The sequence below is a fragment of the Chiloscyllium punctatum genome, chromosome 26 (assembly GCF_047496795.1).
Source record: "Chiloscyllium punctatum isolate Juve2018m chromosome 26, sChiPun1.3, whole genome shotgun sequence".
Lineage (NCBI taxonomy): Eukaryota > Metazoa > Chordata > Chondrichthyes > Orectolobiformes > Hemiscylliidae > Chiloscyllium > Chiloscyllium punctatum.
Window position 1 is genome coordinate 47,852,208 of NC_092764.1, and position 144,179 is coordinate 47,996,386.

The 144,179-nt window shown below is 40.1% G+C and overlaps 1 protein-coding gene across 3 annotated transcripts; it reads right to left on the minus strand.

Moving 5' to 3' along the window:
• Positions 1-5,636: 5,636 nt before the first annotated feature.
• On the minus strand, positions 5,637-119,556 carry tox3 (TOX high mobility group box family member 3). Of its 3 annotated transcripts, XM_072547346.1 has the most exons (9): positions 119,280-119,556; positions 60,162-60,227; positions 36,263-36,514; positions 22,588-22,857; positions 21,545-21,772; positions 18,120-18,200; positions 12,932-13,693; positions 8,246-8,421; positions 5,637-6,776 (listed from the first exon to the last, which is right to left on the minus strand). In XM_072547346.1, the coding sequence occupies exons 1-9, from the start codon at positions 119,379-119,381 to the stop codon at positions 6,716-6,718; spliced, it is 1,998 nt and encodes a 665-aa protein (XP_072403447.1). In that variant the 5' UTR covers positions 119,382-119,556; the 3' UTR covers positions 5,637-6,715. The 3 variants fall into 3 exon arrangements, with proteins under 3 accessions (XP_072403447.1, XP_072403449.1, XP_072403448.1); XM_072547348.1 differs by lacking the exon at positions 8,246-8,421; XM_072547347.1 differs by lacking the exons at positions 60,162-60,227; positions 119,280-119,556 and adding an exon at positions 47,885-48,054.
• Between the last annotated feature and the right edge of the window lie 24,623 nt (positions 119,557-144,179).

A 144,179-nucleotide genomic window follows, 5' to 3' on the forward strand; every position in this document is an offset into this window, starting at 1 on the left:
TGTCAGCCCAATTCACCTCGTTAGTATTCAGCTTTCTATCTCACCAAACAAGAAACACATGGAGAAAATACAATACAGAAACCAGAGTGGGTACCTGGCAGATTCAGTTCATCGCTTGCTTCAAGCGACCTCCATGTTGCATGTGATTGAACTACATCTGAGGCCACAATCCATTGCCACCAGCATAATAGTCTCGAGGGGCTGAATGGCCTTTTCCTGCCCCTAATTCACTTGGTTAAATATTTGTATACCCGTCTCAGCTACAGGCAGCCTTGCCTTATGGCTGATGGGTTAACCACATGGTGTGAGTCTAACATCCCACTGGCAGAAAACCAGAATAAGGCATTGAAATTGCCCCTTTACAGCCTCAATTGGCCTCCAGGTAGGAAGATCCTCTTTGTCACTTCCTGCCCTGGACTTAATTAAGCCAACCATGAAGATGATGGGGTCTCTAGCCAGCACCTTCTGATGTCATCATCATGTATATGCTCCACCTCCCCCCAAACCCAAGTTTCCCTCATGCCAAGGGGAGGATCAAATTCCACTTTCGATTTCTGCCACAAATTCTTACCTGCCCCATGTCTGAATTCTTCACCTGCTGCTTGGCAGAACCTTTGACGATAGATACAGTCACTCAGCCCCTTTCACCTTCATGAACCATGTAAACAGCGCACTGACAAAATAACATTCAAAGCCACATTTCCCACCCTCCACATCTGGTGAGGCAAAATCTTCATTCCAGCACCATACCCAAACCGAAGGTAAAATAACCCCCGCTCAATCCCTATCCACTACCCAAACTATAACAAACTGAATCCATTTCACAGAATGAAAAATTCCTGCTTTGAACCACTTCCTTGACTGCTCCTACCCCAACTAAATGGAACCTGCTGTTAGCTCTATTCATTTCAGTCCCTTGCCCATATGAAAAAAAGGAGGGTGAATGACTTTAAGACGATGAACGATTTATATCTTTGCATTTGGTCGTATGTCCTGACCTACCTCACATCAGATGAAGATTGATCTTGATTTTTCATGTGCAGTGCTTCCCTTAGCTGTGTTAACAAAGAGTGAAAATGTAAGATGCGTTTACGTTAGGGCAGAAACGGTTCAAGGAGTTAAGCAAAAATGCAAAATATTTCAGATTGTGGAGATCAGAAGCTCAAACAGAAAGTGTTGGAAATATGGCAGAGGACATCAGGATTTATGGGCAAGTTTACATTTCACGTGTGGACCCTACTTCAGAACCTTCTTAAGAAAGGAGAATTTTGTTTATCAAACATGTGACTGGACTGGGAGTTGGGAATGGCTCCAAGCAGCTTGTAAACTTGTTAATTTGGCAAAAATACAATCACTGCACGTTTTTGCAAAGGTTTTCATGAATACATTGAGCCAAACACTTTTTAAAAAGATTATGTCCAAATGCATAGCTTAATAAGATATGATCAACAATGTATTTCCACTCTGTGCCTATTTTTTAGGATTGCTGGATAATCATGTGGATAATTAGCAAAACGCTAACCTTAACATGTAAAACCAACTGTAAAGTTGCATAATAGTCCATCAGTTCATCCTATTTAGTGATGTGCAAATCTACTCATGAAGGATCTATTTTGAAAGTCAGCAAGATAGCATCCATTGGTTTTATTTTGAATTGGCAGCTGTGTGGTTGGCGCTACCCAGCTGCCACTAGAGAAACATCCAAGCACATAAGATCTTAATACTACAGATGCAATGGCATGATCTGAGTGCTGGAAGATGGCAACAACAATTAGACAAAAGACTGACTGACAATTGCCATGGCGTCTATGTCTTTCATGGAAATTATATGGACTGTCAGTCAGCTTTTGCCAGAAATGAAAAACACAACCCACCCAACCACAGTCCTCATGACAAGATGATTGTCAACATTTGAAGACTTCGCATAAAGATTGATCATCAGCTGTTCAAAACATTGTGTGCTGTGATGAGGCTGCTACATTCAGGCCTATCTCTTGACTGCCTAGTGGAATAAGACCGAGAACGCTCACTAATCCTGCATTGAACTACTGAAACCATACAGGAGTTTAAGCTGTTAAGTTATGTGGGAGCCAGAAGCGTGAGAAATCTAAATCTTGATTGTGTTTCACCTCCCAAATAATACTTTTAACCGTAACCAGATATGCTTAAAACTTGCAGTGAGCTCATCTTGAAAGCTGTCACACTGAAAGAAGCTTGCCATGCATTTGAGGAGAAATCTTGCTGTGAATTATTACATAATATCATCCTTCTGGGCTATGAGGCAATTTTTACCAAGACCATTAACACATAGGAAAGAGGAGTAAGGTGATAACTTAAATCTATGCAACAGAGGGACCAAAGAGTTCCTGGTTTAGAGACATAGGCAGCAGAAAAATAGCAAGAGGTTGGGTAGCTTTCCCAGTGGCAATCAGGAAGCTGGATTGGCTGTCAACTGGATGGAATTAGGCACAAGTCCTCCTACTGGTCGGAATTTGATATTCAGTTTGTCTCCAGCCCCACTTCCCCATTAGGGGCAATTTAGATTGTCCAGTCGCACTTTGTCAGTTCCAGAGCACATTCCCCCCTACCCAACACAAAATCCAGAGGGTGTTAGCCTCTGTATGGCAGTATGGGGAGGACTGGGGGAGTGTTTGGAGCCTGATGCCCCATGTTAGAGGATGTGGGCTTTGAAGAAGCCCCCCTGGGATTCCCCTCCAATCAAAGGGGTTTGCTTTATCGGTGCCTTGGATTTTCTTTTTAAGTAAACCCCTCTGAAGGGTGTCACTGTGCTGATGGGGCCATTTCAAGAGGAGCACTGAACTCAGAGGTGACTAATTAGGAGACTCTCCCCAGGAGTATCCCTATGCTGGTATCCCCATTGGACAGCAAGTGTGGGACCACCATTTGGATTTGACATCTGGATCTGGAAGTCTCTGGGAACATTCAGCTCATTTCTTTCTTCTTAATGCATACAAAGTGATAATTAATAGAGATACAAATTGTACTTTCATACATCACCTTTTACCAATACCACCTTCGTTTTTGTATTCTGTTCAATGCAAGTAATTAATAGTTCCTTCACCTTCTTTGGATACAAGGGATGGTATCTAATGGGACCTTGAAAGGTGTGCGCCATGCAGGAAATCTGGGGAAAATCGTGTGAGAAGTTGAGTGAGGCCTGTCTCAAAAGGTGGGAGTGACTTGTGGCATTTGCCAACAGAGACCTGGATGTCAAGATGAGATCCTCACTAGGGAGTTGCAAGGTGCTTATCAGCAGGGATTATTACTCGGTATCACTCTCATCAACACCAAATCCCAAGTCATTAACGGGCAGCTTTCCATCATACAAGATGGATGGAAACTAGATACTGAGGAATTTTGACATGAAAATCAGCAGGAGTACACATCTGTTCCAGTCTGCCACTTGATCCTCTGGAATGCCACCTTGGTCACCCAGTACCAGTGTCTTAAGGCAAGTTCCGGGGCACTGGCAACTTGCATCCCACATTCACCAGGATCTCAAGGTCTTTGTCCACAAAGTGAGGTGCTAATTACCCCTTGACTGCCATCATACCAGCCAAACTATGTGCAGGACAGCTCTAGAATGCAAGTGCTTGTCCAGCTGCACAGTGTGCTTTCAAATATGATGTCAGTGCCAGCAATGATATCCTGGAAGAGGTCAGAACTTGTGGCTGTGCCAAGTGTTTGAACTGGGCTAGCACCGGAGAAGAGGAATGCCTTCGGGTTTTGGTAGGTAACTAATGAGGCAGATTTGGGACAATAGCATAAGAAAACTCACTAAATCTCAGAGAGAAACCCTACGTGAAACTCATTGAACGTGACAATTAACCAAACAATCCAGTCCATTATTGTTCATTAGGGACACCAATTTGCTGCTATATCCAGCAGAAAGAGTAATAAACTCAGCACTGACAAAGTTATATCTGAAAGAACTGGGGAAATATTTGTGTTTGTAAGTGGATGCAAAAGGTTTGGATAAGTTATTCATCGAATTCCTATGCTTTTATAATGATGGATATAATCTATAAATATAACAGGTGAATAGGCTGCTGCATTCCATTTCTTAGCTCTCACATGAAGAAATAGTTGCTTGGATGAGACACCAGAGAAGATTCACCAAATTAAGTATAGGCAGAGACTCTTCCCTCTTCTTTCAGTCAGGGTGGACACAGCATTTGTTTCCCACCTCTAATTACCCTTGGACTTGTTAGGTCATTTCAGAGGGCAGTTAAAAATCAACTGGATTGCTAGGAGTCTGGACTATTGCATTGGACAAATTGAAGGCAACTTTTTTTTCCCCCCCTTAGGTGACATTAACGAACCAGATTTCTTTTCATTCATGGATGTCAGTTTCACTGGCTGGACCATGATTTATTGCCCATCCCTAATGTGACAGTTACGAGTCTATGGGTCCGGAGCCCCACGTAGGCCAGACCATGTAAGGATGGCAGATTTCCTTCCCTGAAGGACACTAATGAGTAGTTAGATTTATCCTCCTTGACAATCAGTAACAATTTCATAGTTATCGTTAGACTCTTCATTCCAGATTTTTATTGAATTCAAATTCCACCATCTGCTGTGAGGGGGTTTGAACCCCATCCCCAGAATTTACCAGAGTCTCTGGAGTAATAGTCCAACACTAATAGCCCTAGGCCATTTCCTAAACAGCTGGGTTTTAACAACAGTCAATGACAGTTGCCAGGCTCACTATTACTGACAGTGCCACCCACTTATGGATGGAAGTCCAAAACATTTTCAGTCTCCAGTTGTATTTGAGTTTAACACGAGATGCAGGCATTGTCGGACAACTTCACTGCGACTCACTGCTTGTGGAATGTTGGGAAGTCAGGCAGCTCAGGTGAATGGAATTCTAGGAAGGAGATGGCACTGGCTGACAGTCCGTTATGGTATTTTTGTACTGCCTGGTACAAATTGGGACATCCCATGCAACAATCTTCCTTCTGTAACTCCTCACTTAACAAGGCTAAGCTAATATTGCTGTGCTGCTTTGCAAAGTAATGCTGGCAGAATCTGGAGAACGCTTGTGGAATTTCTGTCAAAATGTGTTTTGAAGGTTTTCATCAGAAATTATTTTTACTTCAATTGAACTTTGGGGCTGGCTCAGATAAAAGCAAAATACTGCAGTTGCTGGAAATCTGAAACATACATGCAAACAATGCTGGAAGAACTAAGCAGGCCTGGCAGCATCTGGCGGTGGAGAGAGAAAAACAGTTAAAGTCTCAATTTTGGCAATTACTTCTTCAAATAGAAAATCTGGTATGGGAAAGGTTCTGAAGTTGTCATACAGAACTCAAAATGTTAGCTGTTTCTCTCTCCTCAGGTGTTACAAACCTGTTGAGTTTCTCCAGTGTTCTGTGCTTGCTACTGACTCAGAGTGCTTGGTTGGATTTTCAATGTGACAGTTGTTTTCTTGATATTGAAAACAGACTGTGCACCCAACATTTGATGTATTCTGCTGAATTCAGTTGCCCTCCACGGTTGTGGCACATTACTCAATGTAATAGCCCAAAGAGACATCTGCTTAAAATGGCAACCCAGGATAAGGAATTTATCTTGCATAAGGTTCATGAAACGATCTCTGAAGTATTTTCATGTCACTTTTATTACAGTCAAAATAAAAGAAATTAAAAGATCAGTTACAAGAGAGAAAGAAAACATTTGTTTCTGGGTGAAGAAACAAGTACACTTCACTGAAAGGTCGATCAATAATACTCCAACTATCGCTTTTCAATAATTAAATCTTAAATAAGATCACAAATTTTAATACAAAAAAATTAAATACAAACCGAAGTAAAAATATTAAACATGATTGATTTTGGTTTACAGGCTATTTCGCTAGCCATCTCTAACTTGACTACTGCATTAAAGAGGAGCTTTTTTAAAGCATTTGGCCTTATACACAGAAGCCTCCTTTAAAGGAGGCACAGTTAAATTGAGCACACTATGCTAAGAAATTGCCGTACAAAAAGCAATTCCTACAATACAGTACATAGTAAAATAACTCTTTTTGGTTGCAGAACAAATAAATGATACTACCAGTGGAAAAGGTGTTATTATACAAGTGTCACATGACAGCTTATTACATAATGAACCTGGTTTCTTAAGAACTTAGAAAATAATTACATCTGAGAAACCAACATTCTTAAACTTGATCGTTGTGTACAATTTGTAGAATGGAAACAATTATTGAGCAAAACAACTTAACTCTCCTTTAACCCATCAAAAAGCAATTGCGTTATTGTGAAGAAAATTGTAGTTAGCATTCCATTTAAGTAATACACTTCACTCAGTATCTTAAGTCTCAACTGGACACAATGACATCACTGTCAGAGAAGAAAAGTCGTTTTTCCATCTGAGTCTTCTCAAAGTCTTCAGCAATCATGCAGAGGCATGTCATTTACTAAAAGCCATGCCCTTTAAGTTCATGTCAAACAAAATAATCATCTGAAGCTACATTACACAATGTAAAATGGCTAGCTCTCCAGGCACTGGCAGAAATGGCAGGTGGGCCTAAAGAAAGTCTGTACAGCCTGTCACTGGAAAGCCTTCTGAAGTCTGTGCCCATGTAGTTACAAGGAAACAAAGCATGTCACAGCCTGCCTTTCAGAACATCTTCTTGGCAGTCTGTCTGACAAATGCAGAGTTTTGGCTGCAAAACGTCGATGGCAAATCTTCACTTCACAGAAGCAGTATAGCTCTGATTACGAGAGGCAACCCACGCCATGAAGATATCCCTACAGAAGACACAAGATTTTAACCTCACTGCTATTATACTTAATCAGACGCAACATAATACAAAAACTCTCAGCACTATAATATGTACTCCACGGCCAGCTGGATGATTAAACTCCAGTTTTCCTGCTGCCAATCAATCTGAACAGGAGAATGAAAATGACATTTGAGCAATGGGTTGAAATTAAATGTTAGTGACAACATACATCTTAACCTTTATCAGATCAGAACTTGCAAGAAATATTCCAGACAAAATGTATTGGATAAGGTGTACATTGACAGATTTACCTTGTGGTCTTACCACAATCACATTACCTGGCTCATTATTTCAAATCTGCAAATAGGAAGGTTGTAACTGGGGGAATCAACGTAAACACACTCAGCACTCTTCTCAGTGGAATTTTCTATAACTTTTCAATTCCCCATTACATGTTCATGTTCAATAAAACATCACAAAATGCAACTGTTTTAAAAAAAAAGCAAACAATGACACCCAGACCAAACTGTGTTTCTGTTTGTATTTTCCACATTTTGCACTCCATCGCCAACAAGAACAAAGATTATAAACCCCTGCATGCGTATCACTATTTTCATTGCTTAGAAATAGAGAACTGCAGAAAACATCAGCTTTAAAAGTATTTCTAAATAGGTAAGCAATTGTAAGGACCATGTACACCACTCAAGAGGTCAGATATTGATGTATTTTTGTTCTGAGTTTCAATTAGGAGAAGGAATTAAACAGTCCAAAGAACTAATAGCAAAAATTCATGTTCAACCAAAATAGAAGGAAACTTTTAGATACATAAACAGGTCTTGTGGCCCTATTTACTACAGCGCAGCACAAGTTCATCACATTTACTGTTGTATAACTGTATTGGGTGAAGCAAATGTGTTTAACACCTTCAAAATTCACCAGAGTGGTGAGTAGGTGCTAACATGTCCTGTGTAAAGCATCTGAAATATCTATAGTATCCATCATCCATTCTAAACTCTCCAGATCAAAGACCTCCAGTTTTAAAAAGGACCGTTTAGTCAGTAAATGATGCATGGTTCTTCAATGAAAAACAACTACTTGTACATCCAGAAGGTTCATCTGCTGATACATTACTACACTTGATGGGACAATCAGTATTTGGTCTGTCCTAAGCTGATGTGATTGATGGCTCAGATCAAGTGTTAATATAATGAAAATGAATATACTAAGGCTTGTATACAGTCACATTCAAAACAGCATAAAAAATATTGGTTATTTCTTGTTTCCAGCCACAAATGAACTTCCACCAAAAATGTCAGTTAAATATCATCTACCACTGCAGATACTAATATTTTGTAAAAGGAGAGTTATTTTTTAAATGTATAGTTATGATTACTGCTTGCACAGGAATTGTTTTTGCTTTGTGTGTTTTGAAAATACTTTTTTTATTTAGCTAAAGTAACTAATCTGATAAAACAGGTGTATGTGAAATATTACCTGCAGTGGTTAACTACACACTCGCTGCTACAGTATTCATTATCCCACTCCACGCTCTGGGTTGGTGGATTTGTGCAGCCAGTCCTCATGCATCGTATTGGAGTGGTAGCACCCACAGGAGCTGGTGGGGGAGAGCTGATGATAGGCTGGACTTCAGGCGGAGGTGGTGAAAAGGTCTGGAAGTAGTTAAAAACTATTTAAAATAGGTGAATCTTTTCTAATTAATGCAATGTTTAAATGGTACTGCGTTGGACAGCAAGAAGCCAGAGAATTTATCTATCTCTGTAATGCTCAAATCAAGATGTAAATGTCATAGAATATGCATCAATAGTTGGTAAGGAATAATGATACTAACTGTTCCTGCAATGAATAACCAGGGGTCCCTATGAGGTGTTTTCACTCCTAATAAGTTGCCTTCCTATGCAGCAAGTAAGGCTGCACCCTGAGCTAGCCTCATGGTAAACACAGCGTCTACACAATGGAAGGGAATAATGAAAATAGCCAGTCTGAGTTCTGAATGCAGAGGTCAAGCACTGAACCTTATACATAGTAACAGAACTCACAATCATTCTTTTCAAGGGAGTGATTGACCTACAGATACAGGAATGAAGAAAATTATACTTACTTTGGCTTCCAACAGACAAAAGGAGGCAAGCATTGCATACAAATTAGAGATGCAAAATACTCTGCAGCAAAAGAGGGTTCATTTTAAGCAATGCCATCTCAAAAGAGCATTATATTCAGAGAGCTTGTCCTTGTGAATTCCACACAATAATTGGTAATTAGAATTCAAATTAAAAATGAGTAAAAATACCATTTTGCACACTTTAACCTTAGAACTTGGATCAACAGCATGCTGCTCAAATATGCTATCCTTTCTCTGCATTTTCACAAAGCAGTGTCAGCACGAGAAACCTGGGTGGAGACACTTTTTTGTTGAATCACCATCTATGTCGCTTTGTTACATGCAACATAATTACAAAAAGACTAACAAAAGCAGAACTATATTCCTGCCTCCTTCCTTTATCTGATACTACATTATGACAATGCCATGTTTCCATGGCAACAAACAGATAACCTGTATTGAAAGAAAACAATGATAGATTACATGTACATGTGGTGTCATATCCAATTAAGTCAAATTGACTGTCTACTGCACTATGCTCCTGCCCACACGGCTGATCAATAAATATGGGCTAAATCCAACAAAGTTTTCTATTTTTTCCCATCCCAATCTACTAAGTCCAAGACAGATCATGCTACTATGATCCAAACACTGCTGCTAAGGGGGCAGGTGGTGCATAGACACCATTCAGTCGTGGCCTATTCAGTCCAAACTACTCTAACACTCCATTCATGCATAGCAAAACACCATCTGGTCCTATTTTCCCTCCAGCAATCACAGCTGACCAAAAACGATGATAACAGCTGTTACAAAACAAAAGCCAAACAAAGGGGCAAGAAAGGTTATACTCAAGTCCAGTACTGCAAACTACTCCGTGAAGTGGGTAATAGAAAGAAGCCTTTCAAATGCTTAAAGACTATTCAATAGCGTAAGGCAGAAGACACTGGTTAAACCTGAGATATTTAATCCATCTGTCTAGAAATACTGCAAACATCAATGGATCAGGTGATAATGGCTGACTGAAATTATTCTGCGTACAGTCACCAGGGTTGTTATACTCTAACTTAGTGATTAATGACCTTGCGCCAAATTTAATTAAAACTTTTTGTGTTCATTCAACTAATGTCAAAACTGTTTAATGGGAATGAAGATACAGCTTTCCACCATGAGAAAGTATCTTCTCTTGCCGCATTCCATAAAAAGAAATAAAATTATTTAAACCGTGTTGAGTTAAATAAAATTGAAACTCATTGTATTCTTTTATGTCACTGTACATTTTTAAAACCCAAAATATGTGTGTCATGAATAGGCAATAGTGGGTTAGAAAACTTGTGTTACACAAGTGAGATATCACATTATAATTTTATATGGACGGCATCTAATTTCCCTAGGGTAGAATGAGTCATGCAAGCTTTAATTTCTGAACGAGCCAAAAATAAGCATAAATTAAAGTACGAATCATATTACTCTTTTGTCAAAAGACAAAAATGTAATTATACCTGGCAATAAAATACAAAAGCTGATTTGGGTTGGATTATCTTTATACAGCAACATTGTCTAATTTATATTAATTTTCTGATAGCAGATGAAATGTAAATTGGAGGAGATAAGTTCTGCACACAAATCTTTCTCTCCCTCTCATCTAATTTATTCCAAGCAATGAATTTAAGAATTTAATCAGATCACCACAACACTATTAAATATTTGTACACAAGGATCAAAATGCTGCACAGTTGCAGAACACAGGCGAAATCCATGTTTCCTTATCAATGAAACAATGTGGTCCAGGCTCAACACAATACCTGCTATTTTGTAAGTGCTCATTATTTTAATTTCTGTTTATAACTAATAGCTGGTAGCTATGGACACATACTATAGCATGTCCCTAGTGTGTATTGGGATTCCAGTCATGCATGACACTTGCTGTTTTTAATTTTCATTTTATCATCAGCAGTTTAAGGTTGTTGCCAGCGCTCATTTGCAATTTTAACCAGACTTCTTCACTATAGCTTCTGACAGGACAGATGCTGTAATTAATCACTGGAGACAGCTGGGGACGGCAGCCATGCTGTTCCAGAAAACATTACGATGGCAGCCTCATTTCTGAAGCACTTGGATGAGAAATGAAATAATGTGAACTGCTAATCCCATCTGTGTGCAGGCAGTAGGCACAAAGGTGCTCAGTACTTTTTCACAATACTATTAATACAAATTACAGAATCGTTTACTGGTGAGAGAGGAGACAACTGACAAGATATTCTACTTCTGAGATCTATTTACAAGAACACACAATTTGTTATAACAGATGCCAGTTCTTTAATACAGTTACTTAAATTATTTTAAATATTGCTAAATGAAAATTCATGTGCAATGAAAATCCTTTCACTCCACTTTTGGGCACAGGGTGATTGGTTGCAGAGCACTGTGTTTCAGTTGGAGGTTTTCTGAATGGTTAAATGGGAAGGATTATCACAAATTTGTAAGTAATATGATGCAAGCAAGTTCCACCGAAAAATATTGTTCGTAAAATGTAAAGCACACGTAACCCCAATTTGGGGGAGTTTCTTATACAGTTCCTGTTTCAGAACAAAAACTCATTTCTAGATTCTTTATTTTAATGTTGAATGGTTATTGGAGGTAGGAAAGCTGATACATTTGTAAAACAACATATAGGTACATAGAGAGCATGTAGTGCCTTTCCTGACTGCCATCCAATTGTGAAGTAAAATGAGAGTATTACGTATTGAATTCAGTCCAGGAGTATAAAAGGATGACTAAAACCAATGAATTATGGAAGTCTTTCAGAACTAAAATCTATTCATTTATGGATTTTTAAAGTATACAGAACCAATTTTTTTCCCTTCCAGTAATACATTTGCTGATTTATCCAGAAGGAAAGATCACTACCCACTATTCCCTGGATAGCACGTTTTTGTGGATTTTGGTCCCTTTCTGAATATTTACTTGCAAATATATCACTATTCCTACACTGTCTCTGGGTCAAAATCCTGGAATTCCCTCCTTAAGGGCATTGTGGGTCAATCTATAACGCATGGACTGCAGAGGTTCAAGAAGGCAGCTTAGCACCTTCTGAAGGACAACTAGGGATGGCCCAGCCATCAATGCCCACCTTCCACCAGCGAATCAAAAATATTAACTGGCACCATCTAAATGGTAATACCCACTATTGAGAGCATTCAATGTGAATCAGTGCAAGTTTACTTTTAATTGGTGTGGTAGAATTTTGAAAACCATGTTAATCCCAATAAAATAATAAACAAATATAGAATCTGGCAATTAATTCAACTGAATTCACAATCTGTAATGAGACAGACTCATTTATTAGACATGATTTGGAGATGCCGGTGTTGGACTGGGGTGGACAAAGTTAAAAATCACACACCTGGTTATAGTCCAACAGGTTTAATTGGAAGCACACTAGCTTTCGGAGTGACGCTCCTTCAATCACCTGATTGCTCCTTCAGGTGATTGAAGGAGCGTCGCTCCGAAAGCTAGTGTGCTTCCAATTAAACCTGTTGGACTATAACCTCATTTATTAGAAGTCACCAATTTCGCAAAGGGTTTCTTGGTCAATGTAAATCTTTCCTTATTGATCTAATTTTCCAGTCATTCTTTGACAAAATATATATACCCCATCTTAAATATTTAAACAGGACTACACCAATTACCACACATCTTTGATGTTATGACTTTTATTGAAACAACTTGTTGGATTACTGTTTTAAAGAAATAAGGGCAAAATATCACTGTAGAAAATTTAAATTATACATTGTACATCACAACTAAAATCCTCAGCTCACATTTTAATCAACATAAATTGCAAAACTGATATTTTTAAAAAATCTATGTTGGGATAATTTTACCATAAAAAAGCTTTGTGAAGTAAATTTTTATTTAATTTTTATTTACATTATAAAAAACATAGTCTGTCAGTAGTACACCAGATTCATCAATCTATTAAATATCTATTAGTCACGTCAGTTTAAAATCTCACGCCACCTTGTTTTCCTGGAAGGGTTTCATGTTAAGAAGTTACTGACCTGTGGCAATACTTGGGTCTGGGCCTGGGTTTGTAGTGGAGATTGTTGTTGCTGAGCTGGCTGTGGACTTGATCGTGTGGGCACTGGCGAAGTGATCTGTGAGGCCACCACTGACTGTGAGGCAACAGGGGAATGCTGAGGTGGCGAGTGCTGAGGTGGATGCTGCTGTTGCAGCTGCTGGATTTGCTGTTTCTGCATGTGCTGTAACTGCATCTGCTGTAACTGCTGCTGAATCTGCTGTTGTTGCAACTGCTGCTGTAGCTGCTGCTGCATGTGCTGCTGAAGCTGCTGTTGGTGCATTTGATGGTGCATCTGATGTTGCTGCATTTGATGCTGCTGTATTTGGTGCTGATGCTGAATTTGCTGGTGCTGCATTTGCTGTTGTAGTTGTTGCTGCATTTGATGCTGCTGAAAGTGTTGCAATTGATGCTGCTGCATTTGTTGTATCTGGTGCTGCTGAGGCTGCAATGGAGGGCTCAGCTGGGGTGAAGGTGGAGTGGGGACCATAGTGGTGCCCATAGGTGCAGCAATATTTGTTGACATGTTTGGCGCAATGGTAACGGATGCCACCAGCTGACTGCCTTGCAAGGGCAACCGCATCGGTTTGGGGGCTATTGCTCTTGGCAGTGTCTGGGTTGATGCTGAGACAGATGCATGTTGGGAAAGTGATGGATTCATAAGAAGGGAAGTTGAAAGACTAGTCGATGCTAAAGTCTGCTGAACAGAACGCATGGTCTGTGCTTCAGCTGATTCTGCAGCAGCCTATGGAGAGAACAAAACATTGGAACCATAAACAAAGTAGCACATTCGAACTTCCATGAAACACACCACATTCACATACAACAACAACAATAATAATAATTTTTTAGGAAAGGTAGCTGAAATTTTGTACCATTCAGGGAATTAAATAGCCACAATCTCTCCATCGCTCTTAAAAGTATTCCACATAAAATTGTCAGTATTGCGGCCAGATGGTCATGGGCTGCCTTTTTTCTTTTCTCCATTTCTGATTATACTTTGTGTACCAACAGGTATTGTGGCACAGTGGCAGTATCCCTGACTTTGAGCCAGAATCTCCAGGTTTAAGTCTCAATGTTGGATTAGAAAGCCAAGGGAGTTCATAATGCAACAAAACATTGCAGGCATTAAGAGTGAGAGAGTGTGCTGGTTAGCCATAGGATAAAAATAAATTGAAGCTTTGGCCATCTCAGTCCAGAGTTTACACTCCAACTGACATGGAAATGTGTACGTTGTTCTGTAACTTTGATTGCTTGGAAGGTCAGTTGGCTGGAGGATTGGCAGGAATTTGATTGGTGTGAACAATATGCAATGTGATCCTTGTTCCTGCTAGTCATAGAGCTGTACAGCAGGGAAACAGACCCTTTGGTCCAACACATCCATGCTGACTAGATATCCTAAACTAATCTAGACCCTTTTGGCAGTACTTTGCCCATATTCATCTAAACCCTTCCTATACACATACCCATCCAAATTCCTTTTAAAATGCTGTAATTGTACCAGCTTCCATCACTTCCTCTGGCAGCTCATTCCATATACACCCCACCATTTGCGTGAAAAAGTTGTTGCTCAGGTCCCTTTTGAATCTTTCCCCTCTAAATCTATGCCCTCTACTTCTGGACTCCCCCACTCTGTATTTGAGCTATGTGGAGAGGCTGAATAGGCTGGGGCTGTTTTCCCTGGTGCATGGGAGGCTGAGGGGTGACCTTGTAGAGGTTTATAAAAGCATGAGGGAAAAGATCTTGTTTATTTATCTTATCCATTTCCCTCATGCTTTTATAAACCTCTACAAGGTCACCCCTCAGCCTCCCATGCACCAGGGAAAACAGCCCCAGCCTATTCAGCCTCTCCACATAGCTCAAATCCTCCAACCCTGGTAATATCCTTGTAAATTGTTTCTGAACTCTTTCAAGTTTCATAACATTCTTCCTATAGGAGGGGGACCAGAACTGCATACAATATTCCAAAAGTGGTCAAACCAATGTGCTGTACAGCTCAGATGGATTTAGTATCTATATCCTTGCCCTATCTATGGTGGAGGTGATGGTAGTGTGGATTAGACTTGTCTTCAGCCAGACAACTGAAAATAAACAGAGGCATAAATAAAAGGAACTTGTTACTCTAAGTGACCAGCTCCTCCATCAAAGATAATCAAGGGGATGCCTCAAGGGGAATTCCTTCTTTATTATATTTGCTCTAGTATGCACCAAACAAAATAGAGACAGATATATAGGGAGTAGCAGGTTGACAAGATCAACTTGGAATAGAGATGGATAAATGCTTTTGTATGCATTTACCTACTTTTCCTCTGATTTCAGGAAGATTACTTACAAATATGCGATCATAATTGTTCAGTGGAATGGACTGTAACAGTTTCAAACAGTTCTTGGGCAGCTTTTGGATATGGTCAGTCAACTGGTAAGTTGATATTGTGGATCATTATCAGGTCACTGTGAAGGAACATTTATTCAACCATCCATGTAATAAAAAGCAGTAACAAAAATCGGATAATATCAATAACATGCTGTGATAAATATCAATTAGAGTAAATTTAAACTAGGAAGTGGAGTAATATGGAAATCATAAACATAAAGGATGCAGCTATCAATTGCTTCTTCATGTTTTTAACAACAGGTGCTCATGAAACAATATTGAGAAAATGCCACATTATTGAGATAATTCTTTAGGAATGACCTTTCTTTAAATGTGCTCATTCATGAGAAAAATAAGTAATACGTTTTATGTAATTCAGCTGAATAACATTAAGCAAAGTAATCTCAGTTTATTTTTGTTTTTCAAGGCAAATGATTTGAAAGAACTCAGATTGCTTACTGTTCCAGTGCATTCAATTCACACCATTGTACTCATGACATTTAACATGTTTCCAACTCCAAATAATGGATGCGATGCTATCTAGCTGTAAAACTTTGTCAAATAATTTGTCAAACCCTACACATTAAAAATAAGTAGTTGAACCTTAAGAGCAAGGTTAGATCTCATGGAATACAGGAAGATCTAGCCATTTGGATACAGAACTGGCTCAAAGGTAGAAGACAGAGGGTGGTGGTGGAGGGTTGAATTTCAGACTGGAGGTCTGTGACCAGTGGAGTGCCACAAGGATCGGTGCTGGGTCCACTACTTTTCGTCATTTATAAAAATGATTTGGATGTGAACATAGGAGGTATAGTTAGTAAGTTTGCAGATTACACCAAAATTGGAGGTGGAGTGGACAGCGAAGAAGGTTACCTCCGATTACAATGGGATCTTGATCAGATGGGCCAATGGCTGGGAAGTGGCAGGTGGAGTTTAATTTAGATAAATTTGAGATGCTGCATTTTGGGAAAGCAAATCTTAGCAGGACTTATACACTTAGTGGTAAGGTCATTGGGAATGTTGCTGAACAAAGAGACCTTGGAGTGCAGGTTCATGGCTCCTTGAAAGTGGAGTCGCAGGTAGATAGGATAGTGAAGAAGGCGTTTGGTATGCTTTCCTTTATTGGTCAGAGTATTGAGTACAGGTATTGGAAGGTCATGTGTCTGAACAGGACACTGGTTAGGCTACTGTTGGAATATTGCGTGCAATTCTGATGTCCTTCCTATGGGAAAGATGTTGTGAAACTTGAAAGGGTCCAGAAAAGATTTACAAGATGTTGCCAGGTTTGGAGGATTTGAGCTATTGGGAGAAGTTGAATAGGCTAGGGCTGTTTTCCCTGGAGCGTCGGAGGCTGAGGGGTGACCTTATCAAAGTTTATAAAATCATGAGGGGCATGGATAGGATAAATAGACAAAGTCTTTTCCCTGGAGTGGGGGAGTCCAGAACTAGAGGGCATAGGTTTAGGGTGAGAGAGGAAAGATATAAAAGAGACCTAAGAGACAATATTTTCATTCAGAGGGTGTTACGTGTATGGAATGAGCTGCCAGAGGAAGTGGTGGAGGCTGGTACAATTGCAACATTTAAAAGGCATCTGGTTGGGTATATGAATAGGAAGGGTTTGGAGGGATATGGGCCGGGCGCTGGCAGGTGGGACTAGATTGGATTGGATTGGATATCTAGTTGGAATGGAGGAGTTGGACCGAAGAGTCTGTTTCCATGCTGTACATCTCTGTGACTCTATCAGTCTCCAGATTCCTTTCCCAATTTGTCTTGATCAGAAGGCAGTAATCAGGCCCATATCAAAATGAATTACGCAAGTGTCCCATAACTTTCAATAACATAGCACTGACTGATTTCCATTCGTATCTCATTAATAAGAGGAAAGACAGAACTTGAATTCATTTGCCTCAGAACATTTTAAATACTGAACAGCTGAAATGCTGAACTGTGAAGAAGTGCCATTGCTGTAAAGCAAGCAATGTGGTAGTGAAGTACAAGAAAATCTTACAAATTGCAAAGAGACAACGTGTTTCTGGGAAATTGACTGAGGGATTAATATTGGGCAGGGCAAGGAGCGGTCCGTTGATCTTTGAACACTGTGTCAAAAATTATGGTGCTGGAAAAGCATGGCAGGTCAGGCAGCATCCAAGGAGCACTCCTGTTCCTCAGATGTTGCCTGACTGGCTGTGCTTTTCTAGCACCACACTTTTTGACTCTGACTCCAGCATCTGCAGTCCTCACTTTCTCCTCTCCTTTGAATACTGTTGTGCGATATTTTAAATCCACTGGAGGAATCAGATGAGACCATGGTTTAGCATTTTATCTGACAGACAACAATCTCGCAGTATGTACTGAGGTCCAGCCTAGATTATGTACTCAAATTACTGCGGCAGACTCGAACATACATTTGATTCAGATGCAAAATGCTCTTACTGAATCACAACTGGCACATGTCATGTGGTTGTTCAAATTTGTTCGAAAAATATTATATTTTATCTTTTAAGATTTTAGAAACAGTAAGAGACACATGTAATTGCAGTGACTTTTTCTGACAGTTGACAAATAATAAAATGTAAGCTAATTTTCCCATAAATTCAATACGTGTTGCACACAATATTTTTGTTACTCGCTTTATGCTTTAATTTGTGACATAAAACCAAGTTCTGGGATTAATTGTAGACTTTTAATTACATTTGATCCAGAAGTAACCCACTAACGAACATGAATGACAGACCTTTCATTAAACAAACATCCCACATTCAGCATGTTCATTCAATATGCACTTTTTGAAGATTACCTTTGAAACAAGGCTGGCCCGGTATGCAGCAAGCGCTTTCAGATATTCCTTTTTAGCGGCTTCTGTCTTTCTTTTGTATACCTACATTCAAGAACAGATATTCTGAAATTTAAATTCTTGTACTTATTAACCTTGGACATTTATGACTCATAAGAAAACCATGCAGCAGGACATTGTAATATGTAATATACAGCAATTTTATAGCATTTGATTGTGGAAAGAGATTTATTTCTGCAGCTTCCAGATTTTTAGAAAAGCCACTATGTTATACAAAAATAACTTTCATTTCCATATAACCTTGAATGTAAAAAGGTACCAATGAATGGAAATAGATTAGATTAGACTTCCTACAGTGTGGAAATAGGCCCTTCGACCCAACAAGTCCACACTGACCCTCTGTAGAGTGACCACCCCCTCTGACTAATGCGCCTAACTTTATGGCAATTTAGCATGGCCAATTCACCTGATCTGCGCATCTTTTGGATTGTGGGAGGAAACCGGAGCACCCGGAGGAAACCCACACAGACACGGGGAGAATGTGCAAATTCCACACAGATAGACACCGAAGGCGAGAATCGAACCTGGGTGCCTGGCACTGTGAGTTAACAGTGCTAACCACTGACCCACCGTGCCATCCCTGGAAATGGGGTGGAAAATTGTCAGTAAAATAGGTAAGGGCAGGGCAGATTGGGGGGGGGGGGGGGGGAATAGCTAAATGTTAAGTGATAAATGGGGTGTTGAGAGGGCATTTAAAAGGAAGAGAAAAGTGGAGGTTTATGGTGTTAGAGACTGAATCATGGTATAGAATGAGATAAAGGAGAGGGGGAGAGTTAGATGCTATATTGAGCTGACAACTTACATTTGTTATAGGCCATTCAGCCCTTTGAGCCTATACAATCATTTATAGAGTCAGAGAGTCATATAGCACATAAATAGACCCTTCTATCCAACTCATCTGCACCAACCAAGTTTCCCAAACCAAACTGATACCATTTGCCTGCATTTGGCCCATATCCTGCTAAATCTTTTCTAGTCACGTACCTGTCCAAATGTCTTTTAAATGTTGTAACTGCACCTGCATTTACCACTTCCTCTGGTAGTTCCCTTCACATATGAACCACGATGTGTGTGAAAAATTTGCCCCTCAGGTTCTTTTAAATCTTTCTCCTCTCATCTTAAAAATATGCCCCTAGTTTTAAAATCCCCACCTTAGAGAAAAGGTCTTTGGTAGTCACCTGATCTATGCCCCTCATTATTTTATAAATTTCTGTACACCTCAATCCTCACACTCCAGTGAGAACAGTCCCAGCCTATCCAGCCTCTCCTTATAACTCAAACCCTCCATTTCCAGCAACATCCTGTAAATCCTCTCCAATTTAATAATTCCTTCCCATAACAGGGTGGCTAGAACTGTACATAGTACTGCAAAAGAGGTTACACCAATGTCCTGTACAACCTCAACCCCTATACTCAATAGTCTGAGCAATGAAAGGAAGCATGCTAAACGCCTTCTTAACCACCATCTCTGCCTGTGACACAACTTTTAATGAACTATGAACCTGAACCCCCAGGTCTCTTTATTCTACAACACTACCCAGGGCCCTATCATTAATTGTATTAATCCTGTCCTTGTTCGCTTTACCAAAATGCTATACCTCACACTTATCCAAATTAAACTCCATCTGCCATTCCAATGGCCCAATTGATCAAAATCCATTTATAATCTTAGAATTTCTAGGCCTTTTAGAATTTGTAATCTTGAATCCCAGTGTAATCTTTCCAACCTTTTTCACTGTCCATTATACCACCAATTTTGGTGTCATCCACAAACATACCAACCATTCCTCCTAACTTCTCATCCAAATCATTTATATAAATGATAAACAACAGTGGACCCAGCACTGATCCTCATGGTACACTGCTGGTCACAGGACACCAGTAATAAAAACAACCCTCCCACCGCCCCTCGCTGTCTCCTGCTGAGACCATTGCTGATTGTTGAACATAGAGAAATTTTAAGATAGAGAGGGGATAAGGAGCAGTACACATAGGGTACATGAGGACAGAAGGCTGATGACTAAACAGAATTTAGTGTGAATGAGATCATGGCTTGTTATGAAGAAGGTAGAAACAAACCTAGATTAAGGTGTTAGAAATGGGGAGTAGGGGAGTAACAATTTGTTCATTTGTCAAATTGCTGGACTGAATCAAATGTAAGATGCAACACTGTGAGCTGGACACCAGAAAAAAAAGGATTCTCATAGACCTCCTTCTTAAGGGAAATAACTCAGATTCGAAGAGAAAATAAATAAGAAATGAAAGCAGATGTTACACATCAAATTTAACAAGGATCACGTAATCTTCTGATTTTTAAAAAACTCACATTGTTCCCTATTTGAGAAAAAAAAACTACAGAACAGCATGGAAAGTACTGGGGTTAATTCCAAGTTTGGGTATTGATTGCGTGGGGTGGGCAATATCAGACTGGCCACCCCTACATTTTAGATTTTACATTCCATTGAATCAGCTGAAGATTTGTATAACAATCAACTAAATCAATATCATTTATTCTTTGCTAAATGCCAAAGTTAAGATTACTCACTAGCTGATAAATTGGTGTGGATTTTTTTGGTCAAGTGGTGAAGCAAGGCAATTGCTCCTGACCAAACAAAAATGCAGCAATAGCTATGCACATAATTCCCCTTTCTCTCAGTGAATTTGTACCTGATCCCAAGTCCATTGAATTACCAGGGCCCAGAAACAGATATGACATTAAGCAGACTAAGAAATAAATTCCACTGAACTATTCTCACAGACAGAAAGGCCTGAAATTAAAAACACTTAATATCTTTTACATTTAAAAAATGTTTAGATAATAAAACAAAATATAATTAAGATTTATAGAAAACATGAATTTGTGGAAATTTTATTCTCCTAATGGAGAAATTGGACGTTCTACAAATATTAAATTAGTTTCTTCAGGGCTTAGGAATGTTTTTATTAATTATGAAGTTAATACACAATTAAAAACCCAATTATACCTCATTCAACAGGACGCGCATTTTTCAAGAAGTGTTTACAGTATTACTATCAGCATAAAAGTGGAAGTTTTCATTAATGAATTCATCCATTGCCCAGAGTTTTGCACTCTGGAGATTACTCAACAATGCATCCTCAGGAGAAGCGTTAAATAGTTATCACTAGCTTCTGGATTTCCATGCTATTTTGATTACATGTGGATTACCACAATCGACATCAGTCTGTGTGGAGTGATGATAGAAAATGCCGATAGTTTCAATATCGTTATTACAGCAAAACATAAAATTTAATGCAACCCTGCCTCATTACCAACATCTATTTCAGTAACAAAAGATCTGATTGATTGTCACTCTACTGTTGGTCTCTACAGAATAACTAAAAGTCACCTGTTTTTGTTCCTCTCCTAGACTGTCCCACATAGATGCTACAATTTTGGAAACTTCGCCAAATGTGGCATTGGGGTTTTGTCCTTTAATGGCAGCTTGCGTGTCCCTGAAGAAAAGAGCATAGGCTGATACAGGTTTTTGGGGCTCATTAGGATCTTTCTTCTTCTTCTTCTTTGGTGTCTTGGGTTTTTTTCCTGAATCGACTGCAGCTCGTTTCTCAACACTCACCTGAAGCAAGACAGAAAAACAGTTTGTTACTGCAAATGCTCTCTTCAAGGCAATTAAAATGCTAAGACTGAAACATTTTGTCTGATTAAATTATGTTGAAAATTATTATTCATTTAGATTCTAATATTCCCTTAACAAGGGTAAAATTGAAAGAACAAATATTTGTACATTTAGTCCTAGGTAAATCAAAAGTTGACATTGTACCAAATGTCTTTAGGCATTGAATGTACAATGTACTTTTGAATCATGCAGGATTTAGCAACTAGAGATCAAAGCTCTAGGTAATCAAATATGTAACAATGCTTTCTTGATCTGGATTAGCTAATGAGTCTAAAACAATCTCTAAAGTGCTTGACAGAACGAAAGTAAATCAAGGCAGATTAGTTAATCAAATATCACACTCAAAGCAAATTTAAAATCTGCAATTATTTTATGAAAATTAACAATGACATTTGATGGAACTATTCATTTGCTGTTTTAACAAAATTGCCTAGACAAGACTTAGCTATTTACTGGCCTTGAAATTTAGTTTGTCTACATTCAGTATTAATTATTCACTTCAATAAATCAAAAAGAACATAAAAATCACTTATTATTTTTAAATAGTCAAAGTAACATACATTCTTCAGTACAACAGCAAGAATTATCCCTTCAAAATAGAAGCCTAAATACTATTGTCTTCTAAGATTAATACAACTCTACCTTTACAATAGACATGATTAAAAATTGAGAACATAAGCATAAAATTCCAGAAGAACAATTTGAATGAATTACATGTTCTATGTATTTTGACTATAAATAAGCAAACAACATACCCTGTTGAATTCCTCAGCATCATCGTCATTTACTGAACTGGAAGGGGATGGAGTTGCTGACTTGCTGGCAGGGGGTGAGGGTGAATTATGGGGCACATTACCACCTCCCAAATTCAATCCCAATTGTGCGCTCAGCTGTGATTGGTTGATGGTGGTCAACTGATTATGTTGAATCATTCCTGCTTGGTTAACATCAGCCATGTGAACAACAGACCGCATACCCATGCTCGGATTATGGTGGTACTGGGGAACTTGAGCTTGTCCCAGGTCCTGCATTGGTAGGAGGAGAAAACAGGTTCAGATTTAATGCTGATTGGACACAGAACTTCAAGACAAAACACTTTTCGTAATTTCCTGAGTAACCCAATGGGATTGGAGGGATTCTTCACCAGTTGAGATAATAGACTATTCTATTGACACAATATTAATATCAATAAAATGATAGTCAGACTAGTTCCACTTTTCCAGAGGATAAACGTCTATCAATACCTCTGCAGCTGAAGTTAGGAGCAGGATGTGAAAGATTACAGGTTGAAGATTGAATAGCAGATGCACAAATGATGTAGAGTTTGACAAACAGGAACATTCCACAAGATACAAGGAAGATAGGGACTCGATGGCCTGAAAAGCTTTCACTTGTTTGATGAATCCATGCTATACACAGAAGCTAGATCATGATCAGTAATGCTTTGTGATCAATTTCTCCACAAGTAAGCCTGAGTTATGATCAATTTCACTGGTGAAGATACCTCGTGTCATTTGTGACCCATAAATGAGATTGACTCTATAACTCCTGAGCAAGATTGTCACTTTTTACCTCAAGTTGTCTAATAAATACAAATAATGATCTCTTGTCAGTGCTGCTAATGGAATGATCTGTTTATGACTTTTATGGCATAAGCAGCTTTCGATTGTAAAATAACTATAATTTAAGTAAGTAATCTAACAAAATCATTCGGAAGTTACTTTGTGATTCTCTGTGAAAAGTCCCCATTGACAAATTAGCTTCCTGGCAAAACGGGGTGATGGGGTAAGGCTTTGCTTACACGTTTCAATCCTGTTCAGAGTACATGAGTGAAACTTCTCTGTGCTGCTGAGTCAATGTTCACAAAAACTGTCTGTGATGTCATAATGATAATGTGCTAAATTGTCCATCTCACTCAGAGAGCCCAAAGGATAGCTGAAAATGTGCACCACTACAATAAAGAATACATATCCAAAGGTGTGTCAATATGTTTTATTCAGGAAGAGGTTTACTGGTCTGTGGGACTACCAAGTGACTGATTCTGATTATCATAAAAAAAAGGGGAAATTATTTTTCTCTCTCTGGCTAAGATAAGCATAAAATGCAATGAAAAATGTATATTCAATCCAAATATCTAAGTAATTTCTCATTCAATCCTAGTGAGATACACCATCTCAAAGCTAGTTCTGGCTTTGGCCTTAATTGATATACATTGCTTCAGTTGAGCAGATGATTTGGTTTAATCTGGTGAAATATTTAGTAGTCTGATCGCCTTGGTAATCTTTGGCACAAATTAAAATAGGAAAATTAAAAATGCAGCATTTGGATTCAAGTATGATTGCCACTGTCATTTTTGAAAGGTTCATGGCTCTCTTCTGCATGTGTAGAAATAGGATTTCTTTTGCTGTTACACTTGTGCTTCTTAATATAACTGCTTCTGCAGGAGGGGGTGGATTTTCTTTCAAGGCAGGTAGCATGAGTTGGGGAATTTCCCAGCTCAGCATATCCACCGCAGCAGAAAGTGCTTCAAAAAACATGATTTTCATTTCAGGACAATGGGTGTGAAGAGGGATCAGGTCCAATGCATTTAAAAACAGTGTGGAGGCAGCCAGACGGGCTGGCCAAGGCATGTGTGGGCTTTGGCTCAGCATAATAAAGCATAAACCTCAAAACTCATCTTCACGTCTCTTGCCCTTTCGTCCTCCACACACTCGTGTCCCCTCCCTGCCAAGAGATACACCTTCACTCATGTCACCCATGGTCCCTTATGCCCTCCTAGCCAAGTTTCCCCATTTGTCCTCTCAGAGATGCCCAGGTAAACCTATGCCACTCCATCCAACAAATGGTCCCACATATCCTGCGTGCTAATATATGCTTTTCCCCGACCCTTCCATACTGTCCAGCCAAACTTCATTCTGCATTCTGGTGAGAGTTCGGATGTCCACTAAAACAACTGCATCCAAAGGAAATATGCTTCACTGACATTTGTTTCCTCTTTAACATTGTATCCAACTGCAAAATATTTGTTTACACAAGATAAGGCATTGTTAAGTGTTTATAATCTCTGTTACTAACATTTTAATGATCTGGTTCATTGACATTTTCATAAGGTTAGAGTAAAGTCATCACTTTTTTTAAAAAAACTGCAAACGAATGGCTGTAGTTAAAGCTTTTCCAGACAAGTCTTATTACTACAGGGTACATTGGTTCTGTAGAGCAAATACCAGGTGGACATGGAAATTGTATTTGTTTGCCTGAAGGGTAGAGATGCTATGGCAGGGTGTGGGAAAGGGTATTGAATTAGAATTAGCTTTATTACCATATGTACTCAAATGAGTACAGTGAAAAGCTTACAAGTCACTACTTATGGCAATAATCTGAGGTACAAATGTACCTAGGGACAGATTCGTACGGACAAATTCTTTGGGGAAGAAGGAAATATAAAGAAATAAAAAAATCCAGCACTACACATTATAAGAATAAATCAGAAAAATAAAGAAATAAAATTTCAGAAAACAGTCCTCCCAACCTAGTTCACATCGACACCTTGCCTCTGGGCCATACCAGGCTTCACCTCAAGGTTTTTGAGGCCGGAAGACTGCTCTAGAGTCATCCCGAGGCTGGAAATCCATGCTGAGAGACGACCACATCAAGCCATCAAGAGATTGCCACGCTAAGTCTGCGCTGAGGCAACCAGATCAAGACCGGGATGAGGCCAGGAGTTCAGGATATCACAGAGAAGAAAGACAGAAAAAACCCCACAAAAAGCAAAGAAGAAAAAGGAAGGGCAGCATGGTGGCTCAATGGTTAGCACTATTGCCTCTCAACGCCAGGGCCCTGGGTTCAATTCTAGCCTCAGGCAACTGTCTGTGTGGAGTTTGCACAGTTTCCTCCCACAGTCCAAAGATGTGCAGGTCAGCTGAATTGGCTTTGCTAAATTGTCCATAGTGTTAGGTGCATCACTCAGAGGAAAATGGGTCTGGGTGGGTTACTCTTTGGAAGTTTAGTGTGGACTTGTTGGGCTGAAGGGCATGTTTCCATACTGTAGGGAATCTAAGCTAATCATACAGTTCAGGACTTAAACCTGAACATTTTAGGGTGGCATGGTGGCTCAGTGGTTAGCACTGCTGCCTCACAGCACCAGGGCCCCAGGTTCGATTCCAGCTTCGGGCGACTATCTGTGTGGAGTTTGCACATTCTGCCTGCGTCTGTGTGGGTTTCCTCCGGGTGCTCCGGTTTCCTCCCACAGATGTGCAGGTCAGGTGGATTTGCCATGTTAAATTGCCCACAGTGTTAGGTGCATTATTCAGAGGGAAACAGATCTGGGTGGGTTACTCTTCGGCGGGTCGGTGTGGACTGGTTGGGCCGAAGGGCCTGTTTCCACGCTGTAGGGAATCTAATCTAATCTAATCTAAAAAAAAAGACATGGACAGAGTGGATGAGCTCCGGCTGAAGAGTCCTACTCAGCTGTCACCTTGGAATATGTTTGCAATGGAAGTTATGAACCATTGGGGAATTGGTGAGGCGTGTAAGTTGTCAAGGGTTTGGGGTGGCTAAAACATTTTGAATTTTCCTCTCAAAAGCTCACACATAACAGACTGTGATAAATGGTCTATTGTATCGTTATAAATTTTTAAAATATTGTCATCAAGTTTTTTAAAAAAAATCATCTTTACAACTGCTAATATAACATACCATCTATGTGTCTGTGGTAATTTGCAGGAGGTCTTCTTGCTCAAATTTGATGTGCTGCATGAGATTTCATGGGGTCAGACTCAAAGCTGACGATGCCCAAGACAACTCCTTCTTGACTATATATCATGGTGTTAAAATCTTTGCTGAGTCTATTGACTATGGGACAGAACATACACGAATGGTGTTGGTAGTTGTCTGGAAGGTATATTTCTGAGAGTATGACTATGTCAAGCTATTACTTGACTGGTCTATGAGACAGCTTTCCTAACTTGAGCACAAGGCTCCAGATATTAATAATGCAGTCTTTGCAGGGTTGCTGGGACTGTGTTTGCCATTGTCATTTTTGCTGTTAGTGCTAAGTAGTACGTCCAATTCCATTCCTTTCTTTATACTTCGCAGCATCTTGGGTTACTTGCTTGGTCATTTCAGAGGGCAAGTAAGAATCAACCACGTTGCCATGGTTCTGGAGTCACGTATAGGCCAAACTCGGAAAAGATTTCCTTCTCTAAAGGACACGATTGTACTGAGTATTGGGGAAGTGTGGACTCTCAATTGAAATTATGAATACAACTTTTTTGTATAACAACAGTTAGAATTAAGCTATTCTATGATACCTGAAATAACCAAAACAATTTGGAAACTCTTTTGCCATTTAAGTTAAGCGTTTGCAACATTTAAAGCAGTCATTTCCAGTCACTATTATTGTATTTTTACTACTTAATGATCTTGCTCTGCACAAATGAATCATTCATTTCCATCATAGATGTTTACTTCTTTAAATGCCAAATTGTGGGAAATACTGTACTGGATTCAGAGAATGCAAACCATTTTACTTCATGTCACAATCATTGTACAGCAATGGAAAATTCCATAGGTAATGTGCATTTGATAGTCAAGAGAAGATAAACAACTGTGCAATGAACACTTTATTCAAAAGGAACAAAATGTTCCAGACATTAAACATTTTAATGATGCATAAAATAACTACTTCACTTTCAGCTCTGTAAACAAGATTGTTAATTCACTCAATTGATTAAAAAAAACCTGGATTGATTTTGAGATTACATACAACATTTACATAAAAAGAAAGGATATCTGGTGTGTTCTTGGAAGTTAAATAGCTACAAATCACAACAAAAAATACCATCATGGACATGTTTACTATGGAGTAAAATATACAAATAAATGTTTGATTTACATTGATCGTGTGAAAACACATTCCTTTCAGGCTTAATTGAATATTCACTAACAGGGTCTGGTAGACATGTATAATTATGCACCAATATGTCTGATATATAAAGCAATTTTCTTTGTAGTGAGCTATTAGCAATTTCAATTCACATTTTCAATCAAAACACAGATTGCAATCTTGTCTATCTTGCCACAGGAAAGTGAAGAATTTTGGCTGACAGAGGGGGATATGAACTCTTAAACTGTGATATACCAGTCCACGCAAGTGTGAAGGAGCATTCTAAATACCATGTATACTTTAGTAAGTTGCACACTTAATAGTATAGAATGCATACTAAATCAAAATCTACTGCTTTAACTGAATAATAAATGAGGGGTATAGGATGAGTCATTTTTGCTTTGACATTCACTGTTCCTTCAGAGTTAATATCAGAATTCATTAAAACTAACTTTACATAACATACAGCAGAGTTCCATAGCATTTCTAAGTCAAAACTGGAAAGACTGTTAACAAGTTCAATTTTCATTCAATCAGCAGTAGTGCTCTCTGAAATGTTTCATTGCAGAACAGGAATAAAATAATCTATATGGTAATTATGAGGATGAATCCCCCAGCAACTTTCACTAACATGAAAGGTCAACTCTATTCAGATATTTTATCAGCCCTCTGCACATACTCCTGTTCTGGCAATTTATATGTGAACTGTGTTTTATTTTTTTTTCCATTCACAACTACCTGCAGAATTAAGCTCTTAAACCAAATGAGAAAAATGAAATTCTGAATGCTAGCAAAGCCTATAATAGTGCAGAGATAAATCGCTCAGCTGTTGCCCCTCAAGCCTCTTGGGCTGAAGATTTTTCGTAGTGCACTGTGGGTATTCAGAACTTGTTCAACATGATTTCATTTCATTTCTGGCACAGCCTGAGAAAACTAAATTACAGAATCAATCATACAGAAGGTCAGAGTGAGACTTCATTACAAGTATTGCATGCTTGCATGAATATCTTTCATTTCTGACTGACCCAATATGTCACAATAGCTGTCTAGTAAAAATTCCACTTTCTGAAACTGATGTACTACAGAAATCGTTGCTATTCAGTGGACTGGACAGATTGTGGAAAGGTGTTAAAAGAATGTGAATGTGCTGAACCACCACCTATAGATTGAAAGAAGTGGCTCAGAATATCTATAGAATTATTAATAACAATAAAATAATGTGAAAAGGGAATTATCAATAGAATCTGTTTAATTAAATGTATATTTCATATTAAAAACATTGTTTTGATGCACAAAATGTGTGATTTATGGGATTTTACTAAAAAAACGCTTTTAATCCATTGTAGGGAATGATGCCAGTTTGTCACAAATGCAAGGAATTACAAATTATGATCTCCAATGTTATGCCTGTACAGGTTAATGGATGTGCATAATTGCATTACAAAATAATAATCCAATCAAGAGCTTCACATCACACTAAAATCACAAGTCCAAAATACTTATATTCAACATCAGAACTTTTCAGATTAGATGACAGTCTTTTTTTAAAAAATATGCAGCTTTTATTGCTTTGATCATAAATCGGGTAATAAAACTTTTCAAAGATATCTTCTTAAAATTACAATTAAGTTGACATATGAAAGTCTTCCGATGTACTTGAATTTAAAATTGCCTCCATATGAACCTGGGCAAATACAGATGATTTTATGATGGAGGGTTCAGTACACATTGAATTATATGCCAATGGTTCAAATATCATTTTTCCCATTAAAAAAAGCCATATGAAGGTCATTACTGTGTAATTCATGCTGCAACGTGAAAGAGACATGCCATTTATTTTACTTGAATTAATATTAACTTTACAATGTTTTTGTCTTACGAATTTAAACTGGAAATAGGAAAACATGTGTGATGTAAAACACCATTTGTAACCATTCATCTTTTATTTTCCCTCAACATGGCCTCGTTATGTCGTATCTATCACGAGGTCAGAAAGGGCAATTAAGGTTACATTCTGCTTCACTATCAGTGAATGCTGACTAGTGAACAGCTGATGAGATGTTTCAGGGCAAGTTGACCATTCAGTTCTTCCCTTGAGGTAGAATATTCTTCTTTAGACAGATGGTCCATGCAACTAAACAGCCAAGAAATAATTGGGTTCGTCATAACTGCAACTAACAATGTTGTGATTCTGCAGTCAAATCTGGAGGAAGAGACCAGAGTTTGTGCTACTTTGTCTACAGTACACTTTTTTTCCTCACATTCCACACTAGCTTTTTCTCATGAATTCTCTGAATGAGACTGTAATTTGGTGTCAATGCGAGAACAATTTTCTGCTGTGGAACACTGACAACCTGCGACTTGACCAAGAGTACCCAGCTCCATGCACAACTGGCATGAAGACGACAATTTCATTCAACCTTCCTGAACAAGACTGGAGGCCTGATCAGAGAAGCACAAGGACAGTATAATAGCTATCTACCCCGACTCTCCCATTATTTCATGCGGACTAGCTATCATGATTTTGAAAATTTGCTTGAAATAATATTTATGGTAGAGAAATTATGAAACCAGTAAAACAAATATATTGCTACCAATCTGTAAAATGTGACAGTGTTCCTGGAAAATGACATGACACCTATTCATTTCTCCAATCAGATTCTAGAATTGATTCACAATGTACAGAAATTAGTCTCCCTATTTTAGTGTATAATAAATTCGCTCAGCAGTGATTATTTCTACAGGATTGAAATTCTTCCATTGTCTGTCATGAAAGCAAAATACTTTCCAGGAGCAGAAAGTGTCGATCATGCTGCAAGCAAATACTGCAAATCTTATATAAAAGGAGGAAAAGTGTTTAATCTCTGAAAGCTAAATTATATGCTTGTGGCACAAATCACCTCTCTTCCAAAATCTATAAATAACTATGACTGTGTTGTTAGTAGATGAATAAATGAATAGTCTTGTCTGTTGCCTCAAAAGGAGCATAGTTTTGTTTTTAATTCAGAACCCAGAAAGCATTCTGTTTCATCCACTTTTCGAATAAACATGTGTGCTGATAATGTTTGTACTATTTTGCAACTCATCAAACAACATGACACATTCTTTTGAACAAAAAATCTAAAGAATGTTCTGCTTCATGGAATGGTTTACTGTACATCTCTGGTATATTACCCAAGGGAAATATAAAGGTGATGGATCAGTGCTGAAAGCCACTAAATTTCTTCTTTGAAAAGAAACAAAAATAGAAACGTAACCTATTTTAACATAAACCACCATCAATTTACATCTTTAATTGAAATGTAGTAAGGATGCATGCGCAAGTGTAACATTTCCTATTTTCACCCCCACTGCCCATCTTACCCCTGACATCCTCAAAACTCATGCTGTTCATGTTGCTCACAACAATCATAATTGCTGCCAATGCTAACCTATGAAGAAGTACAATTGAGCAATGTCCATACGAACATCTTTCTGAGCATCTATACACCGCACTCCATACATCGAGTCATAGAGATGTACAGCATGGAAACAGACCCTTTGGTCCAACTCATCCATGCTGACCAGATATCCCAACCCAAATCTCGTCCCACCTGTCAGCACCCAGCCCACATTCCTCCAACCCCTTCCTATTCATATACCATCCATATACCTTTTAAATGTTGCAAGTGTACAAGCCTCCACCACTTCCTCTGGCAGCTCATTCCATACACGTACCACCCTCTGTGTGAAAACGTTGTCCCTCCGGTCTCTTTTATATCTTTCCCCTCTCACCCCTAAACCTATAGTTCTGGACTCCCCCACCCCAGGAAGAGACTTTGTCTATTTATCCTATCCAGGCTCATGATTTTATAAATCTCTATAAGGTCACCTGTCAGCCTCCGACATCAAATGGAAAATTAGGTCCCAACTAGAATAAAGCGGATGATAAGTTTTAATGGCACTAAGGGATGCGAAGTTAGACTACTAGTTGAAAATGTAAGATAATTTCTGTTGTTGAAATTGCAATGGCAATTAGGTAACCCAGTGGCTTGTTGATCTGGGATGTTTCACTCTCAGCATGCACAGATGAGTGAGTGTTAGCAGGTTGAAAAGCAGTGGGATGACACTTGGAAAGGTTCCACAATTGGTGTGTAATCTGCTACATCGGATTATTGCCTAAACAGTGAAGGTGAAAAATACCCCAGCCCATCCCTCCCTCCCTCCTCTCCCAAAGACTTGTTGCATTTCTGGCATGACAGTTAACTCACATAGCTGGCAAATTAGGCCAGAGAAATAGCTTGCAGTTTCACTGCAAGTTTTCCTTGATTTAAGATAGACTGCCAAAGGAAGACATTTTTAAACAATATGTTCAGATATGTCATAACACCCACTGGAACAGGCAGAACTTAAACTCAGGCTTTCTGGCCCTGAGGTAGGGACATCACCACTGCACCAAGACACCTTTCATAAATTCACAATTCCGAGCACACTTTTCCACTTACCAGAAACATAATTGGGTGGATCTGAATCTACACAAGATTTCTAATCCTTTACTTTAACCACTAATGCTTGTTGGAATCTGGAATAGGCTTCTATTTGAGAGCATCTTTATCATTTAATGCATACTGTATGGTCTTTGGGAATCTTAGGTCTGCAGTTGATTTATTCCCAACATTAGTAACATATTAGCATTATAACAACTGGACTGCATGGAATTTTATGCGATTCAGAGTAAGAAACTGGAAACAAAGAGTAGGAACACAAAGAGCGATCACAAATCCTGAATGCAGTGGCACCAATATTCAAAATGACTTGAAGCTTGCAGTATTAGCTTTTCAGAATATTAAAGATTATAATGTTTCTTAGAATGCTACATTCCAGGAGCAGCTGGGTTGCATTTTATCTGAATGACTAAACCTGTGTGTGAAGCACCTGCTTTAGTGCAAGCGCTTAGCTCTACACCTAAACTGTCACTTACCAGCACTGACTACAGTCCGCAAACATTGACCTGACAGCTGAAAACACACTTAGAGTACAGTTTGTAAAAGGAACCATGGGCTGCAGGTGATTGTTTGAAAGAGAAAAAGAAACATGTCTAGGCATTGCTTGTAAAGTAAACAGCCTCTATTTATAGGCCCCAATTAGGGACAGGCACTGGGCTGGACTACTACTGAATTTCATGTGGTTGGCCAGTGTGCCAATTCTCCAGCACCATCCACGCTCAGGCCATTTACCCAGAGGAGAGGCAGGATGGCACCAGGGCTACCCACTATCCAGTTCAACTAATCACAGTCCTTTTTTCTATTGTTCTATTTTCATTGTAATCATTAAAAACAAATTGGAGAGAGGGCATCTTACAATAATGATGCCATCTTTATTAGGATTTAACTATTTTGTTACAGTTTCACTGCTAAACCAATATGGACAGTTTGAAGGAAATTTGTATGTGTTGGGAGTGGGGTTTTAGGCCAATCACACATGGGAAAACCAGAGGTTTGAGATTCCCTGAACGGGAGGGAGTTTTAAATTTCACAAAATGCAACCTTTGGCTCCAGCAGGTGGCCCACCTTGAGGCCAGCCAGCTTAGCATTTCCTCTCAGATGGGGATTGATTTGGAAGCAAGAATGGGACTGGCTGGATTGATGCTTCACCTTGGTGGGACTTGGATGGGTGGAAATGGTCCAAACCCAGGGTCGAGAAGCTGGAGCACTGGGGAGTTTAATTTCAGGGTGAGGTGTGTTATATACCATGAGGTGGTCTGACCATGATGGGTGCACAGAGAATCACGTTTGAGCATTCTTGTTCCTCCTGGCCATGAGGAGTGTTGCAAAGACATTTGACACAGATTCAAATCCCACAGATTGCAGAATTTAATTCATTTATTAATTTAATTCAATTACCATCACATCCTTAAATTTTATTAGTAGATGGCAGACAGACTTTGGGGAGTGAGCTACTCACTGCAGTACTGTTAGCCTTTGACCTGCAGCCAGTGTGTTTATGTGGCAAGTCCAGCTGAGTTCCTGATGGTAACCCCCAGCATGTTGATAGTGGGTATTCAAGTGATAGTAACTCCATTAAATGTCAAGGGGCATTAATTAGATTGTCTCTTCTTAGTGATGGTCATTGCCTGGCATTTGTGTGGCGTGAATGTTTCTTGTCACTTGTCAATCCAAGCCTGAATATTGTCCAGATTTTGTTGCATTTGGACATGGACTGCTTCGGTGTCTGAGATATCACAAATGGAGCTGAACATAGCGTAATCACTGGTGAACATCCCCACTTCTGATCTTATGATACAGGGAAGGTCATTGATGATGCAGCTGACGACAATTGGGCCTACCCTGAGGAACTCCTGCAGAGATGTCCCAGAGATGACTGACCTCCAACAACACAACCATCGTCATTCATACCCAGCATCACTTCAACTAGTGGAGAGTTTGCCCCTTGATACCCATTGATTCCAGTTTCACTAGGGCTCCTTGATGCCACACTCAATCATGTGTGGCCTTGATGTTAAGGGCTGTCTCTCCTCACCTTGGAATTCAGCTCTTTAATCCATGTTTGAACAAAGTCTGCAATGGGGACAGGTGCTGAATGGTCTTGAATGAATCTGGCAATGAGAAACTTCAGCTATGAGGATAGATTAAAGTTGTTGGATCTATTCTCCTTGAGAAAATGTGAAGAGAAGATTTGGTAGAGCTTTTAAATTATGAGTGGGCTGGATAGAATAAATAGGAGTTCTTCCTGCTCATAAAGAAAATAAAATGAACGAAAGGGCAGAGGTTTACAATGATGTTACAAAATAAAGTTATCTGAGAAAAAGAAATTTTCACACAGCAGGTACTTAAGGTGTGGAAAGCATGTTCAATTGAGGCATTCAACTGGATGTTTATTTGGGTAGAAACAGTTTGCAGGGAAAAAGAGGAAAAAGGCAGGAGATTGGCACTAGGTAATATAACCAGTGCAGTTACGATGGACTTAATGGTCTCCTTGAGCAACCACAACAGGTCTGCGATTTTGTAATTCTGTAACTTTTGCTGTAATGCCATTTTGTTTTCAAGGAGTTCGAAACAGTTGTTTGGGCTAAATGTATCCAAGGGTATGGAGAGAAGGGAACAAGGTAATAAACTGGATTATTAGCCATGATTCAATTGAATGGCAGAGCAGGTTCAAAAGACCTACCCCCCCTGCTCCTATTTTCTATGATTCTAATAAATCTGGAATATCAACTTAGTCTCAGTAATGGTGACTGTAACCACTGTTCTCGGTTACTGTAAAGCCCATCTGATTTACTCATATCATTTGGGAAGGAAAAGCGATCATCAATCCCTACTCTGGCCTGCATGTAATTTCAGGTCCACAGTAACCAGGTTAATTTTAAACCCACTGAAATGGGGTCAGCAAACCACTCAGTTCAAAGGCAATTCGGAATGGGCAACACAACTGTTCTTGCTCACCAATGCCCAGCCTGTGAAATAATACATTTTTTAAAAAATCTTAAGCTTCCAGCCTCACTGATATTCGGTGGCTGCCAGAGACTTTCCCCATTTAACTTTTCTAGCACCATCCGACACCACTAACTCAACCTCTCACTCAGAAGAATAACTTCGACTTAAAACTGTAAGTCACTGTCAGTAGTTATACATTAGACTTCTATAATAACTTAACCTGGTTTAAAGCAAATCAAATACTCATTAGCATTTGAAAGATTATGAAGCAGACAGGAAATTGATCAGCCCATTTATAATTCACCAGTCTGGATTAACTTTTCATAAAGTCAGCCAAATCTTTGATTAAAGAGCCCAAAGTAAATTAACTGCTGCTTCGTTCACATTTCTTAACTACCACATCGAGGCAGGATTTGTGTGGGAATGTAGTGTTCATTTGAGTATTCTTTCATTTTCATCTATTTTCTTCCCTTTTCTTAAGGGTTTCCAGTATTCAGGTTTGAGCTTTGATAGGGAATTTCAGCAAGTTGACCGACTGTGGACTGCACCACAGCTGAGTTGGGTTAGATCTTTATTTCGCAAACATTCATATCAATGCAGTTGCAGCAACAGATTTCTGGATAGCAATCGATTGTGGGAATCTTACTTCTGCTCCTGACCCAGGGCACTAAAGTCAATTCTAGCACCTTACTGCAGTGATTGAAGATTGAATCTGTGACCTAACTAGTCTCTGTAGTTCATCCAATTGTAGCCCTACCCACTAAACTACTAGTAGAACCACAATTTGACTAGCTCAGTACATGTAGATTTCTTTTGTTCACATAATGGTACAAACAAATGAACAAAAGAGGGACTAAGTTTTCTCGCTTTTTTTTGCAAACAGGAAATGATCATTAAATGACTAACTGCATTAGACACATGAACACAAATGAAATACTGTATTTGTTCAAAATATATGCAAGTATTAATGTGTACTTTAATGAATTGGATAGTAGTCTGTACAGATTCATTTTTGATTCAAGAATTTATAATCAACTATAGTCAAAGCCATGTCTAATTCCTGCTCGAAATAAAAGATCGTGTTCCAGAGAGCTATATTAAAGTTTCACTCACCACAGACAAAGCATTGCTGAGGAGTCCACCATCTTGGTCCAGAATACTTCTGGATATCGTGATCGAAGGCAGTTCCAGACTTTGGGGGGGGAAATGGGGGGTGAATTCATTTCCTTGTGATGGCAATGGATCAGTAAGGCCTTGGAAACCTGACACCACATCGGTTAGCCCCAGGGTGGGGTCTGTTTCTGGCGGTGGGGTTATGGGTGGAATCTCAAACTCTTCATCACCAAGGCTCGGAGTGTGGAATGTCTGATGAGAGAACAGATTGGGCACAATCACCATGTATAGTATGATGGTATGAGATTTAAAAAAAAAATAGAACAGAGAACATTAAACCCTCAGTCCTTGACACAACAGCACAGTGTTTCACTTCCACTCTAATAGCGTTATCAATTAATAAAAGATAGAAATTCTCAATGCCGGCTGAAATCAATGCACATCAGAAACTGCATCAAGCTGCACTTGTCTACAATGAGATTTAACAACTCAGAACAAAATATTTTATGACATAACGGCTGCTCTTCACTTGCCAAGTGATCTATTTAGACAAGCAAAATGAGCAATCTTCCTTATCTGCTGCTTTAAATACCTGTTAAATGATACTATTTAACAAAATTTTAGGTTATCAAGGCATTTGAAAGTACAAGTGATAGGACATTGCGGTTGCATTGTAGTGTGAATTAGCTAGACTGTTATTATCTGTGCTTAGTAGTCTTTTGTTGATTAATTCAACATATGCCACTGAACCTGGGCAGCAAGTTTACAAATAGCACTGTAAAAATTCATTGTTTATACATTCTGGTAATGGATGACCCACATTCTACCTGCACTGATTAACAAGCCTGATACATGATTGCAGTTGTTCTTTCTGCAATCAAATGTAACAGCTCTGTTGTCACTTGCTAGACCTGGTCACTTAGAGTCAGAGTCATAGAGATGTGCAACTTGTCCATGCTGACCAGATATCCCAACCCCATCTAGTCCCACCTGCCAGCACACAGCCCATATCCCTCCAAACCCTTCCTATTCATACATCCATCCAGATGCCTTTTAAATGTTGCAATTGTACCAGCCTCCACCACATCCTCTGGCAGCTCATTCCATAAACGTACCACCCACGGTGTGAAAAAGTTGCTTCTTGGGTCTCTTTTCTATCTTTCCCGTCTCACCCTAAATCCATGCCCTCTAGTTCTGGACTCCCCCATCCCAAGGAAAGGATCTTGTCTATTTATCCTATCCATGTCCCTCATGATTTTGTAAACCTCCATAAGGTCACCCCTCAGCCTTCGACGCTCCAGGGAAAACAGCCCTAGCCTATTCAACCGCTCAAATCCTCCAACCCTGGCAACATCCTTGTAAATTTTTTCTGAACCCTTTCAAGTTTCACAACGTCTTTCCAATAGGAAGGAGACCAGAATTGCACACAATATTCCAACAGTGGCCTAACCAATGTCCTGTACAGCTGCAACATGACTTCCCAACTCCTGTACTCAATACTCTGACCAATAAAGGAAAGCATGAGTTCACAACTGCTGAAAATTGCGTGTTGTCCACAAGGCATCCAAAAATACAATGATGCCATTTGCTTCAGACAATGTACATGGGAACAGGGTGGAAGCATTATTGTGGAATAACACAACAGAAGGTAGGGATTGCAGACCACACAGGCTAGGGTTCTGAGAAAGGGAATGGAATACATAAAGCTTGAGCCTGAGAAATGGAAGGACAGCACGACTGTGGGGGCTGTAGAAATGTTTAAAAATAGAAAAGGATAAAACCATGGAGGATTTTTAACACAAGGGCATGATTTGTAAATTTCAAATGTTGTGTAACCAAGGGGAGGATCTTATAGGGGTCAAAATGACTTGGGATACAACAAATATGGCAGCATCAGGCAAGAGATTCAGCAAACCTAGCTCAATGTCAGGAGCAAATTGCTGCATCATTTCACTAAGTTTTGGGCATTGAGGCACGAATCTCGCAAGTCAACAGCGCATTGCCTATTAAAGAGAATTATTGTTTGTTAATGACCTTACTAATAACACGTCTCACGTCATAAACATGAAGCTTCCTATCCTATTGCCTGCCACGAGCAAACTAGATGCTAAGAGTTCTCAACACAGACATCAGAGCAGGAACCTGGCCACTTCAGCTTGCTCTAAAAGGACCTCCATGTTAGACACCAGGCAACATGGTATAACTACCCAGGGGCACTGGTCACACACACCCCATATCCCTGGACATTGGCATCTAACATGGTGCCATACTCTAAAAACCCTCATTGTACATTTCCAATCCACTTAAAACACACTTCTGCACTTCAGTGTTATACCCTGGAGCACAATGGCAATTATCGTAATGCTGTCAGATACATGCACCCAGCTCATGGACTGGGCCAGGCTGTATTTGCAGTATGCTCACTTGTCCTTATGGCATTCACTGACCTTGAACCTATCTGCATGCTCTTCGTATCCCTGCACTTTGCCTATTTGAGCTATGACACCTCAGCCTGAGATACCATTGACATACTGTTTAGTGAAGACACAAAGCTTGTCATGGTTGTTAGCAATCCTCAGTCAAGCCAAGGGAGATAGTCTTCGGTCAGAGGGCCCTGGCACAGTAAATCAATAGCAGTCTCACATACAAAATGGGCTTGGACACACAGTCAGTCATATGGTGCACCAGGTTCTATATTCGCTCAGTATTACTGGAATTACTAGTTTATTACTGGAATGAGAGAGAGGCTGGTATGAAGGGATATGAATGTGGATGGCACAGCTGTTATTTTTAGTGCAGATGGAGAGTTGTCCTGAGCAAATAAGGTAGTAGCACAAAGGGCATACTGAGGCAGTAGCACAAAGGGCATACTGAGTTAGTGATGTCAGGGATTCAGGTGGATGACAGTGAGGGAGGAAGGATGTTACAGACAACAGTGCAAGTGGTAGAGCTTGAGCCCTAATGTGAGGAGAGTATGTCAACAGAGAGACAGCATGCGAGGTATCAGAGAAAGGATGTTCGCACTTATAAAGGAGAGTGAAGGGGGTCATTGACCTTCTTCCTACAATGTTATGCATTCCTCCATACAGCTGAGACTGCTCTAACTCCAGACCAGTCTGGTATCGCCTGGTGTGTGGCCTCCATTTTTGCTCCGGGGATGGTACACACTCCGTTCCTCACCAGCTGATCCACCAGGCTCACCAAGGGCCATGCCGCAAAGTAGGGTGCCAAATTTTCTCATTTGCCATGCCCAGGGCTGATGTCAGGAGCTGAACACAGCCGCTCCAGACAAATGGTGCTTGGTCCCACGGATGCCAGTCCATCTGGGATATCCTGGTGGTGACAAGTTATTCTGGTTATGGTGAATTGTAGAATGGGCTAGAATCGACTGAGAAGGGCATAGAATTTAGATGGGTAATGTTTGGTAAGATATGGTGAGAGACCTCTCTTGGCATCATAGAGAGAAACCTTCCATGAATCTCAACAAAGCTAACTCCTAATCAGCAAGGAAAGAGAGTGATGAGTGAATAGGATTTGATGTAGGCTAAAATATGGGCATCAGAATTCTGGCTGAACTGACACTTTATGAGGTAGTCAAGGTGCGAATGGGAAGTTGGGTAGGAGAACATTAAAATTGATGTCGACAGTGATAAAGACAATGTTACATGCTTCAGAACGACGACTGGCTACTAATGTGGATCCTGAGAAGGTTGTGTGATATTATAGGAAAAGAGAGAGGATACGTGGTGAAGTGAGGAATCGGGATGGGAAAGCCAGGGAGGCTGAGGAGACAAAGGTCTTGGACCAGGTGGTAAACTGGGGTGGTGAGAGATATTAAAGATAGTGAGATTAGGAAATGAATGGTTGAATGATGAGAAGAGGTGAGAAAGGGTGATTAACCAGTATTGTGGCAATGTCAAGTAAAATAGGAAAAGGGAAGAGAGGAGAACACAGTGTCAAAGGCTTTTAACAGCACATTGCCCAAGTCAGTAATAAACCTGGGTGTTGTTATAGAAGTCAAATAGGTAGACATTATAATAAAGGGAGGCATGAACTCAGAAGCAATTAGATCAATTTGCTTGGTGCAGTATAAATACATCCTTTCAAATCTGGAATCTAATACTATTCTAAGCAGTAAATTAGGAACATTTGCACATGCACGGTGTCTTTGTACATAATCCATGCTCAAAATCCAATTACATCTCCAGTTAGCTGCTTTGTGTGCCACCTTTTAAAATAGCAATGGACATTTCACAATTAATGAAAATCCTTATCTCCTCCAATATAATCTACTCAACTGTTAACAATAATTTGAAATTGATAATTGTTTAAAAATGTCAAAAAAACAGCAAATGAACAAAAAAGCTTTACACAGGTACAGAAGCTGTCATTATTCCTTCAAAATCAGAAATGATAAAGGTGCCAGACTGATAGTGTCTATGAGAACACATGACAAATATCAACTCAGTGTAGCTTCTATTAGTGTCACTTCAGATAAAAATAACTGCTTGGCTTGTTTAAATCTGCATTTGAAAACATTTGCTTGTGATTAAAGTTTAATTGCTCTAAATTAATAATGTAGACATGAGCATGTACCCGAAACATTCAATTCTGATGACTGTATAGAAATACTGCAGATGGGTCTTGTTGGTACAGGAACGACAATTATTATTTTGCCAAGCATTAACATATTGCAAATATGTCCTTTAATAAAGTGAACGATAATGTTTAATTTAAGATCTGGAACCTGAAATGGACTTATAACCAGTATTAACCTGTCACTGAAACTATTTACTGCATTTTATAGATATTAAAACCAACGAGTGCCTGAATTGGATTTTGCACTGATAAGCCATTTGACTGTCACTCTGGATTTAAGTATTATACAATTATGGGTTGACATTTCTTTAAAATTATAAGTAGACAAATTTTAAAATGTGATGGAGAAACATGTCCAGAATGCCAATGCTGTTTGGAATATGATGTGGTGACAGTGTGCAGGCAGGGCTACCTTAATTAATTGATTGTCTGGGAACAATAGCTCCAACAGAAAGTGACTACAAGGCAGTAACCTTATCATGGACTTTACATAATGTCATAAACAGCAGATAGGAAGCTCATCTGGTTACTCAACATCATGTGATGATACAGTTCCACATAATGGAAACTTTATGGAGTGGATTTGTGCAGTTTGAAGTCACACTCTGCTCGTGGAATGCTGTCAGAACGGACACTGAGCCAACATGCTGTATGTGTACTGCAGTTTACACTTGATTCTTATATTACTAATACCTGGCTTGCTGAGAGATAGTCTATATCCTGCTGTACTGTTCAATACGATCACGGCTTATGAGGCATACAGAAAATATACGGCCAGTGTATTTTAATGATCATGAAGTGAGTAATAATATATAACAAAGTCTTGGATTATCAGAGACTGTCTGACCTTCATGATTGTTTTGGAGCTTGTCAAAGATGACTGTGAATATCTCAATGCTGGTACACCTTCAAGGTTTGTATACACCAGCCTGTCAGTTACCTTGCCCACAGAGCTACTGTTAAGAATGCTGACTGTTTTAAAACTAGAAAATTCAAACCCGTCTACACCTTTAACAACTGAGAGAAGTGGTTTCTGCACACAGTTTTAAACTTAGAAAGACAGTTGTGCCAGAGTTGGAAGAATCATTATGCAGAGGCTGATGGAGGACTGGATTCAAATTCAAAAATGAATGCTAGAAGTTAATATATCAGCGCTTTTAGGATGCTGTCTGTAGTGTCCAGTAGTTGATGAAACACTTGCACAAATAAAACAGCCTCTGTCATATTCTGTAGATAAATAAACATTGACCAAAAGAATTGCATGATCAAAATGAAAGGCATTGCCATTCCAGTGAGTGAAAGGTTTTTCCACTTTGGATTGTACCAAATATCCTATGTATTGAAAGAGCAATAGATTAGATTCAAAATGGATAGCATTACAGCTGTGCTGAGGGAGGATATTCCTGGAAATACATCCAGGGAAGTTATTTGGGTGGAACTGAGAAATAAGAAAGGGATGATCACCTTATTGGGATTGTATAATAGATCCCCAAATAATCAGAAAGAAATTGAGAAACAAACTTGTAAGGAGATCTCAGCTATCTGTAAGAATAATAGGGTAGTTACGGTCGGGGATTTTAACTTTCCAAACATCAACTGGGACTGCCATAGTGTTAAAGGTTTAGATGGAGAGGAATTTCTGAAGTGCGTACAAGACAATTCTCTGATTTAGTATGTGGATGTACCTACTAGAGAAGGTGCAAAACTAGACCTACTCTTGGGAAATAAGGCAGGGCAGGGGACTGAGGTGTCAGTGGGGGAGCACTTTGGGGCCATCGACCATAATTCTATTCATTTTAAAATCGTGATGGAAAAGGATAGACCAGATCTAAAAGTTGAAGTTCTAAATTGGAGAAAGGCCAATTTTGACGGTATTAGGCAAGAATTTTCGAAAGCTGATTGGAGGCAGATGTTCGTAGGTAAAGGGATGGCTGGAAAATGGGAAGCCTTCAGAAAGGAGATAACAAGAATCCAGAGAAAGTACATTCCTGTCAGGGTGAAAGGGAAGGCTGGTAGGTATAGGGAATGCTGGATGACTATAGAAATTGAGGGTTTGATTAAGAAAAAGAAGGAAGCATACGTCAGGTACTGACAGGATAGATTGAGTGAATCCTCAGAAGAGTGTAAAGGAAGAGGAAGTATACTTAAGAGGGAAATCAGGAGGGCAAAAAGGGGACATGAGATACCGTTGGCAAATAGAATTAAGGAGAACCCAAAGGGTTTTTACAAATATATTAAGGACAAAAGGGTAACTCGGGAGAGAATAGGGCCCCTCAAAGATCAGCAAGGCAGCCTTTGTGTGGAGCCACAGAAAATGGGGGAGATACTAAATGAATATTTAGTATCAGTATTTACTGTGGAAAAGGATATGGAAGATATAGACTATAGGGAAATAGATGGTGACATCTTGCAAAATGTCCAGATTACAGAGGAGGAAGTGCTGGATATCTTGAAATGGTTAAAAGGTGGATAAATCCCCAGGACCTGATCAGGTGTACCTGAGAACTCTGTGGGAATCTAGAGAAGTGATTGCTGGGCCTCTTGCTGAGATATTTGTATCATCAATAGTCACAGGTGAGATGCCAGAAGACTGGAGGTTAGCAAACGTGGTGCCACTGTTTAAGAAGGGCGGTAAAGACAAGCCAGGGAACTACAGACCGGTGAGCCTGACCTCGGTGGTGGACAAGTTGTTGGAGGGAATCCTCAGGGAGAGGATGTACATGTATTTGGAAAGGCAAGGACTGATTAGGGATAGTCAACATATCTTTGTGTGTGGGAAATCATGTCTCACAAACTTGATTGAGTTTTTTGAAGAAGTAATAAAGAAGATTGAGGAGGGCAGAGCAGTAGATGTAATCTATATGGACCTTAGTAAGGCGTTCAACAAGCTTCCCCATGGGAGATTGTTTAGCAAGGTTAGATCTCATGGAATAAAGGGAAAACTAGCCATTTGGATCTAGAACTGGCTTAAAAGATAGAAGAGAGAGGGTGGTGGAGGGTTGTTTGCCAGACTGGAGGCCTGTGACCAGTGGAGTGTCACAAGGATCGGTGCTGGGCCTTCTACTTTTTGTCATTTACATAAATGATTTGGATGAGAGTATAAGAGGTACAGTTAGTAAGTTTGCAGATGATACCAAAATTGGAGGTGTAGTGGACAGCGAAGAGGGTTACCTCAGATTACAACAGGATCTGGACCAGATGGGCCAATGGGCTGAGAAGTGGCAGATGGAGTTTAATTCAGATAAATGCAAGGTGCTGCATTTTGGGGGAAAGCAAATCTTAGCAGGACTTATACAATTAATGGTAAGGTCCTAGGGAGTGTTGCTGAACAAAGAGACCTTGGAGTGCAGGTTCATAGCTCCTTGAAAGTGGAATCACAGGTAGATAGGATAGTGAAGAAGGCGTTTGATATGCTTTCCTTTATTGGTCAAAGTATTGAGTATAGGAGTTGGGAGGTCATGTTGCAGCTGTACAGGACATTGGTTAGGCCACTGTTGGAATATTGTGTGCAATTCTGGTCTCCTTCCTATTGGAAAGACGTTGTGAAACTTGAAAGGGTTCAGAAAAAATTTACAAGGATGTTGCCAGGGTTGGAGGATTTGAGCTACAGGGAGAGGCTGAACAGGCTGGGGCTGTTTTCCCTGGAGTGTCGGAGGCTGAGGGATGACCTTATAGAGGTTTACAAAATTATGAGGGGCATGGATACGATAAATAGGCAAAGTCTTTTCCCTGGGATCAGGGAGTCCAGAGTCCAGAGTCGAGGGCATAGGTATAGGGTGAGAGGGGAAAGATATATAAAAAAAGAGACCTAAGGGACAACTTTTTCATGCAGAGGGTGGTATGTGTATGGAATGAGCTGCCAGAGGAAGTGGTGGAGGCTGGTACAATTGCAACATTTAAGAGGCATTTGGATGGGTATATGAATTGGGCGGCACAGTGGTTAGCACTGCTGCCTCACAGCGCCAGAGACCCGGGTTCAATTCCCGACTCAGGCGACTGTGTGTGGAGTTTGCACATTCTCCCCGTGTCTGTGTGGGTTTCCTCCGGGTGCTCCAGTTTCCTCCCACAGTCCAAAAAATGTGCAGGTTAGGTGAATTGGTCATGCTAAATTGCCCTTAGTGTTAGGTGCAGGGGTAAATGTAGGGGAAATGGGTCTGGGTGGGTACGCTTCGGCGGGTCGGTGTGGACTTGTTGGGCCGAAGGGCCTGTTTCCACACCGTAAGTAATCTAATCTAAACTAAAGGTTTGGAGGGATATGGGCCGGGTGCTGGCAGATGGGACTAGATTGGGTTGGGATATCTGGCCAGCATGGACAGATTGGACCAAAGGGTCTGTTTCCATGCTGTACATCTCTATGACTATAGGACTCTAAAATGAAGTTTTGACCTGTCCCAACTTTCTGTGTTAAGAACCTTAAGAACATAGGAACAAGAAGTCATTTAGCATCTTGAAGGTGTCCTGCCATTTAACGCAAACATGGCTGATCTCTGCAAGATAACTTGACAAACCTCCTTTTGTTCGCTATCCCTTCATACTTTAGAGCAACAATCTCAGATTTGAAATTGACAACTGGTCTAGCATCAACTGCAGTTTGAGGACAACAGTTGCAAATTTCTACAGTTCTGTGGCAAGAGTCTTCTAGGTCTGGCAGCCAATGTGGGAGAGAGCATCACTTCTGGCTGTTCCTACACCAGGACACAGTTCCCAGCTCGTTAACACATACACACACAAGGAACACAGCAAATGTTGTGGCAGGGCCAGGCAGAAAGTCAATAAACTTGCCCTTACCCTAATGGCTTGAAGGTTTTGTTATCAAAGCAGACAGGGGAGGCAATGGCCAAGTTGTATCATCACTAGCTGATCCACCCAAAGACACAGGCAATGCTCAGGGGTCCAAGGTCAAAATACTTTCACAGCAGAGAGTGGAATTTTAATTCGATCAAAATCAGGAATTCAGAATCTCATGATGGCCCGGAAAGTATTAATCGGTTGTCAGAAAATGCCATTTCGTTCAATAATATTCTTTAGGGAAGGGAACTGCTGTCCTTACCTGGTCTGACCAATGTTTGACTCCAGACTCAGAGCAACATGGTTGTCTCTTAATTGCCCTCTGGACAAATAGGTATGGGCAATAAACGCTGGCCTGGCCAGTGACACCAATATCCTGTGAATACATTTTTAAAAAAATGTATTTAGTTTCCTGCAAGGCAGGAGGATCACTCAGACTCTGGGAGTGCTTTCCCAATCTGTACCTCATGTACCCCTCTGCTGGTGCTCAAAGTTAATATGCACCTGCAGCAAGTGATTCAGAAGGCAAAGGAATTTTGGTGTTTAGTGCAAGGAGGATGGAAGTTAATTTCTATTCCTGCTGCGAGCACCAGAGCCCATCTGAAGCTTTGCACAGTTTTGCTCTTCTCACTTGAGGAAGGATATGACTGCATCAGAAGCAGTTCAGAGAAGTTCATTTAACTCATTCCTGGGGTGAAGGGATTGCCTTATGAAGACAGGTTGAACAGCTTGGGTCTTTATTCATTAGAGATTAGAAGAAATCTCTAAGATCATCTAAGATCCTCAGCCGATCTTAAAAAGGGAACAATGCAAGGAGGATGTGGGGAAACTAGAGGACACTGTTCAAGAATAGGAGGTCCCCTTTCAAGAGGGGGTGAGGAGATTGTATTTTCCACCTCGCAGCCTCATCAGTATGTGTAGAATTCTGTTCACCAGAAAGGAGTGAAAGAGGGGTCATTGAAGTTAGTCAAGATGGAGTTAGTTAGGCTTTGGATAGACATGGCAATCAAAGGTTTATAGGGAGCAGACAGGACAGTGGAATTGAGACCACAACCAGATCAGTCATGATCTTATTGAATGGTGAAGCAGACTGGGAGCAGATTGAGTGGCCAACTCAAGCTGCCAGTTTCGATGTTCCTATTTCCTATGGTTGTCCTACATGCAACTTCATACCTACAGCAATGTGACTGACTCTTATACAGCCTCAGAAATGGTCCAGGAATCTACTTAGTTGTGCTAACTACTACAGATTGCTTTCAAGGGCAGATGAGCATAGACACCAAATAATGGCCTTGCCTGCAAAGCTCACATCCCTTTTGATCAGCGGAAACATTTCAAAGCATTCAGTTATATTATCCTTTAATTATAGACTACTACCTTCCTAACACATTGGTTGAACTCATCTACAATTCCCCACTTTCCCTCCCTCCCCTTTTCTGAAGGATGAAGTAAAATGAAGAGTTTTCCAGTCAAAGAGATGTTTTTTGGATGGACAGAACTTCCAAAGATTATAGATCCAATAGTTACACCGTTCTCACCCATTACCTTTAAAATTTTAGGATAGAAACAATTTGTTTAAAGGGATTTGTTGTTTTTCATGACCATGGCTTTCTTCATTGCTATAACAGTATTTAACGTTAACTTTAACAAGTCTGTGTCCTTGATTCAACAACAGGTTCCTTCAAATTTGCGAAAAATTGACCTCTTCCTCTTATGTAAATGCTGACACAAAATTATTACTCAACAGGATTTCCAAGGAGTTGTGGAGAACCTACAGAACCTTCAAAAGGTGTGGAACCTGAATCCTAATTCCTCATCCCACTCCCAGTTTTTGTCAGTGTGGGATAAAAGGATGTGGACAATTTTGATGAAGTCAGGCCAGCTTTTCATAGATCGTGGCACGTCCTTGGTCTTGTGAGCTATTTTTTGCTTAAGGGGACCTTTGAAAGGCAAATCAAAAAGACATTATCCTTGTCAAGCTATGATAGGACGTAGGCTGGCAAAAAGGCTTAATAGCCCAAGGGGAGCATGTAGAGGGACATCAGCTGACATGGATCGAGAATACGTGGTGAATGTGAGGCAACAAGCGTTAAAGAGTCTTTTGTTAAATAAAACAACCGAGAAGAATGTCTTATTACTCTTCCCAACAACACACCATTAGCCTTTGTCTAAACAGCTCAAAGCATCAGGGATTTGCATCCTGGACAATGTTAGAAAGGCAAGGTTGTGACTTACCTGAGCAAGGTGTTTCTGCATTGACCTTGTAACCCTTCATTCATCTCAACAATTATTCAGCAAGCTTCACAGTTACAAGCAAAGTTTTTCATCTGCTAATGTTTAACCTCTCGGTGTGAAGGGCAAATCAGAATCATCAGCTCAGTCTAAGATCGATATCAGTGAAAAATTTGCATCCTGCTGGAGATGGAAACAACTGATGACACCTCAAAAGAAAGTTTAGAGCAGCAGAGAGCGTTCGCTCGTATTTGCTGAGCAAACATTACAATGCATGGTGAGAAGGGAGACAAAACCACCTAACCCCGACAACATGCCTTCAATGAAGATTGGAGACTGGATTTTCGAGTGCCGAAATAGAGGCAGGCTACACACAACAATGGCCTGAGAATCACACATCACAGCGTGCTACCTTTGTTTCCAATCTGCCACTTTTTGCAAGGCAGGGGGCAGAGAGGTAGGGGTGGGGTGGGGGTGGTATTGGAAATTAGGACAGGCAAGTGGGACCACCTGTATTGTACCATTTAGGTAATTAATCAGCTCCTGAAGAGCTCATCTTCTACGATCCCAAAATGTCCGTTGGTTGGCAGTCTTCAGAAGCTGTTAAAAAGCTGAATACTCACTGTCCATTAGGAACAGAGTCAGCAGCTTGGAAAAACTTTAATTTGATTGAAGAAAAAGTGGAGCTTTAAAGAAAATCTATTAAACGGCAATGAAATTTTAATAAGATGAACATTTCCTTAGTCTATAATGGGTTCCACTTTCAGTAATAGCTGTCAAATTGACCAGGCTCTCTGGTGTTCCTCATTCACTTCCACAACTCCCCATCCCCCAACCACTGTTAGTAAATTAACTGCCACTGTTGACCCCTCACCATTAACCCTTCATCTCCAGCAAAAATCAGCAGCTTTATCTGCAACCTGTTGGAGGTGCCTTCACAATCTGGAAACCTCCAGACTCCCAGCTCCATCGCCCTGGAAGTCTAACAGGAGGTTTCCTGGCAAGAAATGGGAAGGCTAGTCCCCTACTCAGAATCTAGCTGTAAATGAACACAGGGCACTGGGACAGAAAACAGTGTCCATGCCATAAGAGGACTGTGATATAAAGGAGAGGGGGAGGCGGGTATTCATGGGTAGAGCACAAATCTCCATATTGAGAACATTCTTAATGTTGTTGCTTCTTGTAGCTAGATCTACCAGGGGCTCAGACATCTGGAAATGCTACGTTCATCTGTTTTGTGATATCCTCACGCATCCACTATGGCTCATCTGCAACTGCACTGTTACTTCCATCATCCACCGACAGCTATCTCTTTCTGCTGCCCTGCACTTTGCCCTTAAAAGAGATCCCTGCAATTTTCACTTGGGATCAAAAGACTTAAATATTGATATTTTCATTTCTGATGTCATTCATTATGTTTTATTATGTTTTGCAATATCAAACACCTCTCCATTTGATTTATGGTTTGTGCATGGAAGTTTCGGCATGCACCTTAACATCCACATTCCAATAGCTTTGATTTACTTCCCCAGAACATATTGTCCAGTTTTTTAGGCATACAGTGAAGTGAATAGAATGCTGCATCTTCTGAGTTTTCTCCTGCTCTAAGTTTGAATTTGCTTGTTGTTAACACCTCCTTCACAATTATTTCTGGCTATTTCTATCCTTCTCTTCACTTCCACATCACATCTGCCATCTTTCACTTCCACTTGTCCTAAATAGTCAAACTTCTCTTCTTGCTTCAGAGTGAGACCATTCACTTTAACTCTCACTTTAGCTTCTTCTAACGTGTTCCTTTTGACTAGCATTGTTTCAGCCACTTTGGCATTCACACTCAATCCATTTTCTAAGCTTCTAAATTTCACTTGATCTATGATATGTCACAGGGCCTCTACTGATTCTGTGAAAAGAGTACCGTGTCAATGTACAGAAAGTATGTTATACTGTTGCCTCCAATTTTATCCCTGGCAGTATATATAATATATTTGTTCTGTGGACAGATTGAATAATTTTGGTGACAGCACAGTCTTGTTGTACACCTCTCTTCGCTTGAATCATATCTGATTGTCCCTCTTCTAGCTTGAAGCCCACTATTTGGTTTGAATGTAGACTGTGAATAAATCTCACATCTTTACTGTCGATGTCACATTTCACTAACATGTCTATTAACTTTTGGCGATAAACACAATTGAAAGCTTTTTCATCGTCTACGAAGCCAGGATGCTGAAATGAGCACAGGAATAAGAGTCCGATCAGGAGACTAGATAAGATTATTGAAGGGCTATTTCTACCAATCTTGTGCATCCACAGCTTGAAGATGAAGATTCACAATCTAAACCATATTAGTTTGGGTGCTTCGAAAAAGTGCAAGACAGACCTGTAGTTTTATGCAAAATTTAGAAGTAAAATGGCATATATCCACCCTTTCCACTGGGGTTCATTATTCTTTCCATAGTTTAAAAACAACCAACTTCCTATTTGTTTAAAGGCAGAACATCAATGCCATAGAACTCATAAGTTAAGCAATGCGCATTGGCATAGCATGCAATGATTCCAAAATGTCATTAGAATGACTTAAGGCTTGCTCGCTGTGACCTTATACAGGACAAGTACAATGTGTTGAATGTATTTTCAAACTGGTAGTGGTACAATTATTTTGAGAAGATTTAACGATGTCATAAATGATTAACTGTCTGGAAAAGCAACAATTCTTTGTTGAGTTTTAAATAATAAACTAGAAATTAAATTCACTGTTTTAAGATGCATCTTACATGATCCCTTTCATAAAACTATTACAAATAATTTAGTCAGTGATCTTTTGATCTTTACACTATAACATGCACTACGGCAAAAGCATCAATTAATCACACTTAAAGGAACATTTTCTCTTTGCTTTAACCAAATACTAATTGCAGCTTCAATGTTTGATTCAATTGTGGATTGTCACAGACATTATGAAGTTGGAAAATTGACATTCGAGGAAATCGAGAAAGCAATGTCATTTCTATTAATTAATTTTCTGAAAGCTAATGTGTGCTTACTTGAGCCCTGATGAATTAAAACAATTTTCCAACATGAGAAGAGTTAAATTGAAGACCAAGGTCTGAATATTTACTGGAGACAATTACCTAAGTGGTGGGGGGAGAACTTTCAGATGGACAATTTAGAAGTCTGGGTTTCCTCAGATGCGGTTAGATTTTAACTGTGATATTTCTGCTTAACAAGTTTGACATCCAGAAGTCAGCCTGATTTTTTGGCTTCCAGTTTGCTATGGTCACTCCAGCAAAGTCTACAAGACCAGCAGGTGGGTCAAAGACATGATTTCCAAGTTTGAGGGTTCAAAACTCCAACCCTGTATGGGCATGTGTGCAAGCCTGGGTTGTGGGGTCCTTTTCCTAGAGTGCATAGCAGGGACAGAGAGCTCAGAGACTGCATTTCATTTGGATATGGGTGAATCGAAAGGGATCCAATCTGGATTGTGGAGCTCCATGCATTGGGCGAAATTCAGATGCATGGGACTTTGGTACTGAGGTGAGGGAAGGATGAAGTACTTCTGCTAACCTACAAGGCGTGCTGTAGAAGTACTTGTCTTTTCGCCAAAACATCTTTGCCTGCCTAGAGTTGTCAGTTATCCCCCCCCCCCCCCCCCGAGGCTGGGAAAACCTGGCCGCGCAATTTTACAACTGCAATGTAAGTTCAATCAAGGTAGCTGGCTGGCCTCATTAACATGTTCAAATTGTTAAACTGCCTTCTGGCCGCTGGTTCACTGTTACCCCTTGTCCCACTGCCAGACATCCACAGGTTGGAACTGGCTTCCCAATTTGTTCAGCATTTCCTCCCCATTTAACAGCCCCTGGCCCCCACCCGACCTCACAAGCTCATCCGTCTTAAAATTCCCCTCAGAAATATCTCACACAGTGGATCTTCACAGCTGGAACCCAATAGTCTCCAAGTCACTGCTGAAAAAAGAAGCTCTGAAATGGGGTCAGCAATTCAACTACACAAAACAACTACAGTGTGAAAAATTGTGTTGATTGTTACAGACAAGCTCTGGACGTCATAATGAAGACTACTGGGACCAAAGCAAAAAATGTCTTTTGTTCCTTTTCAACTAAACCCATTCTTGTAGTTCTTGGCAATCTTAGTAATTAATCATAACTTTTTTTTATTCTTATTGGATTGGTTAGAGAGTGAAGCATAAACCACTTAGACCTTCACTCGATTTTTCATTTTAGTAAAAGCATGTGATTATTTTTTTTCTCGATTAGAACTGTTATAATTCTTCTGCAATACACCACATTGCAAAAAAAATTATTTTCTTGCTAACTTTTTGACTAGCGTCTTTTGTCTCTTTTCAGTTCTTTCCTGAAGTTATTGACTTTTGGCTGGGATCTGGTTACAGCTTTTCACTCAAGAGCACACTGGCACACTGACAGTGGTCTTTGCTCTTACTGCTGCCACTGGCAGTAACACAGCCCCAGTCTATTCGGGAGGGATTGTTGGATAATTAACAGGAGAAGAATCCTTAAAAATTATTTTCGACTTCCCTAACCTGAGGTCGTGAACTTATAATGCCTCACTGCTGTTCCAGGTGAAATTAGTTAACTCCGCACAGGTCTGTAAAGGTAAACGATTCAGTAAAACTTCCTGAGCCACAATGTGGTGGATTCTTACCTCCCTCTGTGCAATATCCCAGCAAGCCTACTCTAAATCAACGGTAATTAATGTGAGCAATAAATACTGACCTAGCCAGTGACACCCACATTGCATGAATGTATAAAAGCAAATAATTCTTGCTAGTTTATCTGTCGTTAGATTTTGTATACATCTAAAAACTAAACACACACACACACACACACTCGGATGGTCGGTGTGGACTGGTTGGGCCAAAGGGCCTGTTTCCACACTGGAGGGAATCTATATATATCAGGGTTCCTCTGATCCTTACTTATAAAATCAATTTATTATATTCCCTGTGTCATCATGTTGTCAGGTACAAATTAATACTCAGCAAAATGTACAAAACCTAAGTGCTTTGACAGGATTATTTTATGAATAACTATTAATTGCAGAATGCATGAAACGACATATTTTGAATCTGTTGCAACTTTCTAGTTACACAAACAAACTCACTAGGTAAACTTGATAGAACAGATGAGAAACGCTGCAGCTTCTGTCAAACTTACTGAAGTGGGACAGGCTGTGTTAACTGCCCCATCTCCAATACTGGGAACAGGAGCATCAGAATATTTCAGCTGTGTGTGCTGGCAGCTACTAAGCTTCCTGGCTTATTAAAGGAGGGAGATTCAGAATGGCATGCTGCCACTTCAAGAAAGAGCTCACCAGGTTCAAATTGTAATAAGGACAAAGATAATTGACAGCAAAATGCTTACTGTTCTGCAGGGGAAGCACAGAACCTACAATGTTAAGTTAATTGAAAATCTACAGGGGCATTTTGGACAGACATTAGGTGAGGATAGTTGAACATCTCTGAAGAATGTTCCAGATTATCATGTTGGAGTCCAAATCGCAAAAAAAAAGATTATTCTCAGATTTGGTGTGCTTGGACAACCATTGTATTCTATTCAGACATTTTTCAAAATCAGAAATGCAGTGGTCTCTGATGTTTTAATCAGAACAATAAAGGATAAACAAAGCCATTGATTATGAAATTGTTGCTTTGGTTTTGCATGACAGGATTAACACTGCAAAACTCAAAGAGCCAATAAACTTAGCTTTCCTGAATGATCATCTTGAGGGTGCAAGAAAATAAGGCAGAACAACTTTGGAATCTAAAGCACATACTTTTGAAAGACGTCAGGAATTCTCCACATCTATTCATGGCAATAGGTAATCACTGGTTTAGTACAAAACGGAGAAAGAGAATGAATATAGCACTCGGTGACTTCTTGAAAAGAACATAATTAAGTAGAATCAGGCATGCAGTCGTTAGCCTGTAGAGCCTGTTCCATCATTCACTATGATCATGACTAGTCTTGGACTTCAATTCCATTTTCTTGCTCACTCCATACATCCCTTTAGACACTAAAAATCCATCTCTCTCGATATTAAATGTATACAGAGTATTTACAACCTTCTGGTGTAGAATTCCATAGATACATAGCCCTTTCAATAAAGCAATTTCTGCTCGTCACAGTTCCAAATGATTGGCCACTTATGCTAAAACTGTTCCAGGTCTTAAATTCGATAACCATTGCAGACAATCTCTTAATGTTGACCTTATCAAATGCCTTCAACATCATACGTCTCAATGAGAAAGCTGCTTATTGTTCTAAACACCAGAGGTTAGAAGCCCAATGTAGTCAGCTCTGTATCATTGGACAACTTCCTGATCCAGGGACCAATTTAGTGTATCACCTCAGTGTATCACCTCCATCTATCTGTTTCCATCGAAATTGTGGAGAACAATGCCATGCTGCACATCAGATGTGGTCTTGCCAACACATTGTGCGAGTTTAGCCAGACATCTTGTCCTTCAATCTGCTAGCAACAAAAACCAACATGTCAATTGCCTTCTTACTGCAGTGCAATGCTGACTTGAGCATTCCTTGTACAAGCAGACGAGTTATATGTTCCAAGCATATAAAAAAATTCTGCTTTATTATTCTTATGACCAAAGTGAATAAACTCGCTTGCGAGCATTACATTCAACCTGCCATCTTTTTGCCCAGTCATTTAACCCTGTCTTTATCTCTTTGCAGACTGTGCCTGTGTCCTCCCCAGCAAGTTACTATTTCAACTAGCTTTGTATTATTAGCAACTATGGATATATAACTTATTGTATACGTAACTCTTTCTCTTCATCACTCATATATACCAGAACTAGCCAAGGCCTCAGTACTGATCCTTGCGACAGTCCACTATTTACTGCTGTCAACTTCATAACGCATGATTTTTATCTAGTCTCTGTTTACTGCATCTTAATCAGTCCTCTATCCAGAAGCCAGAGGATTGGAAAGCCTTTAAAAGTCAGCAGAGGAGCAGTAAAAAAGCAATAGAGGCGGAGATGAAATATGAGAGTAAGCTAGCTTGTAATATAGAAGATGAAAGTGGTGTTTTAAGAGAAATAAAAAGGTAAGAGAGATAGACAAAGAATGGACACTGGACTGCTGGAAAATGAAGCTGGAGAAGTAGCCATGGGAAACAATGAAATGGCAGAGGAATGGAGAGGTACGTTGCATCAGCCTTCACGGTGGAATTTACCATCAACATACCAGAACCTCAAGAGAGTCAGGAGGCAGAGGTGAGTGCAGTACTAATGAGGTGGTGTTGGAAGGTTCGAAAGTGGATATATCACTTGGACATGGGTGGACCACAAAGCCAGAAATCTGAAAGAGATAACCAAGGAGATTGTGAAGACACTGGGGGTATTCTTTCAGGAATCACTGGAGTCAAGAAGAGTCCCAGAGGACTGGAAAACGGCTAATGTTAGACTGCTGTTTATGAAGGAAGACAGAAGACAGGAAGCTATGGGCAAGTTAGCCTGACCCCAGTCGTTGGTAAGATTTGAGAATTCATTTTAAGGGTGGGTACTTGGAAGTGCATGGTAAAGTAGGGCTATGTCAGCACGGCTTCATCAAGGGGAGGTCCTGCTTGACAAATCTGTTAGAGTTCTTTGAGGAGGTAAAGGACAAGTTAGACAAAGGAGAATCCAGTGGACTTTACAGATTTGGATTTTTAGAAGGCTTTTGAGAAGGTGCCACACAGGAGGTTGCTAAACAAGATAAGAGACCATGGTGTTAGGGGTAATATACTGGCATGGAAAGAGGATTGGCTGCCTGGCAGAGGGCAGAAAGTAGGAATAAAGGGGTCTTTTTCAGCATGCCAGCTGGCAACTAGTGGAGTTCTGCAGGGGTTAGTGTTGGGACAATTGTAGACGTCACACATCAATAATTTGGACAAAGGAATTGAAAGTACTGTGTGTCATCTGCAAACTTAATCAAAGATAACTGGAGGGACAGTTTTGCATTGCTAATCCACCTAGCCTACACATCTCTGGACACTTTGGGCAATTTAGCATGGCCAATCCACCTAATCAGCACATCTTTGGACTGAGGGAGGAAGCCTGAGCACCCAGAGGAAACCCTTACAGACACAGGGAAAATGTGCAAACTCCACACAGAGTTGTCAGAAGCTGAAATTGATCCTGGGTCCTTGGCATTGAGGCAGCAGTACTAACCACTGAGCCACTGTGCATTTTGAGAGGGCTAGAATACAACAGCCAGACAGTGCTAAATCTGTGAAATCCATTGTGGAGGCTAAGTCATTGAGTGCAATAAAGATAGGCTCTTGATTAGTGAGGGAATCAAATGTTATGGGGAGAAGGCATGAGAATGGGTTTGGAAAACATAGCAGCACCATCAAATAATGGAGCAGACTCGATAGGCCAAATGACCTAATTCTGCTCCGCAGGTCTTACCGTCCATTCTAATATTTTGCACCTAACTCCAGGGGCCTTATCTTGCTTACTAAGCTTTGTGTGGCACTTTAAAGAGAATTTTTTGAAAGATTGGATTCTTTAGACGAGATTCCCTACAGTGTGGAAGAACTCGAATACATTTCCCTTTCATAAAACTTGGTTGCCTTGTTCTACTCAAGTGTACTTTTCTAAGTGCAGTCTAAGAAGCTTCGTGAATTTCTGTAGCGCACTTTGTAGATGGTACACACCGCTGCTACTGTGTGTCAATGGTGGAGGAGTCGGATGCTTGTGGAGATGGTACGAGTCAAGTGAGCTCCTTTGTCCTAGAGGGTTTCATAATTCTTGAATGTATTTGAAATTGCACTCATTCAAGCAAGTGGGGAGTATTCCATGACATCCTTGACTTATATCTTGTGGAAAGACATTTGGGCAGACAGGATTCATAGCTTCTGATCTACTCAAGAATCTCGAACAAAGGGACATAGTTTCAAAAAGAAGGAAGTGACCATTTCCAATACTGATGAGGAGAAATTTATTGTCTCACAGGGCTGTTGGTCTTCCGTAGAGAGTAGCAGGACCTAGTCAATGAATATTCAAAGCTGACCTAAACTGATTTTGGATTGACGAGGGAGTTGAGCATTGTAGGGGAGTTGTTGTCACAGGCAAGTAGTCAAGATTTAGGTGCAAACAGATCAGTCATGATCTTTTAAATTGTAGAGCAGGGTTCATGGCCCAAATGGCCTCCTGTTTCTTCTGTGTTCAGTGATGAAAGTAAGTTACTAATTTTGTCGATGATTTTGATATGATCTTTGCACAGTTTTCACATCTTTAATTTGCACCTTTATCTAAGAGCTGTTTCATGCTATTCCTTTTCAAATTAAAAAAAATATAGCCTCCATGGATTGTTGACTGCTCCCTCCATTGAAAATCATGAACTCAATCTTTGTTTCAATTGGGTGTCTAACAATCACATTTGTTTTCAAGTTTTACCTGTCCTCACCCAGGCTGCCTACTTCTACATCTGGATCTCTACCCCTGTCTAAGCACATGAATGGCTGAAAACCTTATCATTGCCTTTTGTTACCTCCAGACTTGCCTCACCCAGGGTGAATTTCAGGTTTTCACGAACAAATGAAGGCCATCATCAGGGGCTAAATAGAATGTTTCCTGTGAACCTGCCGAGATGTGTCGATGTTTGTATATGACTGCCTGCGAGCAGAAAGGGTGAGGGAATGGGGAGAGGATTGGGTAGCAGAGAGGAATTAGTGTTGTTGGGTCTAGTGGCCCAGCGATTGAACTCACTTTTACACTTAAAATTTCAAGCTGATGGTACAGAGCTCAGCTCAGACTGAATTCCCAACTGGATTTCTTGGTGACTATCTTAGCTTTGTGGCCTCTAGTTGTTCCTCACGAGAGGAGACATTCTTTCTGTATCTGATTTTAGCTTTTCATAATTTTTAAAAAAACTTTTTTAGGTCACCCTTCATCCTCTTCTTTCAGAAAAAAGCGTCAATCTTTTTCTCGTCTGGGGTCCCTGATTTATGAATGTCTGACTTATGAGCACTCGTACTTATGAAGGTACATTATTTTAATTTTTAAAAGCTAAATTTTTTTATAAATAGCTGTTTTCCATTGTTCTGCAATTGGGCTCTTGTGTACAAATTGACTTCCAAACAGACTCCACCTCTTCTTCTATATGCCAATGAATACAAGTCAAAAACCTGTCCAACTTTCTCTCATAAGCTAATCCCTTCATCCCATGAATCCCCGCTGAAGTGCTTCCAATACATGTATATTCTTCCTTAAGTAAGGAGACCAACACTACACACAGCACTCAAGGTGTGGTTGCATCAAGTTGCCACATATTTCCTTATTTGTATGCTCCATTTCCTTTGCACTAAAAACAAACACTCCATTTCCCTTCCTAATTACTTGCCACATGTACAAACTAAATTGTGACTCAGTTACAGGGGCCTCCAGATCCACCTCTACTGGAGCATTCCCCAGTCCCTCTCCACTTAAATCATATTCTGTTTCTCTATTCTTCCAATCTTACATATTTCCACATTATACTCTATCTGCCAAATTCTGCCTGTTCATTGATCTTATCTATATCCATTAGCAGATACGTTTATCTTGTATTTTTCGAACTTAACAGAACAATTTCAACTCAAAACACTGGAGGTATAAATTCTGCCTACCTACTAAAACCTAGTTTAATAATTAATTTAAACCAGTTGGTGCCAGAATAGCGCGGCTAAATATGTACTTCAAGCTACTTGTGACAATTGTCACCGTGAAGGTAACAAGGATTTTGTTTTTAATTAATGGTTTCTTAGAAGACTTGAGGCAGTTTTTGTTAGAGAGAAGGTTGAGAGGTGACTTAATTGGGACCTATAAGATAATCAAAGGATTAGAGAGGGTGGACAGTGAGAGCCATTTTCCTCAGACAGTGATGGCTAGCATGACAGAATATAGCTTTAAATTGAGAGGTAATAGATATGGGACAGATGTCAGAAGCAATTTCTTTACTCAGAGAGGAGTAGGGGTGTGGAATGCCCTACCTGCAACAGTAGTAGACTCACTAACTTTAAAGGCACTTAAATTGTCATTGGATTAACATATGGATGAAAATGGAATTGTGTTGGCTAGATGGGCTTCATATTGGTTCCACGGGTCAGCGCAACATCAAGGGCCAAAGGGCCTGTACTGTGCTGTAATGTTCTACATGCTATCAGATAATGGCATTTTCTTCGAATGATTAGTACTAATTTTGCTGAAGGCAAAATCTCAGAACAATATCAATTATAATCGTGGGCGGCACGGTGGCACAGTGGTTAGCACTGCTGCCTCACAGCGCCTGAGACCCGGGTTCAATTCCCGCCTCAGGCGACTGACTGTGTGGAGTTTGCACATTCTCCCTGTGTCTGCGTGGGTTTCCTCCGGGTGCTCCGGTTTCCTCCCACAGTCCAAAGATGTGCAGGCCAGGTGAATTGGCCATGCTAAATTGCCCATAGTGTTAGGTAAGGGGTAAATGTAGATGTAGGGGTATGGGTGGGTTACGCTTCGGCGGGGCAGTGTGGACTTGTTGGGCCGAAGGGCCTGTTTCCACACTGTAAGTAATCTATAATGCTTTTGGAGATGCCGGTGCTGGGCTGCTGTGCGACAGGAGACAAACATGCAAACTCAGCTAAACATATACAGGAGAATGGTGCAGCGACATTCTGGATAATACACCTCCATCCAGTTTGGCTTATTGAATTACACCTGAATCCATCAATGACCATACAAAGTGCTGGTGAGAGCCACACGTCGGCAAGGTACACAACACACAATGGGAACACTGTCAGAATTCAGAATGAAGAACATAAAGCCTAAAGAGGACAAAGGTCAGTCAGCATGAATACTGCCTTTGAGCTGACTGAGTGGGTGGCCTGAAGATCATTTCTGCTCCTCCTCATTTCACATTCAGATGAATGTTTAAAAATAATACATTTCTGTAATTATTTTTAGCAAGTCTTTAAAAGGACTACTGGTTTGATTGATTTAGCATGAGAAAAGCTACCATATTGCTCGTATATATGTTGCAGTTAAAACCAGTGCTGATCTGTGGGAAAGGTCCAGGAAATCAGAAGTGAACCTTGGACAGGAAATGCACCTAACACTTGTATACAGTTCCAGTGTAGAATAAGCACACCCACACAAACATGGCATATCAAGTTGGAACATTTAATGCCCATTTTCCAACTGTAAAATGGTCCCAGATTCTGCCAATTTTAGTCCAGCGAAACGCTGGATATTAAAAGAGATCACGTAACAGCGAATAATCCAAGTACTTACCTCATTACTCGTTGAAAAAGCATGACTTGGATCTGCCATGTTCATATAGTTATTGTTCCCTGCAAACTGGAATAGAAAGAAAATGACTTGAAACCAAATGTCTTTCAATAAACTGTCGGCTGTCTTAGAAAAAAATCCTTAGTAGGTTGCACTATTTTGCATACAGACTTAAACTCAGTGCTTTATTGTGCGTATTAAAGATTCATTCAAAATGTTTAAAAATACTGCAGGTTAGATAATGATTTAAATGTATTCACATTTCTTTTATACTTGGTCACAATCATTTATTCTGCAGTTTAAATTTATTTCTATTTATAAAGCACAGTGACAAAGTACTAAAATTGTTGCATTACAATGCATTTCAATTTGATTCAATTGTCATTTAGTGCGACAGCACAACTCAGTTTTTCTCTATAATCTCGTCAGCACTTCAACACAAATGCATTCTCAATGAGGACATTGACTTAAATTGACAATGTGTAGATCATAAGGACAGATTTACTATTAAATTAACACAGGATATTTAACTTTCACGTTATTTATGTATTGGCAATACTGGAGATGAAAACCAGAAATATAATGGTGGAAAAAAACAAAATCGTAACATATTGAACTTGGACTGGACCTTGGCACTGCTATTAATGAGCAGCTTATGATGACTTAATTACTCTGATGCTGAAGTGTTGCCTCGAGTAATGTACCATTAAATTCGACGTGACTCATACATTAATTGCCATGAGTGATATTTCTTTGGATGGCCATACAATGTACAACTTTCATGCTGGTTTGTGAGACCACCTTTCAAAGCAGCAAAACAGTGAAACCCATTTGTGTTGGCAACAGCAAGGTGGAAGATAGCACCTTCAGGACTTTGCCAACATGGAGTCCGACTTTCATGTAATATGGAACCATTGCAACCTGAAAGCTAGGAAATAATTAATGAACAAACCCATAAAATTTAATTTAAGAATCAGGTCACAACTTTATCAGTGCGTAAATAAGGAAGACATCGGACTTTGTAGTTCAATTTTTCAACATCAGGCAATTTTTGTCTTGCTGTGAAATTACGAAGTAAAAACATGGCTCACAGATTGTTTAGATTAGATTAGATTACTTAGATTAGATCAGATTACTTACAGTGTGGAAACAGGCCCTTCGGCCCAACAAGTCCACATTTACCGCTGCCCCTAACACTACAGGCAATTTAGCATGGCCAATTGTGGGAGGAAACCGGAGCACCCAGAGGAAACCCACGCAGACACGGGGAGAATGTGCAAACTCCACACAGAGTTGCCCGAGATGGGAATTGAACCCGGGTCTCTGGCGCTGTGAGGCAGCAGTGCTAACCACTGTGCCACTGTGCCACCCACAAATTGTATTCTATGAAAGAATTTTACTTCTTAAAAAAAAAGAGGAACCAATAAACAGTTTTTTTTAAAATTTAAGGCTAAAGGACTAATTCACTCAAGAGAAACTAACTTCCATTTATGCAGAACCTTATTGCCTTACTCAGAATTGCCAAACTTCCTTGCATACAATGAATTGCTACTATTGTGCAGATAAGTTGATGTATAACACGACCCACAAATAGTGACAAGTTGAATGGTCAAAGCTATTTTAATTGCTGCTAACAGAGGGAGTACATGTTTCATCTGCCTCATTTGGCATTAGGCACATGAAAGCCTTTAAGTCCAAACCTAAGAGGGAAGAATATTGGTGGAACATCTTCTATTTTCACTTCTATAGAATTATATTATTTTAACATCTACCTAAAACAGCACATTTAATTCAATTTATTGCCATAGTAAACTTGGACAAAGGATAGCTTCTTCCACAGCACGGAAATCCATTAGTACTATATTACTGCTACAAAGTATTAGCAGAGATCAACTGATCTAGCTCTGAAGTCTAATAGCCCAATTCGCTAAAGGAACTGAAACAGGCCTCAAGTTCACCCATCCATTAAGACCAGTTCTGCGCCAAAGTGCAAGGACAGAATCATTTGCAGGCTTCGGGCAGGCAGCTGGCACAGGGCAGAAGCGTAGTGCCTACCTGATGGTAGCCTGAAAATTACTGTACCTGGGTCACTGTAATTACTAGCTACCTGACGAAACAGCAGCGCTCTAAAAGCTTATGCTTTCAAACAGACTTGGGCCATAACCTGGTGTTGTGCAATTGTCAACTTTGTACACCCCAGTCCAACACCAGCACCTCCACATCATGGTTCTAATTACTGTCAGAAAGTAGCATTTTGGAATTTTTGTAAAATTAGTCTATGATTTTGGTTTTTATGCAGAAATTGGTTAGGCCACTGTTGGAATATTGCATGCAATTCTGGTCTCCTTCCTATCGGAAAGATGTTGTGAAACTTGAAAGGGTTCAGAAAAGATTTACAAGGATGTTGCCAGGGTTGGAGGATTTCAGCTACAGGGAGAGGCTGAACAGGGTGGGTCTGTTTTCCCTGGAGCGTTGGAGGCTGAGGGGTGACCTTATACAGGTTTACAAAATTATGAGGGGCATGGATAGGATAAATAGACAAAGTGTTTTTCCCTGGGGTTGGGGAGTCCAGAAGTAGAACATAGAACAATACAGCACAGAACAGGCCCTTCAGCCCACGATGTTGTGCCGAACATTTGTCCTAGCTTAAGCACCTATCCATGTACCTATCCAATTGCCGCTTAAAGGTCACCAATGATTCTGACTCTACCAAGAGAGAGTGGTGGGGGCATGGAATGCGCTGCCTGTGGGAGTGGCAAAGAACTTACCCCTGACATCTTCCCTATACCTTCCACCCTTCACCTTAAATTTATGTCCCCTTGTAACACTCTGTTGTACCTGGGGAAAAAGGCTCTGACTGTCTACTCTATCTATGCCCCTGATCATCTTATAAACCTCTATCAAGTCACCCCTCATCCTTCGCCGTTCCAATGAGAAAAGGCCTAGCACTCTCATCCTATCCTCGTACGACCTATTCTCCATTCCAGGCAACATCCGGGTAAATCTCCTCTGCACCCTCTCTAAAGCTTCCACATCTTTCCTAAAATGAGGTGACCAGAACTGCACACAGTACTCCAAATGTGGACTTACCAAGGTCCTACACAGCTGCAACATCACCTCACGACTCTTGAATTCAATCCCTCTGCTAATGAACGCTAATACACCATAGGCCTTCTTATAAGCTCTATCCACCCAAGTGGCAACTTTCAAAGAGAGCTATGAACATAGACCCCAAGATCCCTCTGCTCCTCCACCTTACTAAGAACTCTACCGTTAACCCTGTATTCCGCATTCTTATTTGTCCTTCCAAAATGGACAACCTCACCCTTGACAGGGTTGAACTCCATCTGCCACTCCTCAGCCTAGCTCTGCATCATATCTAAGTCCCTTTGCAGCCGACAACAGCCCTCCTCACTATCCACTACTCCACCTATCTTCATATCATCTGCAAATTTACTATCCCTTCAACTCCCTCTTCCAAGTCATTAATAAAAATTACAAACAGCAGAGGACCCAGAACTGATCCCTGCGGAACTCCACTTGTAACTGGGCTCCAGACTGAATATTTACCATCTACCACCACTCTCTGACTTCGACCGGTTAGCCAGTTCTCTATCCAACTGGCCAAACTTCCCACTATCCCATGCCTCCTGACTTTCTGCATAATCCTACCATGGGAACCTTATCAAAAGCCTTACTAAAATCCATGTACACTACATCCACTGCTCTACCCTCATCCACATGCTTGGTCACCTCCTCAAAGAATTCAATAAGACTTGTAAGGCAAGACCTACCCCTCACAAATCCATGCTGGCTGTCCCTAATCAAGAAGTGTCTTTCCAGATACTCATAAATCCTATCCCTCAGTACCCTTTCCATTACTTGCCTACCACTGAGGAACGACTAACTGGCCTGTAATTCCCAGAGTTATCCCTATTCCCTTTTTTGAACAGGGGCACAACAGTCGCCAGTCTCCAGTCCCCTGGCACCACCCCTGTTGACAGTGAAGACAAAAAGATCATTGCCAACGGGTCTACAATTTCCTCTCTTGATTCCAACATAATCCTAGGATATATCCCGTCCAGCCAGGGGGACTTGTCTATCCTCAAGTTTTTCAAAATGCCCAACACATCTTCCTTCCTAACAAGTATCTCCTCTAGCTTACCAGTCCGTTTCATACTCTCCTCTTCAACAATACGGTCCCTCTCATTTGTAAATACTGAAGAAAAGTACTCATTCAAGACCTCTCCTATCTCTTCCGACTCATTACACAGTCTCCCACTACTGTCCTTGATCGGACCTACCCTCGTTCTCATCATTCTCATGTTTCTCACATTGCCATAAAAGGCCTTGGGGTTATCCTTGATCCTACTTGCCAAAAGATATTTCATGACCTCTCTTAGCTCTCCTAATCCCTTTCTTCAGCTCAGTAGAGGGCATACGTTTAGGGTGAGAGGGGAAAGATATAAAAGAGACCTAAGGGGCAACTTTTTCACGCAGAGGGTGGTAAGTGTATGGAATGAGCTGCCAGAGGATGTGGTGGAGCCTGGTACAATTGCAACATTTAAGAGGCATTTGGATGGGTATATGAATAGGAAGGGTTTAGAGCGATATGGGCCGGGTACTGGCAGGTAGGACTAGATAGGGTTGGAATATCTGGTCGGCATGGACAGGTTGGACCGAAGGGTCTGTTTCCACGCTGTACATCTCTATGACTATGACCCTAAATGTCCCAGTGCTCTTCAGCTCAGATGTTAACACAAATCTCACAAAATTATGAATCAGTACACCTCAAATACTCAGGCACTAGTTGACATATTATTCTTTTTCTGTGTGAAGTCAGAGGGTGCTAATATTACAGAATATCCATCAAGTTGGTAGGTGCTGCATGAATCCATTTGGTGGTGTCATGTTGCTTTAATTCATAAATCGCACCTATGAAGAACTGACCAATCAGCACGTACCTAAACTGAGATATTCAGTTATTTCAATAATCAAGCTAGAAGGAAAATACGGTATTAACATTTTTCTCTGAACTGATTCCAAGTCCAGTGGCGCTGTAAGCAAAAAGGGAATGAATTAGATGCCATCGACAAGTTTTCATCTTGTTCTCTGCTTCAACGATGTGTCTTATTGACTCAGGATGCCAGTGTTCATACTGCAAGTCTACCTGTGCCTTTGGCATGGACTGTTGTCGTCTTCACTGAACTGGTGTAGACTGGAGCCATTCCTACTGGAGAAGGACCATTCAATGTTGTCCTGTAGGGCCAAGTATTATCTTCCCCCACGAGTCATTAGCTTTTCATTAGCAATGCTGTAGCCAAAAGGGTAGCACTGCATAGTAACACAAGGTCCAGTAAAAGGCATGTGGAAGACATGCACAGAGGAAATTCACAAGGATGAATAGTTCAGCTTTGAATAGGCTATTGGAAATGTTTTTCATTAGGACTTAGAATAGAAAGGTTTTTTGTGGTACTTTTGAATTCAGGATTAAGCCAAAAGGTGACTCTGATAAACTATAGCAAAGTGAGGGAAAGGTGATAAATTTGAAGCAATGGTAACGTGGTGACATGAATTTAGAGAAAGCACAGTTTGCGTGAAGTAGCTCATCATGCACGGTCAGTCCAAACAGTAGCAATCCAGGACACTTCTTCCCTACACCCTAATGACAGTGAGCCTGAGGATGCATGAGATCACCAAGTATTTGGAGACATCATCCAATGAGGGCTGGAAAACTGGCCCCGAATGGTTCAGGTGGGAACAATTGCTTCAGAAGACAAATGGATTGCTCCAGGTTCCTCATGATTCTCATTGTGGCAGCGAACTCTCTGTACATGGTCAGGTGGCAGAAAGCTGTCAGGAACCAAATGTAAATTCAATTGACCTGGTCACCCATCATGCCTCAGGTTTGTCACAGTGGCTCATATATGATGATTCAACATACAGATTCAGAGAGTCCTAGCCTGTGGTTGTTGCACATCTCTCCTGTGGGGTCAACAGGGCCGCACATGAACATACATGAATTGGGAGCAGTATAGGCCATTCAGTCCCAAATGTCTATTTTTCCTTTTGACAAGACCGTGGCCGATCAGATTGTGGCCTCAATGTTACTTTCCTGCCTGCCCCCAAACTCTTTCATCCCCTTGTCAAAGAAAAACTAATGGGAAAGCTGGGTGAATATCCAATAATCTATCCTCCACTGATCTCGAAGGAAAAGAATCCCATGAACCAACAATCCTCCGAGAAAAGAAAACTCATCTATAACTTAACTTAAATGGGAGAAACTGGATCAGAAGTAGGCCGTTCAGTCCATTGAGCTGTCCTACCATTCAATGGTTGATTGAACACTTCATTACCATTTATGCTGTTGATAGTCAAACATTCATCAACCTCTTCATTAAATACATTCAAATAACTGAACTTCCACAGCCCTTTGGAGCAAAAAATTCCAAAAGTTCACCATCTCCAGAGTTAAAAAAAAAATTCTCCTTATCTCCACCTAAAATGGAATCCCAATATTTTAACATTGCGTCCCCTTGTTTTGGACTCCCCCAACAAGGGGAAACTTCTTACCCAAATCTACCCTGTCTGTCCCTTTAAGTACTTTGCTGACTTCAATGAAATCACTTCTTAATTTCCAAAACTCCGGAGAAGCTAGGCCCAGTTTGCCCAATGTCTCTTCATAGAACAGTCCTGCCAACCCTGGAGCCAGTCTGGTGAACCTCCATTACATTCCCTCCATGTCAATAATACTTTCCCAGAGATAAGGAGACAAAAAACTGCACACAGTACTCCAGACCCAGTCCTACACAATTGAAACAAGCCATCACTATTCCTATACTCATATCCTCTCACAATAAAGACTAACATTCCATTAGCTTTCCTAATAACTTGCTGCAGCTACGTATTAGCCTTCAGTGATTCATCAACAAGGACACCCAGGTCCTTTTGTGCATCTACACTTTCCAATCTCTTACCACATTAGCAATACTCTCACATCTGTTATTTGTACCAAAGTAAATAACCTCTCACTTTTCCACGTTACATTCCATCGGCCATTTTCTTGCTGAATCACTAAGCTTGTCCAAAATGTTTTACATCTTCACTCAACACTTGTTCCTGGTTAGTTTTGCATCATCTGCAAATTCTACCTGCATGTACAAGGTAGAGTCAAGAGTATTATGAAATACTCTTCATTTTCCTGGATGATGCAGCTACAACAATACAAGTAGTTCAATGCCATCTGGGACAAACCAAACCCACCTGGCACCCGAAACCACGACCTTAAACATTCAGTCCTCCCCCACCACTGATGCACAATGGCAACAATGTACACTTTGAAATGGAGCAACCTCCAAAGGCTTTTTGTTTAAAAAAAAACAGCATTTAACCAAACTCCTCATGACACCTCCCACCAAGAAGGATGAGAACAGGCAATGTTGGGAATATGACCATCTAGAAGTTCCCTGCATAAAAAAACCAATAATCATAACTTGGAACCACAGACATATTGCTGTTCTCACTGTTGCTGGGTCAAAATTCTGAAATTCCAACTCTAGTAGCACTGTGGCGATCAACTGGAACAGTCCAACAAGGCAGCAGCTCACGATCACCTTCTCAAGGCAATTAGGGGGGAGCTATAATTACTGGCCTGGCGAGCAACAGCCATATTGGATGGAGAACTAAATAAAAAAAATAAAAGTACTTCTGAGCTCTACCAGGAAAATGTGGGCCTTTAATATCCTGTGCTCACATCTTGCCCCAAAACTACAAAATCCTTGCCACTTGGTTTCCCCAAGTATGAGTGACTCACATGATACCCATAGGATCGTGCTTAGTCGAGTAGGCTTCCAGTTGATGAAATGGCAGTGAGCCAGTTTATTGAAAAAGAGTGGGCCTTCTGTGGCCCTCCTGGGCAGGTGGCCTAGCATTTGTTTTTTCTTTTTTGGATTTTTAATCCCCACCAGTGAATCGGTATAGTACAGCCCTTATTTTTTCCTTCCTTTACTGGAGCTGAAAACTGCATACAACACCTCCACTATGGTCTGATTTAGTAATTCATTTTGCCTTGAAATGTTTCCAAGGTGCTACATGTAAACGTGTGTCATTCTTTTCTCATATGCACATTATGCCCTGCTGTTCACAAATTGACAACAAGCATGAGTGGATGGAAATAACTACCTTTCCAAATTTGTTGTCCCCAAGGAGAGCTGCATGTGTTTCTCAACACCTGGCTCGAACAGTCATTAGCGAGTAGTTAGCAAACCCTTAACCGTTTTATTTTCTCTCTTTGCTTTTGTCATTTGCCTATCCACGTATTGCCCATGGGAGCAATGCTGAAAGTGGCAAGAATTACTATGTTGGCAGTAAATCTGCAATAACAAATCAGTGATCCTAACTTTGCTGATTCTGGCGCACTCAAGGAAAATATAAACCTAAACCCATCATGCTTCCTCAAGAGAACTGTCTGAAATGGCAGCATAACCATTCACCTTGTTCAGGGACTGACCTAGTCTGTATAGAAGGGATATGCAGAACAGATTTCCATTTTATTTATGTTTCTATTCAAATCGCTATATTTAGACATCTGGTGGAAACAGCTCCTTGCAGATAAGTCTGGGTACTATGAAAATTGCTGACTAAAATGACTGCAGGTGTTTGGATGAATGATTCCTGCAAAGATGTTTTTGCCCATCCCTTGAACTGAATGGCTACCCTTGAACTGAATGGCTTTCTAAGACACTCACAGAGCAGTTTAGACACAAACACATTACTGAGAGTTTGGGGTTACATGCCAGCCAGACCAGGCTAAGATGGAAGATTGTTTCCCAAAGAGACAACAGGGTCATCAGTTCGTTTTGGGTGTAATCCTTAAAGTTTCATCACAGAACCTCCCACTTCTGATTTCCCCACGTTCACACTCCCAGTTTTGGCCCGTCCTCCAAGAAACACTGTCAATTAAAAAAGAAACACATACCTCAGGTTACTGAGAGAAGCGAGGGAGGAAATAGCTGGGGCCTTAACAGATATCTTTGCAGCATCCTTGAACACAGGTGAGATCCCGGAGAACTGGAGAATTGCTAATGTTGTCCCCTTGTTTAAGAGGGGTAGCAGGGATAATCCAGGTAATTATAGACCAGTGAGCCTGATGTCAGTGGTAGGGAAGCTGCTGAAGAAGATACTGAGGGATAGGATCTATTTACATGTGGAAGAAGGTGGGCTTATCAATGATAGGCAACTTGGTTTTGTGCAGGGAAGGTCATGTCTTACCATCTTAACAGAATTCTTCAAGGAAGTGACAAAGTTGATTGATAAAGGAAGGGCTGTAGATGTTATGTACGTGTACTTCAGCGAAGCGTTTGATAAGGTTCCCCATGGTAGGCTGATGGAGAAAGTGAAGTTGCATGGGGTCAAGGGTATACTAGCTAGATGGAGAGAGAACTGGCTGGGCAGCAGGAGATAGAGCGTAGTAGTGGAGGGGAGTTTCTCAAAATGGAGAACTGTGACCAGTGGTGTTCTGCAGGGACCTGTGTAGGGACCACTGCTGTTTGTGACATATACAAACAACCTGGTGGAAGGTACAGGTGGTCAGATTAGCAATTTTTCAGATGACACTATGATTGGTGGTGTAGCAGATAGTGAAGGGGACTGTCAGAGAATGCAGCAGAATATAGATAGATTGGCAAGTTCAGCAGAGAAATGTCAGTGGAGTTCAAATGGGCAAAAAATGAGGTGGTGCATTTTGGAAGATCCAATTCTAGAGCAAACTATATGGTAAATGGAAAAGCCGTGGAGAAAATTAATGTACAGAGAGATCTGAATGTTCAGGTCTATTGTGCCCTGAAGGTGGCAACACTGGTCGATAGAGTGGTCAAGAGCCATAGCCACGCTTTCCTTCATCGGACAGGGTATTGAGTACAAGAGTTGACAGGTCATGTTACAGTTGTATAAAACATTGGTTCATTTGGAATACTGAGTACAGTTCTGGTCGCCACATTACCAAAAGGATGTGGATGCTTTGGAGATAGTGCAGAGGAGGTTCAGCAGGATGTTGCCTGGTGTGGAGGGCACTAGCTATGAAGAGAGGTTGAGTAGATTAGCCTTATTTTCATCAAAAAGACGGAGGTTGAGGGGGTCCTGATTGAGGTCTACAAAATCATGAGAGGTATAGACAGTGTGGATAGCAAGAAACGTTCCCCCTCCCCCCCAACCCCCAGAGTGGGAGACTTGGGGTTACGAGTTTAAGTTGAGAGGGGAAACGCTTAAGGGAGATATGCGTGGAAAGTTCTTTACACAGAGGATGGTGGCAGCTTGGAACACATTGCCAGCAGAGGTGGTAGATGCAGGCACGATAGCGTCATTTAAGATGTATATAGACAGATACATGAACGGCCAGGGAACAGAGGGATACAGATCCTTAGAAAATAGGTGACAGGTTTAGATAGAGGATCTGGATCGGTGCAGGCATGGAGGACCAAAAGGCCTGTTCCTGTGCTGTAATTTTTTGTTCTTTGTTCTCTGGTTAGACTAACTTCAACTCTCAATGAAAATGTCTTGTCCATCCACTGTCTCCAATATTTTTGGAACTAACTACTGTTTAAACAATAATCAGATTTATATCAATTTAATGTCTTTTTTGTGCTGGATTGCCTGAGGATACAAGAGATGGCACAATAGGTAACAATCTGTATCTTTGAGAAAAAAGTCTGGGCTTAGAGTTCCACTCCCAGCTTTGACAGCTAAGGAAGAGGTGTTCATAATGTGGCCAAATAGGGTGTGTATTAACTCATAAATCCTTCCAATATATATCCATGGCAGGCAGTAAGAGTAGGAGAGATTCCTGGTCAGGGAAGTAATGAAAAAAAATGGAGCTTCTACAATCACTATCTATAGTTCCAGGCTACAGTGTACATACAAAGTTAATATCACCATAGCAACTCAGACTCATTGGTTGACTGGCCAATGTTCATCAGCTTGGTGTCAAAGGCAGAAGTTTTGATCTTCATTCTAGCTAGGATGAATTCAGGATCCATTTCCTTGCCTTTCTCAGGGTCGAGATCATGGTGCCACTGTGGGTTGGGCATCACTGCCTTTATTCCTGATGAAGGACTTTTGCCCGAAACGTTGATTTCGCTGCTCGTTGGATGCTGCCTGAACTGCTGTGCTCTTCCAGCACCACTAATCCAGTATTTGATTTTCAGCATCTGCAGTCATTGTTTTTACCTTTTTACGATTGGACAGTAAACCCAAGAAGGAAATGACTAATGTTGGAATTAACGTTAATTATGGAATCTCCAGGACAATTCTGAAGAGCTGGAAATGCTAGTAAGCATGGAAATAATGTACCAATTTGGTTTAAGTGCTTATTTCACTTTTATCTGTCAGCCATGGCTCAGTTAGTACCCAATCACTTCTGAATAAAATGCTACTCCAGGGCTGGACCATTAAAGTCAAGCTTGTCAGTGCAGTACTGAGGGAGCAGTGTCAAGGATACGCATCAACCAAGACCTCAGCATCTTGCTTGGGTAGATGAGATTGATCCCAATGGAAATATTTCAGCAAAGAAAAGGGAAATTATCCCCATTGTCCAGGCCAATATTTAACTTTGAACCAACATCACCAAAACCTCCATTGTCATTATCATATTGCTGTTAGTGAGAGTTTTCCATGAGACAATTGGCTGCCACATTTCCTATACTCATGGCTATGCTTCAACAGGTACTTCATTGGATGGGAAATGCTTTGATACATCCTGCGGTCATGAAAAGTCAAAATAAGCACAAGTCATTTATTTTTTAAAAAAAAGCTTTTGGTAAACACTGAAACGTACATAAAATTGTTAACTGGGTGATCCTTACAAAGGCAAATGATCTCAAATGCTGATCTTCTTGTTTAAAACACAGGGATGGTTTCACTTGGTGGGCTGTGAATTGCATTACTGTGAAATCCAGTTCGCAAAAGTATACACACTTTAGGCCCACTGTCATTTCTCAGGTGTAAAGATAGGTATGGGCCTGGATGAAAATCAAGGCTGTGGCATGAATTTATCTGGTTTGATTGCAAATGATGAAAATCAATTGAGATAACTCTAACAAGTGAAAACACAGAAATTATATGACACAATAGACAAGTTGGAGTGGAGTGGCTTCTATTTAAAAAGCAGACTTTGGCTTTCTGGTTTCCTCTTTTATTAAGTCTCCAAACCAAGCAGCTGAAATGAAGCACAATGATTTCTGTTAAATAAATGTAAAACTACAATTATTACCTTGGAGAACTAAATAGTTTAAGACTATGAAAGAAGACACAATGAAATTAAAAGCGAGTTGAAATTGCTGATCAGTTAAGTGTGTGAATGTAATTAGTAGAGGAACTACAACTAATCAGCTGTGAATAGTGTGCATTAACGATAGTTTTCCCTGGAGAGATAAGGAACTCAGTGACAATGTTAACACGACAGCACATGGTGAAGGGTAAAAACAGGGCCTCATACCATTTGGTAAAAACAGGTGGCTTCATTAGTACAAGGAATCTGCAGAAAAGCCCCTCACCTGAAACTTTAAGGTCTGTTCTGGACAAACAAACAATCATTTATCCAAACTAATAAGCTGTTGAAACTCAACAAGCTTAAAACAACCTTTGATCCAGCGGCACTACCAGAACACCCAAGATTCTGGGATTAGTTTAAGACCCACCTATGGGTGATGGGAAAAATATCCTTCCATGGCACAATTACAAACCTGCCCTAATTTACTGTTAAACGCAAGATCAGAATTCTAAATTACAACATTTCCACAGGAGAAAATACAGTTGGTTAGATTCTGCTCGACTGACTGGCAAATAATTGCCAGTCCTGGCAAGGACAAAGGCTGATAGGGACATCAATTAAGGATGAACAGCGAGTTATTTTTTTTAAATCATTTTTTCATCATGCTCACAGTCTGCCTGATTGAATGAAATGCCAAATTAAATTAGCAGAGATTGCTAAGTCTGGCATGCTGTGCAGAAACTGGGTCAGCATATACAATAAACTGTCTGTAATTAAAAGATGAGAAGACTGACTAATTCTACTTCAGCCTGATTAGTACAAACAACACAATATGCACTAAAAAAAATCTCTTGGCAATGGCAGGAGGTCCAAAACATTCGTATAATGCAGGAACACATGCTCAGCCGTCAGGTGTACTATTGAGACTTAATGCAATAATGAATGTCAAATGTTACCTCATCTTATACTCATAGATTAAATTCAGTGGTAAAACACAATGTAATGTCAATCTACAATTGATCAGCTAGCCCGGAAACAGAAAAAGGGATTACACAAAAGCTTTAGCTCAGCAGGTTGGTTCAGTACACATATGGCTCATTGTAATTTACATTATCGAGCATTAGTAAGTACATCGTTTTCTACTGAAGCTAAATATTAAGCATATCAACAAGGAATCTGAAGGAAGTCAAACGCTTCGATCTCAAAAAATATTGACTTTTTCTTTCAATAACACTATAATACATGTATCACAAATAAATGTTCAAAGATTTTAAAAATCAACAGTAAATTATTGTTTATTTTAGGTCCATTATTTTGGTTTCTTGTGACCACAGAAAGAGCTGGAGGTGATGTACTTCCAGCAGCACACCAGTTCCATCATTCTGAACTGGGTTGTTAAATTCTGCATCACAACCCAAGTTAACATGTTTTCCATGTCTGTTTGTGGGTTAGCAATTTCCACCACTTCAGGTGTCAATGACTCCACTGCGACTGAATGCTCGATAATTCTGGAACTAGAGGTGCAAATCAGGATATGCATTGGATGATGTAGCAGTAACTCACCACAGGGAGACTTTTGATATTGGTCAAATGTCTAAATGCTTTTGCGTTCAATATCTCTCTGAATTGAGTTGCCACAGTGGTATAAAGCGCAGTCAAAACAACAAACAAAAACTAAGAAAATTCAATATTTACTTGCCTGTCACTACAATGCTAAATACTTACAAAACATCTGATGGAACTACAATACGTAGCAATTGATAGAAAAGTCACCAAATGCTCTTTAATTTGCAACGTTCTGTAACAAAAACCTTTTTAAAAACCTCGGCTTAAAAAATATTATTTACCAAATTGCATCCTTGAAATATCCCTTTTTAAAAAAAATATTTTTGTCAAATTTCATGAAATAATCTTAAGGATGCATTCACTTTTCAACTGTTGGGAGAGTATAAATTGGTTTTGGTCAGCACCAATGCAGTAGTTTCCCAGTGTAAATGCTGCCTGAATCAAGAGTCACTCTCAGGCTTGAGTCATAATTTAAAATGGAATAAATCTGGGCTTTGTGTAATTGTGTAAAATGGGCAATAGAAGAGTTGACAGCCTAGTTTGCAACATGTCCAGCTTGAATTCCCATTGTCTTTAATGGAAATAAAATGTTGGGAGAGGGGTAGTACAAGCAACTAGCTCAGTATCACCCTTTTTACAGTAAACAATATGGCAAGATGCAAAGAATAGATTTAGCATTCAAGTAAAGAAATCCTAAGAGATACCCTCCTGAGCAATGTGGGCAATGGAGAATGTACAAAAATACAGCAAAGAATGAAAATATCCATTGCTCAGTATTATAAAAGAAACTTCCAATTTTCCCTTTAGGTTCAAAAAGCAAATCCAGAGTCTCACTAAATAATGACTACCATATTACTATGTACTAGTATCCCAAAGCATCTCATTCATGTACAGCCTGCAGTTCTCCCCGCTCTGCTGAGAAATTAGATAGCAACACTTCCCAACTTGAAAATCAGAGCAATGACCTGACAGACACAGCTTACTGTTCGCTTGTCCATTTTAATGGCTCTTCACCAACATGTTTCGAATGCTCCATGGACAGTGTCCTCCACCTTTCATCCACTGAAGCCTGTATTGGCAAACCATCAGTCTCAGCATATCAATCATGACTGATCACAAACCAATTCAGGAATTCACTTCAGAGCTTAAAGACCCCTTATATTTGTGTGCTCCTGCCAGGTTGCTTTAAGCACAGGGAAAGACAGACACTCATTTCATGCATCCACACATAATGCATCTTATGGTTCTCAAGTTTCATTTCTTATTGCTCAGTCACTTTGCACTTACTTGAAGTCGGTCAGTCTCTCTGAATTGCACAGTTTTTTAGCCAGAGTGCAGGAGGGTTAGTAACCATTGTCTACAATGAGAGAGTCCCCCTTGGTGGAAATACTACACACAATCATGAGGTTTATGTGCAGTAGCAGACTTAGAGCGAGTGGTAGCTCTGAGAAAAAAAAGACGCTGACTCTCATCCATTGTGGAATACAGAAGATCACTGATATTTCTCCTGCATTCATCTGACCCAAAGTGTTATCTCTGTCCAGGTTGACTGCCTCCTCTGGTGGTCTGCCAGATAGAGGAGGGCTCTCCTCTCAACCACTCCATTTACCAGCACCTCCAGCTCCCTATACAGAGAGCAGTGTTATAGCTCCCCTTTCGGAAATATCATAGGTTTCCTAAGAGAACAGTGTGTCAGCTAATTCCTGGAAATGTAGTATCTACCATGGTTTATAGCTGGAATTTAAACATGGCGCCAGTAGCATATATAATGCCCCTAGGTCTCTCTTTTTTTTAATCTTTCCCCTCTCACCCTAAACATATGCCCTCTAGATCTGGAATCCCCGACACCAGGGAAAAGACTTTAAAATCAGTGAGAATTCTGCCTTTCCAGTACAGTTTGCACAAGAAGGATTCCAAAGTGGCTACTGCACAATGAAGGGGGGTTAGAAGCAGAAGTTAGTGTGAGAAAAGTTGCTGTGAGCCATGAGGGGTCACCTGCCAATAATACTCCCTGAAAATAATGTTTAGCCTAAAAATGGGAAAATATAGCCGTAAGACGTATGGGATTCAGTACTGAAAAGTTGGGCACATAATCCATTATTTACTAATACATGCAGGTTAGTAAATTAAAGACTTTAGAGGCATAGAGATGTACAGCATTGAAACAGACCCTTTGGTCCAACCCGACCATGCTGACCAGATACCCCAACCCAATCTAGTCCCACCTGCCAGCACCCGGCCCATATGCCTCCAAACCCTTCCTATTCATATACCCATCCAAGTGACTCTTAGATTAGATTAGATTACTTAGTGTGGAACCAGGCCCTTCAGCCCAACAAGTCCACATCGACCCTCTGAAGAGCAACCCACCCAGACCCATTCCCCTTCAATTACCCCTTCATCTAACACTACGGGCAATTTAGCATGGCCAATTCACCTAACCTGCACATTTTGTTTGGACAGAGGGGAAACCGGAGCACCCAGAGGAAACCCACACAGACACAGGGAGAATGTGCAAACTCCACACAGACAGTTGCCTGAGGCCGGAATTGAACCCGGATCTCTGGTGCTGTGAAGCAGCAGTGCTAACCACTGTGCCACCGTGCTGACGCGTTGCAATTGTACCAGCCTCCCCCACTTCCTCTGGCAGCTCATTCCATACACGTTCCACCCTCTGTGTGAAAAAGTTGCCCCCTAGGTCTCTTTTATATCTTTCCCCTCTCAACCTAAACTTATGCCCTCTAGTTCTGGACTCCCTGACCCCAGGGAAAAGACTTGGCCTATTTACCCTAAAAATCTGATTAATGGCAGACTCAGTATTAATCTAGACACCACTTCTCTTATGACAGCAACTTTATATCTGGCAGCAGGCATTTGCTTGACTCAGTACTTTGAGCAACACAACTTTCATTTTCTCATCCATAAACCAGAAGCAATTACCTGCATTACAACACTCACGGAATGTGATATGTCAATCGCTGGATTTTGCTTTCAACAATGCAGTGACCTTGAAGAAAAGATGCTGAAAAGATCTAGTGAGTTCTGTGAAATTAATTTTGTGAAAGATGATTCTTTTCAAGTTCTCGTGTTCTGATCTCTGGTGTTCAGTCACAATAATGTCATTAAGAATGCAGGTTTAGCAGTTAATCACACTGAAGTATGCTCACAGACAGCAAAGCAGCAGGTAACATGTAGTTTCAATCTTCTTTTTAAATAATTTTACAGGAAGTGAATGGGAGTTTGCAACATACCACGCTTGGAGGAGGATCACCTCATATTCCACCTTGGGACCCTGCAACCACATAGGATAAATGTGGATTTCAACAGCTTCCTCATTTCCCCTCCCTCCAACGTTATCCCAGTCCCAAGCCTCCAAGTCGGCACCGCGCTCCGGACCCATCCATCACTGTCCCCTCTGACCTATCATCTTCTCCCTCACCTTCATTCACCTATCACTTTCCCAGCTACCTTCTCCTTAGCCCCACCCCCTTCCCATTTATCTCTCAGCCCCCTTGGGCTCCCCACCCCTTCATTCCTGATGAAGGACTTATGCCCAAAACATCGATTCTCCTGCTCCTTGGATGTTGCTTGACCTGTTGTACTTTTCCAGCGCCACACTCGACACATACACACCAGAGTAAAGTAGAAGCTATAATGTCATGAATTTAAAATAAATTTGTGAAATGATCATTGAACAGAGAAATACAAGATACCACCGGGAATATGGATAACCCCGGGAATTACAGGCCAGTTAGTCTTACTTCGGTGGTAGGCAAAGTAATGGAAAGGGTGCTGAGGGATAGGATTTATGAGTATCTGGAAAGACGCTGCTTAATTAGGGACAGCCAGCATGGATTTGTGAGGGGTAGGTCTTGCCTTACAAGTCTTATTGAATTCTTTGAGGAGGTAACCAAGCATGTGGATGAGGGTAGAGCAGTGGATGTAGTGTACATGGATTTTAGTAAGGCACTCGATAAGGTTCCCCATTGTAGGCTCATGCGGAAAGTCAGGAGGCATGGGATAGTGGGAATAGAGAACTGTTGGATAGAGAACTGGCTCACCGGTTGAAATCAGAGTGGTGGTAGATGGTAAATATTCAGCCTGGGAGCCCAGTTACAAGTGGAGTTCCGCAGGGATCAGTTCTGGGCCCTCTGCTGTTTGTAATTTTTATTAATGACTTGGAAGAGGGAGTCGAAAGGTGGGTCAGTAAATTTGCGGATGATACGAAGATTGGTGGAGTTGTGGATAGTGAGGAGAGCTGTTGTCGGCTGCAAAGGGACTTAGATATGATGCAGAGCTGGGCTGAGGAGTGGCAGATGGAGTTCAACCCTGTCAAGTGTGAGGTTGTCCATTTTGGAAGGACAAATAAGAATGCGGAATACAGGGTTAATGGTAGAGTTCTTAGTAAGGTGGAGAAGCAGAGGGATCTTGGGGTCTATGTTCATAGCTCTTTGAAAGTTGCCACTCAGGTGGATAGAGCTTATAAGAAGGCCTATGGTGTATTAGCGTTCATTAGCAGAGGGATTGAATTCAAGAGTCGTGAGGTGATGTTGCAGCTGTGTAGGACCTTGGTAAGTTCACATTTGGAGTACTGTGTGCAGTTCTGGATGCCTCACTTTAGGAAAGATGTGGAAGCTTTAGAGAGGGTGCAGAGGAGATTTACCAGGATGTTGCCTGGAATAGAGAATAGGTCGTACCGAGGATAGGTTGAGAGTGCTAGGCCTTTTCTCATTGGAACGGCGAAGGATGAAGGGTGACTTGATAGAGGTTTATAAGATGATGATCAGGGGAATAGATAGAGTAGAGTAGACAGTCAGAGACTTTTTCCCCAGGTACAACAGAGTGTTACAAGGGGACATAAATTTAAGGAAAAGGGTGGAAGGTATAGGGGGGATGTCAGGGGTAGGTTCTTTACACAGAGAGTGGTGGGGGCATGGAATGCGCCATCTGTGGGAGTGGCAGAGTCAGAATCATTGGTGACCTTTAAGCGGCAATTGGATAGGTACATGGATAGGTGCTTAAGCTTGGACAAATGTTCGGCACAACATCGTGGGCCGAAGGGCCTGTTCTATGCTGTATTGTTCTATGTTCTGTGTTCTAAAATCAATTTTTCAGGGCGAGAGAGAGTTTGCTCAACCGTAACTACGACAAATGGGCCATTAAAACCCAACCTCACTTCATTAAAAACTTTCTTGAGCCATATTGAAAGAACATGCACGAAAGAGGTTAGTATGCAAAATTAAAGCACATGGATTGAGAATTATTAGCAGACAGGAAACAGAAAATAGGGATAAATGGACCTTTCCCAGAGTGGAAGTCATTACAAGTGGAATACTGACGGATATCAGTGCTTGGGACCCAGTTGTTTTCACAATGTATATCGACAATTTAGAGGAGGAAATCAAATGTAATATTTCCAAGTTTGTGGATGACACAAAACAAAGGGGGATAAGAATGGATGCGAATGCTCTAAAGAGCCTTCAAAGGCAATTGAGAGATGTTGAGTCAATGGTCAAATACATACCAGATGCAGTAAAATGTGGACAAGTATGACCTTATTCACTTTGGTCGGAAAATCAGAATGGCAAAGTATTACTAAAATGATAACACATTTTGAAATGTTGATACACAAAGGGGCGTGATTGTCCCTGTGTACCAGTCACCGAAAGCATGCACGGAGGTGCAGCAAATGGTTTGGAATGGAAATGGTACATTAGCCTTGATTACAAAAGGATTGAGTAAGGGAACAAGAATGGCTTACTGCTGCTGTATGGGGTCTTGAAACCACAGCTGGAGTACGGTGTGCAACTTTTATTTCCTTACCTCAGGAAGGAAATATTTGCCATAGAGGGAGTACAACAAAAGTTTACCAGGCCGATTCCTGGAATCAGGATTATTTTACGGCAAGAGACTGATTCAATTAGGCCTGGGTTCCCAGAAGTTTAGAAGAAAGAGTTTATTGCATTGAGCTGCCCAAAATTCTAATAGAGCTAAATAGATTGGATGCAGGGCCATGTTTCATTTTCTGGGGTTTCTAGAACAAGAGGTCACAGGCTCAGTGTTGAGGATAGGCCATTTTGGATTGGGATGAGGGCCTTTGTTCCACATACTGGTCTTCTCTCTCCCTTGTCTGGCTGATTTTCTTGGTTTTGACTGTGGGCATCTCTGCCGCTGCCCAGAGATACCATCTCCTGTACATCCGAGGAGAGAATTGAAATCTCAGAGTCTTGATTTCGCAACACCTAACTTAGCTGGTGCATTCATCAAAAGAGGAAACTGAATAATAATAATAATAATAATAATAATAATAATGATAATAAAATTGAAATATTAACTTGGTGTTTCTCAAGTTATAATCCTCAAATTGGCAAGTTACTGCTGCCTAGAAAGCAAATTCACCTTGCCACTTGGCCAAGCTTAAAATGTTCCTGACATCAAGATAGCAGTCATTGGATTTCTCATCTGACTCTCTCCACAGCCTACTCGGAATTCTTTCAGTTCCACCCTTAAAGTACCAAGGGCTATGGGGAGAGTGTGGGAAATACAGGTTCAGCCACGATCATACTGAATGCCAAAATAGATTTGATAGATCAAATCGGCCTGTTCCTGTTTTGTATGTTTGTATAAATTTCTGAAAGGATTTTACAGTGAAACCAGTAGTGTAAATGTCCAAGTTCACATCAATTCAATAATCCCAGTTAGTTTGCATCGGAAAAGACTTCCACACTTGCCCTGTGGAATAACAGAGAATCACAGACAGCAACTGGAGGATTTCCACAAGGGTGTGCGTACATGCGGGTGACAGGACTTGGTGTCAGTTTCACCAAGTCACTTTCTAACCACTAAACAGAAGTGAATAAATGCTTCAACTTAATTATTTTTCTTTTGTTTTCAGGTAATTTCTGCATGCATCCAGAACATAAAACTGGAAAATGAAATATTCTTTCCATTTTTCCATCCAAATATTCCGTGAAATTCTCCCATGTGAGAAGATGCACAGGTTAAAGCATTTTCCAAATCTTCCCCAATGAGTCGCATGCCCCTCCTTTTGTTACTATCAGCAGAACAGTCAGTTTTTCATGTGGGCGATCCACTGTTTCCACTGCCCCATAAATGGTGTGACACCTAATGATATAAACAAATAACAAAAAACTGAGACAAAGTATCTGAAGGAGTTGGGGTGAGCGTAGCACTGAATGTGCTGAATTTGTAAGGTGAAGTGCTTAAATTTTAAGGATTCACATGAAGTTTGTTTGCAGTAATAAAAGGTGAAGTGAAGTGGTCTTTAACTTCTAAGGTATTACTATGTTGATTCCAAGCCTATAATGTGATCAATATAGCAGAAATCTGCTCCTGTTAAAAGGAACCGAACAGACAAAAACCCACTAGACGGTGCTGTAAACAAGAGTAAATATTAAACTGATAATGTTAAGGTTCTTGCTAAATTTCTAACAAACATGCCATTTGGGCTGGTTACTTGGAAGCCAAGAAATTGATGGGATTAAAGATTATCGTCAAAAGGTGTAGTACTGGAAAACCACAGGTCAGGCAGCATTGAGGAGCAGGAAAGTCAACGTTTCGGAGATAAGGCCTTCATCAGGAACGTGGGCACAGGCCAAGCGGGCGGAGAGATAAATAGGAGGGGGAGGGTACTTCGAAGCCAGTAGGCAGATGAAGGTGGGGGCTGGTAGTGATAGGTCAGAGAGGAGGATGGAGCAGATAGGTGGGAAGGAAGATGGGCAGGTAGGACAGTTCAAGAGGGTGGTACCATGTTGGAGGGTTGGATCTGGGATAAGGTGGGGGGATGGGAGATGAGGAAACTGGTGAAATCAACATTGATGCTGTGTAGTTGGACAGTCCCAAGGTGGAAGATGAAACGTTCTTCCTCCAGGCATTGGGTGGCTAGGATGTGGCAGTGGAGGAAACCCAGAACTTGCACGTCTTTGGTGGAGTGGGAGGGGGGAGTTGAAGTGGTCAGCCACAGGGTAATGAGATTGTTTGGTGACTGTGTCCCAGAAACGTTCTGTGAAACCTTCTATAAGTTGGTGTCCTGTCTCTTCAATGTAGAGAAGACCACATCGAGAGCAACAGACACAGTAGATGAGGTGTTTGGATGTGCAGGAAAATCTCTGTTGGATGTGCAAGGATCCTTTGGGGTCTGGAGGAAGAACGCCTCATCTTCTGTCTTGGGACCCTCCAACCACACAGCATCAATGTCGATTGGACATTCCCACCTATCTGCTCCACCCTATCACCATCACCCACACCTTCATCTACCTATCACCTTCCAAGCAACCTTTCTCCAGCCCCAATCTCCTACAATTTATCTCTCAGCCCCCTTGGGCATGCACCCCCCCCCCCCCCCCCCCGCCCCACATTCCTGATTGAGGGCTTATGCCCAAAACATTGCTTCTCCCACTCCTTGGATGCTGCCTGACCTGCTGTGCTTTTCCAACACATGTTTGACTTCGATCTCCAGCATCTGCAGTCCTCACTTTCTCCTAGGGGTTAAGATTATTGTCTTGTTAACCACGTGACAGCTGGAGAATTGAAATCTCGCATTTAAGACAAATCAGAATACTTGCTGAGGCTGGTATGGAGATAGCTAGCCAATCATGGAACCTCGAGAAGCTAGGTTCTGGCTAACTGGAGCCGACCATGCAGGTGGCAAACACAGAGTCGCAATAAAAAAAAACTATGCCCCGAGAGGTTAGCCGTCTAGCTCAGGACCAATTAAACAGACCAACTGCTTGGAGACAAGAGAGAGAACTGATCACTCTCTCCATTCTGAGTCTCGGAGAAGCTCAGACCATCTTGTGAACATGGACAGGAGAGTCCCAGTCTTACTGAGTATCCTGTTTCAAAATTAAACTATCATGCGAAAACAATAATTTCAGAATCTGGAGTTGTTGATATCTGGAGAAAACTTTAAAACCCGAAAGGGTATTAACTTACAAAATGCATTATTTTATTAGATTACATTCTATATTAATCTCAGATTTTTTTTCATATCTAGGAGATACAGTAGCACCTCAACTTACGAACTTAATCTGTTCCGGGACCCGGTTCGCGAACTGAATCAATTTTTCCCATTGTTCGGATAGTGTAAGAATGCTTGGACGGCTGTTCACAGCGCACGCCCCAAAGACGAACTGAATGAGATCACGCGGGGCCAGAGAGCTTTTGCGTTCAACAAGTGCGTAGCAAAGGAGAACAATGAAACCACGTGGTCGTACACGGGCTTTTTGCCTTCGTACCTTGAATTTCGTACGTACATTGAAGCAAAATTTTACGTACAATCCTGTTCGTAAACTGATTTGTTCTCGAACGGGGTCGTTTGTATGTCGAGGCATATTGAATATTTGTATATTCAAATAGTGACTAATGAAGTTTCAAGCATTTTGGGTTTTTTTTAAAAATACTAAAATTGACACTGCTCAAATTCAGAACTGAATGGGATACAGAACCAGTCATTAGAATTATGATGTGAGAATAAATAATTTGGATGTGTCACCAATTCTCCTTGAGTGGCTGTAGTATCTGAATCAAAAGTTTTGCGCTGAAGAGGGAGCCTTGATACATGCAGAATTCAAGCAATGGAGGAGATATATTTTAGACCAGTTGCAAAGTTCATGAGATTCCATGGAACCATGTAAAAAGAAAATGGAAGTGTCTATTGCTGAATCAACATGATGAAAAAAACTAGCTGGGTATTCATTTTAATTGAAACTTTGCTGTAGATACAGTAAACGCCATGTTTGACATAGCTGCAGCCAAGGTCCAAAATATTATTCATTGTTTATGAACCATCTTCAGATATCCTGGGGATGTGAATGCTTTGACATAAATGCAAGCTTTGTCATTTATTAACTGTGTGTTAAACATCTATCATTTACTGTTCTTAGACATTTTAAAGTTTCAAACCAATGGCCATGTTAACATAACTAGTTATGTTATGTACGCAATTATAATGCTACAGCATTGTACCATTTCTTGAAATATACAATGAGTTGTATTAGAATCATAATTAAACTTTGAGAATACTAAAGCAGTCCATTTAGTTCATTACCCAACTAAAATTGATAAACCACTTTAGCGGGGACCTGTTTGACAACCTCTTCTAAACATTCATTAATTCAATTATTCAACACACTGTTGAGAAACCAAAAGCAAAAATTTGATAGTTCATTACTCAAAAAATACCAATTCAATCCAAAAACCCTTTATGTTTTAAATATGTATTAACAATTAGAATATTCTATGATTTAATTATTTATCTAAATTTGTAGTCCATTAACAATACATTTATATAACTTGATAAAACTATCCTGTATATGTTGCAATTTACTGCCGCTATTGAAAGGCACTTCATCAAAGCGACACTAATTAATGGGCTATTTTTCAAGTAGATTTCCTTGAGGATATTTATTAAGCCTTCACTTGGTGCTGTATCTACTCATTCACTGCAACTTATTGTCGTTCTTTGGAGATACAAGTTTAGATTGTCCAATGGACTGTAACTCCAGTAGAAGAGAATTGGCTGGAAAGTGACAGCTTAAGTTCAAGGCCTGCAATGATTTCCCAGATCAGACTACTTTGAACAACCAAGGTAACCTATGATATTATAACAGCCTCTGACTAACATATGAATGGGGTACCAGTGGAGGCCACTAATAACTGGTTATAACTTGAGTGTTGGAGCTTGGGCCAACATGGCTCATAATAGCATGTTGTAGCAAGCTTTTAAAGCCTGCAACATTGAGGCAGCAGACATTTCCAGGTTTATCTTTGCTGTAATTTTTCATTTGGTCAGCTAAAGGCATCCCACTCCTGCTTTATAGGTTCAGACCAGATCTATTTTGAAATGGATGAGACAGTGAATTGAAGAATTGAAAACGTGCTCTGGATCCTAGGAAGGAAGTTATTAAGGCATTAGATCCTTAAATACCAGCATAGCTGCCTGATGCACAACGCTGAATGCCGAGGAACATCTAGTATTTTTTTTCTGATCAAACAAAGTTACAGCCAGCTTCCAAGAATACACTGCATTAAACATGCCTTCCACACATTGGTCTCCTTTTCATACTCTGTTAACATGCATAAATTGCTTACCACCCATACGCTAGGCTATACCTAGACCTGTTCCTTTACTCACATTCTGATATGCTTCCCCACCCAAAGCCTCAAATGGAACATATTTAATTCTTCCACTGAACACATCCATAATGGACAAAATGCTGGTTCCTGAGCATTACAGTATACCATCTGAACAAAAAAGTAGCTCTGAGTTTTTGCATCATTTCCAAGAACTAAACAGCCCATAATCCCAAGGAAATCAATGGATTGTGGGGGCCTGATCTGCATCCTAACATATCACACATAATTATCAATGAATCGTTATGGAACCACTATGCTACTTAAGGTACTAAAAAGTAACATGAATCCCACTTTCAGAAAGCCATTCTCCTATTTATACATGCTTTCTGTGTACTGCAGTAAAAGGGACATGGAAACCCTTGGCAATGGCAGAACGCTTGCTAGCTAGGAGACATCACCCGACCCTCTCTGATGTACACAGGTCAGAAAAGTGAAGGATCAGGTTTCCCATGCAGCAGTACACAACATGTTGCCTACACTTCATCCATCTCTCTCGGAAGGGCACTCGATTACAGTTGAGAATTCATAGGCAAAATACAGGCACTATAATTTTGCTGATGATTTGGCTGATTGAAGCCTTTTTAACCGCAAGACAAGGTAGACTAGATTAGATTCCTTACAGTGTGGAAACAGGCCCTTCGGCCCAACAAATCCACACTGACCCTCCGAAGAGCAAACCACCCCCACTGACTAGTGCTCCTAACACTAAGGGCAATTTGACATGGACAATTTACCTGACCTGCACATCTTTGGACTGTAGGAGGAAACATACGCAGACACAGAGAATGTGCAAACTCCGTACAGACAGTCACCCGAGAATGGAATTGAACCTAGGATCCTGGTGCTGTGAGGCAGCAGTGCTAACCACTGAGCCACTGGCAAAGTGAGAATAATCAACAGAAGTATGTGCCTTGCCAAGGTCAAACCTTGACATAACCTTACAGTTTTCTCATTGTCTCATGAACACTTCTATCTCAGCATAACTTAGTCAAGGTGTAACATGCAATTAATTCGCACAAAGGCTTCAGACTTGGGCACATGTCTGTAATCAATAACCTCCTGAACTCTGGGAAAAGTAGCAATATGGTAATGCTGTGTACCAGTGTCACTATACTTAATGCGAAAGACGACAAAAGTGGCAGACTTTCATCTATATCCTTTCCGATTTGTCTGTAGTCATAATGTAGAGTCAAGTGTGTGGTGTTGGAAAAGTACAGCAGGTCAGGCAGCATTGGAGGAGCAGGACAGTCGACGTTTTGGACATAAGCTCTTTATACGGAGAAGGATTAAGCCGGAAATGTCAACTCTCCTGCTCCTCAGATGCTGCTTGACCTACTGTGCTTTTCCAGCAATGCACTTTTTGACTCTGACCCTCCAGCATTCGCAGTCCTCACTTTCTCCCTGTGGTCATTAAGTAGCAGATATTCCATGGTCAAGTTAGACTTAGCTACAGGTACAACAACTCAGAGTCTGCGTTCTTTTTATAACCAATGAACAAATTGTAAACTCATCCCTCTTCCAAACCAGTGGAATGCCACTCCCTCAGCATGATAGTAGCACAGAGCCTTTTAAGAGATTGAATATTGAGTGGGGTTACTCGAAATAAATTGGCCATCCTTCTCTACTAAAATAATGTGAGCTCAAACTTTGAAAGCAATGCAACCCAATTCTAATCCAGATTGGAACAATACTTTTAGTTTGTGTCAATCCAAACACTGGTAAAGCCAAGAGGCAATTTTTTTTTTGGTTGGGGGGGGGGGGGCAGCTAGTCTGAATGCAGAATAAATCTGCCCAGCTGTTTGCTAATAACCATTGTTTCATGTCAGAACCACTTTTTTTGTTCTTTAGCAAACTGTCTGACTGAATTGCAAATTTCAATCACAGGGCTTTGTACAAATCCCTCTTAAACAAACTTCTCAACTATTCTTTTTGTGCAGAGATTTACAGTGGATCATATGGGAAAATCTGTAGAAAGATGTTACTGCAGAAAATTCAGGGAAATAGAAAGAGAAATCTGTATCAGCTTTTACCCGTAAGATTCAAACAGGTAATTTCTATTTGGACAGAGCTTCAGTGAATGCATTTTAAGCAAACTGCTAGTTTTATTATTTATTTTAAATTATTACAACAGTATTATTTTCTGGATAAAACAAGCACAACCAAAAATCATTCTACTGTTGTATAATCACAGCCTGGCAGCTTTCTTTGCAAGAGGTATGGTCCAGGGATAAGGTTACGAGTGTAGTCCCCAGTTTTGTTTTAATCCTGAGTGTGAGATAGCTGAACTTTTCCAGGGCACAAAATATAACTTTTTTTTTAAAAAAACAAAGGTATCATAGCCGACAGAAATGCAACTGCTTTGACAAAGGTTCCACAATCTGAAATCATCTGCAGGAGCTGTTGAGAGATTACAGTATTTGTTAACAAAATTACTACTCAGGTTGGAGTCAAGGCATATTGCTGTACCAGCGTAAAAGAGACTCTCTCTGCAGTCAAGCGTATCATATTTGACTATATCCACACACAGCAGTCTCAGGAATCAAATGCAACTTAAAAAAGATCACAATGACAACCTTGATCATCGCCCCAAAATTTGAGATCAGGCATCATATTACAGATGCATTACTTTAGGATTACTGCAGGTGTATTCTTTACCATGACTTATTCTACGTTCTTCGTACAACAATGTGCACAGAGCAAAACTTCAGAATTAGGATGCTTGTTCTAGAATATGCTTGATTGGAATGTGATAGCTACAAAAGGTCCATTCTAAGCTGGACTGTTGGAGGTGAAGTAAATGGAGACAAGTCCAACATGATTCTGTCTCTCCTTGCTAACACTGCATAGATGCCAATGAGGGATTGCCACACGAGTAGGTCACAAGTTGGTTGTTCTAAGTTACTCACTTCCCAATTCCACAAAAAATCTTTCCACTATCAACAAGGCCCAAGTCAGGTGTGTGATGGGATATTCTGCATTTGCTTGCTATTATGGGCCTCCCATGGTAGCTGCCACCTCTGCCGTCATGTGGCATCCAGTCAAGATTGTTTGAGATAGTTCACTGTGACCAATCTTTTTTACATTTATACTGCGTTGAGGGCCTATCTAATGATTAGTGGCAGAGAAGAGACCACTAGTGAGTGCAAACAGAAGAGACGCTCGTCTTAGTTAGTGAGTTGGTTTATTGCATGGGAGCAACAAGTATAGTTTACAGTAATGGTCAGGTAGAATTACTAAGGACTCTTGGGAGCTGTATAAAATACATCTGCTCCCTGTGAAGGCTGGTGTAGAACTGAATGCAATGTCAGTGTTAACTGAAACAGCACCCTTCCCCAAGCTTTCCCTTCCCCATAGTTAACCATATACAACAAATATATGTAACCATATTACTTTTACCAACTACTCTATGTCAGCCAAGTCTTTGGCTTCATAAATGTAGAGAGTCTGGACATTTCACAATTTTCCCAGCATCTTACTCTTTGGACTGGGAATAATAGTCAGTCTTTTGCTCAAGAATTGTTAAACCTGAGTTCTGATCGGAGGATCATTTCTCCGCCAGGGAATCTTTTATCTCTTGGATATTCTTTGTGGAGAACATTGTTCATTGTAGTCTCGAAATGATCCAATTCCTTACTTGGAAGCACCTTAATCTCCTGAATTTCCTTCACAGAAGAATTCTTTTCTGTGAACTTAGGAATATCATAAATCACCTGAGAACCTTGAAACTTGTGAATTTCCATCATGGAACACAGCTGCTCTGTTGAAATTAATACTGAGTACTTTCTTCTCACAGTATTCGGGATTTCTGGACTAGGCAATATTGTTCCAAGTGGAAGATATCATTTTCTTTCCTCTCTCAGAATCCTGGATGTTTTGCTGAGGAAGTTTATTTTTCTTAACTGCATCATTTATCTATGAGCAATGGCCTATCTCACAGAGTTGCACACAAATAATTTGCTGAGAGACTGCTGTTCATTCAGCACTGTCTTCTGTCAGGGGCACTGACTTCTGTTTTAGAAGATTGAACACTTCCTTAATTCTATAAAGCAAATGGCACCCTCTATGTTGACAATATGAAAGAGCTCTCTCAGGCCAACATAGGTAATCTCACTGGATTCCACCACAAGTCCAGGAAATTTCATTAAATCTTCTCCTGGTTGTTCCTTGACCAGTTGATCTCTGGGAAGTTGTTGATCTCCATCTTTGAGCCTGTGATGCATGTCTCAATCTCAGTTTGGTCAGAAGAATTGAGAAGTTTTCACTGAGAGCAACATAACACGTTTTCAATTCTTTCATGTGCATTGTGTTGCAATGGAACTTAGACCATTCCTATTCTCTTGACAGTCATTCCACCTATGTCATGTAGGGTAATCGCTCTCAGCCATAACTTTTGCTTCTTTAGTAAACGGTCTGACAGGACACACTTACTCCTTTGCCAAGTTTAACATTATCAGACTGTCTACTGACAGATTTGTTCTGTCTCTTCTGGATCAGCTAGTTCCCCTACATTTGCCTTAGGTACATTTCACAATGGTGACAGCTTGTCTAATGCAGGTACATTTTCTAATGGTGGTGTGTGCTCTACTACATAGACTTCTGTGTGGGACGATTAATATTTTCAACTTTCTGAAACTGTGTCTAAGGTCTGCATATTTTATGGAAGTGACCTACAAGTTCATAAACACAGCATTTCTTGGTCATGGCTGGGTATTGTCTATGGCCATTAGGCCTTGTTGGTCTATTTTGGGGATACTGGTGTTAGCATCTGATGTTTGGCTTACTCTGTGTTTGTTTATTATATGTTGCAGTTGTGTGTCCTTACCATATATAGTGAATAGACTCTGTTGCTCCCATGAGGTAGGTTTGTTGTTCTTGTCTCAGGATTAGATGATCTTTCTGGCTTTTTCCCAGCATGATCTAAAGAGCTTTCTCCAAAGTTAAATCTTCCTTGGAGTGTGAAAATTCTGACAAAGTTCCAGCACGAATTCCAACAACAACTGTCTCTTATGAATCCGGATCTTAAAACTCTAATTTTCTAACTACTGATCTGACAAGACAATTAATGACATTGCTTTGATGGTCAGGAAGCTGAACTCTCTTGTTAATTCTTGCTCGTTCAAGAATTTTATAATTAAGTTTAAGTAATTATCAAAAGCTTTGGGGGCATCTCCAGAAGTATCTGTCCATACATTAATATTCCATCAGTTAATATCATCTGCAAATAGTCCCACCTAATAAAAGATTATATTAACCTCTTGCTCAACTTCAGACTTAAATGGTTAATTTTGAGGCAATACTGTACCGTAACAGCAGTCATAAGTGTGAGTCCAATCTCAGGTTCTGCATATTCCTTGTGACCTTGAATCTTTGCCAAAGTATAATATCTCCTTTCTATTCTTCTCAGAGAGGGTTTTATTTAGATCTTATTACTTTCAAGCTGTTATAAATCAGTAATTATTTCAACAGTTTGCAAGCTGTTATTTAACTTTATATTCTTGTGATCAACAATGTTTCTTGGAATTCAATTATTATTATAAGCTTGCTATACTCTGCACAGTATCTTCTGTCTGCCAGCCTTTTTAAATTCTGCACTGAGGTATTGCTGGCATTAATGTTTGCCAATCAAACTTTAATTTGTATTACTGGCTGGTCTATAGTAATTTCTTGTTTACAAGCTTTCAAAACTTTATTCCTCTCCTATTGTATTTCTGCCCTGTTTACTGTGGTTTTTGTACCTTTTTGTGGGTTTTCCTACATTTTAAAAAAGCAAACTGGTGATTTTTCTGCCTTTTCTAGGGTTTTCCAAACTTCAGCTGCCACAATGAAGGTTTCCCCATTGTTGTTCTTGGGAAAATTGAATGTTTTCCTGCCTTTCATTGCTCAAAACTGACATTTTTCTGCATAAATTGTGAAATAAAGTTCTACGGCTCTTACAAAGCTTCCCACAAAACTGAAGCTTATGTAGAGTCCTTGTTGACTGAAATGCTTAAATTTCTCCCAATGTTTCTTCTCCTGCGAAACTCTTTCATTAGAGTTGATTAAAAATTGCTTCATTCGAGTTTCAATACATTTTGGGCCTTTCTGATTCTAAAACACCAGCATAAATTACTTCCCTGGAACCATTGCTGTTCCTTGCAATTATGCCTCATGGGCTCTAATCTCGAAGGCTATGAAGCTCATTGTGACAGTGGGAATTCTGTGGTACACCCCCTTGCTTTCTCTTTCAGGTCTTGGGCCATTTTCATAAAGATATCCTTTATCCCTTAGAAATTTCCAGAATCTTTCTCCAGCTCCTTCACTGAAGTCTTAACACTTTTCTGAAGTGTGGCTGTTAATTTTATTCTCCATTCTCCCCAGCTCACACTCTTAACCCTACTCCTCTTAGCTTCTTGATGAGGATTTGTTGTAGTTGTTCTGAACTCACCCTGTTGCTGCTTCCACAGCTGCTGCAGTCTCTCGCTCTCTCTCTCATGATCATTACATTAAAGCAGTAACTTCATTTTTATTTTAAGAAAACATCTTTCTTCTGGAACTTGCTCCTTGTGATGGGAGATGCCTGCACGGAATTTGAATCACCACTGCTGATACAATGTGATATTTGCACTAGATGGACCTGTTGGTCCCTCATATTATCTGCCACCTTTGCTCGTTTGTGGCACAGGCTAAGGGTTATGTGAGGTAACTCGCTGCTGCCAATCTTCCTTTGAATGTATTGTTCCCAGCTCCTGTCTAGCTATCAAGGAGAGACCACGGGTGAGTCTAAGCATAAGATGCACATAACTTAGTTAACAAGGTGGTTCAATGCATGGTAGCAGTAACAAAACAAATCAAGCATAGTTACTAAGGATTCTTAAGAGCTGTACAGAACGTATCTGCTACAATGAAAGATAGGAAGTTCTGCACTGTCTCCACACAAAGGCTGCATGTGACACCATCAGTTTGAAGATGCATTGGCTCCACCCAATGTTAACTCATTCAGAACCATTATTTTTGCAAGAGAAAGAATGAAGCCCCCCCCCCAAAAAACTCAACAAGCTAAACACCATGTGGATGAATGCAGCTTGCTTGATCGGCACCTTATCAGTCACTGTAAACACGCACTCCCACCAGCACCAATGCATAGTGGCTGTAGCACATACCATCTACATGTTGCACTGTACAAAGGCTTCCTACGACCCTCTAATCCAAAGACAATCTACCACCCCAGATGACAGCAGATGCATGTGTGTATGGGCACACCATCCCCTCCAAGTCACATAATATTGCGATTTTTATTAGCTGGATCAAAATCCTAGAACTCAACATAACAGGAATTTTGACGTACCTGCTTCACACAAATTGCAGCAGTTCAAGGAATTTTATCACCATCTTCCCAGAGGTGATTAGCCATGGGCAAAAAGTGATAGTCTAACAGTGCTCTCATCACAGAAAATAATCTTTTTCAATCATCAAATGGAGAAACAGCTCACACATTTAAAGCCAAGAAATCCTGTTCTACTTGGATATTGGTGACCTATGATTTTACCCAGGGCAATTTTGCTAACACTTAGCCATTTTAATGCACAACATTAAGTCATATGTGGAAATCAATACCTCCATCTGCATAATTATTTTCTGCTGGTTTCCTCAGCAGGTTTGCATTATGCCCACATTTATATTAATGTAGAGAAAAGATTATTTACTCATGGAGTGCACAAGTAGATGACGAAAACAAAAGCAAGTCTGCATGACTTGCAGATCTCCAGTGTTCAGTCAAGAAGTGCAAACACTTGGGAGCAGCATATCACCAAGGTGAGGCAAAACCTCGGCTTATGAGAGCACTGCTCCCTCTCCATTGCAGGTAAAATCCTTGTCATTAGGTGTAAGGTACTGTCAAGTGTTTTGTACTTGATGCAGGTCTGGCCCATTCAACGAGCCTGCACCTCAGCAGTCACCTGAGCCATCTTCCATTTTGTCTGGATGGGAAAGATGAACCACGTCCGCAGGGACACCATGTACAAAGCTCTGGGTAAGCGAGGGGAAGAACATACCTAACATCACCCTCATCCTGATGTTCACCTTGTTGTGCGGCCACATCCTGGTGTTTGCATACCAAGAGTCTTCACACAGCAAGTGTCACTATGTACTGAGGTTCTACCTGTCTCCAGTTTGAAGAAGGATAGGCCTGGCTCCAGTGCCATGGAATGCTGCAAGTAGTTGAACCATTCCATATCATTTACTTATCATGAAAAAAAATTTGTAAACGAAAACATCTTTGACCACAAGTCTGTCAGTAAGTGGTGAACACATTGCATTGTGGAAACTCTGCAGGAAATGGAGGGTGGATTGTGTTGCATGGTTCCCTGAGCAGACTGTCAAAATCATTGAGCAGAATACCTCATCGCCAGAATTTTCCAACAAGCACCAAGATATAGCTTTGCTGGTGATGAGAAGGGCATTTTCCATCAGATTCTTCACATACACCCTCAAAGCAGCTTTGCTCAATAAAGGTCTGGAGAGAAATGCAGCAGTTCTTGTCGAGATTCATTCTGAGAAGCTCCGTGATGAAAACCTCTGTGCTCCAGGGACACACATCAAGTCAAGCACTGACTGCACCTAGAGAACCATCAATTCAGTGAAAGCTGCTGTTTGATATGCTCAAACCTCGATCTTCCAAGGTAAAGAGTTGACCTTGACCTAAAGTTGCAGACTGGCACATTCCAAGTTCCAGCACCATGTGCTGAGGGGCTAAAGCACCAAAGCTTAGGGCAGCTGCTGCCAAGGTGCAGTGGGAAAGACCACCATCTAGACCCTCTCAGTGCTTCAAAGTTATGCAGTTTCCTGCAAAAGTAGAAAATGCTTTTTTTGTAACTGCAGAGAAATGTCAAAATTTCAAATGTCTTGTTTGTTGTTCTGCCCCCTCTGTAAAAACTGTATTGATACGAGTTAGAACATTTGTATGTAGTTGTAGATGATTTTTTTTGAATAAGGTATATTTTTGAAATTTTAAAAAATGTTCAATCAGGAGGTGGGAATCTTTCTGGGGATTAAAAATATGTCAGATAGTGCTTTGTACCTGAAAAAGTGAAGATATTGGTCTGGATTTTGTAGATGTAGTGGCGATGCATTCACAACTCCTACTCCACTCAACCTGACCGCAGCTTTTAGGGTTTGGGCATGTGCAGAGTAACAGAAATTTGAATCTTGCCAAGGCAGATGGTGGAATTTGAATTCAATAAAAAAAAATCTTGAATTAAGGAGTCTATTGATGACCATAGAACCACTGTTGATTATTGGGAAAAACCCATCTGAATCACTAATGCCCTTTAGTGAAGAGAACTGCCATCCTCACCTGGTCTGACCAACATTTGGCTCCAGACCCACAGCAATGTGGCTGAGATTTAAGTGCCATTTGGGCAACCATGGATGAGCAATAAATGCTGGCCAGTGTCACCACATCCCTAGTTTTGACACTTCTCCATACAATGTGCTTATAGGCACCTACAGGCTTCCAACTTACATTTATGGACTGACAAGAACTTTCATTCTGACACTATCAGTCTTGCTGTAACAATCAAGGAAAATCATATGCCTTGTTAAATGAGGTATAATTGTGATTTTTGTTGGCATGCTAACTTCGTAATTACCATTCAATAGCCCTGAAAAGCAAGTCTCTCTCTGGGAAATATCAAATTTCTCCGTAATAATCAAAGATTTGCAAATCTTAGTTTCTTTCGATATATCATATGTTAATTCCAATAACTGAAAATCTGAAGTAAAAGCAAAGGATTTGACTTGCTAGGTAACATCCAGGCTTGCTGTGAGGGAGTATTTCAATTGGATTGGTTGCAAGTAAGTGGTTACCTCAACTTAGCACCAGATTTAAATCATCATCACAAAAAGGGACCATCCGGTCACAAACATGCATGATCAGTTCTCTTCAGGGCCAGGAGCTCCAAAGCCTTTGTTCCATCATTGATCACAAAAATTGTGACCAGTGTTCCATTATTCTAATCATACAATATGGAGGCAAACAGCATTTAATGTCTCATCCATTGACTGCATTTACAGAGAAATTGGACCACGGTGCCCTCCACAAATTCACAACTTGAAGAGCTAACAAGCACAGATGCATGCTGAGTGCATAAGATTCATTTAAACTCCCTGCGAGGGAAAATTTGCATTCATCCATTAGCATGTTGCTAACTATCTGCTTGATAAAGTGGACACTGACTGGGAAAAATATTCCAATTCCAATTTAAAATCCTTCACACCAACATGAAAAATTCTTCCTTGTGCAACGCAGAATTATTTTCCTTTAAAAATACATCAAATTTAATCAGAGCCAAATGTACATTTTGTCATACAATAGCATAAAACCTGTATAATTCAAATATTATTACTTTGGTCTAAGAGCCAATTATATTTTACATGTAAAGATAATTAAAATGACTTGGAAAGTTTCCAAATACAAGTAGATTTTGCCATTTGACTTTAATAATTCAATTATTCATTTGCACACTTAGCTATGCATCAGTGTTGACAAGAAATGCTCCAGTAAAGGAGATATTTCCAAGTTAATTCCAACCTTGTTACTGGTTAATGTTTGTACAACTGTAACTAAGCATTACAAACCAGTTGTTCAATCTATATAAATTTGAGAAACACATTTTGTTGAGCAATGACTCATACATCAGTCTATTATATGCTACAGGGCTGACTATATTAAAACAAATCACTTTGCCTGCAGCTGAAGAATAGAAGCAATATACAGATCAGAGGTTATTGTCTAATTTAATTCTTGGCTGTTTTCCCAGTACTAGACTTCACTTTGTGCCCATGCTGCTTGCTTTTACTGCCAGTGATGCTCTCTGCCTGTGCTGAAAATGCTTTGGGTGTTTTCCAAAAATATGTCAACAAAATGCCAATCAACAAGTTGCTAAAGATTAACAGTATGACTGTAACAAATTAATTTGAACCACTGAAACATCTGTCCTATATGTTTACTTTAAAAACCTTATGCATCTGTTTCTCAATTACTCCGATTTGTCATTCAATGTTGATTCAGCTTGCTGGTTTGATGTAAATACATTTAGTTAAGTACTGAAAGTGTGTCTATCCACATTGCAATATGTATTTTTTTAATGCATCAGCCATTAGACAAACCATTATAAGTTGGTTGGTTTCAATACTTATTGTTGCTACTGTGCTACACAATTAAATAAACTTTAAAAGATCAACGAATCAATCTTAGAACAGTCAAACATGACAGAATCCACACAGTATCAAAGACAAGAGCACTATCAAGCAGATCATGCTTCATGTAAAACGTAACCAGTCTGTCGCCTGTGAGAATAACTGTGGAAACACAAATTTGATCTTGTGGCACTTTAACAAAAAATGTCAAAGCTAAAATCCATAGAAGATGACACCACTTTATAAATAACATAGAATATTGTCCCAAGGCAGAGTGGCTTTTGTTTCCAATGTTAGAACATAACTGAGTCAAAGAAGGAAACTTGTGCTCCGAAGCAATATCAAACACTTTTTTTAAAAAAAAACAAGTACCATGTTCTTAAATATGAGGTTTCCTGCAGATCTTTAACATAAATGCTAGGATTACGCTGTTTGTACAGCTATGAAGTATAATGTTCCAACAGTTATGTCAATCCTTTGCACTGATTTTCATGTGTTGAAAAACTAAGCGAAGAAGACATTAAGTGTTGTTTTAACAGCAGAGTTGTACCAAGTTGACTGATTTTTATAGGAAGAATGCCTTGAGAACAAACTTGACAGTGATGAATGGAGCTGTGATGCTGTGTCAGAGTTCCCATCACACTTTCAATAACCTGGGCTTGAAGGCCTGCTATGTCGCTCTCATACTGAGACTTTCTCCATTCATCTTCATTAGGCAGACATTTGACCTGGCTAGTAACATCCTTATCAGGTTTGGGCCAACAGGGAACCCTTCCCCTTCCTAACAATGTTTTTTGGTCTCACTGATGAGAACAGTGTGATTTTATATTACAACCCTCGAAGTCAATTTTACGCAGGAAAGTTAATAATGCCATAATCCATTCAAACACTCCATACTCTAGTATCAAGCAAAGTACATAAGAAAATGTTTTTAGCTTTAGCGAAAAATCACACCACATTGTAGATTAAATTCCAATTGGGAATAAACAGTTTAACTGGTTTGTTTTAGTCTTTCTTAAGAATCACACTGTTACACAAAATTGAAGTGTGGTGTCTTCCAGGATGAGGCCTATTAAAGGGTCATTGTCGATCCACTGGCAAGGGTGAAAAAGGTGAGTAATTATAGTAATGTCTTTGAACAGTTTAAGCAGCTACCAACAGGGATTGAGGTGTCCAACTAAATCCTGTGGATTCTGACGATTTCAGCATTGTTTTACTTTCAAGGAAAGCAATGTCCATGGTCTATTGTTATCCTGAATTGTGTAAATATTATGAAAGATTTCACTTCATAACTAACTTCAGAAAATGCCACAATGTGACCACAATACTAATTTAGTGATACCAGTTAATTCTTTAATGTGCATGGTGTTACAAAACAAAAAAAAAGTGATTCATATTGTTCATATGAGCTTGTATGTCACCAGGATGAATCAATATTCAGCCCGAAAGTGAATACATATCAGATTTCGTCGAACTTGTGTTTGGTTTTGTTTAAACTGTTGAAAAGCTTTCATGATCATTCCAAAAAATTAAACATGAAAAATATATGAAATGTGATAAACCATTTAGCAACTATTTTGCTGATATTCTATCACAGATACAAGTGATAGCTAGTTTCATAATAAACAGTGTTGTATAATGTCTCACTGTCAGAATGTCAATACATCTTTAAGAGCTAGGCTTTTTAGATCACCATATCATAACATGTGAGCTTAGAGTATAAAGATCTCATACTTCATCACATTTGGATTACTTGAAGTATGACACTTTACTGAAAAACATACTCCTCTGTTGCAACGGAGTAGCACAGACATTTACATGTCTGAGGAATATAGTATTCACACATAATAGTTAGTTATATAAAGGTCTCTTGGTTCTTCAATATCTCAATATGCATACCATGTTGTTTTATGCTATAAGAGATAACATGAGCTTTGCTGCATCAGATAAAACACCCTGCTGGGGGGGCAAACTCTTACCAATCAGAATTTAACTCAAACTAAGAGTTACTCGAGTACCATGGGTTGACAGTGAAGTGATTGGCAGCTGAGCAAAAATGTAAAATTACTTACTGTTCTGAAAGATTCCAATAATCATAATTACAAATCTAATTAAAAAGGACAGGCAAACTACTACTGTGCAGCTTACTTAATGAGTCATCATTCACTAATATAATCCTCTCGGAGGTAATTAGGTTTACTGAGATCGCATTTTCCAGTATTCATAAACAAATAATGAACATTCTCCAGCTAAAGTAAGAATAGCTCAGAGGCAACATGGTCACAAGGATCATTTTTAGCCTCAATGGCACAAATTTTGGGTGGGCTCTGTAGTCTTCAAGTTAAAAGCTGGAATTTCACAGGCAGAAGATAAAATTTTAAAAATGGAACACCTGCTGCCCAGCAGTATTTTCTCTGTTATCTCTTTTCTCTCTGGTATTTTACAAATGATAGATATTATCAGCAAATTCAGCACGAGAGTTCTTAGCAAAGTGTGGCCCATTTGATAGACAATTGACCTAGTTATCAGTATCAGGCCATCAAGAAACACTTGGCTCCATTGTTGTTTCTCATCGCATCAATAAGATCCATTTAACAATTTTAGTGCTCTTGTGACACACTGGTAGTGTACCTATCTCTGGGTCTGTAGTCCTGGGTTTAAATTTCACCAACTCCAATGGTGTATTATGACACTCTGAGCAAGTTGATTTTAAAAAGTTAGTCTTGCAAGAAAAATTAACAGCATAAACCACTGGCCTGATTCACCAGCAACAAATTGATGTAAAAGTCAACAATTTTTGACAATTAAATTGTAAACGGTTTTAAATTAAAGCCAGATAAAAGTAGTCAGGCAACCAGTAGCCAACAAGATGTTGAAAGTAGTACCTAACATGCAGAACAATAATTTCCTTTGTGAACGCTTTTTTTGGTTGTACTTGGTACTCCTTACTGTAGGGGTAAAAACAATGAGTGCAGATGCTGGAAACCAGATTCTGGATTTGTGGTGCTAGAAGAGCACAGCAGTTCAGACAGCATCCAAGGAGCAGTGAAATCGACGTTTCGGGCAAAAGCCCTTCATCAGGAATAAAGGCAGAGAGCCTGAAGCGTGGAGAGATAAGCTAGAGGAGGGTATGGGTGGGGAGATCAATCTTAAAAAGAGTGAAAGTAGCTTGCACTGCCACATTATCATATTAGTGGCTACAATAAGGAACCCAAAATTATTTTAGAAACATGTAAATAACAGAACTTTAGTATATGGAAAGCCAAAGAGAGACCAAAAAAGGAGATTAATCGTGAAGAGGCAAAGTGTACATCCATCCCCAGCTTCACCAATGAGGAGTAGGAAGGAGGAAGAAGTCGAGGAATTGAGTAGGATGAAAATAAATACAGTTACAAACAGCGTCAAAGTCTCACATGGTTTGGATACAATTCATGCTAAGTTTCTGAGGGAAGTAAAGGAGGAGATAGAGTACATATCCTGAAAGTTGTATACAGACAAATCCATGAAGGTGTCAAGGCAGGTTTATTCCGAGTAGTAAGTATGTGGGATCCTAGGGTTTATTAACAGAGCCATAGAGACGAAGGCAGGGGTGTTTTGTGGACCTTTAATAAAACATTGGTCAGACCTCAGCTGAGGACTGTATCCAGTTCTGAACACCACACTTCAGAAAGGAGATTAAGAAGTGGAAAGGCTAAAGAGGAGATTTGTCCTCATATTACCAGGAATGAGGGCTATTACTTTAATGGAGAGAAGAGATAAGCTGGAATCATTCCCATTTAAGAACAAAGGAGGTTACTGGAGATTTAACAGAGGCCTTCAATACAAACAAGAGTGTTGATAAGAATAAATTAGGAGACACCATTTATACTGGCAGAACCTTTGAGATTTTTTCATAGAACATACAGCACAAACATACACTACTCAAGCAAACTGGTTCATGTAGGTGGTAACATCCAATACAAGCCTCACCCTATATCTATCCAGCTAACTACATCAGCAGTAACTTGTTTTTCCTCTCCTATCTATACCAAGCTTCATCTTAAAAGCACCTATACTATTAAATTGTTAAAAATGAAACAAAATCTTAATTTTTGTCAGAATTAAAATAAAAATAATCCACTGAGAAAATAGCATCACCAACATCAGCACTGCAAAATAAGGGTAACATAATTCCACAGGGACCAGTTTTGTCATGGAGTCACCCTTCATTTATACATAAACAGACCTTGATTTCAGTACTGCCCCATTCAGAGTTAGCTACCGGAGTGTCAGCCTCTCTAACGTTCCGTTTAAATGTCAGCCAGGGCTCCCTTACTGGACCAGATTAACAACCCCAATCAGGGAACCCATACGCTATGATGTCTAGCTGACTGACTTTTGTTCCAATCACTGCAAGGAAATGCAGTGCATCAAAGCCCCCTTGCAACAGGACGCCATCTCACTACAGGGGAATCCTATGCCTTCTAGCAATGCATGCTTTAGGATTGTGACATCATTCCTGCATGCTCAGATTATGGAAAAGGTGCCATTTTCCACTAATTCCAGCTAAAATAAAGCAGATCACTTTTTAAAAAGTAGTTTATTTGAATAATTATTGCAATTAACCTTTTCATTTCTACAGGACTCCTAGGGCACTCTTTCAGTCCCTTGATACCATTCTGGATTCCCAGGATCAGGCAACATCTGCAGAGATTTGTTTCAAATTGGTATTTTTGTGCCTCTCAGAGTAATAAGATTAGAAACACTTCATATCATTCAAAAAATCTAGTAAGTTTTTTTTGACAACGGACTCTGAAATAAATGGCATGCCTAATTCAGTGATATACTAGCACAATAGCTTTCTAAGTAATGCAATCAATTCCAACGTAGAAAGTTTTTTTTTGCCAGTCGAAGGATCTCTTGTGGAATTGTTCACCATTAATCAGGCAATAATGCTGTCCTATTTGCCTTTGTACTGCAACTTCTCTCTTTTTCTAATTGTCGAAACCTCCATGTTCCTGCACTTTCCAGACTCATGATCATTACCACCTGGAAGGACAATGGCAGCAGATCCATAAAAACACCACCACCTACAAGTTTCCCTCCAAACCGTACACCACCCTGACTTTAGACTACACCAATGTTCCTTCACATTCACTGGATCAAAAGCCTGGAGTTCCCTTCAATAACAGCATGGTGCACTGCAATGGTTTAAGAAGGCAGTTTAACAGCATCAGCACCACGTCAGCAGCTGTTAGAGATGTGCAATAAATGCTGGCCCAGCCAGTAATGTCCACATCTTGTGAACTGGATTTTAAAACATGATCAATCGGGGGCTTTTGTGGCTGAGAATGAGGAAATCACTCCACACGCTGATGGCAGGATCTATGATGTGACAGTTTCTCACAAGCACATGCCAGATGTCCTTATCTTGATTTAACATCTCCCTCTATAGCAGAAATACTGCCAGAACAACATGAAAATCTCAAAGGTGCAATGATCCAGGAATATGGGTTAGGATTACGGTTTATTTGGATTGATTCTGGGCAAACCTGGTCTTCTGGAGTGGAAGACTCCTATTCTAGGCTGTTGCTAGTTCTCTTTCTTCCCTTACATGATCTTGCAGAACCCTATGCAATAAACAATGTGGGCTATGGTAAGAAATGTGGCAGACTCATGTACAAAGCTCATCTTTTAACTACGTTCCAGGTGATGAGGCAAGATTCTCTTGAGGCAACAGTGAGAGGCCTATTAAGGTATTATTGCTTCTTAATGACCTTATTAATTGCAGATCTTGCCTCATTAATATGCAGTTTTCTACCCTACCATCTGCTGTAAGCAATCTCGATGCCGAGAATAATTGACATGGAAGTCACAGCAGGTACCAAGTGACTTTAGCTCTCTCCTGGCTCTCAAGAACCTTCAGGATGGTCACCATGAAAGAGCATCTCATGCCATGATTCATATGCACCTCCCATCCATGGACAAATGCCAGCATCTAAGAATCGGCATGGTCCATCTCCAAACCACCTAGTAGTTTACTATTTGAATGTTGTATCATCTGCTGTACTAGCAAATATTATTGTAATGCTGCAGGAAGGATATGGTGGGTGAAATCAGAGAGACACACTCAACTGAGCGATTAGACCAGGCTTGATCTCCAAACAGTTTCCTTGCTGTCTGAATGCTCCCTCTTTGAGCTAACCTGGATGCTTTAGATGTGTCCACAATGATTTTCAATACCCCAGACAAAGGCTGGTCACCAGGGATGCCAAGTCAGCTCCTTATGCTGAAAGATTAATGACGTGCCCTCTAATACTCAGATCAGCAGCCTCTTTGTGACACCCACTTCCTCAAGTGGGAACGAGTTACCTGACAGCAAGAGACAACTGCACCTCAGTTAATTTTTCTTTTATAAGATCACCTGACTGTGATTGTAGAGGGGCCACTCCCTTGAGGGGCAAGCAAGCAGTTATGGCCCTTACCCTGCAACCAATGGGAACTGCCCACACATGGAAATCCCAGTTGGCATGGGAAGGGAAATCTTAATTAACCCCTTAATTAATTCTAATTGGCTACGGTTTATGTCCCAGCTGTTCCAGTCAGTCTGAACAGGTTGATTAAAAATAGATTCAGAGTGGCTCAAGGTCAGAATCATGTTATTGAACCAATTGTGAGCTGATCAAAAATGTATCAAAGCAGTCCAGGGCCATTGTTTATTACTTTTGAACTATTTTAACAGATACATGAGGGGAAAAAAAAGTTTTAAAATGATATGCGTTCATTGTATCACATGTAGTCTGAAACGCAGTTGCATTGGATACGATGTGACACAAACCCTTCCTTATAGCCCTAATCAGAGGCTGAAATAGGTACAAATTGGTTAATTCTTGTCACTACATATGGCGTGATTCATTAGAACCCAACTTAAATAAAGCAAATCTGCCCTTTCAGATGATAGCATCAAGGTTGATTTCAAGCATCCCCTGCTGAGAGCCAGAGTTGAAGTTCAGGTAAAGTTGAGAGATTAAATCCTGACTGAATTTAAACAGTGGCACTCATCCACCCTGTCAAGAACTCTCACAATCTTTTCATATGCTCCAATCATGACATCTTTTCTAAACGTAAGTGGATAGAAGTTACGAGCCTAGACTGTTCAACCATTAGCCTGATGACAACCCACCCATTCCTCTATTTTACTGTCAAACCTTCTCTGACTGCCTCTAAAGCATTTATACCAATCCTTAAATAGATGACCAATACTGTGCATAGTGATCCAATGCAGTCTCACTAGTGCCCATATAACTGAAGCATAATCTCCCTACCTTTGGCTTCAATTCCCTCACAATAAAACAAAACATTCTAATAGCTTTCTAGATTAATTGCTTTGCCCATGTACATCTCAGAGCTCTGCAACCTCTCACCATAGAGATAATATTCTTTTTTATTTTTTCCAGCCAAAAATGGACAATTTCTAATTTTCCTACATTATATTCCATTTGCCAAATCTTTACCTATTTACTTAGCTTTTCCACATCTTTGTGTAGAGTCCTCAATGCCTTGTGCACAATTTACTTTCCTAAATGCGTCATCAGCAAATTTGGCCACTATGTGACCTTGTGTCCCTTCAGCTAAGTCATTATCTAAATTATAAATAGCTGAGATCCTAGCACCAATCCCTTCACCACACTACTCGCTACACCTAGCTAATCTGAAAAAGGGCCCAGTTATCCCAACTGTACACTTCCTGTTAGCCAGCTAATCTTCTATCCACGCAGGGTTACACACAACACCATGATGTTTTATTTTCTGCAATAAACTTGGATTCGAACATTATGAAATGCCTTCTGGAAATCCAAGTACAGTATATCCACTGGCTCCCCTCGATCCATAACATGTGTAACCTACTTAAAAAGGATTCTAACAGATTAGATTAGTCAAAACACACAGTTTCCCCTTCAAAACTCCATGCTGGCTCTGCCTTATCCAAATGCCTTGCTGTAACTCAATTAATAACAGCTAACTTTTTTCTCTGATGACAAATGTCAAGCTAAGTGGTTTATAGTTTTTCTGCTTGCTTGGTTCCTTCCTTTCTGAATAAAAGGAGTTAGTTATATTTGCTATTTTCCAACTTAATAGGAGTATCCAAAATCAAGGAATGATACTTAAATATTCTATAGTGAAGACTGGTGCAAAATACCCATTCAATTCATTTGCCATTTCCTTATTTTCCCTTGTTAATTCTCCAGCCTTACTTTCAATAGAAATGATGCTCATTTCTTCAGAAAGGACACGCTCATTGAAATCTTTAAATATGCTATAACCACAACTCGAGAGTAGGGCCAGGATGAAAATTGCCAGTAGTTATTCTGGTGACCATGACACCTTCTTTGTTCCAAGATGATATTTGCAATCCCTAGTGGTTTACCATCCAATGTCAGGTAAGGGAGATCTCAGAGGCTGCCTGAAGAGGGACAAATTGATTTAATTCCTGAATGCCAGAGAAAAGGAGCTGGAGCAAAAGATGCGCCTTCACGTGGATTATTGGCTTTCCCAAGATGCCATTGGTTGCAAGCACAGAAATTTGCAGGAACAGCCTGTCAACACTGCTGGAAAGGAATTCCGAGTTCTCAACATCCAGCTGCTGCGTGGCCACAAACTTTGTTATTCTGTCAGTAAGCAAACTGCCTTCATTCTTTAGCAAACCATTGTGCTGGTTGTATTATAGTCATCAAAGAGCAACAAGGGCTATACACCCTTAAAAGTATGGCTGATGGCTTTCATATGCATGTGGACACATAACAAAAGCCATATTGGCATGTTACTGATATTCCGAACCAATAATTCAGCTACCTGATCCACTCAGGAAGAACATGGAAACACTCAGTTGAACACGTCTCAAGATAAATGATGGTGTGCTTCATGTGGCACAGCCTCACCTTCGTAATAGGACAGTCTTTGCAGTCAATTACAGAAAAACAGCTGAGGAGTACAAACAAAGATGAGGAAGGAAGGAGGCAACCTGGACATTTCCTTTCTGTCTGGATTGCTCTTAAAGAGCTAATTTGAATGCTCCTCAAATAGAACAAATTAATTTCCAGATCATCACAGTTTTCTTCCCCTCTATTATTGACCATCACAGCATTACCTTGGGCCCAAAGCAAACGCTCCAAACAATATTAATAACTGAAGGACCTCAAGCAGCTTTGGGCCAGAACAGTCCAACTGTAAACCAAATTGTTTCAGTTTGGTAGGTGCAGTCTGGGTTGGTTGTCTCACAGTCAACACCAAAGGCATTGCTGGAGTGGTTGGGCAGGGAGGATAAATGTTGTTCTCCAAAGAGAAGTCAAAAACATGTACACTGTATGAAATCACAACCACTCCCAAGGGGCATGTATATTCATGGCTTTAGCTACAGTCCACTTGAGCTACAAAAACTATCCAAGGTTCTTTTCCTATTATAAAGGATGAGAAGTGTAAGATCCCTGAAAATCCTTTGGCCTCTGATCCTAGTTTAAGAGGCAGGAAGGTCCCATTGACCTCCTGCACTGAACCCAAAGTATATGGGGTCAGGCCAAGGTCAGCTCATTATAACACAATGGAAGCTTTCGCTGCCACTAGGGGCTCATCTCAAGCATCCTCTGGAGCAGGACCAGAAATTCTTGCCTGAGCTACTTCCACCAAGATTTCGATGTCAAGTTCCCCTGCAAAGGTCTTGCAGTAACGCCAATCCTTGTGAACCCCAGCCTGGTGCTCGGGGTTGATTCCTACCACTGGCCTCCATGGCTATTTATTTCTATTATGTTCTAAATGGACATCTTATGAGGGTGGCCTGAACCCCCCTGGTAACAGGAGTTTTCTCCTAACAGCTCACCTCCTCTACCATGGTCTCCAGTGCAATGTCCAAACACCTCGGAAATGCTTTCTCTCATATTGCTTCATTTTTCCTTCTGATGGAGACCACATTCATTTCCTGAACAAAGGGCAGCAGCTGCTCCAGCCACACAATCTTCCCTTTAATTAATCAAATCAATCAATGCAAGCTCATTTCGGTGAAGACAGGAAGGTTTGATTCTGGATCACCTCCTGAACTGTGCAGCCAATGGACACTAATTGTCACGCTGGCCACATGCAGCAATCTTCAAGTAAAAGGTGGTTTGCTGCCTACATTAAATTGAAGGGACAGAAGATTATAGCAATTCCTCTGCTTGTTTGTAAGGCCTACCCAATTTTGGCCCCAAAAGTACATTAAGTATGGAATTTAAAAAATGAAAGTAACACAGCAACACGCTTATAACCCAGAAGAACTTCTTTAAAAAGTGACAACAGTGGTACAACTTGCCACCCAGATTTTTAAGTGATACGGTTTGTGCCCATAAACCTTTTATTCATCGCAGTGTTTTTTGCCTGAAATTAGATTTGCAAATCCTACTTTTTCCTTTAATAAATAGTTCAATGTTTTGAGTTCTGACTCACAACAAATTAAAATGGATTGAACGTTTGGGTATAGTAAAAATATTTTGAATGAATTTTGACAGAGAAATAAGTTTGAACATTAATCAGAAATGATATGGGGGCAAAGGTTCTTGTTATTGAGAGTGAGAGTACCTTTAAAAAGGTTTCCAGCAAGTTTAGAGCTTCCTTTTCCTCTGTTCCAAAGGCAAATTGTGATTTTTGTTTCTCAAGTTGTTTTTCAACAGTTCTTCCTGCAGTGCTCATTTTATTATTCCATTGACTTTCTGAGACAACTCATTTATTTGGCTTTGTACAACATATAAATCTTCTTCTAATGTGTTTTCCCCTTCAGCTGCCTTGAGTAATGTATTGCCTTTACTCTGTAAATGTTGATCCAGTTTTGACTTCTGTGTTGGTCTGTAAATTAATGTCCACGGGCAGCTTAATCAGTTTGTTCCTGATATAGTGAAATTTTGTCAGAATAAATGGTATTTCATTACACAAAACCTTAGTGTATAAAATTGCACCTGAACTTAAATAGATTATTATTTTTCCTCACAATGCCATAAGCAGTGCAGAGCAATAGTTGCCACTAAACCTTTTCATTTTTCCTGATTAGATTTTAACTTAAATTTATAAAAGAGTCAGCTCCAGGCATGCCTAATCGCATCATTTCTGTCACCCTTCAAATAAAGTCCAAGTTCTTAATTTTCATTATACAATAACTCAATGGGCAACAAACTTTAACTGAACTGTTGCTATCCAGACACTGTTCAATAAAGAGACCTCTAAAATCATACATCTTCATGGCTTTAGGAACAGCCCGCTTGAGCTGCAAAAAGTATCCAATGTTCCTTTCCTATTATAAGGGTGAGTAGTATCCCTGAAAGTCCATTGGCTTTCAATTCTAGTTTCAGAGCCAGATGCAGCCCACTGTCCTCCTGCACTGAACCCAAAGAATATGGGGTCAGGGGGAGGTCACCTCATTATAATGCTATAAAAGCCTTCGCTGCTACTAGGGGCTCATCTCAGGAATCTTCAAGAGCAGGACGAGGAACCATTGCCCGAGATATTTCCTCCAAAGCTTAGATACCAAGTTCCCCAGGTTTTGCAGTAATGCCAAGTGCTTTTATGTTTACTTTAGTCACTGGAAAAAGACCCATTTTTTTTCCCCACTCTCTGCTTCCTGTCCACACCAGTACATCATCATGTGGGCAGGAGACAGAACAGGAAAAAGTGGGTCTTTTCCCAAGGTGCAGGCAGTGACTAAAATCAACCAAGTACTGCAGCTGCTGGAAATCTGAAACAAAAACAGTCATGCTCGAGAAACACAACAGATCTGACAGTATCTGTTGAAAGGACAGAGTTAATGCTTCAATTCCAGTGACCTTTCACCAGAACTGAAGATGCCTGGGAAAGGGTAGCATTTATGCTGATAATGTGATGGTGTGGAGGTGTGGGGATTGAGTAGAATACAGGGAGATGGAGGCCAGAGAGAGAAAAAGAATAGGTATACAAAGGAGACAACTCCTGATAAACTGGAGAGAGATTGATGCCAAGTAGGTTGTTAATGAAACACGTGAACAGCTGAAAATGGGTCGGCTGCTCAGTCAACTCGGAGGAAGGAAATCATGTTCTGGATGACAGGTGGGTATGGATCGGATTTAAAGATAAAACCCTAACAAGGCTAGGCAGACTTTACGCCAGGAGAATGTTTTTCCTGTTTGAGAAGTGTAGAACCTGTGGACACGATCTCAGGATACAGGGTAGACCACTTAGAACTGAAAATATGAAACATTTCTTCACTCGATGAGTAATGAACCTATGGAATTCAGTGCCACAGGAGACTGTGGAGGCCAAGTGACTGAACATATTCAAGAAGGAAAGAAAGAGAGGAATTTTTATTATATTTCAAAGGAATTGGGAGGAAAGTAGGAATATAGCATTGAGGATCAGCCATGATCATTTCAAATAACAGAGTAGGCTCAACAGGACAAAGGGCCTACTCCTGCTCAGAGTTTCTGTTTCAATGATTGTTTGGCTAAACTAGGAGCAACATGTAAACTTGTTTAGCTGGTTGCATGAAACAATATATTACAATGGTTTCTGTTGTTGAAAAGGCCACAAAATCTATCAAGTCCCCAGAGATTCTTATTTGACCAAGGACTACTGAAGTCTGAATTGTGCTTTCCTACTTCATCAAATGCTGATTATCCTACTGTTTGAGTGATTTTCTTTTCTCATCTGCAACGGTTGTACCCTACATGAATTAATATGCTCGAGATCACATAAAACTTTGTTTAGTGTGTTTAGAGAGACAGTTGAGAGGTTTAAAAAAAAAGAGATAATTTACATCTATGCCTTTATTATTTGAAATATCTTGTAAGAAAACCTTTGTCTCTATCCTTTTTAATCAGAATAGTCATTATCATCTGAATTTGTTAGATTCTTTTAGCACAATGACATCTGATATCCCAAATCATCTTGATAGTATAACATGGCTCTAAATGTTATATCTTAGCAGAAATAATGATGTCTTATATCTAATATATATTTATGTTAACTTAAACAATACGTTTATGATGTTCCTTTATGTTAATTACTTTGTTGCCCGATTTGTACCTTCAACTCTCATTAGGAAACAGTCATCTATTTTTAGAAGGTGAGATCAACAAGTTTATTTCTGAAACTCCTTGTTAATAGATGAAAATTGCATTTTTCAGAAATTAAATTTAGCTATCATCTACAGAAGTTTCCAGGTACCCAACAATTGACTGATTATGATCGGTACATTTGATGCATACAATGAAAACAAAGATATGGATTACTTGCCTGACAGCGCATTTAATTCTCTAGATTGTCCCATTCATTATGAAGTGAACAAAAGGCTGTAATTCATACCTTCTCTATTAAATTACTTTTTTCATTTTTAATTTTTTTTAAAAAAAGAGATGACAGAATGTATAATATACTTTAGGCTCTAAGTAGATTATTTGCAATTCTAATAGGCAAAAGCTTAATTGATTCATATTACTTTTCAGTGCTATTTAATAAATGGTTAATTGCCTGTACTTAAATTACTTTAAATGTGCTCATGTCTCTCTTCAAAATGGAGTTTTAAGAAAGTGAATGAAGGGGGAATCCATTTGTATAATAAAGTATTTTTGTTCTCACTGATATTAAGTACAGTCAGTTCTTCTATAACACGATGGTTGTGTTCTTGTGCAACCCCGCGTTATAGAAAAAAAATAGTGCTTTAGAAACAGCGTTTGAAGTGTTGGTGATGTAATCGTGTTACAGCCAAAACACATTTTAAAAGTCTCCGCTTTAGAAAGTGTTCCCAATTCGTCGATCATGTTAAAGCAAACTCACGTTGATGAAACTCGCTTTATAGCAGAATGACCTGTATCAGTATATATTTCAAAGATTTTACGTTGACCAAACTTCCCTCATAAGAGCTGACAAACAATTTTCTTTAAAAAATAAAGGTTTATGCAGATGAACGCAACAGGGCATTCGGAATACATTCAAAATGACATTTAAAATAAGCATATGACAAAATGTCCTGTAGGACAACTAATTGGGACTCCAGGGCAACACTTAGGGTTTATAGTATTTAACACTGTTAAATAAAAAAGTGAATTCAAATATAACCTTTCAGAGGATACAGTGTGAATGATAGAAGCTGTTGCTGACTCCGGACCCAGTAAACACTAGTTATTCAAGCAGCACTAAAGTTTATTTACTGCTCCTTACTACATCTGCCGACATGCCCTCAAAACTGCAACAATTGCTGCTGTGGCATTCCTCAGGAGCATACAATATTCCAAAAAAACATTCTCTGCATTGTCTTCAGATTTCTAGTACAAATATGTTACGGGAAAGAGCAACCGGGTTTCTTCAACACTGCCAGAACATCAAATCCATATTGTTAATTAAACTGACACAGCAAATGGAAGCTAATGCATTTGAAATTTTCTTAAAAAGACTGCATTTGTTATTTTTAATGATTTAATTTTTAAAAAGTTGCCATATTTAGTCAGGCAGTGTAGATTGAATAAATAAGGTGGTAACTGAGTTCGCAGCAGTTGAGCCTCTATCCTTTGTCAATAGCAACCTGAGAAGATAACAGATGCAATGATTTGTAAAAGATAATGGCCGCCTGAATAGTTGGATACCGAGACATGGCACAACGAAGAGAGAACTGGGAATACAAACCAGGGCACTGTTACAAAACACTGCCTTTATGAAACATGATACCTAGGCCTGGCAGTACTGTAAATACAAATCATTTACTGTACCATATGTCCAGGGCTCTAAAAGTCAATGCCAGTCACCTAGGAGGATTTGAACCATTTTCAATCACAAAGAAACAAGCTGTGTTTCATACCATACTCTGGGAAGCAAACCGTTTATGTTCACTGTCACTATAGAAGGCAGTAATGTTTTTTTTTCAATTAACTGACAACATAGTACAGCAGCCAACACCAATCTAAATGTACTTTAGAGCTTGCCCATTTATCGTCTTTGTCCAGCACATATAGCGTGAGGCAACAGTAATACACAGTCTCAGCCTTCTGACAAGACAAATAAAATTAGCTTTAGGGTAAATGTTAAGTACGTTTTAATAATGTAACAATTCTTTGATATACATTAGCAACATAGCTGAACATATCAATTACTTAATTCTGCAGAAATGCTTCAGTACAAATTCCAGTAATTTCCCTGTTTATATTGCAATCCCCATGGAGACTAGATTCAGTCTGAATCATGATAATCTTTACTGTACATAATAGCCCAGAATCCTACTGGCAGCTTTTCAGACTCTTTCAGGTACTGGTATTCTTAAATTACCAGCCAAAACATGTGCTGCACAAAAATAAAGTACTGCAGATGTTGTAAACCTGAAATAAAAGTAGTAGATGTTTAAAATACTCATCAGGTCAGGTAGCATTTGTGGAGAGAGAAACAGCGTTAATGCTTCAGACTGGAGAAGTTGCTGCACCTTTCTTTCTAGCTGATAATGCTCAGAGAATTTAGACTTGCCACTTATAACAGCCTAATTTAAACCTCTTTATTCAATCTAACAGAGTCTGGGGATCACAAGCTAAAGCTTTGGGGATAATTTTACACTAAATCACTTGATAGAAAACAGGTAAGGGATGTGGTCACACATTGTATTTACACACAGCAAAAATCAGGGGAAATTCAAATCAGGCTATCAAACCAAAGTCTGACCTAATCCTGCCAGTTTATGACTGTGCAGGTTATGCTATAAAAAAATCACCACTTCTGCTCTGAAATGCAAGTGGAATAAATTACTTTGTACCAGATGTACTGAGCCATTTTCCACAATTTAACTGTAATTTCCAATAAATACCGATATTTCACTGGAGCTTAATAGTAATCAAAAAGCACTGTTCTATGGGATTAAGAACTCATTGTACTAATACAAAATTCAAACCCAGTTAACACCACCATCTTGTCCTCTGCCAAACTTGGTTCTTGTGTGGGAGTGGTATTACCAGCTCAATGCACAAGATATAGGTTCCTTTGATACAAAAATTGATGGGACGTCACATTAAGCCACTTAAATCAATCTTTTGCAAAACCCCTTAAGCACATCAACTGGAGCTGAAAGTTATGCCCTTAACTAAGATTAATATAAAGTGAAGTTCATATCAATACTTTTACTATAGCAGGTTTTCAGATTAAATGAACTTGCAGTTGTAGCTTTAATGGTCTTTTCAACAGATTGCTGCACCTTTATTCTATAAAATCATGTTGGGGTCCACTCAATTGCACATTAAAAATTTCAGTACTAAGAAAAAAAGTTTCAAACTCCGGTCCTATTTCAAAAGGTACAGGATTAAAGTGAGAAATGTATTTATTCAGTAAAGCACTTTTACTCATATCCTGTTGAAAACAAATTACCTTTTCTATAGCCACACTTAACTGCTGCAAGCACTGGTGGTAAAAATTAAACAAGTGTACAATTATTGATCAAAATGTTAGAACAGCTGGTAATTCCAATTGAACTTCAGAATAAAAAGAAATCTAAGCAATTGTCAACTACAGAAATTGCTTTGGTCCACTAATGCCTAAATTATACTCAATGCAGTAAACATAATCATTGACAGCAAGCACTGAGGCAGATGACACTGGGGTCAGGTACTTCTATTACTACTGTTCCATACTAGCCTGTAATTAAAAATCATTTCAGTAGCCACAGTGGAGAAACTGATGCAGAAAAATGCCATTTTAAACCACTTATGCGTATGTGGTTTCAAATACAGTGCCATGCTGTGACAAATCATTCTCCTGCAAACTCTTGTGTAACCAGGGTTACCAAAAGGTATGCCAGGGGCCAGAACAAAGAAATCAAACTACTATCAGCCCTTCCCCACCCCACCCCCCCTCCATAATTTGGAAAACGTGCACATTATTATAAAACTTTCAAGGATAGGGCCCCTTATACTTTGGACTTTGGGTTCTTTTAAAATAACCACTTCCCAGAGGAAACAGTTACAAACAGAACTATTTCATCATAAAAAGAAACACATTAATTGTTCAAACACTTTTCTGATTTCACATTCAACAACAGTACTCAATGATATAGTACTAGTACATTTGGAGAGTTCTAAATACGTACTGAACAACTTGAGGTTTCAGGCAGTGCAAAACACATGACTGACAGCTGAAAATGTATACATGACTTCACTTGTTTCATGCTCTGCAGTTTGCATATTACATAGTGCAGTTAATATGATTGAAAGTGGATCTTCAGCAGAATACAAGAGGCAAGTTTATTTCCTTTACACTCTTTTTACAACCAATTTTGTTTTCTCAGTTTTTCCATGGAGTTTTGCCCCAGTTGTAGTGCTATGTTATCAGCGTTAAAAAAAAAGGATGGAAAATAGTCAGCATATTCAACCTGCTGAATATATTCCTCATTTATCCACCTGTCCTGAATTTGGATCCATTCTATCCTGACAGAGGAGGAATGATTTTGTAACTAACCCTGGTTACAAAGAAAATGGGCAGACAGAACAAACCTTCAAGTCCTAACTTGTGAACAATGCAGAACGTATGAATATAATAAGGATGAGTGAAAGGAAGAAAATACCGTTTTATTAGAATGGCCAAATTCAAACTCCATGCACAATTTTCCTTTATGAATTATCTTTAAGAAAAGGGAAAGTTAATGTGAGAGAACATATTTTCCTGTTTTGGTGTTATCAATCCTAAATAAGATTTTCTGAGGTAATTTTCAGGACTGAGTTGATACAGGCAGTTTATGGATTGTAACAGTCAAATCAATACACACTAAAAAGATTGTAAGCACATAAATCACTTGTGTTTTTCCAGCTTTGTCTCTCAGACACAGCTGAGCACTTGCCTCTTTGTTTAAATTATGCAGCACAGAAAGTGGCTGGAGGATGATGCTGATTACCTCATGCTGGTTAAATAGCAAACTGTGAAAATAAAGCATTTTAATTTATTCTATGATTAGAGAATCCAAGTTGGACAGGATATTGTTATTTTATGCATAAAAAAAGCAAGCTTGGACCAAATTAATAAGATAGCTTTTCATTAAAATTCTGTTTATTTACTTCATTCATTTTGCTCAATAACTTTGTTTCATTTCTGCAATAAATCATAATGTTCGAAGCACTTACAAATAGTATAACACAATCCTCTACTGTACAGCAGCAGATTTTATTTTGACCGTCTCCTCAGAATTTGAATTAAACCCCAGCTCCATTTCTCTGGAGTCATATTTAATGCATGTAATATTTAAATATTCCTGCAACGAGATGTTCAGAGTTATTTAAGAACATTTTTAAGCAAATCTCTGCCAAAGCCAAATTTGTTTGAATAGATTTTAATTCACAACAGCCTAGCAAATTAAAAATCTCAGGCTTTTACTTAAACAACAAATCAGGAACTGTTTTGATGATAAGATGGTAAATAAATTCAGAGCAAAGAAATAACGGTCAACAGTAATGTTTAAATATGTTCCATCTTGTCAGTATCTATGATATAGTGTGTTCTCTGATGTCAAATTAAACCACACTGATTAAACTAAATCAGAATTATTATACCTAGATATATTAACAAATCCTTTCCCTGAAGGTATCTAATGACTGGTTGGATGATTAACTCAACACAGCTGCCAGACACTAGCCTTTGAATTCATTCAGTTGCTTCTTGTGAAATAACAAAGCAGAATGTCTCAATTCCTAATACACTTACACATGTCTAAACACAGTGACAGAAATCTGAGGATACATTCTTAATGCATCCAACATTACACATTGCTCTGCAATCCATCTTTTCATTGATTAAGAATGATTACTTTCATTTCGATGCCAGTCTGCAAATTGCCCTGCAAACACTTCCTCCTGTTAACTGGTTTTCCAAGGGTCTTTTAATAACTACCTCGAAAAATTATAGGTTGTGAAACAGTCCTCCTGCAAACCTACAGAAATTAACTATCAGGGTTAGGATCGTTTTTTTTTCTCAAGCGACACATATGTACTTTTGATTCAATCCTCACCACAGCGTACTCTGGCAAGTAAACCAGGGATGTGATTTAAAAGTTTGACTCCACCTCTTGTCCTTCCCAACAAAAGGTAGCATGGGGTTGGACTGGTCTTGGAATAGATGTAGATCATCCAGCCTCTTGAGGCATTTTCACCATTCAGTTATGTCACGACTGATCTGCATCTCAACTCCTTTTATCTATCTTGGCAAAGAATTCCTGATTTTCTCATAACTGCCTGGAAAACAATGAACTTGAATGAAAGCCGTTGATAGACACCCTAATGTTCCATCTTGAATATAATATTGGACCCTAAGTAAATTATTTTATTTACTTGGCAGAATTAGAATCAAAGTATGCACATAATATGAATACAGCACAGATTTGCCTTGTGGAGACTTTAAGGAAGAGGACGTTAGCTAATCCCACTCACCTAATTGCTCACTGTAACCCAGTAAATCTTTTCCATGTAGCATTCAGGTGCCCATTCTATTAATTTAAGGACATGAACCAATCTGTCTGAATCACATTGTCTGCAGTGTATTCCAGGATATAGTCACCCACTGAATAAAAATAAAGTTTTCCTACATCACACTTGTTTATTTTTCTGCCAATCACTTTAAATTAGCATTTTCTCCTTTTCAAGCGGACAACAGAAACATTTTTGCCCTACCAAAGTTGTTAAGGCGGCTCATAATTTTGAACATCTTATGGAATTTCTCCTCAAAATTCCCTTTCCAAAAAGGAGAGCACCCCTAGCTTCTCCAATCTATCCATGTTACTGAAGTCCCTCATCTCTGGAACCATTCTCAAATTTGTTCTGCACCCTTTCTAACACCTCACGATGGCAAGATTGAACATAATACTCAAGCTGAGGCCAAAGCAGTGTTCTAAAGCTTAATCATAACTTATGTACTCTTAACCTGTATTAATAAAGCTCAGGACTCAATATGACTTTCTGACTATTTGACTATTTTCTCAATGTGCCCTGACACCTTCAAAAATTTGTACACATTTACGCCGAGGTTCCGCTTCTCCTGCGTCCATTTCAGAATTGGAGGCTGTAGTTTATAATGTCACTCCATGTTCTTCCTACCAAATGGTATTTGCCACAAGTCTGCCCATTCCACCAGTTTAACGTCTTCCTGAAGACTATCACTAACTTCCTTGTCTTGTGTCACCTGCAATTTTTAAGATACAACACAAAAAAAAGAATCTACTTTACTCCCTTATTGTAATTTCTAAAAAAAAATATTCAACTTCCAAAATGCCACTGTCCTAATACTGAACAACAAGTGATCTCTGCCCAAGACTTCATTATTTTCTTGAAGGACGAGATTGCGATGGAATCAGTTATTTGCAGAAGATCTGGAATGTGAATGACTTATATCAATTTATAAATCACAGAATACATTTCAAACCTAAAACACAAATAATTTGCATAAGTATTTGCACACTATCACACTTATATTCTACACCATTCATTCATTGCTGTTCTACTATTCTTTCTCTATACTAATTCCTCATTCAGGCACTTCTTAAAACCCACAGCTGGCAGATTATGGTTAACAGTTTTTCGTGAATACCTTCACTGCGTGTGAAATGTTTTGCACACATAACTACAAATTCTTTTTAAAAAGTGTCAAGAAGATTGCATTGAACAACTGAGTCATGTTCAACAAATCATTGCTATGGGCAAGTAAGAATATGCTAGCCCATAGCCTGCCAGTATAAACAAATCAACTTCAAGACAGGGGTTTTTAAACTTTTAAATACTGAGGATATCATAGTAATGTTTAAAGTTAATAATTGGTACAAATCAGCCAAGTCATCCAAAGAGAATCAATCATTAACACATGAAGAGTTTTAGCTAGAAGGGAGTTATCCTAACTGTTGTCAGGACCACTTGCTTTACTCAACCATAACCAATGGAAATAAAGATCTTCAGAAACACAAAAACATCAAACTCCATTGACCAAATCATCTTAGATTCTTGTTGCTTATAGGCATAAACATTGCTGAACATTTTTTATAAAAAAAAAGTGTAATCACAGAACCATTTGTGAAGACAGCAATGTTTTTTAAGACTTTGACAAATGTTGAATGTTCAAAAATGTTTTTTTGAACATGACAACATTGACAATGCAGGTCATTCCCTGGACCACGAAAATATGACATTAGCCATTTCAAATAATGATCTGCTTAAAATCATATGCACTAAGCTGTTCCTGCTCAGATCAGATACTATATGGCATAATGTGTTGTAGATGGAAAAAATGAGAGTTGGAACCTAAGATTTAGTTGAATTATAATTTTATATCCAATGACTTATCTCCATATTGGATTAGACAATTGCTTTAAATGGAGGAATTTTAGGGTTGCTGCTATAAAGTCACAGGTGTTTTGAGTTATTCAAAAAGAAACTTTAGCTGCAAGTGAACTATTCTGCATTTCACAGGATTTGCACTTGCCACCATAAACAATTTTGACCAAGTTTCAGCACTCAAGTGAAATCAATGAAGTACAGTATTCAGAGTTATTGCTGGTTCACTCAATAATTAACTACAGAAAAAAATCATGAGCTCATAATTAAAGACAATTAAAACTGGGAATAGCACTCACTCTAACCAGCTTTCTAATGAAGCTGGCAGCATGAACAAGCTTTTCCTCAGCAGGGTCACAATTATATACTAAATAACACAATAAAGTGGCTCTGCCAGATCACAATAGATCTATAATAGGGAACAGAATAACATTATTGGTGTAATAAAAGCATTTTAGATTTACTAAACTCTAGAGTAGCTCACCATATTCTTTACCAAACGAAGTACTAACCATTAGTACGAGTGATGTAGTTATCAACAACAAAGATCAACAGTGCCATGATGACTGTATTAGAAAGGAACTTGTTATATTGATTACGAGAACAGCTTTGTGTCTGCCATGTGAGTAACTTGAAACAATACTTGCTTTGACAGTACAAAAGGATTAGTCTTCTGACACACAGTACAAGAGAATCAAGAGATAATGCTGCCACGGGATGCATGAATGTAGAAAGAGAGAGAGATAAACAAAACTTTCTCACAGTTATTACCCAATAATTAGGTGTGTTTTCTCTTAAGCATATAACAGTGAATGATGGAGCAATATGTTCAGAGATAGTAAAAGCAACTCATAAACAAGTAAAGTCAAATCCGGGCGCAGCACTGAGATAATGAAAGTATGTTACCAGCACAATGGAAGGGTACATTCAATAGCATTAAATCATGTTAAATGCAACAGAGTTTTAAACTTTTAGTTGATAAAATGTTCTATGCCACTTGAATCTGCAAAGCTCACTGCAGATTCTGCGTCTGCCTAAAGCACAGTGGAGTCTAGTAATTTGGAGAAAGGTTTATTCCAATGATTCTGGTTAAGATTTAAATGTAATTGTGCAAATGAACAGATGAACATCAAATAATAACTCATTCTGTTTTAGGCTTTGTTCAGTTAGTGTTCACAGACAAAATGACAAAACTAATAAAACCAGCAGTTAAATATTCATAATAAACTGGTTAATTTTAGGTTGAATCTTCAAATAAATGATGTACTTAAAATGAATGTTCTGCTCATGTTCAGTATGTGTTCACAAATGTTAGTATAAAATATTGCAAACAGCAGTGTTGTTATCTTTAGGACTTTCTTTTCTTTGGAAGGTGGTTAGCAATCAGATTTTTGCCTCACTGATTATGCTGCCAATCCCATCAATTATTCTATTGATTTCAGAAATTTAAAAAGGTGAATAATGATTATGCCACTTGGAATTAGTTTCTGATGAAAGCATAAAGACAAAAACAAGCTAGTCACTTAAATAAATAAAACATTACAGTTAAGAGTATATACAGGAACTAATTTAATACTAGATAATTCAATAGCCCTTGCCCCTTACAAAGTATTAAGAGTAAATAATGAGACAATGAAGATAAATAAAGATTTTCACCTTGTTGTAGCTGTAGTAGCCCAAGCATTGGGAGAGGTCCAGGTTGGAAGGATCTCCAGGAATAGTGTTGCCAGCAGCAGCTGGATAAAAACGTACATCCATGGTGTTTTTTTTAATATAAACTATTACAACCCTTTAGTAATGAATCACTTTGAGTATTATGGGGTTCTTTTCTACATCCACTTAGTGCTAACTCAATTGGGGATAAGCAATGCACAGAAGTAACCCTGGGGATTGTGTAGTTTAAACCTCGTTTAAAAAAGGTAGAGGTACATGTATTTCCTGTGTTCCTTAGTTCTGTGTTTAACTGGCCAGTGCTGAGCCTCTGTATTTGCCCATGCATTCAACAGCAGCTGTTGTACACAAAGAAGCCACGCGACCAGCACTGATAAGCTGATGCTTTCCAGCTTCACCCACTGCAGATTCTGATCTGGGGTGCTGATAAGAACTGGAACAGCAACTGGGTCCTTGATAGGAGACGAAGGAGGGTCCAAGCTTTCTTTCCTGTTAACTCTTAAAACAGTACTTCCAGCCGTCCATATCTACTCACGCACACGCAGCCAGCTGGGCTGGCAAGATTAAAGAGCAGTCCTTGTAGAATTTAAAGCCAGGGGTTACTAACAGGAGTCCAAGTCTTCCACCCAACGGTCACAGCTTGTACTCTAAAGCGCTGAAGAGCTCTGAGGCTGCGAGTGGTACAGTGCTCCCTGAGAATAATGAATAAGTAAATCCTCTGAAAGGCAGCACAGAAAGCTTCAGAATGAGCCACTCCCAGTCTTACTCACCACTCCCACTCAGTGCAGCTGCCACTATACACACACACACAGGTTCAGTGTACACCTAGCAAAGATTACTTTGTATCCCCCCCCAGTCTGTAGTAAACTAGTTTACTCGTTGGACTAATTCACTGTCTTCCTCACTCACATTTGCCATTCCAGCCCCAGTTCCAAGTTCAGGCCAATCGGAACCCCGTTTTGGAATCCAAACGACCACAAACGATGACAGAAATACAGAGGGACACTTTCACATGTTGTAAATCACAACCACAATAACTTTATTTAATCACTTGTGAGCAAATGTAAAGATGAAACAGCCCGTGTCGACCCTTGACACCTTGTGGATGGAGGGCTGATTCCCGGGTAGACTCAGGGATGTGTACAAGAAAGCTGCGAAAACCAAGTGCAAGAACAGTCACCCCCCCCCCCCCCAAAAAAAACCCAGTACAAAACAGAGGACCGCGGATGAGAATCCGCAAGAAAAAAAACAGACGTTGCTGGAATAACTCAGCAAGTCTGGCAGCATCTCCGAGAAAAAACAGATAACGTTTCGAGACCTGTGACCCTTCTTCAGAAGCTAGAATTAGTCCTTACCGAATTAAATTAAAGAAAGATTCTAATCACAGTTACCTCCACCTCCCCCAGTTGATTTGATCTTTTAAAGATTACCATTACCGTTTGGCACTGTGTTATTCTACTTTACTACTTGGTCATTTCACAATTCCTTTCCAAAGAATGACTTCACCAACAATGGTTGGCCACCATTGCTGTCTTTCCCTAATTAAAACTGATATATATCAGTCCTGGAACTTGCTACATGCTCTCTCCTTGGAATTCCAATAGCCCAAGTGTTACTATTCCATTTCAGATCCCTGCAATTAAGGAGGTCCAAATGAAAACAAATAACTCCTCATTGCCCCTCAGAAAGTGACCTTGCAGTATGATTGCTGTATACTTCACCCCATGGCCAATGAGAAGGAATCACCTTCAGCTTCTGAGTAGATCTGGCAAAAGCTGAACTGTCAAACTAGTTTGTGCAATTTGTATCTTTCTTAGATAAGAAAAGAAAAGCCTCTCATACAATACATACTGAATCAAATGTTCCCTACTAAAAACCTCAAAACCCCTCGTCTCTCTGTCTCTCACGCTCTCTATTGGATGGTATTTGGCTGTGGAGAAAATGCTTCACTTAAACATCTCTTCACATAGTGAACATTAGCTCCTGTTGCAACATCATGAGATAGATTGAAAATTTGAAATTATTCATTTGAAAATTAAAAGTAAACTTTCTTTTCTTGGAAGTGTTCAGCAAAATATGCTCTGATCTTGCAGGAAAGTTGATTTGAAAATATATTTCCTTTTCCTCACACAATGTATTTTAGTGTCATCAACTCTCCCTTGGATTCTCCCGGGATCTAGGAGGGTGTTTATGAAAGGGGTCCTCACCCATGCTACAGGAAAACAAACCAGGTCCAGAATGCCCCCCGGCTGCTGAACTGGCTCCACACACATCCAACAGCAAGAAGCCTGAGAGCACCTTTCCCTGCATAACTTCTGACTAAAAAAGAAATTTTTACAAAGCTTCATCTGCATGTTTCATCGCTGGAGCAATTTATGTCATATGGGAGCCACCTGTCATTACCTGCAATTTTGACAGGACTGTCATTTTTGTTGTTTCTGTGATAAACCCTATATCCACAGATATCAGTCATATTTGCACAAGCTTTCTGTTGAAGACTTGCAAGTTGCTAAATTATTCAATACTTCAGTTTTTTTTCCCTCCCCGTTGATACTTTGGTTAAATTCAAGTTCTTGGCTGAGAGAAATAAAAACTTTAAGAATTGGTGTCCTCAGTGATGCAGCCAGAACCCCCGAGGGATTTCAACAAATTGCAGTATTAATATAAATGTGTTCAAAGCCTGTTCCTTTCTAGTGAGAAGGGCTGAACAACAAGCCCTGCTCCAATTTTACTTTTTCTATCCTGCAGGCAATGTGTGATGTTGGGAGCAGGCCAGGAATGATAACAAGAGGAGGGAATATTGTAAACATTGTGCCGGGATGTATTGGTACAGTTTCCACTGGACATCAGCAGCAACAATGTTTTGGGGCTTTGTAATGATATAAACTGGTCAAGGCATTTTGCAGTAACAGTCGGGAGCTAAAGTCAATTGAACTACTCTTACCTCCAACCCCTGGTGAGATAAAAAGGCAGAGCCTGGATCACAATTTTGATGACCCTGATCTTTCTGCTTTTACCTCAATGCATATTTATGTCATCACAGTGTTACCAAATGTAATAGATGGTTAGGAATCTCCTGCAGATAGTTATTTGAGGTCCTGAAGAACTTCACTCATTACACATCTCCATGTTCTACCAGCCAACGCCGAACTGACACCAGTTGCAATCACAGAGAAGCCAATGAGTGGTTCAATAATGTTGATGCTCCATCATCACAAAGAGAGGAGCCACACTTAATGTCAACCAGAACCAGATTGCCAAGTGGAGATAAAGCTGGGTCTCAGTAAGAAAGAGAAAGAGGGATGAAGTGGAAATTAGTGGGGTTGGATTGGAAAAGATGATCAGGAACTTTGGAATCTGGAATTGAGGCACTGTGAAGAGTGAGTCACTGTGCATTTGAGGAAAGGGGTTCAGAAAATTGGAACTGAGGGCAAACGGATAGAGTAGCAGCTGACTGGGGAGGGGTGTGTAATAGGGGGATGATGTGTGCATGAGGCCCAGCATTTCCCCAAGAACTGCAAAGACAAGATGCTGCATGAAAATGGCATCCAGTAAAGGTCTGAGTGAATCCTAAGGACATTTCTGCAGGTGAACAGTAAAAAAATCATTTGCAATGGAGACAAACAAAGTAAATGATAATGCTGAAGAATTTGCAGTCATCTTCAGTCAGGTGTGCCAAGTGGATGATCTATTTCAGCCTCTTCTTAAGGTCTCAAGCATCATAGATGCCAGTCTTCAGCCAATTTGATTCACTCTATGTGAAATTGTAAAATAGCTCAACGCACTGGATTATACAAAGGCTCTGTGTCTTGATACGGTTCTGGCAATAGTATTGAAGACTTGTATTCCAGAACTAGCTAGACCCCTAGCCAAGCTGATCCAGTGCAGTTATAACAATGTGGAAAATTGTCCACTTATCCACAAAAAGGAGGACAAATCCAACGAGGATTTGGTTGGATTTACTGCCCTATTGATTTACTCTTGATCATCAGCAAACTGATAGAAGGAGTCATTTACAAGTGACATTTGCTCAGATGTACCTGTTCACTGATGCTCAGTTTGGGTTCTGTCAATTCTTGATTTCTAGATTGGATTGGGACATCTGGTTGACGTGGACGAGTTGTACCGCAGGGTCTGTTTCCATGCTGTACATCTCTATGACTCTATGACATACCTGGGTGCAAACATGAACAAAAGAACTGAACTCCATAAGCGACGTGAGAGTCATTGCTCTTGACATCAAGGTAGTATTTGACCAACTGTGGCATTGAGGAACCTTAGAAAAACTGGACTGAAGGGGATTTGGAGAAAACCCTTTGACAGGCAGCATTATAAATAGCACAAAAATGATGGGTAGTTGGAGGTCAATTGTCTCAGTCTCAGGATAACACTGCAGAAATTCATAATTACTCAGCTACTGAAGTGGTGTCCAGCAATAACTGGACAATGTTCAGGCTTGGGATGTTAAGTGCAAAGTAGCATTCACACCATACAAGTGTCAAGCAATGACCAGATTAAGGGAATCAACCATCACCACTTAACATTAATTGTATCATCAATGCAGAACTCCCCCACTATCAATATCCTGGGATTACCATAGACCAGAAACTGAACTGAACCAGCCACAAATATGGTGGCTACAAGAACTGACCAGGAGCTAGGAATTCTGCAGTGAGTAATTCACCTCTGACTCCCCAAATCCTGCCTACCATCTACAAGGCACAAGTCAGGAAATGGAATTCTTTCCACGTGCCTGAATGAAAGCAGCTCCAACAACACTCAAAAGCTTGATTCCTTCAGGACAATCCAGTACCGTTGATTGGCACCCATCTAGCAACTTCAGCATTTACTTCCTTCACTACCAATGCCCAGTGGTCGTAGTACATACCATCCATAAGATGCATGGTAGCATGTCCCCCAGACTCTGATGACAGCACCTTCTAAACCCATGACCATTACCACAGAGAAGGGCAAGCAGAGCAGATGCGGGGAAACACCACCGCCTGCACATTCCTCTCCAAACCACCAACCATCTTGACTTGGAACTATATTGCTATTCCTTCAATGTCATTAAGTCAAAGTCCTGGAACTCCCTTACAAACTTTGAGTGTACTTCCACCTCAAGGTCTGCAATAGCTAAAGAAAGCAGCTCAGCATGACCTTCTCAAGGACGGTTAGGGATAGGCAATAAATGTTGATCCAACCAGTGATGTCCTCATCCCTTGAACAGCAAAGCTTGAACAAAGATATGAAATAGGGACGGAAGGGATCCATTCATCCCCTGTACCCTACTCCACCCTTTATTAAAATCATGGGCTAATTTGATTGCAGCCTCTTTGAACAGTTTCAGTGACTTGCCCAACTACTGAGAATACATTGCTTACCTGCTCCCAATCTACCTTCATGAAGCCAAACATTGGCTGGATTAGAATCTTACTTTACATTTTAAAATTCCTTAGCACCCTCTCTTCCACTTAGTTATCACCCTTTCCAATGGGATACATCTTTCAGCATGTTAAGCCAATATAAACTTTTGAAGTAATACAATTTACAAAACTGCAAGAAAAGATAATTAGGGAACCCAACCTTTAAAAAGGAACTGCAATGCCATTTCGCGATTAAAAGTGATCAAATGGCATGTGATCACACATCATATTGGTAATTCCTCTTCTTTGAGTTTACAGAAATTTAATTGAACTTTCACCTGCAACAGGCCTGTTCAGGAGCTTGTTATATGATCCAAAGTCAATGATCAAAAGTCATATAATCAAATCCTCAGAAATCGATCTAACCAGATTTATAACATTAATTCCAATATACTTCATAGAAGAATCAGAGAATCATAGAATCCCTAAAGTGTGGAAACAGGCCATTCGGCCCAGCAAGTCCACACTGACCCTCCGAAGAGTAACCCACCCAGACCCATTCCCCCGAACCTATTACTCTGCATGTACCCCTGACTAATGAACCTAACCTACACACCCTTCAATACTATGGACAATTTAGAATGGCCAATTTACCTAACATGCACATCTTTGGATTATCTCAATGCAACATGATGTTCATAATATTTTTTATAAAAACCTAACAATGGCCTTTCATGAAGTATTGCACTTTTGGTCAAATAAACATGGTACAAATGTTTTAAAATAGGAAAAATGTAGTTTACCTTGTTGCAATTACCTACAAATAACAATCTACATCAATCCAGAGGGGAAAGATCCTCCCTCACAATATTGAGTACACTGCACCCTTCGGCAAAACAACCCTCTTGGCAGTATTTTGAAATAACTTTGTCTCTTCCTTTCAAATGATCACACATTCATTACTTTCCCTATCCAACTTATGCCATGAAAAATCTCGAGAACATAAATCTTAGAAAGCCTTCAACTAATGCATATGGTCGAGAAAAGGTCATTAATATGTTTGTTTCTCTGTTCATGAAATGTAGCTAGCTTTGAACAGCACACCCTTCCATCAATACATATATGTGGACCTTCATAGATATCTATAGACATAACTCATATACAGTATACTGTACACAGATTCCAAACTGGGTTTAAGATTTGTCATTGCTTTTCATGATACAAAAGTATAAAGACTTATATTTATGGAATCCCTTCCAAGATCACAGTGTATTACAATATGCTATGCAGCTGAAACCATACTTTTAAAGTGTATTTACTGTGTTAGGGTAGGAGATGAAGCAGCCACTTTACATACAACTTCTCATAATCAGTAATGTGATAAAAAAAACGGATTAAGAGTAATACGTTAGCATTGATAAAGAATTGGCTAACTAAGAGGAAACGGAGAGTCAAGACAAATGGATCATTTGTCTGTAATTAGTGGAGTGCCACATGGATCAGTGGCTTTAACTATTTACAACACATATTTGAATGAAGGAAGTAACTATATTGTAGTCCAATTTGCTAATGATACAAAGGTAGATAAGAAAGTAAGTTGAGAGGTGCATCCAGGAGGTTAAGTGAGCAAGGAAGAAATTGGCAGTTGAAGTATAATTTGGGAAAATGTGGGGTTGTCCTATTTAGCAGGCAGAAAGTAAAATATTATTTAAGTGAATAGAGACTGCAACGTAATTCATTAGAAGGCTCTGGGTGTCCTTTGAATGCAGCACAAAAAGTTAAACACAGGTACAGCAAGTAATTAGGAAGACAAATGGAATTGTGGCATTTTATTACAAGGACAATATATGACAAAAGTAAAGTATTGCTACACGTCTCTAGGACATTGCTGAGACTGCATTTAGAATGCTGTCACCGTTTTGGTTTCTTTATTTAAGGTGGGATATATTTGGATTGAGAACAGTTCATTGGCTGTTCAGTAGGCTGATTCCAGAGATAAGGGACTTGTCTTAGGAGGAAAGTTTAATCAAGTTGGGCCTAGCCTTATTATAGTTCAGAAGAATGAGAAGTTATTGGAACATACAAGTTTCTGAGTGGCGGGTTCACAAGACAGATGTTTAGAAGATGTTTCCCCTCCAACTCTCCCACTACTACCCACTCTCCAATACTCTTGGCAAATTTAAAAATAAGGGTCTGCCATTTAAAATAAAAATGAGGAGGAGGAATTTCAACTTTCAGAGGGTCATAAGTCTTCGAGAGAAGTGATGGCGGGTCATTGGTATTTTCAAGGCTGATTTAGACAGACTTTTGATACTGGCATTGAGGGTAATGGGAACTAGGTAGAAAAGTGGAGATCAGGCCACAATCTCAACAGCCATAATCTTATAGAATAGCTTCTATTGCACCAGATTTAGTACATCGGTCTTGGTGTAACATCTGAAGGATGGCACATCTCCCAGTGCAGTCCGCATTGTACTGGATTCTCATGTTGGGCAGGTGCTCAAGTCTCTGTAGCAGGACTTAATCCATATTCTACTGATCCAGGGAGAAAGCACTGTCAGTTGAACCACATCTAGAGCATTACACTCAAGCACTGATTACAGCAAAAATGTCTTTTATATTAAACCTCTCTTTGGTTCTTAATTTTGAATTGAGTCACTGCTTTTTGCTTTAAATGTCTCACGATGATATCATTTCTGAATGACAACAAATGAAAAGTAGGTACAATCTAAGTGGAGGGATGAACTGAAATTGGTCTGAAATTGAAAAGGAGTAGGATGTATCTGCCTGACCAGCTGTGCTTTTCCAGCACCACACTCTTCGACTATATCTCCTTGAGATGATCAAGCTGTCTTATCTGTGGAGGTGAATTCAGGTTTTGAGCTTTTTCTTAGAAATAAAATGTCCTCAGAAACCTATTGGACATGTTTTGTATCCATATCTTCATCAGTCCCACTAAGGTTTTCATTAGGCATAGAGGTCCTCTACTTGTTGGAAAGGGAATGTTTTTCTCTATGTTTGTGAAAAAAATCAGGGTGCGGCCAATCATGTAGAAAGGTACCTGATCAAGCTTCAGCTTGAATATTGAAATAACAAGAAACATTGCAAGTTGAAACCTGAAATAATTGGAGAAAATTCTGGAAATGCATAGTGATAATTCATCTGAAAATATTTTGAGAATTTGTTCTCAGGTCAAAACATGGATGAAGCTGCATTGCATGGAGAGATACTCAGTAGTAAGAATCAAAAACACACAGGTACAGTACACCTGGAAAGGGGTCAACAGTTGGTGCAGTGAGCTATCTGAGCACCTGTGGAGAAAACACAGCCACGCGTTTAAAGCACTGTCTTTGTTAATATTGATTCAAATCACCCATCTGACTTTGCAACTTTTAAGTACCAGGTTGTCATATTACTCCTTAAAAGGTACCACTGGAAGCTGCCTTCCAAAATGATGTCTGTTTATTGTCTTCCCTACTTACCTCTAAACCAGAGGGAACAGCAGTGCTTCTTCCAACTTCACATTTATGTCGGCCAGCCACAGCTCAACGATGCTAGACCCTCCTTGCCACCTCATGGCATCTGATCTGATCCACCTTCGTTCCACAATCAGTGAGGGCCAACAAACACCAGAAACTAGCTGACTAACTTTGTATGGTCCTGCCACTGGTTTCATTATGCTTGTGCACTGCAAGGGAATCAAGCCTCAATTTTGTGATCCAAGGTTTAATTTGCCATTCGAGGTCGCTGTATTGGCCGTGTCATGAACAAGAACAGATGTAAGAGTAAGAGTTGTGGAGCATCTTAGCAACAGTAGAGGTGATGCTGTAGTGGTAGTGACGTTGGACTAATTATCCAGGGGCCAAGACTATTCTTTGTGGACAGACTTAATCCCCGTTGTGACACGTGATGAAATTTAAATTCAATTGATACAAATCTGGAATCACACCATTCATTGATAACTGTTTGAAAGCAAAGCAAATCAACATTCATGTATCCCATGTACAAACCGTCATGTGTCAGTCTGGGTAGAAACATGTGGGTATAAATTCCAATTGAGGATTTGAGCGCATAACAAGGTTCAAGTAGCTAATATCAAGGGTTGGCTAGACTACTGTAGATACCATCCTTTACATAGGGCTTCAGCTTCAAAAGACAAAATTAAAGCTATAGCATTGTTGAAAATAATGTAGGAAGTTCCCTTTGCTATCCGACCAATACCTTCCTCAAGTGTTACTACAAAAACAGATCAACCAGTCACACAAGTCCAAACCATCTGACTGAATGTAAAATGTTAGCTGCAATGCCTGCGCAGCATTCCTTTTACAACAAAATTTCTTTGATATAATAAGGTGCTGTATACGAAAGATTTCTTTTATTGAATTTGAATATACTTGCATCCAAATCAACCATGATCCTGTTTGAAATTCTGACATTGCATTTAAATTCAGACTTATGATTTGTTCTCCACTATCTGGGGTGCAGAACTTTAAAAAATAACGACTTTTGGAATTTGGAATGCATTGGATTTCAAAGTTGAAATGTATCATTCCTAGAAAAATACAAAGGCATTCGAAGAATATAGGTAGCAGCACAGATTTGGTAATGAGGGACAGTGAAAATGCCTGAAACTACAAATGCCTTGAAACACAGCACTCAAAACAGCAATCAGACAGTTTATATCTCAATAATACAGAATCTATATTTATCTATGTCAGTATTTCACCATACAGACCAAGCTCAGTTTATCATAACTGCAGTACAATGCTTTAACTTCATATAAAAATGGCAAACCTCATAACATTTTAATTACATTCACTGAGAAAATAGTTTCTAATCATTGCTTTTTATTACATTGCCATTGTCTGAGCTCATATTATTTCAACCTGTTATTTCTCCAACAGGGAAAAAAAATCACCGTTGAATCTTCTGATAAATTATGAACCAGAACAGATACAAGAGGTAAGAGTTGGGGGGCATCTTACCACTACAGGTGGTGACCCCATGATCATTCCATGATTAATCCAGAGATGTGGATTAGTGGTTTGGGCATAGATTTAAATCCTGGTTACAGGTTGTTCTGTTATAACGTGTGTTTCATCATCACGTATTCTCTGTAACATAATTCACAAACTGGGCGACTCTGTTTCTACAGCACAGACTTTTAAAACATGTGTTGCCTGTAATGCGATCACAATGTAAGCACTGTTGTGAAGTGCGATTTTGCTATAAGGCGGGGTGGTACAAGAACACAACTAGGGAAGAACTGACTGTATAACAAATGGAGGAATTTAAATTTGATTAATTAATTCTGGAATATAAAACTAGTATAAGTGATGGTCTCCATGGAAGTCTTGTTGATTGTGGTAAAAATGTCATTAATGCCATTTAGAGGAGGAAAACTACCATCTTCATCTTACCTTTCTTACATGTGACTCTAGACCCACAGCAATGTGGTTGAAGCTCAGACTGCCCTTTGAAATGGTCTAGCAAACCATTGTATTCATGACGTGGAGGTGCCGTTGTTGGACTGGGGTGTACAAATCACACAACACCAGGTTATAGTTGGACTATAACCTGGCATTCCATTCATGGGAGATTAGAGATGTGCGAAATGTCGAACCTTGGCAATGGCTTCCACATACCAATGAAATAATTTTAAAAAGGACTAAAGCAATGGATTGGAAAAAGTCAAATGATAAAGAGAAAGAATGGAAATAAAGAAGGGAAGCTGAGATAAATTGAAAAATAAAAAGGAGAGAAAATAAGTGGGAAATCTTGAAAGTGATCTCAGGGAAAAAAAAGAAAAGAAAACAGCAGACAAGGAATTAAGATAGTAAAGGAGAGGGAGATAACAGGGAACACAAGCAGCATAGGTGATAAGTTTAAAATACAGGAATAAAAAGACAAATGAGGAAGTTGAATTCTCAAGGAATGTAAAAAGAAATAATAGCATTCTATAAACATGTAAATGACAAAAGAAAAATTGAAGTGTGCTTAGACCAAACAATGAGCAAAATAAACTCAAAGTAAATTGTTGAGAAATGACAGCAATAAGAAAGATAATGAAACAGGCATGTCACTAGAGGATGAGATTAGATTGAACTGTAATGCAATGGGAAAGGAATCAGGTGGAATCTGGCCTGGCACTAAATAATATGTGTATGGGAATTATGAAAATTGAACTCAACAGTAAGGAAAATCTCGACTTGGAGAACAAAAGGTTCCATTTTCCAACCAAGTATTGAATGGTGGGATGAGATTCTTGCTAGTGGCAAGAAGCCTATTTGCATGCATTAGCAAACATTAACATCTCATTATTAGTTAAACTCACCCCATCTATGTGTAGTTTCCTATTCTCCTATCCATCAGCGAGAAATGAGACATAGCAATTCCCAACCTGGAAGTCAGAGCAGTTACCTGACAACTCCAGCTTGCTCCCTCCAGTCTGTGAAAACTGGATAAGTATCAGCCTGACCACAATCTCACGGTACATCTCTGACAGTTCTGCATTTCAATGCTGCACTTTGAAATACACCAGCACTTTTCATTGGAATGTGGCGATGAGGACACTTCGTGTTCAGGGTCAGGCATTCAGCTCATGGATTGGACCAAAGTGCATCTCAGGGCTCTCATTTGCTCTCTTAACAGCTCACTTACTTTGTGCCTGCTTGGATTCTCACAACTTCCTTGTCTTGCCTTTTTGTAGCTTGCGCTCTATTAAGCCAGAGTTTACAAACTCACAGGACTTAGGTTTTACCTTGCTTTTTAATGTAGGCCTAAAACATGGCTGCCTTTTTCAGTGCAGCAGTGACCAGTCAAGGTGGTGGACATGTTGCTACATGTCACCATGCTATTGTCAATTTCACTCCCATGCCTTGAGGCCAGCATGATGTAATTAACACAAGTGTAATGGAGCTGAGAACGGCTGCCCCACCCTATTCCTGTACTCAGTGTCCTTACAGCAGCATTGCAATACGAGGTGCTGCCATACTTCAAAGTATGTCATCAATGTGCTGAAGCATACTGGAAGAGGATCGAATATGTACCATGGTGATGTGGTGACGCTGGTACATTTTGGATGCCAACATTGTGGATTCTCTCTGCGAGGCCTGGTGAGATTTCAGGCCATATCTTCCAAACCCACCTCATTAACTACATACACCTGCCCCTCTAGTCCAATTCTATCCCCATCTTACCACACACCAGGTGGATGTCCTTTGAAAGTCTGGCATACGTGTGCCCATGCCAAATTTTAATAGGCCATTGTGCACCCGGATAAACAGTGCCAGTCTGGAGCTGCCTTGCATGGACCCTGATATTTGCCCTGGACATGGCAGAGAAGAGGGGAAAATGGCACCCTCCTCTGTGGGCAGGGGCCTGGAGGTGGTGCAGATGCAGGGTGCCTTCTTCTTCCAGGACCAGCCAAGGAAGCCACAACACCATACCATGCCAAATCTGTGGTTGCCACCTATGGTAAAGCAGTCTCAACCGTCTGAAGGAAGGCCCAACACTGTAGGAACAAGATCAACGACCTTCTCCATGCCACCACTCTAAGTGCCACCACCTTCTTTCCAACATCCCACACTCAGAGTCATAGAATCATAGAGGTCGATGGCACAGAAAAAAGACTCTTCATTCCATTCACATCTGTGCTGGTCAAAAACAAACACCGAAATATTCTAATCCCATTTTCCAGCACTTTGCTCATAGCCTTGTGTGTCTTGGCATTGTAAGTGCACGTGTAAATATTTCTTAAGCGTTATGAGGGTTTCTTCCAATACCACCCTTCCAGACAGTGAGCTCTAGATTGCCACCACCCACTGGAAAAGTTTATCCTCACATTTCGTCTAAACTTTCTGCTCCTTACCTTAAATCTATGTTTCCTAATCATCGATCTCTCTATCAAGGAGAAAGGTTTCTTCCTATCTATCTGATCTGTGACCCTCATAATTTTATACCTTTCAATCATGTCCCCTGACAATCTTCCCTGTCCTAAGGAAAATAACCCTAGTCTGTCCAATCGCACATCATAGCTGAAACTCTGCAGGCCAGGCAACACGCTGGTCAATCTCCTCTGTACCCTCTCTAGTTCTATCATAATCCTTCCTATAATGTGGATCCCAAAACTGCAAAGAATCCTCTAGTTGTTCCCTCACCATTGTTTTACACAGTTTCAGCATAACTTCTGTGCACTTAAACGCTTTGCCCTGATTATACACCATATGCCTTCTTAGTTACTTTATCGACCTGTCTTGATACCTCATGGGACTAGTACACATGCACACCAAGATCCCTATGATCCTCAGTGCTTTCCAAGGTCCTACTGTTCATCGGGTATTGCCTCTCTCACTTTGCTTTTCTATTTATCTCCCACCAAGGTTCCTGCTTCACCACTGTCTGCATTGCTTGCAAGATCCTCCCTCACTCATTGTCACCCACCTAACCACTCACACTACTAACCCTGTATGCCCTCTGTACTGCCTACTCACTTGCTTGGAACACCTCCCCACCTTTCATCAACAGTAATCATTGTGTCACCAATTTTCATCTCCTGCGATACTTGCTTCTCTCTCATTCCAGAAGGAAATCAATCTCCATTAGGGTACAAAGTGCCAAGGCAGGTGGTGGGCTGCCTGATATTCAGTTCCTCGTCCCTTTACGAATGGAGCTTCCTGACTCCGACTGCCCTGAGCAGCTGATTGACTGTGTCCAAGGCCCTGAATTGATATCAGAAGCTGCCCTTGACTTAATGTCCCAGTACCCCTGATCAAAGACTCTCTCTTTTGAATTGGCTGAGGCCCACTGACCAACAAAGATATGACTTTCTGACTTTGCGTTGGCATTAAACTGCAAGGTAAGAAAGAAGACATTTGTGTCTGGTATCTCTAGATGAGGGGACAAAGTACAAAACAACATAGCAATGAAAGACAAGGATGCTATAAGCATCTAGATAGAATCCAAGTGAGTGAGTGCATGGTGACAAGCAAAGATACCAGAGATGCAGCCTGGTCCAATCCATGAGCTGGTGGTGTATCCTTGAGCATAAAATGTCCTTGCAGCAATATTACAGAGATTGTTACTGATCCAGTCCAAACGTTGAGCATTGAAGTGCAGAAGCATCCTGCAAGTGGATTGGAGATGTGTCATGAGGATTCTTGGAAGCTGGTAAATATTGATGCCGTATGGGTGCCCATGCTTATGGAGTGTGCCCTTTGATGTGGATGCCCGGTGCCTAAAAGATGGAGGTCTTTGGAGCAAGCAGTGACTTGAAGTGGCCAAGTACCAGCTGACTTCTACATTCAGAAATCTTGATGTCCAGCTTACTTGGCATTTTTTGTAATATAAGAAGCTACATATTAATGAGGAAAGTTGCAGCAATAATAAGGTATTTATTATGCTGTAATCCTTTTTCATTGGTAACAGCGAGTTGCTCCCAATGTTGAGGTCGGCCTCACTGGACTTACCACCCAATTGTCTCACAAATCATGCCATAGCCCAGATCACTTAGACTTGCAGGAACTTTCACCCAAGGTTTCCCTTTCCAGAAAAGGGCATAAATAAATGTAACGAGGTAGCCAGCAAGAATTCAGAAGAAACATCTTCATCCAAAGAGTTTTAAGAATGTGGAACTCACTCCTACAGGGAGTGATTGAAGCAGGCAGTATTGATGCATTTAAGAGGAAGTTGGACAGGCAGATGAGGGAGAAGTGAATAGAAGTGAATGGTAGATTTATGAGGAAAAGTGGGAGGAGCATTGAGTGGAACACTGGCATGCACTAATTGGACTAAATAGCCTGCTTTTTGTGCCATATATCTGATGTAATACGAATATAAAATGTAATAAATAATTTACAACGGTAAATGTTGAGGCTGTAACTCTAAAGATGACTGGAATAATAATGGGAAGAATCTTTGCGGCCTAGATGCAGTGAATCTGGAATTGGGAAGGAACTAAATAAGCAGGATGATGGCAGACCAGAACCCCACCACTTCTTTGACTCTTTCCAAATTAAGTTCTGGACAGAAGGCCCAGGTTCTACCTTCATGCACCAACACCAATGTGCACACATGCAAAACTTCTCCTGGACTGAAAATTGATCGTATCGAGGTTAATAAAATCATGAGTAGAGTGAATAGTCAAGGTCTTTTCCCCAGGGTGGGGGAGTCAAAAACTAGACGGCATAGGTTTGAGGTGAAAGGGGAAAGATTTAAAGGGACCCAAGGAGCAACTTTTGCACACAGAGGGTGGTGTGTGTATGGAATGAGCTGGCAGAGGAAGTGGTGGAGGCTGGTACAATTATGGCATTTAAAAGGTTGAGTACGTGAATAAGAAGGATTTCGAGTGATATGAGCCAGTGCTGGCAAATGGGATTAGATTAATTTCGGGTATCTGGTCGGCATGGATGAGTTGGATCAAAAGGTCTGTTACCATGCTGTACATCTCTTTATGATTCTTTGACTCTATGAGCTCCAATTAAATTGTTATTTTAGTTCACCCTCCATTCTGCTGTTAACATTCACTGGCATCTATTGAGTGGCTTGTTGTCATGGTACAGGGGTGGTAGATTTCTGGTGTTAATACATGATCTTGCCCCTTGGTAAATCACCATGGCCCACTCCTCTGCCTTCTGACACAGGTTCAGTTAGTGAAGTCAGGATAATTCATGAAAACATTCAGGATGCATGAGAGAGATCAAGAAAATGAGAGGGATAATCTACAAAAAAAAGTGTGAGACATAAAATGCTTAATTGAAGAAAAAAGTGATGGGAAAATTCTCATGGGAAGGCAAAGCAGGAGCACAAACCTGAAACAAAATACTGCTTTATAATGTAGTAGGGTTCTGACACAGTTAGGAGTGTTAGGTACCTGCTCTCTATATGTTTGAGCATGATAACTATATATCCCATTGCTAAAGGTCATCAAGTAAGGTATTGGTAGTCTGAATACAAATGCAAAAATCTCAAAAATGAACTGCAGTGTCCAAAAAAACACTCGAACTTTGTAACCCCCAATTTGGAATATCTTTGAGGACCAAGCTGTAAAATAATAGGAAAGCAAATCTTTGACATGGCCCATCCCCTGCTTTCTCTTCCCCCATGAAACCCTTGCCCTGCTACATCACCTGTGCCTATGTGTCGACCATGTCCATGTTTCTCATGGAACCTTTCTCCTCAGAAATTGTTGCCAGCCAATCACAAGTCCTTGACTGACTGACAGCAGCTGAAATTTCAACTCTGAACCATAGCCTTGCCATCCCACCAACTGCCATGTCAGCAATTTCATTACCCAATTTATTACTCATGGCCATAACCTGATCTTAAGGTATGGAGTAAGGTCAACTTGCTGCCAGCATTCTGCATGCTGCTCACATGGGATTATACCTTTAGCCTCTTCAGGTGTGCAAGTACTTGGACTGAGAAGCAAAGTTTGTGCATTAGACAGCACGTGAAAGATCAAAAAATAGCTTGAATTAAAACCAAGCTTTTCCTCAGTGATGTCCATCTTGATCAGATGTATCTGTCAAGTCATCAAGTCATTCCATCAAGGGTTGGTAATTCTTCAATGTGTTAAAATATATTCTGAACAAATGACACGTACAAAGTAGGTTAGCATTGTTGACCAATTATGCTGTCAGATAAAGACTAATTTCAGGATAAATAATAATTACACGTACAAACATAATGATTGTGTTACAGAGAGTTGCTCTATACTCACATGAACAACCTTAACCTATTTCCAGAAATAGTGAAATAAAATGGGCTTGTAACAGAGGAAGAATTTTTAAAAATCATCTTGTTTGAGTCATCCTGCCAATGGGACGCAGTTAAAGTACCACATCTGTCTGACATTTTCCATATTGGCTTCCCTACAGTATGGAAACAGACCCTTCGGTCCAACAAGTCCACACCAACCCTCCAACGTGTAACCCACTTCTAATGAACATGGGATATTTCAAAGTCCTTTGAAGCCAGTTAAGTATTTTTGAAATATGGGGACCTCTTGATGACCAGAGGAAGCAATGCCCCACATTCCCTAAGAGCCCTTCTGGAGTTTATGTCCCTGCATATTTAATAGAAAATCACCACAATTCTAATAAAATAAATTTGTATATCTGCAAAAGCTCACATCTCATGTAATTGCATTCCACTATGCCACCAGTGGGACAAAGAGCGCAGCTAGATATGTGGGGCTGAATATTTTTGGACCCCCTCCTCAGTTTTGGGAGTGAAAAGTATGTTCAATTTCCCAGGCAGCTACCATGTCTCACTTGTCTGTCAGTATAGACGCCTCAAATCATCTACTCAAACCCTCAACATGAGGGGATGGATCAGAGGGGACAAGGATGATCACCTCTCTGTTGGAGAAGAGGTATTGAACTGATGGAAGCAATGTCATCTGTTCAAAATTGCTGAGCACAATATCTGCTGTCATGTACAGATTCAGACATTCCCGGTGCTGGCAAGTGCATTGAGCAATGTGACATAACTAGCCATGCTACCTTATATGAAAAGTCACAGAATCGCAGCCAGACCTCTCTGCCCATTGGGATTCATGACAGCTCAGAAACCAACAGGCATGCTCAGATACCAACTCACCAGCCACAAGACCCACTACCCATCATGTGCAAGACTAATGTAATTTACAGGATTCCATGCAAAGACTGGAAACAATATATAGGGCAAACAGGCAGACAACTAGCAATCCACATACACAACCAGCCACTAAATGCCATGACCAGCTGTTCCTAGTAGCCATACACACAGAACCACAAATTCGACTGGGACAACACAACATTCATAGGACGAGCTAAACAGAGGACAGGCACAGAATCCTGGAAGCATGGCACCAACAGACTCGATCAACAAGCACATTGACCAAGACCCAATACATCGACAACTACAACAAACAACCAGAACCAGCAACCTGAAGCAGCAGCAACGGAAGCAAATAAATTACAGAAGAGACAGTACAGCAGTGCTTCACAGGGGGCTCAGAAGCACTGAAGATATCACCTAGGCAGGGGACAACACATCTGTCAAACAACTTTCCAGCTCATCAAGCATACCCACAACCATGACAACTGGCACCCAGGCTACAAATCTTTCCACAAACCTTGAGCAATGACATTGTAAACTAATGTCATTGCAAACTTCAAGGCATGTAGTTACAACTGAGCACCAGTGTCACAGCTCCCCCCACATTCCACTTTCACAATGACAGTGCTAAAAGGGAACTAAACAGAAGTTAGTGAGTCTTTGGATCTCCCTTCTCCAGAGAGCGGTAGAGTCGTTCAATATTTTCAATGAGGAGTTAGATAAATTATTGGCTTACACAGTATTGAAGGTAGAAAGAAATGTGGTCTACAGGTCACAATCTGATCAACAATAAACTTAAAGAATGACAGTGCGGGCTTGAGAGGCTGAATCACCTACTCCTAGCTTGTCTACTTGCTTGTATCACTCTGGATGTTGAGTGACTGAAACTAGAAACTGTTTATTTGGGTGCCACACTTGACGGAACCCTCACATGCAGGCACTACTTCATCAAGAAAACCTGCAACAACCTCCTCAGTAAACTGTTCAATTCCTTGTGGGGATCACAGAGGAAACACCTAACCACCTCTGCTCTTGGCACTACATACTCAACTGCAGAATTCTGTGCCAGTGCCTGCACACAACAAGCTTATTGATGTCCGACTCCACTGAACTCAACAATGCTCATCATTACTATACGTACCCTTCTAACAACATGAATCCCAGTCCTGAGCACAGTAAAACAAGAACAAAACAGTGACTGAAAATAACCCCAGCAATCAGATGGCCTTACAGTTTAGCCAGGCTTTATGAAACAAATGTGGAATAAACAAAATTGTTTAAACTAAAATTAACATTTTTTAAAAAGTATTGATACTAGTTCACCCAGTCAAGCACAGAAAGTTCATCATTTTGCAGATGGACTTACACCTGTATGATAAGTTTCAATTATGGACATATAACACATTCCCAGTGCTGTTATGGCACATATTCCAGACCAAACAGGGACTGTACATTTAAGACAGTCAAATGAGATCGCAGAGTCATAAATATATACAGCATAGAAACAGATCCTTCAGTCCAATTCATCCATGCTGACCTGACATCCTAAATAAAGCTAATCCCATTTGCCAGCCCTTACCCCATATGTCCCTAAACCCTTCCTATTTATTTACCCATCCAGATGCCTTTTAAAGTAGTAATTATACCAGCTTCCACCACTTCGTCTGGCAGCTCATTCCATTTTAACATGAATACTCTCCCTAATCTGTCACATCCAACAGAAAGAGTACATCACTCTACTAAAGGCCATCTTTGCACCGTAACAATCTACACAGAAAATAGCCCTGTCTCACTGCTCTAAAAACACTGCTCTAGGCTAGCTTAGCACCTATCTTTTTATATTTTAAAGTTTAATCAAGGGACAGATCTCAGTAACAACACGTAATAAAAAAAAACTCCTCTTACTGTTGTAGATTAATGAAAGAAAAACAGTAAGGTTACACTTTAAAAAGCCACGTAGCTGCTTCCTTGCTATGAGCTGCCACACACAGGTTTCTCCAAGGTCAGCTGTGAATTTTGCTGTTTGCTTCTTTATCTTAGAACAAACTCTGATGTCCAGAGATACTTGAAAACGGGCACCAAAAGCAGCAACTGTGCAAGTTACTGCTGGGTCAGACAGCAGTGTAGGTTTCTTTCTCCATTTGAATCACTTCACATGTGGTCACTGCCCTTTGTCTGTCTTCCTCCTTTTAAAGGTTTGACCTTTTTCTTGGCAAAGTTCCAAATCAATGCAACAGCTTATAAAACAGTAATTACTGCTTCTAGAATTCAAAAAATCAGCACCAGCACCGAAAATATCTCAAAAAAGGAGCAGCTCTTACAGCCACAACTTTTGCCTATCCTCCATCTTGGATTACCCAGAATCCTTGGGTGATGCCAGAAGCCTGTATCGGTCCTGGACTGGCATGAACTGTCACTACATCTAAACACCTATCCATCAGCTCAATCGCAACACGCTCACGATTCAGTATCAGCTGTCTATCAGCCCGCCTGCTTCTCACTGCATATTCATGGCTATAACACTGCTAAAACTAGATTGTCCTTCTCACTTAGATTACAGACAGATCGAGCCAACATTAAGGGGGGAAAGTCTGAGGAAGGAATCAAACAGTCTGGCAACTTCCACCATGTACTTCCTTCAGGAGTGTACAATATGTTTCAGCTTGCAATGTCTCTTGAAATGAATTATGCAACATTGCTGAATACGAGCAATGTATTTCACTTTAAGGTATGTGAAACATATGTGTAAATATTCAAACCCTGACCCAGAGAAATGGTATAAAATAATTGCCTTCAGCTTGACAGTTATTTAAGGAGGTTTTGCTCATAAAAGCCTTGCCCCTAGATATCTGCTATTTATTTTTTCAACCAGATTTTATGGCGTTTCAGCTGCTTCCCCATCAATTTTTATACTTCATGACTTGTTTTTTGAGAAATGGTTTGCCTTATAAATTCTAAGGACTAATATGAGCAATCAGTACAGTTTGTACAGTACACCTTCTCTGTAAGGTATCTGCAGTGACTCATTTTTAGGACTGTTGACTCTATCAGCCTATTGAAAACAGAAATCATTTTGTCATTGAAATAATTGACAAACACACTAGTGCTGGTGTCTGCTGAAAGAGGTTTCAGAAAGGCCAGTATCGAAAAGAGTCAGATGTATCTCTTGGCTGGGCAGGTAATGCTGCAGTAGTCGGGGCCTCTTATCCAAAACTCCAATCTAAAGTTCTGAGGATATGGGTTCAAACACTCTGTGGCAGATGACTAAAGTTTAGTTCAGTGAAGAACTGGAATAAACACCTCGTCTCATGGCAAACATGCAGCCACTGTTAATTGTTGTAAAAACTCACCTGGTTCATTAATATTCTTTAAAGAAGAAAATCTGCCATTCTTACATACTCTGGACTATAAACAACTTCAGGCCCACAACAATGTGATGGACTTATAACTGTCCTCTGGGCAATTAGGCATGGGCAATAAATGCCAACTTAGCCAACATCCCGTGGACAAATACTTATGCAGTATCCAAAGTGGGATCTAGCTGCCTTTAAAACTGATGAACTCAGTTTTCCGTCAATTGAACTACTTACTTCAGAAAATTAACAGAATACAGTATTAGAGTCATACAGTCATACAGCATGGAAACAGACCCTTTGGCATGACAACCAAGTTTCCCAAACTAAATTAGTTCATTTACCTGCATTTGACCCATATCCCTCTACACCTTTTCTATTCATGTACCTGTCCAAATGTCCCTTCAGTGTTGTAACTGTATTTGCACCTACCATTTTCTCTGATAGTTCATTCCACATATGCTCCATTTTGCCAGAGCGGCGAGTAGAGAAGGAGGAATGAAGCGAGAGCAGCCGGAAAGAGTAAGTTTTCCTGCATAAAAAGGGATTTACCTTGGGAGTCTGGCCTCCATTTTGCCAGAGTGGTGAGGAGAGAGGGGGGCGTGAAGCTGCCGGGAAGGTAAGGGCTTAATTTATATTTGGGCAGTGGCTAAACCCGAGATACTACACGTGTAGTATCTCCCTCCTGCTGACAACCCCCCCCCCCCCCCCCCCCCCCCCCCCCCACCCTCCAACCGGAAGAAAAAGACCCTGTAAGGTAAGGCTTTTATTTCTTATCTTTCTTTTTCATTTATTTAAATACATTGATTGGTTTTAGTTAGTTGGTAGAAAGCTAAGCTTCAAATGGCAGGGGACCTCAGACCCGTGGCATGTGACTCTTGCTTGATGTGGGAGCTTAGGAACGTGTCTGACGTCCCTGACTCTTACACTTGGATGAAGTGTGTCCAGCTGCAGCTGTTGTTTGACCGCATGATGGCTCTGGAGCTGCGGATGGACTCACTGTGGAGCATCTGTGATGCTGAGGAGGTCGTGGACAACACGTTTAGTGAACTGGTCACACCGCAGGTTAGGATTGCTGAGGGAGACAGTGGATGGGTGACCAAAAGACAGAAGAAGAGTAGGAAGGCAGTGCAGGTGTCCCCTGCGGTCATCTCCCTTCAAAACAGGTATACCATTCTGGATACTGTGGGGGAGATGGCTCACCAGGGGGAGGGCAGCAGTTGTCAAGATCATGGCACTGTGGCAGGCACTGCTGTTCAGAAGGGCGGGAAAAAGATTCGTAGGGCCATAGTCATAGGGGATTCTATTGTGAAGGGACTGTTATAGGAGGTTCTGTGGCTGAAAACGGGACTCCCGGATAGTATGTTGCCTCCCAGGTCAGGGATGTTACCGATCAGCTGCAGAGCATTCTAAAAGGGGAGGGTGAACAGTCAGTTGTCCTGGTCCATTTCGGCAACAACGATATAAGTAAAAAGCGAGGTGAGGTCCTGAAAGAAGAATTCAGGGAGCTAGGAAAGAAGTTAAAGGGGAGGACCTCAAAGGTAGTGATCTTGGGATCACCAGTGCCACGTGCTAGCCAGGGTAGAAATGAAAAAATAGGCAGGATGAACACGTGACTTGAGAAATGGTGTAGGAGGGAGGGGTTCAGCTTTGTTGGACCAGTTCTGGGGAAGGTGGGACTATTACAAAAGGGACGGTCTACATCTGAACCAGACCGGAACCAATGTTCTTGGGGGAGTTTTTGCTCCTGCTGTTGGGGAGGTTTTAAACTAATGTGGCAGGGGACTGGGAACCAGAAGGGAAAACAAGTAGGCAGTGAGGTGGAGACTGGAGATGGTAAGAATTATGAAGATAACACTAATAAAGGGAAGAGTAGGCAGAGAGAATGTGAGCGCAAAAGAACTGGTGGCCTGAAATGCATCTACTTTAATGCAAGGAGTATAGTGTGTAAGGCAGATGAACTTAGGGCTTGGATTGGTGCCTAGGAGTATGACATTATTGCCATCACAGAGACTTGGTTGAAGGAAGGGCATAATGATTGGCAACTGAATGTTCCAGGATATAGATGTTTCAGACAGGACAGGGAGGGAAGTAAAAGAGGGGGTGGAGTTGCATTGCTGGTCAGGGACAATATCATGGCTATGCTAAAGGAAGACACTATGGGGGTCTTGGGTAGTGAGGCATTATGGGTGGGGCTGAGAAATAAGAAGGGTGCAGTTACATTATTGGGGCTGTATTACAGGCCTCCCAACAGTGAGCGTGAGGTAGAAGAACAAATAGGTAAACAGATTATGAATAGATGTAGAGGCAATAGGGTAGTGGTGATGGGAGATTTTAATTTTCCCAATATTGACTGGGATACACTTAGCGTCAGAGGTCTGGATGGGATAGAATTTGTAAGAAGCGTCCAGGAGAGTTTTGTCAATAGTCCGACGAGGGAAGGGGCCATATTGGACTTGGTACTGGGGAATGAGCCAGGCCAAGTGGTGGAAGTTGTGGTGAGGGATTTCTTTGGGAACAGTGACCACAATTCTGTAAGTTTTATAACACTCATAGATAAAGAAGAGAGTGGTCCTAAGGGAAGAGTGCTAAACTGGGCCAAGGCCAATTATATCAAAATTAGGCAGGAGCTGGGAAATGTGGATTGGACACAGCTATTTGAAGGGAAGTCCATATATGAGATGTGGGAGGCTTTCAAAGATAGGTTAAAGATAGTGCAGGATAGGCATGTCCTATTGAAGGCAAAGGATAGGAAAGGCAAGACTCGTAAACCGTGGATGACAGGAGAAATTGTACAACTAGCCAAGAGGAAAAGGGAAGCATACATAAGGTCTAGGCAGCTAAGAAAAGAACAGGCCCTGGAGGAATATCGGAAGAGTAGGACAAATTTTAAACGAGGAATCAGGTGGGCCAAAATGGGTCATGAAGTAGCTTTAGCAAGCAGAATTAAGGAGAATCCCAAAGCATTTTAATTTTATATAAGAAGCAAGTGGGTAACTAGAGAAAGGATTGGTCCACTAAAAGATAGCGAAAGAAGGCTGTGTATTGAACCTGAGAGAATTGGTGAGATTCTGAATGATTACTTTGTATCAGTGTTCACTGAGGAGAGGAACATGATGAATGTTGAGATTAGAGGTAGAAGTTTGATTAGTTTGGATCACGTTGGAATAAATAGGGAAGATGTGTTGGGTAGACTAGAGTTTATTAAGTTGGACAAATCCCCAGGACCGGATGGGATCTATCCCAGGTCGCTGAGGGAGACAAGAGAGAAAATACCTGGGGCCCTGACAGATATCTTTGTGGCATCCTTAAATACAGGTGAGGTGTCGGAGGACTGGATGGTTGCTCATGTTGTCTCCCTGTACAAGAAGGGTACTAGGGATATTCTGGGTAACTACAGACTAGTGAGCCTGATGTCGGTGGTGGGGAAGTTGCTGGAGAGGGTACTGAGAGATAGCATCTATTTATGTTTGGAAAGGAATGAGCTTATCGGTGATAAGCAACATGGTTTTGTGTGGGGGAGATCGTGTCTTACCAACTTGATAGAGTTCTTTGAGGAAGTGACC

Coding starts and splice junctions, on each gene's coding strand:
- tox3 (XM_072547346.1), bottom strand. CDS start 119,381: ATGGATGTACGTTTTTATCCAGCTGCTGCTGGCAACACTATTCCTGGA. Junction 21,773..22,587: donor ATGCTGAGGAATTCAACAGG/GTATGTTGTTTG, acceptor GTCTTGCTTCAG/GTGAGTGTTGAGAAACGAGC. Junction 13,694..18,119: donor GGGCCAGCCTTGTTTCAAAG/GTAATCTTCAAA, acceptor TTCTCTCCATAG/GCTGCTGCAGAATCAGCTGA.